General features: G+C 33.6%; 11 protein-coding genes, 1 non-coding gene and 2 pseudogenes across 14 annotated transcripts in view; 2 read left to right on the forward strand and 12 right to left on the reverse strand.

Moving 5' to 3' along the window:
• The first annotated feature begins 6644 nt into the window (after positions 1–6644).
• LOC144563466 (non-specific lipid-transfer protein 1-like) lies at positions 6645–7539 on the forward strand. Its single transcript, XM_078312943.1, has 2 exons — positions 6645–7080; positions 7272–7539. The coding sequence occupies exons 1-2, from the start codon at positions 6734–6736 to the stop codon at positions 7279–7281; spliced, it is 357 nt and encodes a 118-aa protein (XP_078169069.1). The 5' UTR covers positions 6645–6733; the 3' UTR covers positions 7282–7539.
• Positions 7540–20193: 12654 nt separating this feature from the next.
• On the reverse strand, positions 20194–25521 carry LOC144563105 (non-specific lipid-transfer protein 2-like). The gene is made up of 3 exons (XM_078312496.1): positions 25077–25521; positions 24488–24559; positions 20194–20321 (listed from the first exon to the last, which is right to left on the reverse strand). Exons 1-2 carry the CDS (start codon positions 25424–25426, stop codon positions 24550–24552), a joined length of 360 nt encoding a protein of 119 aa, XP_078168622.1. The 5' UTR covers positions 25427–25521; the 3' UTR covers positions 20194–20321; positions 24488–24549.
• A 3977-nt stretch (positions 25522–29498) lies between these two features.
• On the reverse strand, positions 29499–29858 carry LOC144563650 (non-specific lipid-transfer protein 2 pseudogene; annotated as a pseudogene).
• Positions 29859–42192: 12334 nt separating this feature from the next.
• LOC144563195 (non-specific lipid-transfer protein-like) lies at positions 42193–49243 on the reverse strand. Of its 2 annotated transcripts, none has more exons than XM_078312613.1 (2): positions 48810–49203; positions 42193–42216 (listed from the first exon to the last, which is right to left on the reverse strand). In XM_078312613.1, exons 1-2 carry the CDS (start codon positions 49157–49159, stop codon positions 42207–42209), a joined length of 360 nt encoding a protein of 119 aa, XP_078168739.1. In that variant the 5' UTR covers positions 49160–49203; the 3' UTR covers positions 42193–42206. The 2 variants fall into 2 exon arrangements, with proteins under 2 accessions (XP_078168739.1, XP_078168740.1); XM_078312614.1 differs by lacking the exon at positions 42193–42216 and adding an exon at positions 48599–48631 and having other exon boundaries at positions 48810–49243.
• Positions 49244–57357: 8114 nt separating this feature from the next.
• LOC144563554 (serine/threonine-protein kinase STY13-like) lies at positions 57358–61563 on the reverse strand. The gene is made up of 6 exons (XM_078313049.1): positions 60693–61563; positions 60038–60170; positions 59051–59246; positions 58555–58679; positions 58022–58180; positions 57358–57901 (listed from the first exon to the last, which is right to left on the reverse strand). Exons 1-6 carry the CDS (start codon positions 60896–60898, stop codon positions 57611–57613), a joined length of 1110 nt encoding a protein of 369 aa, XP_078169175.1. The 5' UTR covers positions 60899–61563; the 3' UTR covers positions 57358–57610.
• A 1861-nt stretch (positions 61564–63424) lies between these two features.
• Positions 63425–64780, reverse strand: LOC144562718 (small ribosomal subunit protein eS26x-like). The gene is made up of 4 exons (XM_078311958.1): positions 64616–64780; positions 64415–64499; positions 64166–64296; positions 63425–63654 (listed from the first exon to the last, which is right to left on the reverse strand). The coding sequence occupies exons 1-4, from the start codon at positions 64709–64711 to the stop codon at positions 63580–63582; spliced, it is 387 nt and encodes a 128-aa protein (XP_078168084.1). The 5' UTR covers positions 64712–64780; the 3' UTR covers positions 63425–63579.
• On the reverse strand, positions 63754–63855 carry LOC144563749 (small nucleolar RNA snoR99). The gene has a single exon (XR_013514417.1). It is a non-coding gene; the product is annotated as a small nucleolar RNA snoR99 (small nucleolar RNA).
• A 4677-nt stretch (positions 64781–69457) lies between the features above and the next one.
• LOC144562719 (protein argonaute 16-like) lies at positions 69458–76953 on the reverse strand. Its single transcript, XM_078311959.1, has 21 exons — positions 76798–76953; positions 76417–76610; positions 75655–75873; positions 74816–74952; positions 74643–74740; positions 74431–74528; positions 74100–74259; positions 73605–73721; positions 73318–73425; positions 73172–73234; positions 72974–73087; positions 72631–72796; positions 72147–72259; positions 71911–72048; positions 70985–71115; positions 70837–70902; positions 70667–70730; positions 70480–70591; positions 70322–70395; positions 70087–70213; positions 69458–69839 (listed from the first exon to the last, which is right to left on the reverse strand). Exons 1-21 carry the CDS (start codon positions 76951–76953, stop codon positions 69673–69675), a joined length of 2622 nt encoding a protein of 873 aa, XP_078168085.1. The 3' UTR covers positions 69458–69672.
• Positions 76954–81027: 4074 nt separating this feature from the next.
• Positions 81028–83537, reverse strand: LOC144563072 (Excinuclease ABC, C subunit, N-terminal). Its single transcript, XM_078312444.1, has 4 exons — positions 83363–83537; positions 82940–83078; positions 82445–82578; positions 81028–81771 (listed from the first exon to the last, which is right to left on the reverse strand). The coding sequence occupies exons 1-4, from the start codon at positions 83470–83472 to the stop codon at positions 81243–81245; spliced, it is 912 nt and encodes a 303-aa protein (XP_078168570.1). The 5' UTR covers positions 83473–83537; the 3' UTR covers positions 81028–81242.
• Positions 83538–84281: 744 nt separating this feature from the next.
• On the reverse strand, positions 84282–85633 carry LOC144562721 (uncharacterized protein At4g14100-like). The gene is made up of 2 exons (XM_078311962.1): positions 84855–85633; positions 84282–84634 (listed from the first exon to the last, which is right to left on the reverse strand). The coding sequence occupies exons 1-2, from the start codon at positions 85420–85422 to the stop codon at positions 84471–84473; spliced, it is 732 nt and encodes a 243-aa protein (XP_078168088.1). The 5' UTR covers positions 85423–85633; the 3' UTR covers positions 84282–84470.
• A 238-nt stretch (positions 85634–85871) lies between these two features.
• Positions 85872–90925, reverse strand: LOC144562720 (uncharacterized). The gene is made up of 3 exons (XM_078311961.1): positions 89435–90925; positions 87316–88169; positions 85872–86385 (listed from the first exon to the last, which is right to left on the reverse strand). Exons 1-3 carry the CDS (start codon positions 90770–90772, stop codon positions 86247–86249), a joined length of 2331 nt encoding a protein of 776 aa, XP_078168087.1. The 5' UTR covers positions 90773–90925; the 3' UTR covers positions 85872–86246.
• An 8460-nt stretch (positions 90926–99385) lies between these two features.
• Positions 99386–100142, reverse strand: LOC144563524 (protein LURP-one-related 15-like). Its single transcript, XM_078313014.1, has 2 exons — positions 99636–100142; positions 99386–99527 (listed from the first exon to the last, which is right to left on the reverse strand). The coding sequence occupies exons 1-2, from the start codon at positions 100131–100133 to the stop codon at positions 99387–99389; spliced, it is 639 nt and encodes a 212-aa protein (XP_078169140.1). The 5' UTR covers positions 100134–100142; the 3' UTR covers position 99386.
• A 4190-nt stretch (positions 100143–104332) lies between these two features.
• On the reverse strand, positions 104333–117069 carry LOC144563651 (ABC transporter C family member 14-like; annotated as a pseudogene). The gene is made up of 18 exons (XR_013514384.1): positions 115799–117069; positions 115203–115318; positions 112282–112771; positions 111712–111798; positions 110671–111019; positions 110324–110475; positions 109805–110099; positions 109543–109606; positions 108787–108825; positions 108496–108545; positions 108103–108184; positions 107889–107955; positions 107336–107390; positions 106529–106689; positions 105985–106290; positions 105490–105553; positions 104955–105194; positions 104333–104581 (listed from the first exon to the last, which is right to left on the reverse strand). The product of XR_013514384.1 is annotated as an ABC transporter C family member 14-like (transcript).
• Positions 117070–137596: 20527 nt separating this feature from the next.
• The window catches only part of LOC144563652 (uncharacterized), a 6850-nt gene continuing 267 nt past the window's right edge, over positions 137597–144179 (forward strand). Inside the window, exons 1-2 of the mRNA XM_078313131.1 lie at positions 137597–137600; positions 142944–143989. Of these exons, the coding sequence (XP_078169257.1) occupies positions 137597–137600; positions 142944–143989 (1050 nt within the window). The remainder of the gene's footprint in view (positions 137601–142943; positions 143990–144179) is intronic.

A 144179-nucleotide genomic window follows, 5' to 3' on the forward strand; every position in this document is an offset into this window, starting at 1 on the left:
TGTTTTGTGCAGCCACCGTTGGATCAACAATTTTGTAAAATACTTAATAAATAGTAAAAAAATTCAGAAAAATGTAAAATTTGGTCTCCAAGCAGATATTAATATGGAGAATAAGATGAACGGTTCGGATCGACCGTTTGGATTTTGAAAACTCAAATATTGAGCCGTAGCATAGATGCCACTATGCTATCCATAGCACCCCAGCCTAACTCTATATATATATATATATATTTACAATTCAAAACAAGTCAGAATAAACTATATACATAATTAATAATACAATGATTTCATTGTATTGCAATATGATTGCATTTACATCATCTGTTTACAGTTAGTGGTGTATATCGATCTTGAAACAAATAACTAACAATCTAACAGTAACTAATAGTCATAATACAGATGACTTAGTCAAAACACAGATCTTTGACTTAGTCATCATGTATGTGTGCATGCATGCATATCAATTGACTTAGTCAAAATACAGATCTTTGACTTAGTCATCATGTATATGTGCATTCATATCAATTGAAACTTTTTAATTAATTCCCACAACATCAATTTAAGGATGGGTTCACCAATTTAACATTTTGGGTCCATTGATGTATGCATGCATGCGCAGTATATAGTAAAATTAAAATGATCGAGCTAGGTGTATACCATGTGCAGATGGCACCTAAGGTGAAACTCCAGAATATTAGCACATCTAACCTTGTGCAGTAAAGTAGTGATCGTCCTAATGGAAATTAGGGCTAAAGAATCCCTCGCATTGATGTTCAGGAAGGGCAAAGAGGTCCAGAGGTTGTTCCACCTCTTCGCCAGCACGGTCGTACGCACCGCCTCCTTGGTGTCTAGCACTCCTAAGATCTTGCGAAGTATGTCATCCGACAAAGTACTTATGTAGTCGCTCATGATTGCGTAAGTTGAAGGGAAAATGGTGAGAAGAGGAAGAAAGATGTGATCACACAAGGAGGAATATAGAGAGATCAGAGAGTAATACACGGTTGAACAGATCACATGAGGTGAAACTAAGGATTCCACACGAGAGAGTAAATAAGGAAGACGAAGAGTCTAGAGAAATTCAAGTTGATTAGACAGCCATCTCAAAAAGTTAAAAACTTCTTCAAGTAACACACGGTTTCAATTTAGATTCAACTGTTGCATCTGAGGTAGCACGAATATTAAATCACACAATTACATAAAGAACGGACAAGATGTAAACTAAAAATTTTAAGTACCTTAGGCCCAACTCCGCACTATAGTCTTGTCGCACAGAATGGGCGCGCATCCCCAGGTTTTGAATCGCCATCGTATTGCACCGATGGCATTAGGTACATACACCATCGGTTGGGATATAGAACCGTTGGCGTTAAGAATATACACCATCATTAAGAATTTGCGGAGCCAGTGGTACATGTAATTTCAAATATTGTTTTAGATATTTGACTCGATTAGTACTGTAGATGTCATTCCAACTTCACATATATTTTCAAAAATCTCTCTTTCTTCGCAGCGAGAAGTCCAAAGGTCTCAAAAAATATAGATTTTTTTCTCTCACTTACACTGGGCGTCCACCCTTCCTAATATTTGTCACTGAAGTTAAAGTTTACTCCCCATTATTCTCTGTTTATAACTTTGTAGGTTTTTCAGACTAAGAACTTATTTTGATATTTTTTTTGGTCGGCAGCCATGTTGTCACAACCTCACTCTCCAGCGCAAATGGAAAGCGCGATACTGTATGACGAGGGGTTGGCAAAAATTTGTCATTACTAACAAGTTGCATGTTATCAAGGTAAAGTTCATCATTAGGTTTTTCGGTATTTTCTTTTGTTTTTTGGGATTTAACACACTGATCTGTGTGCTCTGTTAGCTAGGTTTTGGGTATTTTTTTTTGTATTTTTTTGTTTTTTGGGATTTAACACACTGATATGTGTGCTCTGTTAACTAGGGTTTTGGGTAAATTTTTTTTTTTGGATTTAACACACTGATTTGTGTGCTCTGTTAGATAGGGTTTTAGGGATGTCGATCCCTTGGACCTCATTCAGGTAAGTCCACATCTCTTTACCTTACAAATAACCAATAGACGGTCGACTTTACTGTACAAGTAACCAGAATCATTGTAACACCCTTGGACTTGGTTACTTTTTGTGTATGATTCATTCTATAGGAGGTGAGGAGTTGCAATCTGGCGGTCAACTTTGGCACTGGACCGGTGATTTTGGCCAAGGCCTGGGTGTTCTCGGCCATGGAATGTACTGATAAGGTGGTACAAGGGATACCCCCCGAACCAGGTCACATGCTGGTACAGGTGGTCTCGACCAATGATGCATATAATCTCGTGCCAATTCCCATTCCGGATGTTACAAATGACATCATTTTACTCCGTGATGCCTTAACAAATTGTATTCAATGGCCAAAGAACGGGATACAGTTGGATAGTGATGAGGTAAAATCAATAAACACAATTTTGTTTTTCTAACAAAATTACACAATAATTTGGGCTTGCTACAGCTGAAAGAAGGGCATATCTGGAAAATAGAAATGCCTAAACCCCAACACATACATTAGACTGGCTTACTCTCTTTATAAAACTTATGATAGTGATACATCCATTGTGTGTGTGTGTGAGTGTGTATAGATCAGGTTGATGGATTTGGCAAATGCGGTGGCCAAGGATGTGGCCGTTGAAATGGTCAAGGAGCAGGCTTCTTCATCCATAGGTAGTTGGGAACCGCTTGTCACTTAGACGGAGTTGGAAGAACTAGGGATTGAATTCCAAATGCTACATGACAGATATCTTGCTGTGCCAATGGATGGAGGAGCAGGATTCTTTTGCCCTGTAGAACCTGGAGTGTTGCGGCCTGAGGGCTTTCAAATGTTAGTGGGCTTCCAAGATATCAAGGACCTGATGATGTATGGGGGGGCTTGATGTCTCTATTCTACAAGTCTGGACATTGCGAGTCTTTTGAATTTTAAAGGTTTTTATTCTTTCAGCAATTAACTCTTTCCTTGTATTTGAAACTTGTTATTTTCAGCTATTGCAGGTCAATAATTCCTACACTTGAGAAAAACAATAATGACATTGCTTTTTTGGACCCAAATTTGATCTGTGAAATATATATAACCCATTACAATGAAACTGCCATGGAGTACTTAGTTGATGCATTGCTACAGAATGAGGGAAAAAAACTTGTATTTGCACCATACCACCAATAGTAAGATGTTAATTAATTATACTCATGTAATTTATTGTCTGTTTTTAACAAGTTTGTATTGATTTTTTTATTGCTTCAATTGTAGTAACCATTGGGTGCTTCTCGTTATAATGCCACAAAGCTCTGCTGTCTATAAGCTGGACTCGTTGCCACATCCAGACAGAGAATTATTATTCATTATATACCTTAGAAAGTAATTCAAATATATGTATATAATTTAAAACACAAAACACCGATCTAACATACTTTTAAGTATTGCATACTGACCTTTAGTATTATTTCTAGGGCTCATCGGCAATACTTACTAAGGAATAAAAATAAGCAGCAGGCCACGAGGAGCAGCCTGGATGTTAGAGACTATGAGGTAAGAAAATATTTCAATCTGAGTTTATTATTCTAATTTATTGCAATTTACAATTGCATTACTAATTATATTTTGTTTAAAATAATACACATTTCAGTGCCCTAGACAAAGGGGAGACTAGGAATGCGGCTATTTTGTGATGAAGAACATGGAGTTCATCATCAAAAATTATTTTAGATCTTTTCCAAAGGTTTGCCAATTAATCACCTGTTTTGATCTATCTATCATGCATGTTTTCAGATTCATTTGTTATATATATGTATATGTTGTTAATATGTTCGGGGTTCGTTCATGCAGAGCAAATTGAGCCGTACACCGTACAAGGAAAGTGATCTACATGCGATCCGTACAACATGGTGCAAGTACTTCTTGGATCGTGTTTTACCTCCTCGACAAAGGCACGCTGGAATTGAAACTTGGTCAGTTTTTGGTACACATATATGATGTACATTTTTGTCATTGGCGCAATCAGTGGGTACAATTGCGCGAAAGCTTTGCTGATGATAATTATGGCTTGTTGTGAGATGATACATACATTACTGCTGGTACATTTAATGATATACAGTTAATTATATATATGACTTGTTGGTAATCTATAATGTTGTTATGTTACAGATATATATATGTTGTTGTTGGGTACAATATGCATTATGCATGTTGTATATTTATATATTTAGTTGAATTCATGTTTAAAATTATTGGTTGAAATGATGTGTTTAAAAAAGGGCTAGTAAATGAAGGCTAGACTTACCATCGGTTGCCAAACAAAAGCGATGGCGTTGGGTACGTCCCACCCGATGGCCGAACGACCTCTGTCGATGGTATATTGATTAATGCCATCTGTTTTTAGCCGATGTTAGTGTATTTACATTTCCTATCGGGGCGATATGCATTGAATCAGACCTCGATGACGGAACGTGATTCTAACCAATATAAAAGGGTTTTTTTTTGTAGTAGTGATTAAAAAATAATCAATAATGTGAGTTTTACTAATCTGCCTTTGATCTAGTGGCAAAGACACTTGACTCTTATGTAGAAGGTTATGTGTTCGAAACTCACAAAGTGAGAAAATCCTCTATAATATAATATACATAGAAGTTTGAAAGTGTTGGGTGGCTTGACTCTTATAAACCCATTATTTTAAAAAAAAAGTAATGTGAGTTTTTTTAATTTGAAATCCTAATACTTTATTTTATCTATTTTGAAATCAGTTAGTTAGTAGTGAAATTCAGTATATAATGATGATTAAATCTGCATTAATTACTCTTCAAAACTTCTAACAAAAAAAATCAAATGACACATGAAATAAATGTTTTCAAAAAATAATTTAAAATCCAAATGACACATGAAATAAACGTCTTAAAAAAATATTTTGAGTCAGGTAACTGCTGTAATTTTCAGCCTTAATACACTTGACAATCACACAAGCTACACTTAATGAGTTAAATCAACACTAAACAAGTACAACTTATGTCAAGAAGTAATAAAAGTTAAACTATCTAATTACTAGGTGTGGCTTAAATTTGGATGACTAAAATTAGACTTAAGCCATCTTATAAGGGCAGTCTAATTAATTCTTGTTTGATGGCTTAACTAAATTCTAAATATCTTATTTCATGGTTTAATTAGACCTCAAGCAAACATGACAAGTGGTGTATGATCTATTATATTACTACATTTAAAAAAAATAATAATTCTTTTTAATATGGGGATCATTGGTAATTTAAGCATGATTAATTTGGCGGATTGTTTTCTTAAAATGTACATGTACAATTTTTTCTTGTCTAACATACAGTCAAAGTGTCAAGTTTGAATCACGTATATACTTTATGCATGGTTCAATTCTAATGTGGAAATTAATAAATTTTATAAGTGAAATTCGATAATAAATGTATTAAGGATGAACTCCGTAAAATTTTAAATTGTACAAGGATAAATAATATTTAACTTGTATAATTTATATAATAATCACATTTCTTAACGGTTTCCTAATTTTATTTTTTAATTAATAGCATGTCGGCAATAATGCATTACAACATGTGTTAATTAAAGCATAATAAAATCAGCACAATCATTTCAAACCACCTTAATTTCATATGTAAAATTCTCCCATTTAAGTTAAGTTAAATACCGGGGCCTTATTACATTAACGCGTGTCGATATTGGGACCATGAGCGGGTTTGCCACAGACAAAAAAAATTATGAAGGATGGAATATGCTTGTACAAAGATTTATCACGATATATATACCTTTCAGTAATCAGTAGTGTCATAGAATTAATTCTATTTTAAAATTTTATATTTCAAATCTTGATCTAGGTAATTCAGTAAATTAGTTATATATAATTATATATGTAAATTGAATACTAAATTTTACTTTTTTGAAATTTATTTACTATTTTTAATAATTTTTACATTTTTTAGAATTTTTTTACAATTTTGTTAGATAGGTAGAAAATCACTTGATCTGAAAATTCTGTACCATTCAGACTTAATTCAACCAAATTTGAAATTTTAAGACCTTACAATCTCCTTAGGATCGTAGCAGATTTATTTTGATATGAGTGAAGATTAGTATTAATTACTATGCTCACCAATTTAATGATTGAACTCGTGTTAATTAAATTGAGCTAGCCCTTGAACTACTTTTTTTTGCTTGTGGCTTCAGATGAGCTTAAATTGAGCCCTTGAACTATAATTAATTATATATAACTATATTATAATATATAGATTTGCTTGTGGCTACAGATGAGCTTAATTAAAGCAATAAGTTAAAGGCCAAGTTAGGGATTGATGGAGAAATTGGATCACATATAAGGAATGAAACAAATAATTAAATAACTTGCATGAGTTGCAAGTAATTGGGAATTAATTGTTAATGCTTAATAGTTAATAGTGACAAGTTTGGCAACAATTGCCAAACAGTTAGGTGTTTTGTCATAATCATAGTACAATGATGAAGATACATAACATGCAGCCACATTAAATTATTACCAGAACAGTTGCAACTTCCAAGTTAATACATACCTGCAATATTGATGACTATATAAACACCTCCTTGCATTCCTTTGAAATCACATCAACACAACAACATCACATTAATTTCACACTCCAAATTACAATTCTCTCAAATCCTTTTCTAATAACACCACCAAAAAATGGCTTGCTTTGACATCCGTGCCGTTGCTGCTGCAACAGTTGCAATCCTCCTCCTTACCGCACCGCATGCCGTGAGTGCTATTACATGCGGTGAGGTGGCATCTGCCATTTCCCCGTGCATGTCATATGCACGTAGCGGCCAGGGGGCGCCGTCTGCAGGCTGCTGCAGTGGTGTGAAGAGCCTGAATGCGAAGGCTGCAACAGGTACCGACCGCCAGACAGCGTGCAACTGCCTCAAGAACCTTGCCAAGAGTGTGAGCTTGAACGCCGGTGCTGTCTCTGGTCTCCCCGGCAAGTGCGGTGTCAGTGTGCCGTATGTCATCAGCACCTCGACCGATTGCTCAAAGTATGAAACTTGTTGAAATTACCCTTTAATTAATTGTCACACCAGTAACAGTAATCAAGGATGTTTCATAGAGTAATTATATATTAGTTGTCCTTTTTTAAGCAAGGAAAAAGCTAGGTGACGTACAATATTATACATTACAAAATATATATCATTTTACTGATAGAACATATTTCATATATAAAATGCAGGGTGCACTAAAATTACAAAAAGCATGCAGAGGAAGTGATGATGGTTTGAGAAATCAATAAAGATAATTAATGGCGGGAGCGTAGTTTGGAGTGCTCTTTACGTTGATCCGCTGTGCTGTTTTCTTTTGTTTATGGTGTACCAGTACTGTTTAATCTGCTTTCTGCTGTTGTTGTTTGCATGGAGCAATTAATGTACGAGTGCTTGTATCTCATTCTATTTTAATAAAACGAGATAAACTATATATATATGCGTGTTTATCCTAATAAAGGCTTCTGTCACTTCATTTGAAAAAGAGACAACAAATGGACAAAATGCATGCACAAAATAAAATTGCAAACACTTGAAAGAGAAATCTTTGAATCTAAAGGTGCATGTGCTAAAATTTTGTCAGACAATTCATGATGTTAATTATGAATTATATACAAATTATTATAATAAAATATTAAATTTAATTATAAAGAGTAAATTAATTTGTGAAACTTTCCTGTTTTGCTCTGCATCCAAACTAATAATTAAGCTGAGCTCGTGGGAATGACAGAGATACATATATATATGTAGCTTTGAGAAAAACGAGCGATGATGGATTGATGGGTGATATTATATATATATATTCCTTCGTTTGGACCATTACAAGATTTTGAGCCTGCAGTAGTTCAGATAGATCGATCTTCACAGGCTCAGAGCCAGATAGATAGATAGATAGATAGATCGATAGATAGATAGATCTTCACAGGCTCACAACCACTGGTGGAGTGGTGGGTTCCTTTCCCTTCCCTATCTTGTCTTTTGAGAGGATCGATCGATGCTTTATTTATTTGTCGAGGCCCACATTACATGCCACACCATGCATGCATGCAGTTGCAGCCACCTTCAATTCCCAAGACTTTCAATTTCTCTATTTAACTTCATCATACTCAATAATATATATATTAAACTGCATCTATATATGATGGATACAATACAAGGTAACAAATATAAATAGAAAGTAAAATGTACAAGATAATATATATATATATATATATATATATATATATATATATATATATATATAGAGGAGGGATCAAGGTACAAGATAATCTATATTATAATCTACTTGGAGACCAAATTTTACATTTTTTGGAATTTTTTTACTATATATTAAGCTGGTTTGAAAACCGCTGATTTCAGTAAATTTCTGCAGCATTGAAATCAGCGGTTTTCAAAACAGCTTAATATATAGTAAAAAAATTCCAAACAATGTAAAATTTGGTCTCCAAGTAGATTATAATATAGATTAAACATCTAACGGTTTGGATTTATTATTTGGACATCACAAAATAAAAAAAACAGCGGCAGCACTGCCAGCAGAAATGCTGCCGGCAGCAAATTAGCCACAACCTATATATATATATATATATAGGGTCTGTCTAATATGCTATGGGTTGCATAGAGGCCTCCCGTGCTACGGCTCAATATTCAACTTCTCAAAATCAAAATGGTCGATTCGAACCGTTCATCTTGTTCTCCATATTAATATGTGTTTGGAGACCAAATTTTACATATTTTGGAAATTTTTTACTATTTTTTTAGATTTATTAAATATCGCTGTTTTTTATGGTTCAGATTTATCTGAAAAACAGCAATTTTCAATAAATCTAAAAAAATAGTAAAAAATTTTCAAAAAATGTAAAATTTGATCTCCAAACACATATTAATATGGAGAACAAGATGAATGGTTCGGATCGATCGTTTTGATTTTGAAAAGTCGAATATTGAGCCGTAGCACGGGAGGCCTCTATGCAACCCACAACACCATAGCTAAGTCCTATATATATATAGGAATATGCTAGCATGCTATGCATAGCATAGAACCCCTCCATGCAATGGCTCGGATTTTGAGTTTTCAAAATCCTAACGGTTGATCTGAACCGTTCATTTTGTTCTCCATATTAATATGTGTTTGGAGACCAAATTTTACATTTTTTGGAATTTTTTTACTATTTCTTTAGATTTATTGAAAATCGCTGTTTTTTTATGGTCCAGATTTGCTGAAAACAGAGATTTTCAATAAATCTAAAGAAATAGTAAAAAAAATTCCAAAAAAATGTAAAATTTGGTCTCCAAACACATATTAATATGGAGAACAAGATAAACGGTTCGGATCGACCGTTAGGATTTTGAAAACTCGAAATCCAAGCCGTTACATGGAGGGGTTCTATACTATGCATAGCATGCTAGCATATTCCTATATATATATATATACAGAGAGAGAGAGAGAGAGGTGGGCTACGGTGAGTTGCGAAGTAAAACGCGTTTCTACTTCACGCCGTATTTTTATTTTGAAAGTCCAAACGACCGATCCGAACCGTTAGATGTTTAATCCATATTGAAATGTGCTTGGAGACCAAATTTTACATTTTTTGGAATTTTTGTACTATTTATTAAGCATTTTTGAAAATTGCTGTTTTGCTGTGAACAGTAAAAAACAGTAAAATTTTCTGGACCATCAGATCAGCGACTTTCAAAATTGCTTAATAAATAGTAAAAAAATTCCAAAAAATGTAAAATTTAGTCTCCAAGCACATTTCAATATGGAGAACAAGATGAACGGTTCGGATCGATGTTTTGAACTTAAAAATCGCAAAATATGAGCGTGAAGTAAAATAGTCGCTTTACTTCGCAACTCACCGTAGCCCATCTCATATATATATATATATATATATATATATATATATATATATATATAGAGTTAGGCTGGGGTGCTATGGATAGCATAGTGGCCTCTATGCTACGGCTCAATATTCGAGTTTTCAAAATCCAAACGGTCGATCCGAACCGTTCATCTTATTCTCCATATTAATATCTGCTTGGAGACCAAATTTTATAATTTTCTGAATTTTTTTACTATTTATTAAGCCACTCTGAAAATCGCTAATCCAACGGTTTTACTGTTTTGTGCAGCCACCGTTGGATCAACAATTTTGTAAAATACTTAATAAATAGTAAAAAAATTCAGAAAAATGTAAAATTTGGTCTCCAAGCAGATATTAATATGGAGAATAAGATGAACGGTTCGGATCGACCGTTTGGATTTTGAAAACTCGAATATTGAGCCGTAGCATAGAGGCCACTATGCTATCCATAGCACCCCAGCCTAACTCTATATATATATATATATATAGTTAGGCTGGGGTGCTATGGATAGCATAGTGGCCTCTATGCTACGGCTCAAACATCGATCCGAACCGTTCATCTTGTTCTCCATATTGAAATGTGCTTGGAGACCAAATTTTACATTTTTTTTGGAATTTTTTTACTATTTATTAAGCAATTTTGAAAGTCGCTGATCTGATGGTCCAGAAAATTTTACTGTTTTTACTGTTCACAGCAAAACAGCAATTTTCAGAAATGCTTAATAAATAGTACAAAAATTCCAAAAAATGTAAAATTTGGTCTCCAAGCACATTTCAATATGGATTAAACATCTAACGGTTAGGATCGGTCGTTTGGACTTTCAAAATAAAAATACGGCGTGAAGTAGAAACGCGTTTTACTTCGCAACTCACCGTAGCCCACCTCTATATATATATATATATATGAGATGGGCTACGGTACGTGAGCTAGGAAGTAAAATGAGTTGGTGCTCCATGGCACTATATTTCTATTTTGAAAATTCAAACGACCGATCTGAATTGTTCAACATGATCTGCATATTGAAATGTGCTTGGATACCAAATTTTACATTTTTTCTAAAATTTTTTACTATTTATTAAGCAATTTTCAAAATCGCTGATCCGATGGTCCAGAAATTTTTACTATTTACAACAAAAGAACAATTTTCAAAATTACTTAATAAACAAATTCCAAAAAAATGTAAAATTTGGTCTCCAAGCACATTTCAATATGGAGATCACATCTAACGGTTCAAATCGGTCGTTTGGACTTTCAAAATGAAAATACGGCGTGGAGTACAGACACGTTTTACTCCATGGCTCACCGTAGCTCATCTCTCTCTCTCTCTCCCTATAATACAGTGTGCGTGTGTGATATTTGTTGGCGGCTTGGCCCCCCCTCACCCCAAAATTCAAATCCTGGTTCCGCCCCTGATTGTAAATATTTTTTTAATATAGTGTGAATTTTTTTTTTTTTAAATGAAGGTCTGAAAGTAACATATCACATTGTATGTACTCGATTTGCCATTTTCGTTTATTGAGAATTTGATTAGATTAATTATTAATTGAGCTACTAATTAAAAGTTGTGTTGAAAACTTTCTTCATGGAGAAGGTGACCAATAGATTAAGAAAGTTCATAATATAGAAAGAGACGGGTTCATAAAGTTTACTAGCAAGAGATCATTTTATCTTATAAAAGCGCAATATTGTCCATCCACTACAAAATTAATAGTCTCTGTGTCAATAACAAATTCTGTTGTTTTGATATCAGCCCCGCCATTCTTGGTGTGGTGCTTTAGTTCACTACAGCACAACTGTTTTTCTACAACCAGTATCAGTGACCGGTGCTGATACCGGTCGCAGATAGTTGTTTTTTTTCAAAAAAAAAAAACCAAAACAAAATTCAGCGGCGACCATCACTTTTAGCGACCGTATCTGCGACCAGCGCCTTCGCCTTCCCCGGTCACTGAAAGTTTTGGTAAAAAAAAAAAATACGTGCGCCCGCGCCAAAACGCAACACTAGCCTCCTCCTCGCGCCTTCTCTCCCGTCCGGCCTCAACTCCGCCCTCTCCGACCAAACCTTGAGCTAAACCTAGACCCTCTTCTCTCTTCTCTATCCTCTGACCTGCCATCTTCCCTCTTCTCCCTGTCTCTTGCTCTCGGCAGAAACGCAAAAACGCCCGACCGCCATCTGTGCTCGACCGCCACCTGTGCCAGACCGTCGCCTCCGCCACCTTCCTCACGTTTGCACCTCCACGACTCCGCTGCTCTGCAATAGGTACTCGAACTGAATTGAATTTAGGGTTTTTTTTGTTTTTGTTTTTTATTTTGTTTTCCTTACTAATCTCCTCTTATCAATAGTGTGAGCTTGCTGTGATTTTGCAAACCTTCGGTGTATTGTTGTTTATTTCTGTGAATTGCTAATTTGGGACAATTGCGAGGCGAGGCTTTCGAATCCTTGAAACCGGCCGCTATTCGGAGTTCTTCGTTGTGTGTTCAAGCTTTCTCAGGTAATTATCTAAATCAAAACTTGTTATGAATTGGTTGTTGCGATTTGCTTATGTCTTTGCCGGGTTGTTGATTGGGTTGTTGATTTTCCCGGAAGGCATTGGTTCGGGGTGCTTGCTGTGTTTGCTAAGCCTCTTTGTTGAGTGTTGTATGATGCTAATTACCTAAAATTTTGAGATTGATTTTGGTGTTTGATGCCATGCCACATGGTGCAAATTATTCTCTTTGACTTGCTGTGTTGTGATTGGCTGATGTTGTATTGGTGCAAATTATGCCATGCCGATATGGTTTTGTATGTTTACCAGAATATTAAAATGGCAGTGATCAATATGCAAAATTAATTGTTTTAGAGGTCTAATATGTAAAATATATGGCCTTATGAAGAATTGTATAAATAAAAGGGCCTAAGTGTAAAATGTGGTTTATTTTGAGGTAGTGGCCGAATCATGCATGTGTAGATTTTTTTTTATGGGCCTTGAATTGAAAATAATTATAAATGGGCTTGAAATAAATTATTATGACCTATATGTATAAATTAGTAACTGGAATCTTCATGAATTATAGGCCTAAATAAAAATTGATAAATGAAGTTCTTATATTATTAGGCTTTGATTTGGCATTTGAATTTTTTTTTTTTTTACTAAATTGATCCTTTTAAAGCTTGTTTTCTTAATTCATCATTTTAAAGCTTAGTTTTCTAAATATGAAAATATACTTGTAGATCAAAGTTGGTGTCAATTTAGTTGATTTGGCGGGATCAGAGCAAGGGATTAAAGAAGCAGAATAATTGCTTGTAGTCAGGCAAGTTTTTTCTCTTAATGAAATGATTGTTAATTATATTATTAATTGTGTAGTACAATTGCGCGAACCCAGATGGTCGAATGAGTTGTTTCAGCCTACCCATACGAAAAAGAAGACGGAGGAATACATTAATGTTAAGGCTAAAAACACACAGGTAATAATACTTTTGAATCGTTTAGAAAATATCATGGTTCCTGTTGTACATAACATTATTGTTATATTTTACAAAATTTGCAGCTAAAATATGAGAGAGCTATGACGAAGAAGTATGGACCGAATAGAGACACATGACCGAATAGAGACACATGGCCCACATACAACAGTGACCTCTGGTACTCTACGGGCATTGATGATCAGAATGTCCACGGCGACAACTATGGTCTCGGTGCTCTAGGTAAAATAAACATTCTTTGAAATTTAAAATTTATTTTTAGTTTTGTCAGATAATACTAATTGTCACACCCCAAACCAGGAATTCTGAATTAAGGCGTGATCAACCTCGCCTCGTGCTTAATTAACCATTAAGCACGCAAGGCTAAGATAAACAAAATAATAAATCAAGCAACAGCGGAAGCATAATAATATAAAACATCAGCATCAGTCACATATCAGATAATCAAATACAAATATAAATATCATACGGTCCAATCCGTCTCAGATCCAAAATAACATCACCTAATGAAAGGGGATACAAGATCTACCAAGCCCGTATATATAACACAAGAAATACGGGGCTCATAAACCTAATCAAACGTCTAACTCTAGCTAATCAAACGGTGTGGCCATCGGGGACACCCCCTGACAACTCCTGCTGCGGATCGCCAGATGCTGTACCTAAAACCCACGAAACAACTTGTGGATGAGCGACAAATCGCCCAGTATGTGACCCAGAATTATCCCCTCAGGGATCCGCTACGATCAAAGCACTTTTATTTATAAATTACGTTCAGTTATGAATATATTTTAAAATATGCATAAGTGTGAACCTAATTCAATATCTAATAGAATTTACAATACTTTTAAATGATGCCATGATGCGATTAATCTACCATGCCAACATGCAAAATAAACCCAAAATCAAAATACAATATCGGATAGAAATCAAGTCGGAATCCAGTACTCCTAGCACTGTGTGCCCCAAATATAATAATAATAATAATAATAATAATAATAATAATAATAATAATAATAATAACAATACGGATTAAAGTAAATCACCCTGTGCCGTGCCAATATGATCTAAGATCCAAACAATATAATCCAAGGACTGTGATCAGAGTGTAATGATACACGTTGCCTAGTGACATCGAGCATTGCCCACAAGAAAATAGCACACTAGCCGATGGTTATATAAAAATTCGGTGTGTCATCTCGCCTAAACGATTCATCAACCAAACATATAAAATAGGAGAAATCATACAATGCAAGTCGTAAAATAAGTCAATCTCATCCCTCATGAGCAAGAGAGAACTCCATTCATCCGGCCGGATTCACGGGATCAGTAAGTAGTGCCAGCCTCGAACTGGTGCACTAAAGTGCCACGGCCTCGAACCGTGTAGCGTAATATCAAGGCTATCAGTCCAGCTGCGCAGCCCTGAAACAATGCCATCAGGGCCTCGAACCACCGATGGGGTAACCCGTCCTAGGCATGTAGCTCCTAATGTAGGTGGGGAAACTCCTGAATCATTCGTACATCCAAACTCGAACCGGTGCACGTAAAAATGTAAAATGAACGGAAAACATATATAGTTCCAACTAGTATATATAATATAAATCCTAAGACCATCTGAGAATCAAGTGACGCTCAGCTCAGTGGCTATCGGGCCGTCCCATACCAAGTAACACACGATGGAACGAAGTCACTCGGCCCTGCTCAGCTCTCACCAATGCATGCATATGCACGTAAAATAATAATATAGTCTTCTACGAGAAGAAGACAGCTTATAACCTAATATTCTAATAAGATATAGTCTTCTACGAGAAGAAGACAGCTTATATATATATATATATATATATATATATATATATATATATATAGTAAGGCTTGGGTGCTATGGATAGCATAAAGACCTCTATGCTATGGCTCAATATTTGAGTTTTCAAAATCCAAACGGTCGATCCGAACCGTTCATCTTATTCTCCATATTAATATCTGCTTGGAGACCAAATTTTATAATTTTCTGAATTTTTTTACTATTTATTAACCCACTTTGAAAATCGCTAATCCAACGGTTTTACTGTTTTGTGCAGCCACCGTTGGATCAACAATTTTGTAAAATACTTAATAAATAGTAAAAAAAAATTCAGAAAAATGTAAAATTTGGTCTCCAAGCAGATATTAATATGGAGAATAAAATGAACGGTTCGGATCGACCGTTTGGATTTTGAAAACTCGAATATTGAGCCGTAGCATAGAGGCCACTATGCTATCCATAGCACCCCAGCCTAACTCTCTCTCTATATATCTAGTAGAGTAATTAAATAATATATTTAATTACTCTACTCTTAAAATACAGTAAATTCAGATTTTTTAGGGTTTATGCAATTCTACCTACAATGCAGAAAGGATAAACATGCTCTAAAGTTTTAATACAACTACTTAAAAATAAAGTGCAAATGTCAGGTCAGATGGATCGACTGGTAAGAGTACGCCCACGAAAAGAATAATTCAGATATCCCACACCTGTAGGACTGGAGTCTCTGTCGCTAATAATCAGCGTGCTCCACGTATGCTCCAAACTATGTGTCAGCTGGATCAGTCCACGGATCAGACTCGTACCAAATCTGCTGATCTGAAATTTCATAACTTAATTAATATCTACGCTAAATTATTCTAACACTTGTCCCAATTAATGTGCAAGTCAAATTCTCAATTATTTCGATTTTATAAAAATTACTGATTCAGTCAATCTGACTGATCCGATTAGGCATATATCTATTATTTACTTTCATGTCATCCAGCTTAGTATTAATCTTAATTTTTATAAGTTCGTCAGATATTGATCATTCACTTTGATCTAAATTAATCTAGTTTAATCCTAAATTAATTCATATTCTTAATAATTTAATTTGAAGATATATTGCTTGTAAAAATTCAAATGTCGAATTATTCGCAAACAAAAATAACTATTCGAGAGTTACGGTAAATTAAACGTGTTTTACTTAATTAATCTATTCCAATTGCATATTTACTTTGATTTATTTTTATTTTAAAAGGACTACAGTTATTTTTAATCGATCAAGATTCAGTTTCGAAAGTTAATTTGTAATTAAAAATCTCTAATGCTAATATTTTAATAAAAATATATTGATTGTATGATTATTGCAAATTTTATATTTAGTTTTAATATAGTTTAGTTATTTTATATTTTAGATGTATAATTCTATTATAAAATTTCAAAAACGAAACCTTAAACTATTTTACGTGTTTTCTAATTAATTTATTTCTAAGTCGCTCAATTCGTTATTTTTATAACTAATCTAATTCCTACGTGTATTCAATCGTTTCGAATCTAAATATAAAATAATATTTGTCATTGCTAATTAATTGTCATTTATTAATTAGCAACGAGGCTTTTAGAAAAGTTTTGAAAAGTTTAAAAGTTTTAAGTAAAAACTTGTTTAATTAGACTTTCATTTTATATAACGTGTTGGGTGTTTTAATTAAAGACCCAGTTACAATTACACCATTTATTCCAGGCCGTATACATATTCTCAAAATTTCCAGATTTTCATAAAGGCCCCTCCACTTATTTTAATTGTTACAAGGGCTGGATTCTTACACAATCAATCCCAAAAGTTGCAAAAATTGCAACGAGGTCCCTGTCAGGTCAAGATTGGTACCAGTAGCATCACTGGGCCAGTACCGACTGGTACCAGCATCACATACAAGCACAACATCACAAACAACAATATGGATGCACCAGTCGAACAATATCAGTACAGCATCAACACAGAACCAGCAAAACAGGTCAAGGCAACTGGTCAGCACAAGGCACAAGCCAGACCAGTAAAATAGAACAGAACATGGCAACAGGTCAGAGGGCAAAGCACCCAGCCAAACAAAATAGAGCAAGGCAACAGGTCAAGGCAAATAGCCAACAACAGAACCAGGCAAACAGAATCAAAACAGAGCAAGAAAAGCACAGCCACATGCATTGGCTTGCTGGGAAAATCAACAACCTGAGCAAGCCACCATTTCAATTCATTCGTAGCACCATCACAGAAAATAAAAATGGATGCTCACTAACCAATTTAGGAGGGAGAGATCAGAGGCAGAAAATTCAAGAGTCGCCCCGAGGTGGAGGCATCGCGTCTCGACTCAAATCCGACAAGAAATCGACAATTAAAAATGCCTCCAAGCACCAATAAAGCACCAGAGGCAGATTCACAACAACACAAACAATCAAAGCACGGCTAGGGTTTTAAAATCACAGCACTCACAAAACCAGAAAAATGGCGAGAGAGAGAAAGAGAGAGAACAGAGCCTCAACACATGAGAGAAAGGGAGAGCACATAAACCACGACGAGAGAGAGACAAAGGGACTTATACCCCAAGCAAAGGCAGCAGTAGAGGGGTACGGCCACACCCTCTGACAGGTAGGCACGCCAAGGCACGAAAGTCACCAAGAGCAGGTGAAACGACATAGCGACCAACTCAAAATAGGCGGGATTTCTCGTCGTTGCCTTCTCCATGAAGGAGAATCAAAGTCATAGGTGGGGTCGGGGGTCAACGAGAGAAGAGAGGCGTGTGTGGGCCGCACCAAGCAGAGACGGAAGAGAGAAAAGGGTGAAACCCTTCTCTTGCGCGGACAGGAAAGAAAGAAGGGAAATGGGAGGGTTTTGCTGGCGGACCCGAATTCTCCTTTCAATTTGGTTAAGGCCAATTCATCTCCATTTAATAAAAGCATGGCTTTGAGATTTGTGCAAATGTATTTAAACGGTTCGAGATTTCCCCATTAATTGGAAGAATTTAATTGGTTGAAAATTGAAATCAATCTGAAGTCTGAACTAACAACTTTCGTTTAAAATTCATACAATATTTTATTCTACTATCTACTAGAAATGAATGTATCTGATTATGAGATTTGTAAAGAGGGGATGGGTGCTTCAAGATTCGTTCTAGATTAAATCCAAGGGTTCAGAAATTTCTTAAATTCAATAGTCTCGTTTAATTGATCTATGGTCCGTTTTTCTTATAAAATTCGAATCAAAGTTTTCGTAAAATTCTACAATTAAATTTGTACGAATAATTCAATATCAATTGTATATAATTATATATATATATATATATCTATTTAATTATACTTCTATAATTCATAAATGAATGGGATTATAAAATTTTATAATGTTATGTGCATGAAAAATTCCTATTTTTATACATTTAATTAGATCTCAATATTATTTATTTATTTACATGAATCAATTTAATTTGGTTTATTTTCTTTCTTAAGTTTCACGATTGTAACGAATTTTCGATTTACTAGTTTGTCGAATAATTATAATTTTCTTTATAGTGTTATATTTTATTTTATTTTATTTTATTTTTAAATCTCTAAATTTTAAAGTACATAATTTCATAATTCATTTATATTTTGAAATTTTAGTTTCGTTTTAAATAATCAGAATAATCAGATCGATCATTAATTAAGTTAGAGATTTTTATTTAGTGCAAAGATCAATTTAGCAATTAATCACGTTTTAAAATTTTGGAATATAACACTAATTGTCTTACTTTTAATGTTCCAGGTAAGACGAGAGGCATGTTTCGCTCCAGTGGGTCTAGCAGTTCTCAGTCGCATTCTTCGCAGTCATAATCTTCTATGCCGCCAGCTCCGCATCTCACAGAAGAAATATCGACAGGATATCTTCTCGGGTACTTGATCAGATAGAGGCTCGGTTGAGAGCTTCTCGGGTACGAAATTTGATATTTAAGTATGTTTTAATTGTGAACCCTAAATCCTTAAATCCTAATTATCTAAACTACTTTCTTACAACCTCACAGGCAGGAGGTTCGGGCTCGCATTAGGCCTCGCTGCCCGCTCCTCAGTATGACGAGGATGATGACGAGGGGCAGTTCTCAGATGTCGGCGGCGATGGTACTGCTTAGGTGGTTAGGTATTTATATCTTGTTTGGATGTTTGTTTTGACATTCCTGATTTAGATGTTACTTGATATTTAGATTATCTGTTACTTGATGTTATTCTACATTTATGTTTACATTACTTGACATTTTATTTTTTTTATATTTGATGATATGGTATACAGTTTTCTGATATTTATGTTTATATATGTTTTGTATGTATCAATATCTTGTATTATGTGTATGTATTGATGTTATGTTGTATTATGTGTATGCATGTATCGATGTCTTGTATGTGTATTATGTTGTATGTTGGTACGTGTCGTACCAATTATTAAATGTTACAAATTTAAATAATAAAAAAAATTCTGAAAACCTGACAGAACACTTTCTGTGACCGATTTTAAGTATCAGCGACCGTTATTTTACTATCAGCGACCGTTATTTTGGTCTCTGATAACTGTTTTTCTGACGTCAGCAAGAAAAACAGCGACAAAAAAATGGTCGCAGAAACATTATCAGCGACCGGTGACGTCATCAAACGAGTATCTGCGACAAAGCTTACAACGACCGGATTATTAGCGACCGAAATTGAGCTTCAGCGACCGTTATAACTATTTGCGACCAGCGCTTGGGCTTTCTGCGACCGGAAAACCGGTCGCAGCAAGTCGGATCTGTTGTAGTAGTTGTCTATCAAATTAAAATTATATATCCACATATATTTGTGTGTGTGTGTTCCCACTTCCCATCAATATATAGCTTTGATTGAAAAGTGAGATAATAGTTGTTCTGTTATAAAGTAACAAAATAATCCAAAAGTAAAAGCAAATTAAAGCTAAAATGGAGATGTGTATATCAAAATCATCATCATCATCATCATCATCATCATTATTATTATTATTATCTGATAAAATCCGTACAAACACTCACTGCATACAACAGCAGTAGCTATATAGCAGGAAATTATACAACAGGTTTATATATATAGAACTAGCTAGCTATAGAAAGCTAGCATATATAATTCCACACAAGTATGTACTCTTCTCCACCTGGCTGATCATTCAATTATATTTCAGTGCACCCTGCAATTTAATTTAGACGAAATGAATTAGAACTTATCTATTATATATATTTGCAATACCACCTGTTCAAACTTATTAATTATTAATTAGTTTATGTTGTATGCATATATGTAACTCTGTATTATATACATATTCTCTCTTCTTTCCCCCCTAAAGGAATCTTGGTATATGCACTCGATCAACCCCCAATTTGGCAATCGCCAATCGACCTTCAGAAAATTAACCTCAATTTTAGAAAGGTAATTAGAAAGATAAATTTGAAAAATGAAAATTTTGTTCAACTTCTTTTTAATTTAGAGATAAAGAGACATGCAATATATAGTTGGTAAATAATTAATTATGTATATTCATGATATATTAATACTAAATTTGGTTGTAAAGAAATTATACAATCAAATTAATGTCATAAATTAGAATCTTATAGACATGCATGAGTCATACAGTAATTATGTATATTCATGATGCATAGAGATGCATGGATGCATGTATTATATATATGTACATACTTGGAACAGTCAGTGGAGGTGCTGATTGCATACGGCACGCTAACTCCGCACTTGCCAGGGAGGCTTGCAGCAGCACCCGAATTGATGCTGGTTGATTTGGCAAAGTTTTTGAGGCAATTGCACACAGCTTGGCGATCAGCACTACTCGATGCCATTGAATTCAGGCCTCTAATGCCGCTGCAACACGCCGCAGGGGGGTTGCCCTGGCCAGTCTTCGCATACGACATGCATTGAGACAGGGAAGATGCCACTTGACCGCATGAGACTGCTGCATTTGTGGCATGCGGTGCGGTCAGGAGGAGGATGGCAACGGTCACAGCGGAGATCGAACAGATGTTGAAGCCAGCCATTGTTGATTGAATTGGTTTGGGACTTAATTTGAGGAAGGAATTAAATTAATGTGGAGTACTGTGTATGGAGTTTGAACTTTCTTAGTGTGTGTTGTGATTGAAATGGTGGATCCATGAGGCTTTATATAGAGCTTGCTTAATTAATTAATTAATTAATTAATTAAGGCTATATATATAGCTTGGTACGTAACGGTTGACTGTATGTGTGAAAGGCTTCGATTGATCATATCCTAAATTTAAAAATAATGGAGCCGTGAAGAATTGACTGATAACCAATTCCTAACAATTTTAAATATTTAAGTTGATTGAATTAATTATGGATGTCTATTTGTGGTTCGGGGTTATGCTTTTAATGTAATTTGTTTAACAAGACGTACGTACGCATATATATGCAGATGAGATCGATCGATATATAGTACCATACACCATTACACCCTAGCTAGCTAGCTATCACTTGCGTATAATTAAGTAATTAATGTGCAGCTGCAGGGCTGCCACGTGTGTGTCAACAGGAATATATATATATGATCGATGTATTCCTATATATATATATAGAGTTAGGCTGGGGTGCTATGGATAGCATAGTGGCCTCCCGTGCTACGGCTCAATATATATATGCTTGCAATTAGTTATAGACGATCGAAAATAGATATCATGCATGCATCTGATGAATTCACAAGCTAGCGAACAACGCACAACGAGATCGAGGTAATAAATATCTCTGAGGATCGATGCACTTAACGCATTGTTCTATTCTGTACGTATAGTTTCATTATTCTGCTTGTACTGAAATTTTCCAACATCAGAATATATATATATTTCCTAATTACATCCTTAAATTTAAGGAAGCTGATATGAGTACCCGCGCTACAGTACCCGCACCTAAACTGTTATAATTGTTTGTGGGGACCAAACTGTCATAACTGTAATTCAGATCTGTAACTTTTTTTTTAATATTAATTGTCAAATTTTGAAGTCTGTAGTCCAAAGAACACAAGTATTTATATCTATATAGTAAACAATGTAAATGATAAATTAATTAATTTTAAATAATCGTACCTGCACTTTTTTTTGAAATTTATGATGTCGTACCCGCACCTAAACTGCCATAATTACTTGTGGGGACCGCAACTGCTCCAGATCTGTAACTTTATTTTAAAATATTAATAGTCAAATCTTGAAGTATATAGTTCAAAGAACACAAGTATTTATATCTATATAGTAAGCAATGTAAATGATAAATTAATTATTTTTAAATAATCGTACCCGCACCTTTTTTTTTTAATTTCTGACGTCGTACCCGCACCTAAACTGCCATAATTGCTTGTGGGGACCGCAATCGTTCCAGATCTATAACTTTTTTTTAATATTAATAGTCAAATCTTGAAGTATATAGTTCAAAGAACACAAGTATTTATATCTATATAGTAAACAATGTTGTAATTTTTACATAACTGCTTGTGGGGACCTAAACTGTCATAATGTTGTAATTAGATCCCTCCTCTTTTTACATATGACACTGAAAATATTAATATCTAAGTATTGAAAGTATTTATATCTATGCACTGAAGTATTTATTTGTATGAAGTCAACTATTTTTGTTAGAGAAATATTGACGCGGAATTAGTGCCGAGGCTTTGAAAGGGTGCTGCTGAAATTTTAGAATAATAATTAGTTGAGACTATATAATATCTTTTAAGAATAATAATTAGTGGACACAATATAATTAGTGGGGATCATAATGCATTATTCCTCTAAATGCGGGTACTGTAGCGCGGGTACAGAAATAATTATTCTAAATTTAATGATGATTTTTCATAGTCGAGTAATAGGTCAAATAAACTCCTTGCTAGCTCAAGTTTAATTAAGTTGTTAACGAGATGTACGTAAAACATCAGGAATAAGATGAATGGAGAGTAAACTATTCTTTATTTATGATAGAGATCATTCATGCGGAGTAAACCAATCTGTCTAGAGTTTACTCCACATGAACTCCCTATCATAAATAAATATTAATTTTTCAATTTCTCTCTCTTCACAAATTAATTGAACTCATGACAATTATAAAAAGAAAACAACTTAAGAGTGAGTCTATGGTACTATGAAGAGGTCCGTAATATGAATCAATATTTTTGTTTTTAAAATCATAGCGGTCAATTCAAACCGTTCAACATATATTCTTATACGAATATGTATTTGAGACCGAATTTTATATTTTTTAGAATTTTTTTATTATTTTTTTTAAAATAGATAGAAAACCACTTAATCTGAAAATTCTGGACCATCGAAAAATATTAGACCTTGCATTTCCTTATTTTTTTTTTTTTAGAAAGATGATTAAAATATGTATTCCTGCTCTATAATTAATTGCGAAGCCTTTTAATTTACAACCTTTTAATTACTAAAAAAACTTACTAATTCAATCTATTCCACTTTACTTTTTTTTTTTTCTTTTTTAAGAAATTAAGATGGAAATTTAACTTTTTCAAATTACAATATTAAAAAAGACTAGTTAATTCAATTTCAAATCCGTGATCTTTTACATATAAATTAACATTATCTTTCGTCGCTCGATCAAACAAAATTAAAGCTTACCAAGTCAGGTATTCTACTTTACGTTTCATATTTCAGTTTGTCTATTTAATTTTTTTCTCGCTGATCCTGTTTAGACTTTAGGATGATCTTTTATACATGCGCCATTTGAGAACCATATGATTAATATATTGCACCACACAATTAATAAATCCAATTAACAAGCGAGCCATGCTTGCTGAATTTATTTATTTTTTTTGGGGACAAACTCTATTCTTGGAAAAGCTTAATTACTTTTAGGTTTCTCCTTTTGGCAAGTGTATATATATATATTGTCATATAGGTGCTTTAGTTGTCTATCAAATTAAAATTATATATCCACATATATAATTAATGTTCGCATCAATAGCTTTGATTGAAAAGTGAGACAATTAATAGTTTTTTTGTTATCAACTTACAAAATAATCCAAAAGTAAAAGCAAATAATTAAAGCTAAAATGGAGATATGTGTATATCAAAATCATCATCAATATTATTATTATTATTATTATTATTATTATTATTATTATTATCTGATAACAATATCCGTACAAACACTCACTCACTGCATAGTCTGCATACAACAAAAGTAGCTAGCAATATATATATATATATATATATAGCAGGAAATTATACAACATTAATATATAGAACTAGCTAGCTAGCTAGCATATATAATTCCCCAACAAGTATGTAATCTTCTCTGCCTGGTTGATGATTCAATTTCAGTGCACCCTGCAATTCAATTTAGACGAAATGAATTAGAACTTATCTATGTCTTACATTACATATATTTGCAATTAATTAATACTACCTATTCAAATTAACTTATCAACTACTAATTAGTTTATGTTTTATGCATATATATATGCAACTCTGTATATATAATATATATTCTCTCTCCTTTTCCCCCTAAAGGAAACTTGGTATATGCACTCAACCCCCAATTTGGCAATCGCCAATCGACCTTTAAAAAAATCTCGCTCAATTTAGAAGGTTATTAGAGAGATAAATATGAAAATTGAAATCTATTCAACTTTTTGAAATTTGCAGATAAAGAGACATGCGTTAGTTGATCAATACTTACTTCTGTATATTCAGTATATATTATTAATTAATAAATATGATTGTAAAGTGTAAAGAAATTATCCAATCCAAAGTCATAAATTAATTAGAGTCTTATAGGCATAAATAAAAGTTATAAATTTTGAATAGATGCATAATTAAACATGCATGTATGATATTTACATACTTGGAACAGTCTGTGGAGGTGCTGATGGAATACGGCACGCTAACTCCGCACTTGCCGGGGAGGCCCGCAGCAGCGCCCGCATTGATGCTGGTTGATTTGGCAAAGTTTTTGAGGCAATTGCACACTGCCTGGCGATCAGCACTGCTCGACGCCATTGAATTCAGGCCCCTGATACCACTGCAACACGCTGCAGGGGGGTTGCCCTGGCCAGTCTTCGCATACGACATGCATTGGGACAGGGAAGATGCCACTTGACCGCATGAGACTGCTGCATTTGCGGCATGTGGTGCGGTCAGGAGGAGGATGGCAACGGTCACAGCAGCGACCACACGGATGTCTAAGCCAGCCATTGTTGATTGAGTTGGTTAATTAAGACTTTGAGGAAGGAATTGAATTAATGTGGAGTGTGTATGGATTTTGAGCTTTCTTAATTAGTGTGTGTTGTGATTCAAATGGTGCATCCATGAGCCTGCCTTATATAGAGCTTAATTTATGCCTAAGGGCCTTAGAATAAAAAAATATATATTATATTGAGCTTAATTAATTAATGCTTGGTTGGTTGACTGTCTATGTCAAGGCTTCAGATCCCAAATTTTTGTTAAGGAAACAATGATTAATTTCAAAATTAAAATTATAGAAATTAAAAGGTAAAATTTTAGGAAAACGAAAACTAAAGGGGATATAGATTTAAATTAATGTTTTCAAGACCTAAAAGCGGAAAACATTTTTAACGATAAATGTTATCTGTCTGTATCTAAAATGGATTAAAATCCTGCATTAATCCCTATCTAATTAAAATTATATTTTAAAAAAAATAAGATTTAATTTCAAATTAATTATGTATATATTTAAATAAAAGTTCGAGTTCAGAGCAAAAGTTGAATAATTATATAATAGGAGTGATATATCGATGTTATCATTAATTCTGAGCAGATTAAATGGAGAATATATATATGCTGGAAATTAAATTTGTATTTTGTAGCATTTCTTTTGATCGAGCCTCTAATTAAGTTTGGAAGCAATTAAGTTGGATTATTAACAAACAAAAAATTAGTTACGAAAAATAGCAAAATTATGTGTATTCTCAGATATATATTTCACTTGAATTGCAACAATAGAGAAGGCTGCTAAAGCAATTCTGAATTATTTCAATTCAAATCTGGCAAAACAAACATTATTGAAATCCTCACCAATTAAATGTGAAGTCTTTAGTTTAGTTTAGTTCATTTACGTGTCTCTGCAATGGAGCCCAGAAGAATTGACTGATAACCAATTCCTAACAATTTTAATCAAGTAAGTTGATTCAATTAATTATATATGGTTGGGGCCTTTGCTTGCTTTGTTTTAATATATATATATATATATATATGCAGTTACCAAACATTGATTCTTTGATTCAAATTCATCAAGATTTCATGTAGCATGCAGAGCTATCAGTAAAAAGGAAGTCTAAGAATTAATACTTCACCTCACCTCCAGCTAGCACTCTATATCTATGATTTAACTGTTAATTAATTTGTGCAATGAATACTGGTAAATTACAAATTTGAAGACTAATTTAATATTTTAAAACTTCAAATGGTCCCTTGTCAAATCTTTAATTAGTATCTGAGATAGGCTAGGCATGTATGATATATGTATTCCTATATATATATATATGCTTTGAATTAGTTATATATAGCGAACAACGTACAAGCTAGGAGAGGCTAAAAACTCTCTCAGGATGCACTTAATGCATTCTTCTATTATATATACTTCCATTAATTATTCTGCAAAAACAGAACAATAACTTTTCATGGAATAACATTTTTATTTCTAATTAATTACATCCTTAAATTTAATGATCATATTTTATAATTGTGGAATATATAAGAGGTAAAATAAGCTACTTGCTCCATCTTAAGTTGTTAACCAAGATGTAAACATGAGGAATAAGATAGACGGAGTAAGTTAAATCACATCTCTAGACAAATTAATGTACTCCATATGAGCTCGTTATCATAAAAATAAAAAAATAAATAAAAAAGGACAAATTTATCAATTTCTCTTTTCTTCATAAAAATTAATTTTAGTCATAACAAATATAAAGAGAAAAAAAAACTCAATCGTCATTAAATTTTAGTAGCAAACAAATATGAAAAATGAGCAGGGTGGAACTAAAAAAACTTAAATGAGGGGTTACTATTTAAAATGTATAATGTATGACTGGAGTTTTAACTCAAGTTTTCATAATAACAAATTAAAACTCTAATAATTAGGCTACAAGCACGCATGTGATAATTTATAAGCAGAGACTGGACTATATAAAAACTTGAAAAAATAAATAAACAATCAAATAAATTTTAATAAACATGATTACCATTTTCTAAATTATGGAGGTGGTTGAACACACCCTAAGCTATATATAGATCCGTCCTTGTGAATGAGAATAAATGAAAGATAGATAATAAAGAAAGAGAGGAGAAAAGTTTGGACCGCCAAAACATTTTGTTAATAACAAGGTTCTAAATAGCGCACTATAGTGCCGCTATAGCGTTTTCAGACCATGAAAGATATGGCGCTATCAGTGCTATAGCGCGCTATTCCATACTATAGCGGCGCTATTTGGACATAGTGTTGTTTTTTTAATCAGTCCGTTATGACGCGATAAACGCTATTTAAACCTTTGATTAATAATTTTGAAAATATAATATTTTGTTTGATATTTTTTAATTAAAAAAAAAAAACAAATCCTTTTTATAAAATTTTCCAACAAAAGGCAAGCAGATGCTTGAGACCGGCCGAGGCCCACAGACCACAGCCACCAGGCACCTTCCTAGTAGACCTTCAATTTTCCTAAATTTTTTTTTTTTTTTTTGGTAAAGATGATTAAAATATGTATTCCTGCTCTGTTGCTAAGCCTTTTAAATTTACAACCTTTTAATTACTAAAAAAAACTTACTAATTCAATCTATTCCACTTTACTTTTTTTTTCTTTTTCTGTTTTTAAAAAATTAAAATGGAGATTTAACTTTTCAAATTATAATATAAAAAAATACTTTTATTATTCGAATTTCGAATCCACAACTTTTTACATAAAACAACATTATCTTTTATCATGCTAGTAACTTCTACCATACTTTTCTTTTTTTTTAAAAAACATTAACTTTTGTCACTATATCAAACGCTGAAATCAACAAAAAAAATTACCCATTAATTCAGCTATTTACTTTACTTTTCATTTTATTTTATTTTTAAACTTTTTTTCTCCCCTCCTGTTAAGATTTTACACATGTTAGTGGCACATCTATGTCAATTGTCGCCATATATAATTAAAACGCGAGCCATTCTTGGTGAATTTATTTTTGTACAATATCTATATATTCTTGGAAAAGCTTACTTTTAGGTTTCTCCTTTGGGCAAGTGTATATACATATATTGTCATTTAGGTGCTTTAGTTGTTTATCAAATTAAAACCTCTATAGCTTTGATTGAAAAGTGAGCTAATATATATATATATATATATATATATATAGAGTACGGCTAACGCGCTTCCTCTAGCATATGGGCCGAAATGCTTCCGGTGGAAATTTGAAATTTCAAAATCCAAAAAGTCGATCTGAACCGTTCATCTCCTTCTCCATATTAATATCTGCTTGGAGACCAAATTTTACATTTTTCTGAATTTTTTTACTATTTATTAAGCCACTTTGAAAATCGCTGATCCAACGGTAGCTTCTGATTTTTACTGTTTGGCAAGCCACCGTTGGATCAGCAATTTTCAAAGTGGCTTAATAAATAGTAAAAAATTTCAGAAAAATGTAAAATTTGGTCTCCAAGCAGATATTAATATGGAGAAGAAGATGAACGGTTCAGATCGACTTTTTGAATTTTGAAATTTCAAATTTCCACCGGAAGCATTTCGGCCCATATGCTAGAGGAAGCGCGTTAGCCGTACTCTATATATATATATATATATATATATAGTTCTTCTGTTATGATGTAACAAATTAAATAATCCGAAAGTAAAAGCAAATTAAAGGTAAAATGGAGATATATGTAAATCAATATATATCATCATCATTATTATTAATTATTATCTCATAACATCCGTACAAACTCTCACTGCATACAACAGCAGTAGCAATATATATATAGCAGGAAATTATACAACATTAATACATAGAACTAGCATGCACATGGCATGAAGGTACAAAAGATATATATGCATTAACCATGCATGATAAACAAACATACATATATATAATTCCCCAAGTGTGTAATCTATTCTCTGCTGATCATCTGCTGACTTAACTTCAGTGCACCCTGCAATTTAATATATATAGAGCAAAGAAATTAGAACTTAATTATCAATGTGTTAATTATATATAATTGCAATTACCACCTATTCGATCAAGCTTATCAATTACTTAATTAATTAATTTAAGTATACTTGGAACAGTCAGTGGAGGTGCTGATGGAATAGGGCACGCTAACTCCGCACTTGCCGGGGAGGCCCGCAGCAGCACCCGCATTGATGCTGGTTGATTTGGCAAAGTTTTTGAGGCAATTGCACACTGCTTGGCGATCAGCACTGCTCGACGCCATTGAATTAAGGCCCCTAATGCCGCTGCAACACGCCGCAGGGGGTTGGCCCTGCCCAGTCTTAGCATACGACATGCATTGGGACAGGGAAGATGCTACTTGACCGCATGAGACCGCTGCATTTGCGGCATGTGGTGCGGTCAGGAGAAGGATGGCAACGGTCACAGCGGCGATTGCATGGATGTTGAAGCCAGCCATTGATGATTGAATTGGTTTGGGACTTAATTTGAGGAAGGAATTAAATTAATGTGGAGTACTGTGTATGGATTTTGAACTTTCTTAGTGTGTGAATTAATTAAGTAGTGTTGTGATTGAAATGGTGGATCCATGAGGCTTTATATAGAGCTTAATTAATTAATTAATTAATTAATTAAGGCTTGGTTGGTTGACTGTCTGTGTCAAAGGCTTCAGATCCCAAATTTTCGTTAAGGAAACAATGATTATTTTCAAAATTAAAAAGTAAAATTTTGGAAAAACGAAAAATTAAGGATATAGAGTTAAATTAATGTGATCAAGACATGAAAACGGAAAACATGTTTCCCTCTAAATGTGTGAGTTTTTAAGTTAATTTAATACATTCATTTTTCAATTTTTTTGCCGCTTGATTTGATACTAAAATAACTCAAAAATATAAAAAGTTTGCATGTAAACGCATCACTCATAAAGTTAATTGGTTTGAACGGTTTGGATTCGCCATTTGAACTCGATTTGATAGGTTTTGGAATTGGTGTTATATAAACTTAAATGACACTAATGTTATATTAGCCATACTCATATATATATATAGAGTTGGGCTATGGTGCATTGCAATGCATGAAGGGGTTTGTGCATTAGACCATAAATCTAAAATTCAAAATTCAAATGGCCGATCCAAACCGTTCATCTTGTTCTCCATATTAATATGTGCTTGGAGACCAAATTTTACATTTTTCTGAATTTTTTTACTATTTATTAAGTATTTTACAAAATTATTGATCCAATGGTGGCTTAACAAAACAGTAAAATCAGCAGCCACCATTGGATCAACAATTTTGTAAAATACTTAATAAATAGTAAAAAAAATTCAGAAAAATATAAAATTTGGTCTCCAAGCACATATTAATATGGAGAACAAGATGAACGGCTTGGATCGGCCATTTGGATTTTGAATTTTATATTTATGATCCAATGCACAAACCCCTCCATGCATTGCAATGCACCATAGCCCAACTCTATATATATATATATATAGAGAGAGAGAGAGAGAGAGAGAGAGAGAGAGAGATGGGCTATGGTGCATTGCAATGCATAGGCCATGGTGTGCATTGAACCATAAATCACCGATTCAAAGTCCAAATGACCGATCCAAACCGTTCATCTTGTTCTCCATATTAATATGTGCTTGGAGACCAAATTTTATATTTTTTGGAATTTTTTTACTATTTATTAAGCCACTTTGAAAATCGCTGATCCAACGGTGGTTTCTGATTTTACTGTTCCAAACAGTCACCGTTGGATCAGCGATTTTCAAAGTGGCTTAATAAATAGTAAAAAAATTCCAAAAAATATAAAATTTGGTCTCCAAGCACATATTAATATGGAGAACAAGATGAACGGTTTGGATCGGTCATTTGGACTTTTAATCGGTGATTTATGGTCCAATGCACACCATGGCCTATGCATTGCAATGCACCATAGCCCATCTCTCTCTCTCTCTATATATATATAATTTTGTATCTATCTGAAAAATAGAAAAAAAAATTTAAAAATATAAAATTTGATCACCAAGCACATACTAACTTAAAGATCATATGTTGAACGGTTTGGATCGACTATTTGAATTTTGAAACTAATATTTGACTTATAAGCGTGCACTTGCTGGTGAAGTTTTTATATAAATGTATTAGCCGGACTCTTTCATGTGTGTGTGTGTATATATATATATATATATATCACTTCAATTACAATAATAGTGAAGGATACTAAAGCAATTCTTATTTCACTTCAAATTTGGCAAATATTATTGAAATGCTCACTAAAATGAGAAGTCCTTAGTTTAGTTTAGTTTTTTCATTGGGTTGTGTACTTGTGTATGAGAAAATATGTTTGTCCTACCTATTTAATTCGTAAAATTTTATTTTCAAATTTTAAAGATGTAATTTGAAATTAATTATTAATTATATGATTGAACTGATCATGGACGTCATCATTATTAATTATTTCTGAGCAGATTAATTATATGGAGAATATATATGCATGGAATTAATTAGCTAGGTAACCCTAATAATTGACCTCTAGTCATTTGTGCAGGATATATATATACATACATATGGCGCTGGAAATTAAATTTGAAAACTTAATTGATTAATTAGAGCAAGCTAATTCCATATATATAATTCTCCTTTTTAATTAATCAGCTCCGGTCCAACTTCTATTAGGGGAATATTTGTCCTTTAATTTGGAACTGATATTGATGATTATTGGTACAAGATTTTTTGGATGACATTTCATTTCTATATATTAATTAATTAATTAATTATGTCATTGAAATTCATAAAGTATCAACAATTAATACAAACACGTACGTGTATATATCTTTATTAAAGAAAGTATTAGCTAGGGTCTTAATTAATTAAAACAAGTCATTCTAGCTACCATCATTCCATTCGAGTACAGTTACGTACTCTCTTTAAATACTAGTACATAATTAAATAAATAACTGTCAATTAGTTAAAAAAAAACCAAAAATAGTAGCTTTTTTTTATTGAATTACTAAAGAAAGTATATATTAGATCTCAAAATCTATGTTCATATATATTTAGTTGTGAAGTAAAAGTTGCATATTCTTATTTCACAATTAATTTGTTAAAAAATAATATAAAATATGAGAAGTAAGATGGAGTTATGATGAAGTTAAAAATCACATTTTTTGGAAGGTTAACTTATTTCATACATATCCGGCATGCAACGTCCATTATCATATATAGATAAAGAATTATATATATTTCAATTTCTTTGTTTTTCTTCATAAATATTAATTTAAGTCATAACTTAACTTGTCAAACAAAATGTAAAATAAGAGAAGTAAGATGGAATAAATAACTTAATCATAATTTAAGTAGCAATCAAGCATAGCATATGTATACATATATATAGATTTGTAAATTAAGAATAAATTAATAGAGTACAATATTAGGTGTTTTTAAGCTCACCAAGTTTGTTTGTAAGCCATTTCAAAATTTATCTAATTGATTTTAAATGGTAAATTCAAATAAAAATTGAAATGGATCTACTTAATGAGTGATGTGTTTACATACAAACTTTATAAATTTTAGAATTAATTTAGTATAAAGCTAAGTGGTTATAAAAAAATATATTTATATATAAGTTAATTTTAATACATTATTTTTTAATTGTTTAACTTTGTACTAAACTAATTTGGAAGTTTATAAAATTGTATATGTAAATGCATCATTCAATAAATTAATTAAGTAGATCAATTTCAACATGCATGGTTTGAATTCGTCATTAATTACAAGCCAATTCAATAGATTTTGAAGTTAATTAATAAGCTCGATCATACAAAAACTTAATTAGGTTAAGAACATTAATTCGATCTAGTTCTACTTGAAACTAATAAATTTGAAATCGTAATTAACAGGTCAAATTTGGTAAACTTTATTGAAATATATATTAACAGGTCAACATTAATGCATGCATGTGGCCATGTGGGTATGCAATTAATGCAAGTCAAAATCACTAAATTAGTGGAGCCCTCATGATCGAATTGACTGATAACTAATTCCTAACAATTTAAATCTGATTCAATTAATTATGGATGTCTATTTTTGGTTCGGGCCTATGCTTGTTTTTTTTTAAAAGACACTAACTTAGATATCTATCAGAAATCAGATGACGCCACGTGCAGTTACAAAACCTAAACCCTTCATTCAAAGTCATCAAAATTCGTTCAGAATTAAGCAGTTGAATTAATCCATGTTGGTAGAGGTTTAAAGGGAAAAAGGGTTGGTCGGATGGAATTCAGATTTTTTTTTTTTTTTAGTGGCTATCAAGTGTTATTACAATATATGATAAAATAATAAGGGATCGACTAACAGTATCTCCTTTCCGTCTCCTACCTGTCTCCCGCACTAAATGACAAAAAAAAGTACAACGGGGGACCACTAACTGACGCGCACATGTGATAACTGCCGACAATGAACAAGGGCTAACACGATTTTATTCATTGTCAAAACGTATAGTATTCATATATGGAATTCAGAGATCAGTTCGATAACAAACGGGTAGAATTTATAAATACAGAGAGTTTATTAATCAAGTACGAATCTCAATACATATTATCTATATCTACAATAGACATTGAATTCTAATTGCTCAGTTAGGATAGTGATCCATGTATGTAATTTGGTGCAGTATCGGAGAGGATACGGACTCAGTCAGATGCCTATCGAATTTAATTTGAGTTCAATAGGTTGTATGGCTCGCTTCAAGATACTTGCATGCTTGATCTGCACGAATAGTGAAGTAGGAATACATATATATTAAAGCAATACACATGTATCTTGAAGGTGATCAAATGGAAGCGTTAACAACAACAAAGTAGACACTATTCGCAGGAAAAAAAAAAACACATTTATGACGGTACTCCCTTGCGAAAAATCACTTTTTACCCTCACAAATACTATCTTATTTTTGTTGTAATTAGCTGCATCGAACTCAAGCTGAATCTGATGAACATTGGACCTACTCCACTCCCAGAGTATAAATGAAGCGCATTTGGATCCAATGAACATTGAACCTAATCCGCTCACGAGATGTAAATGATTTGGTTAATTTTTATAAACAAACATAACTTTGTTAAAATAGTTCATTTTTGTTATTTATTTGATTGGGTTAGATTTAAAAGTACAAGTTAGATTTTAGGATCGAGCTAGACAATATATTGAAAGTAAAATAAACCAAAACAATCAAATAAATCAGAATATTAATAAATATTTTGTAAATAAACAAGTAATTAGCTTTCATATCATTAGTTATAAATTGAAACTTCAAGCAAAACTAAGAAAAATATCCATAGATGCAAGGAATTTGTTTGATTCGGTTTCTAAATCGATCAGTTGATTTATTTAGTCGGCTCATTTTATATATTTACGCGAATAAAAAAAGATTAGTTGAACAATATTTTATATTAAGTAAAGTGAAAATAAATTTCATTATTTACAAATATAATAATTGCCTATGGACTTAGCACAAGAAAAAAACAATATAAAACAGAACAACATCATTACATCAAACAAACAAAGAAAAAGAAAGCAAAATGAAGTTTGAATTTTTCTACGGAATGTAATAAATGCGGCCCAGCAGAGAAGATAGCAGGTGAGGGTTTATAATTAAATGTTGATGTTGGTTTGGTCACTGATTGGAGTTTCAGTTCTGGTGCATGTATTGCTGACATACCTGTCAGCATTACAATTCATTGCATTCAGAAATAGCTAGAAAGTAGTGAATGCAATGCATGCATGCATGTCTCATTTTCTCTTCCGTTGGTTTCTTTCTTTGTTTAAAAATAAAATAAATTTTTATTTTTATAATTTTTATATTATTAATATCGTGCTTATGTGTTGCAATGAGAATATATTATAAGAGAAAAAAAAAATTATCCAAAATAACATATTTTTGTAAAAAAAATAAACCAAATGAAAAGAATAATTATTTAACTATAAAAATTATCAATCAATATATCAATCAATTATCAAACAATCCAAAAATTCCTTGAATGACATTTAAAAAATGAAAAGAAATCATGATAATCAGAAAATTGAGTATTGACAATTAAATGAGGGGGTTTAGGAAAGTTTTTGAAAAAAATAGAGAAAGAGGAGGAAGTGTGATTATGTGAGATAAAGAGCGCTGGCGAGGCATCTAAATAAATTTAAATTTCTACAAGTAAAAAAAAGGGGAGGTGCTATTCTAAAGACAATAGTTTCAATAATAAGAGCTAAGAGATAGTTTATTATACTAATATCCAATTTGTCTTTCTCTTTTTAATTCTATATCTAAGTATATATGTAATTAATGAATAACTAATAAGAAAATTATATAAATTCCAAATATCTTTCATCTCTCTTTTTGCACGTATAGAGTGGAAACCAATTTTTCCTAGATGGTATATCTATCATGTCATTTACAGAATTCACGTATCCGATTATATTGTTTGACTCTTGATATATATATACCACTTTGTTTTTTATTTAGTGATAGAGTACAAGAATGGATATATCAGAACACATCAATTGTAATAACCAATTTTATAGAGTGAGTCTATGCATGGTACTATGCATATTACGATTTGTTACCGTGTTACGGCTCTATATTCGAGTTTTCAAATCCTAACGGTCGATTCGAACCGTTCATCTTGTTCTCCATATTAATATGTGTTTGGAGACCAAATTTTACATTTTTTTTGGATTTATTGAAAATCACTGTTTTTGGATGGTCCAGAATTTTCAGATCAAGTGATTTTCTAAATATCTAAAAAAATAGTAGAAAATTTTCAAAAAATGTAAAATTTGGTCTCCAAACACATATTAATATGGAGAACAAGATGAACGGTTCAGATCGACCGTTAGGATTTGAAAACTCGAATATAGAGCCGTAGCACGGTAACAACCCGTGATATGCATAGTACCATAGACTCACTCCAATTTTATATATGAAATGATACTTAATGGCATTTGAGTTAGCAAAAAAAAAAATGGAAACTAATCAAATTGAAATTTCTTTTTAATTAGCAATCTCATTATAAATATTTATAAACTTTATAATAGATTTCGTTTAATAGTATGAAAAGTATTTAGAAACTTTATATGTATTATGTTTGAATTATTTCTAAATCACAAACGAGATTCGTATTATAATTTCATACAAAAAAGAACTTCATATGAGATTCATATATGAAAAGGACAAAAACAAATGAAAGATATCCAAGATTTATATAATTTCCTTATTAATTGTTCATTGATTACGTATTCATGTATAGTATTAAGAGAGAAGGGTAAAGTGAATATTAGTATAAAAAATATTCTCTCAGCTCTTATTATTAAAATTATTGTCCTTAAAATAGCATCTCTCAAGAAAAAGTTAAAACAATATATAGAACAAAAGAAGGCACACTATTTGATCGAAGAACTGATATTCAATCCGAAATTTGATCTTCTAATCACAACCGTTGGTGAATCAGAACATCTATGTACTTAATGTAAGACAAGGTAGAGAATTAAAATATCTGTACAACCTTTTAACAATATTACAATTATACTACTCAATTATATAATCTCTAAAATAACAGTTCTACTATTATCATATATATATGTTAAAATTTTAGTCGGCTAGAGAGGAAGCGAAAGAGATACTATAACTAATGCATTGATAATGAAATCGGCTCATTTTCCTTTGAAAAAAGCATGATCATATTCTCGTTTTCTTTCTCTCTCTCTCATTTTTAGAGAGAGAAAAGGAGAAGATAAAGGCCCTCCTTTCTTTTAAAGAAAATGAGCGAATTGGAATTTATTGAAACCATTGATGATAATCTCTCTTACAAAAAATCTTAACATATACACTGGACTAAACATAATAAATAGCACAATGAATCGAATAATAATTTGAATCATTACATAATAATATCATACACCTTCAAACTATTACAACACTGTCTATTTTTTTTTGTTTTTGCTTGCTTTTTTTTTTTTTTTTTTAGGTTTAAAATGAGAAACAATACACTATATTTATACTCTACTTACAAAAATATCTAGATACTATTAAAATATCAATAATTGTTTATCTATCAAACTTAGTAAATTCAGTAGGAATTTCATTAATATACTTGCCTCTTATAAATATTTTTCTAATTATAGAAGTTAAGTTGGAGAAGTATTGTAATTAAATTGCAGACTTAGTGTAGTGGTGTGGAGATGGAATCTCTGCATTAAACCTACAAAACGAAGTTGGGTACAAGATGTGAAGTCGTCTAATTATTTATTAATTTTTAAATAAAGTTGAAGTCTTCCAAAATAAAATATTTATGACAAATTCTTCCAGTGAGTTTTGAATATGAAAAAATTGATTTTGACAATATCATAATATTGCATGTTTGGTACTGAATTTTGTAATTATTTTCTATACATTACAAGACATATTTTCTTTTATATATATATATATATATTTATGATTAGGATGGAGTCGAAATTGTCGGTGAGAAATATGACACATGAAAAGCGTAAGATTTGAATTAGGCAATAAGTTTGGAGGATGTTTAACAGGTAAATGTCTATGTTACAATTAATTAGACATGAGAACCTAGCTAGCTACCTCATATATAGTTACTTACGCATAACTCAGCTTCTGCATGTGCTGTGCAGAGAAACCACGTATTGTATTGTATTGTATTGTATTGTATTGTATTGTATTGTATTGTATTGTATTGTATTGTTCTGTTCGGGATCAATATATTGAAACCCTCGTAGTCATAGACAGTCATAGTCATCTAGCTCCCCGTAAATGAAAATTAAATGAAACAAAAAAAAAATAATATTATAAGTAAAAAGGGCCCATTGCAGGCCTTTTAAATTATATTTAAAAATCCACCAATGTTCCAGCCCAATCCAAGTATGTTTTAAGGGATTCAATTCAATATTTCAATCAAAGATATATATAATAATAGCTATCTACAGTGTACTCTTACTGTACAGTGTGGCTGATATGTGGGTCCCCCCTCCATTTCTCTCTCTCTTCCTTTTTCTTCTCCTCTAACTTCCACTGGAATACAGGGAAACCAATTCCCCTTCTTCAACGCTAGCTGAGGTAACATTTCAAACTTTTCATATTGATTTTTGGTTCTTTTTTATTTTGATTGCAAAGTTTCAGGTTCGTAAACTACGTACGCTCTTAATTTCTATATTTATTTTGTTTTGTGCTTACACATCAACACTGCTTTTTTTAACTTAGGTCTTGAGTAGCGAGGAAAGAAATTAATATTTAAATCGCTAGATATTAGAAGAGAAAAGAGAGCATGCACAACATAATTGATAATTCTCCAGGTTATATTTGCTGGAAATTAAGGCGTGTACTAGATCCCTATAACTATATATATATATAGAGAGAGAGATGGACTACGGTGAGTTGCGAAGTAAAACGCATTTCTACTTCACGCCGTATTTTTATTTTGAAAGTCCAAACGACCAATCCGAACCGTTAGATGTTTAATCCATATTGAAATGTGCTTGGAGACCAAATTTTACATTTTTTGGAATTTTTTTACTATTTATTAAGCATTTTTTAAAATTGCTGTTTTGGTGTGAAGAGTAAAAAACAGTAAAATTTTCTGGACCATCAGATCAGCGACTTTCAAAATTGCTTAATAAATAGTAAAAAAATTCCAAAAAATGTAAAATTTGGTTTCCAACCACATTTCAATATGGAGAAAAAGATGAACGGTTTGGATCGACGTTTTGAACTTTAAAATCGCAAAATATGAGCGTGAAGTAAAATAGTCGCTTTACTTCGCAACTCACCGTAGCCCATCTCTCTCTCTCTCTCTCTCTCTCTATATATATATATATATATATATATATATATATGTTATCAAGTGAGATAGAAACGCCATGACGGAAGATCTATTCCAAAGCATGTCAAATAGGTAATTTTATAATATACTGTATATATATTAGCATTATACAGTCACAATGACCTACATATTTTAATTTAGCACAGATAATGGTAAATAATTTTATCAGCTTATTTTTACTGTACATAAAATCACACTGGTACAATATGCATGCATGCATAATAATAATATCCAGTTGACATATACAAATGAACAAATCTCAACTAAATTAATTAGTGTCACTTTCCAATTGCTATTTAACAAGATGACATGGTCTTGGTCACCATATGGGAAAATTAAATTATCTACCTCAAATCAACATTCAGAAAATGTAAAAAGACTCAAATTAAGACACAACACATCATTCTTGCATTTAGTTCTCTACTATTGCCAAACTAATTCTCAAGTAATAATAATTTGTGCACTTTTCACAAATTAATATAGAATATTATTACAAATTGGCTTACATAAACTTCCTTTTTGTTGGCTTACATAAATGCCCTTAACAAATTATGTTGTATCTGATAAAATTAGAATTGTAAAACAATAACACAAACACAAGCACTCCCTTGAATCTCTCTCCCCACCCTTATTTGTTATTATTTCATCACAAAATAGAGTTACAGAGTAAGATTTTTTTTTTTCTCTTTTCTTTTGTTTTTCTATTATATTTTCCTACATACACAGCTCCTCTATTTAAACTAAAACAACAGCACCTATAATCAACTAAGGAAATAAATTTCAATCATCTATGTTTAGAAGAATTGCTCTATTCTTGGAAAGATAATCACCCCTGTCATTCCTTGGAGAGCCGCCAGATATATTTAGAAGATTTGCATTAATTACATCCTATATGGGTTGGATTAATATTCTTCTTTCCTCCTTTTGTAGATCTTAAATATTAAGACATGTTATAGTGCTAGATTTGATAGTATCAAAACACATGAGATTCCAAAACATGTCAAATTTGCATGCATGGTTTGAGTAAATATCATACCCTTCACAAATGACGTTTAAAGTTCCAATTGTAAAACATATTATGATACCCCCAAATCATAAAAGAACATGAATATTTGACACGTTTTGACAAAATCTAATACATTCTCTTTCCGATTGTGATTTAACTACAACAAATTAAGATTGCAAATCATGCTTGAATAAACTTATCAATCTGAATTGCAAAGCAAACTAGCTAATTAACGCACATTTTAATTTTCAACAGTGGGGAAAGCAGAAAAGGAAAAGGCAAGGTGGAGAAAGGCTACTGGTCGTCGTAGGAAAACTTTGATGTATTTTGTCAAATGTAAATATAATTTTGTGTGCAAAATAGTTCCACTTATTTTGTCATGACAAAACATTTAAGTTTGAAAGATTTATTGTCTCAAAGAGCTTTTAGGTTAAGTGGTTATCCCTCTTCCAAACATAACTTAAGTTATACTTAAGTTACTAGTATATACCCGTGCGTTGCAACGGGAACATATTATAAGAAACAAATATATCAATGAAATAATAATTATCTAAAAATTAAGACACATGTTAATAGAAAATTTATATGATTTTGTATTTTTAATTAACTTTAATCGTGATCTTTAATAACAATTTGATGATGTGATGATTCTTTATTTTTAAGTACCAATAATATCAAATAATAGCTCGATTCGAATCTAATATCAAATATCATACAACAATTCAATATCGACATATAATATGATATAAAAAACCATTAATAAAAAATGTTATCATGTATATGTATAGGATATATATATACACACATATTAGAGAAATATATACTTACACACACGTTCCAATTTTGTATTCTTCTTCTTTGTTTCTAATTTAGAATACACACACACACACACACATTGATATATTATATATTGAAAATATATTTTAAATTGCCCATGCCAATATGTATAGAAACAAAGAAAGAGAAATAAGGAAATAAAAAAAATTGATTTCCATTATGATATGTATAGAAATGAAGAAGAAGTAAAGAAACAAAGAAATAAGAAAATGGAAGGTGGAGTCTTCTCAATTGAAGAGGAGAAATATAGAAACAAAGAAAATAAGGAAATTAATAAATATATCGCTAAATTTCAGAATTTGTTCAATTTTAATTGTAACATATCGTGTGACAGCACATGTGATGAGTATGTTTTTAACTAAATTTAGACTTGTATACATAAAATAGATACATTTAATCAAAAGAAGACAAATTATGTAATTGGAGGGCTGAGATCAAATCCGAAGTTTCATCTTTCAATCGTAGCCGTTGGCGGATCGGACACCCAACGTGCTTAATAATATAATGGAGAAATGGAGATAAACTAATGTTAACCACTGTTGGTTGTAAATTAAGTTTTCATTGCATTGATCTAGCTAGGTGAATATACATGCTTAAGATTTGAACAATTTTTGTAATATGTCTATCCAACAAATTAATATATATTATATGTGTGTGAACATGCTCTCTCTATACACTTCTTCATCTGTCGAAATTAATTGCATGATATATTGAGCAGTGCTTGAATGAAGATCTATACATACATGAAGAAATAAACATGTAAAGTCCAATCTAACCAGTCATAAAATAAAGTGATAGGAATAAATTTTATGTTGCTTGCAAATAATATCAAATCATTTCAGCAAAAGGATATGTAAATTAAAGAGAGATTAAATTAACTGGTCTCTAGGCATACAAACTACACATTATTTTATTTGATAAGAGCCGCGCCACACACTACATATAATTATTCATTTTATTTGATAATAACCATAAAAGGCAACAACAAACATATCTCATAATAATAATGAGGTAGACGATGCATGTATTATGATTTATGATCGATCCTTCTCACATTTGCCTTCTCTCTGAACTGGATTAATTAGTGCACCCTGCAATTTAGCAGCAATAAAAGTAAAAAGTCATATATATATTTCTCTCATATATGTATAGTAAAAAAAATATGGAAGAATTAATTGAATAAACCCAACAAAACAAAGGTGAGAGATGGATATATACTGGGAGCAGTTTGTAGAGGTTCTGATGGGATATGGCACGTTGACACCGCACTTTTCGGGAATGCTTGCGACAGCGTCAGCATTGAGGTTGTTTTCTGCAATGAGATTTTTCAGGCAGTTGCATGCCTCATATCTGTCGCTGCCGTTGAATTCAGTCTACTGATCGACGCCACTGCAGCACTGCTCGGATGGTTCGCCTGAGCCATTGCGAGCATACGATAGGCACGGGGCGATGTAAGACCTCACCTGGTTGCATGTCATATCTGCATTTGCTTTGGGGCCGGGGATGCATGTCATATCTGCATTTGCTTTGGGGCACGGATGTCGAGGCTGGCCATGAAATTTTAATTTTTGCTCTGATGTAGGAATTTGAACTTAGAGAGGGGGTACTGTACGTGATTTGATATATGTGAGCTAATAAAGTTGAAATGTCATATTATTTACATGTGCATAGTGAAAATAAAATAAATCATATCTAATGGTTTTAACATTTAAGTTTTAAAAATTAATTTATTAAAGTTAAAAAATCAATACATAATGAAGACACAAAAATAAAATTATTTGAACAGGCTCCTCTAATTTTTTATTTATTTATTTAATATATGACTACAATCTAAACTATAGCTACTTGCATGAAAAAAAATTATATAGTTCCAGACGTACGAAACGCACCGTTATGGCCATTTGGGATCAAAATTAAGTACGAGTTTGTGAATATTTTTGGTGTCACCTTCACTTGGTTAAAACATATATAGGGGATAAGAAATTAATTTGATATTTTGAACACCAAAAATATATATATATGATGAGGGTTAAAATGCACTCTTCCTTTTGTGCTCCTAACGTGCACCCTCCCCTCATATCTTCATTTTCAAAGTTCACATAGTCGATTTGAATCTTCTAACGTGTTCTTCATATTAAAATGTGCTTGGAGACCAAATTTTACATTTTTTGAAAAAAATTTACTATTTTTTCAGAATTTTTTATTAAACTAAACAATAATAAAAAATTCAGCAAAGTGATGATTTTCAAACATTTTGAAAAAATAGTAAAAAATTAAAAAAAATGTAAAATTTGGTCTCCATACACATTTTAATATGAAGAACGCGTTGGAAGGTTCGAATCAACTATTTAAACTTTAAAAATGAAGATATGAGGGAAGGGTGTGCGTTAGGAGCAGAAAAGGGAGGGTGTATTTTAACCTAGTATATATATATAGAGAGAGAGAGAGCTAGGCTACAGTGAGTTGCGAAGTAAAACGCGTTTCTACTTCACACCGTATTTTTATTTTGAAAGTCCAAATTACCGATCCGAACCGTTCATCTTGTAATTATTTCATAATTTCTGATAAGTCTAAAAAAAATTAAATATCTCATGACTCGCTCTCTTTGGATAAATACGTATGAAAGATATATATATATATATAGAGAGAGAGGTTGGCTAAGATCAAAGTGATAGTTCCTGAGCTTTGGTGCTACCAATTTGTTTTTTAATTTTTAAAGTTCAAACTGTCGATCCAAACCGTTCAAGTTGTTCTCCATATTAAATTGTGCTTGGAGACCAAATTTTATATTTTTCTGAATTTTTTTACTATTTATTAAGCCACTTTGAAAATCGCTGATCCAACGGTGGTTTAACAAAACAATAAAATCAGAAGCCACCGTTGGATCAGCTGTTTTCAAAGTGGCTTAATAAATAGTAAAAAAAATTCAAAAAAATGTAAAATTTGGTCTCCAAGCACAATTTAATATAGAGAACAACTTGAACAGTTCGGATCAACAGTTTGAACTTTAAAAATTAAAAAAATAAATTGGTAGCACCAAAGCTCAGGAACTACCACTTTGATCTTAGCCAACCTCTATATATATATATCTTTCGTACGTATTTATCCAAAGAGAGCGAGTCATGAGATATTTGATTTTTTTTTTAGACTTATCAGAAAGAGGAGGGTTCAAATGCCTCCATATTTTTGTGCCTCCATCTCTCTCTATTATTTTCAAAGTTCAAACAGTCGATCCGAACCGCTCAATCTAACCTCCATACTAAAATATGTTTGGAGACCAAATTTTATATTTTTAGGAATTTTTTTACTATTTTTTTAGATAGGTACAAAATCAGTAAATCTGAACCATCTAAAAACAGTATTTTTGTACCTATCTAAAAAAATAGTAAAAAAATTGCTAAAAATATAAAATTTGGTCTCCAAGCATATTTTAGTATGGAGGTTAGGTTGAGCGGTTCGGATCGACTGTTTGAACTTTGAAAATGATGGAGAGAGATGGAGGCACAAAAACATGGAGGCATTTGAACCCTCCTCTATCAGAAATTATGAAATAATTACTATTACGTGATCTAGCATATGCAGTTGATCATACGATTACATTTTAAAGTACTATTTATAACTGAAGTTATTGTAAATATTTATAATTGGAAGACGTAATTTTATTTTTATCTCATATAAAAGAAGAAATAAAATAAGGTGTATATATGGCAGGGATGTGAACTCACCAAATTAACCCAAACAGCATATATATATAGTCATGGTCATGGAGAGCAGCAGACAATTATATAAGCATGCATGTGCGGGTTCTTAAATGATAATTAATGTTGGTTACTAATAATTAATTATTGCAGTTTGGTTTGTAGCGCTTAATTAATTTGAAGCAGGTACGTACGGACTGGTAAATTTACAATTAATCTGCACCGGCACTGGTACGTACGATATGTGACAAGCAATAATTAATTTAGTCTGTTTACTTTTATTTTTCAATTAATCCCTTCGATCTCGACTTGGTAGTTATATATATAGAGAAAAGGTTTATGTCCACTGAATTTTGTCCACCATCTGTCCACAATCTTATCCAACTTCCATTCTAACTGTCGGTCCCCCACTTTCTTCTAACGAGCTCTCTTTCTCTCTTCTTTCTCTCTTTCTCATCTCTCTTTCTCTCTTCTTTCTCTCTTTCTGATCTCTATTCTTTCTCTCTTTCTCTCTTCTTTTTCGATTGACCGAAAAAGAAAAAGAGAGCGAGAGGCGTCCACCCCGATGGGATGAACGCGATTAGACGAAGGTGGCAAGGGATGGATCATGGAGGAGCGCCCGCCCCAACGGGATGAACGCGCACAACTGGCACTGGTCGGATCTGTACTGCCTGGAGTAGTCGCGATCGCTTCTCTCCTCCCTGCTCTACGATCTTCAGATCCTTAACAGAGAAACTGAAGAAAGGTGAGAAAGATGGCTTCTGCAGCCATGGCAGGCCGTCCTTCTCCCATCCACGCTCTTCTCTTGGATCTACTTCGTAAGTAAGGTTTGAAATACCAGTGGATCGGAGAATAAATAGCGTTCTTCTTGGATGAGGCGTATCTGAGTGAAAGGGGAACGGTCTAACATCTCTGTTTGGAGAAAGGCTCCCTACTTTTGGAAATGTATTCTTGGCTTGTTCCAGACGAGACATATTCTCATTTGCTTTCATTTCCTTTAGAGCGGATAAGCATCCCACTCAATCAATCGCACTCCACGATTTTTCAATTTAGATTTGCGATTTTGATATTTAAATTTGTCAGATTTAGTGTATAGATTGATATGTTACTAATTTGTCACTGAAATTTTGCTTCTGTCATTCATTTTTCATTTGCAATGTCGATTTTAATTGAGATTACTGACTCGATCTTGTTTTTTATACATGATCGCAATGGAACCTTCAATCGTGGAGTACGATCGAATAGAAGTTGTTTTTGTTGAAGAGCACGGCAAAATTCAAATCTAGTAAGTTATTTCTGTTGAATTTGTTGTTTTTCGTTCTATGTAGTAACAGATCTAGCATTTCAAATGAAATATAGAGGAAAGAGATGATAGAGAGGCAATATGGAATAATGATATGTTAATTTTACAGTATTCATCTTGTCATTTTACAGTATTCATCTTGTCATTTTACAGTATTCATCTTGTGAAAATCTGGAGGAAATAGATGATAGAGAGGCGATATGGAATATTGATCTGTTAATTTTACAGTATTGTCCCGTTAATTTTACAGTATTCATCTTGTCATTTTACAGTATTCATCTTGTGGAAATCTGGAAGAAAGAGATGATAGAGAGGCGATATGGAGTATTGATCTGTTAATGTTATAGTATTGTCCCGTTAATTTTACAGTATTCATCTTGTGGAAATCTGGAGGAAAGAAATGATAGAGAGGCGATATGGAGTATTGATCTGTTAATTTTACAGTTTTTCCCCTGTTAATTTTACAGTATTCATCTTGTAATTTTACAGTATTCATCTTGTGGAAATATGGAGAAAAGAGATGATAGATAGGTGATATGGAGTATTGATCTGTTAATTTTACAATATTCATCTTGTAATTTTACAGTAACCATCTTGTAATTTTATAATATACAAGATTCAATTGAAAATTCTACTGTATACAAGATTCAATTTTACAGTATACAAGATTCAATTGAAATTTCTACTGTATACAATATTCAATTTTACAGTTCTGTTGATTCAATTTTACAGTATACTAGATTCAATTGTAAATTTTACTGTGTAGAAGATTCAATTTTACAGTATACAGGATTCAATTGAAAATTTTACTGTATACAAGATTTAATTTTAGAGTATACAAGATTCAATTTTACAGTATACAAGATTGTTGATCCAACGGTGGTTGCACAAAACAGTAAAACCGTTGGATTAGCAATTTTCAAAGTGGCTTAATAAATAGTAAAAAAATTCAGAAAAATGTAAAATTTGGTCTCCAAGCAGATATTAATATGGAGAATAAGATGAACGGTTCGGATCGACCGTTTGGATTTTGAAAACTCGAATATTGAGCCGTAGCATAGAGGCCATAGCACCCCAGCCTAACTCTATATATATATATATATATATATATATATATATATATATTATAAATTTAAAATATAGCAAGAAAGTTAATTATGGGACACGGCATGAGCAGGCTTGTGGGCTCTAGATCTGAAAGAAAAGGAATAGGACCCCATATATATTTATATCTCAGGGAAACAAAATTTTAGTTGTTTAATTTTGAGATCTCAAAATTAAAGCAGAATGATGGCCTGGTGTGTTAGCAGTTAGTACAGCAGTTATTAATTAATTAATTAAGTGATATATATATGGTGAGTGACTATTTTGCCGGTCCTACAGATACTGGGTGTATATATATATATAGAGGAGAGTTCAAATGCATCCAAATGAACTCTATTTTTCAATTTTTTTTCTTCGTTTTCAAAGTCCGAATAGTCAATCCGAACCGTTAGATACGATCTATATATTAAGATGTGCTTGGAGACCAAATTTTACATTTTTTGGAATTGTTTTACTATTTATTAAACCACTTTGAAAATCGCTGATCCAATGGTCCAGAAAATATAAAATCAGCAATTTTCAAAGTGGCTTAATAAATAGTAAAAAAATTTCAAAAAATGTAAAATTTGGTCTCCAAGCACATCTTAATATATAGATCGCATCTAACGGTTCGGATTGACTATTCGGACTTTGAAAACGAAGAAAAAATATTTGAAAGATAGGGTGCATTTGGGTGCACAAAAATTTGGGTGCATTTGAACCCTCCTCACACACACACACACACACATATATATATATATGCTAAATAATAATAATATTAATCCATATATATATAGTTTTTCTCTTTTTCTTTGCCAATGAATTTTATAGGTTTTTTAAATTTGAATAGATATTGGAAGATGATTAATTCATATTTTTCTAGTCTGAGGCCCAGTGAATATCTATCTATCTTTGAATCTCGTTTCTTTAACAATTCGGAGAGAGCTAAAAAGAGCAAGGCCTAATTATATATATCTCTCATAATTAATTTTAGATTACAGGCCTGCTGCTGCTTGTACATTATATATATACTAAATCATTTTTTACGGACAAATTAATTAAGAAGAAAGTAAAAGTGATTCAATTAACTGCCTCTCTCAAGCCGCACAAATTAATTAATTAATTCTAGTTAATTAAAAGCACAAGGACATTAATTGACAAGTTATATATTATTAATAACTAGTTTATTATTTGATAACAGGAACACACAACCGCAGTAGTGGTGGCAACACTAGCTAGCTAGGATAACAAGAAATTAAGAGCAACAATTAATAATATATAGAACTACAAAACTATACTGCTAGACGATGCATTAATTATAATCCCCATATATATATATATATATATATATATATATTTCTAGATCTCTCTTTGTCATTAGCTTTTTCTCTGAGCTCAGCTGGATGAATTAGCTAGTGCACCCTGCAAGAAATATTAAAAACAAATTAATTAGGTACTCCAAAAACAAAATGGTTGCATTTATATATGTATATATAGGATTATGAAATCTTGTAAAACCATGCATGTTCTGTCAATGCTTATCAATGATATATATGTTCATGCCCACAAATGAAATTAAATGGTTAGCACATGTACTTACTTGGAGCAGTCAGTGGAGGTGCTAATGGCATATGGTACGCTGACGCTGCACTTGCCGGGGAGGCCAGCAGCAGCTTTGGCATTGATGGTAGTTCCCTTGGCAAGGTTTTTAAGGCAGTTGCACACTGACTGGCGGTCGGCACCGGTCGATGCCATCGAATTCAGGCTCTTGATACCGCTGCAGCACTGTGCAGTAGGGCTTCCCTGACCGGTGCGGGCATACGACATGCACTGGGCAAGAGCTGATGCCACCTGGCCACATGAGATTGCTGCATTTGTGGTGTGTGGTCCGATCAGGAGGAGAATGGTGATGGTTATGGCAGCGATTGCACGGATATCAAAGCTAGCCATGATTTTGAAGTTAATTTCTTAATTAGCTAGAGAAGACTCAGAAGAGTGTGATATATATAAAGCTAGTTGAGTTTGGAATTGTTGTGATTTAGGAGGTGAATGTGAGAGGCTTTATATAGAGCTACATTTAGGGGTAGGCATTCCGTCTACTCCTGAATTCTGAAATACGGTACCAAATTCATATATAGTTGGTTTGGATATGGATTTTGTCTAACTCTGGATTTGAGTTTTGCCTACTTTTGACTTAGTCAAAGCTTTCGATCAATGAAATTGGCCGAGTTGTTACAAATTTAGTAGTCTCTTAATTTCATCAATCTATTTCGAAATATAATGACAAGAGAAAGGTGATTAAGAATGGTATGATAGTGGGACCACAATAAATATGTTATTTTTTTTCAAAGGAATAGACTAAAATGTTTTACAAAATAATATACTGAAATTTAATGCAATGCATTAAATTATTTTATTAGGTTTAACTATTCAAAAACTGGTTGAATTTTATAGAAGAGTCTTGTAAACTATGCTTCAAAGTAAAATTTAATACTTCAATACTTTAGATTAATTTTTTATCTTAATAATTTTTCGAAAAAAATCAAGTTTTTGATCTGATTCGATTGATTCCTACTAATTTTCTCGATTTTGATTCATGGTCAATTAGCGAATCCGCTTCCAATGAAAATTATTTAATAATATTTTATACTTTTAATAATTTAAATAAAATAATAATAATTTATTTTGCTTGTTGTATACCAACAATTAATTTAAATAGAGGTAGGTTCTAAGTGGAGTTATATATACCAACAATTAATTATAAGAGAAAAACCAAGTTTGAATAGTTACTAATTAGATGAAGAGTGAGTCTATGGTACTATGCATATCACGGGTTATTACCGTGCTACGGCTTTTTATTCAAGTTTTCAAATCCTAATGGTCGATCCGAACCGTTCATCTTGTTCTCCATATTAATATGTGTTTGGAGCCCAAATTTTACATTTTTTGAAAATTTTTTACTATTTTTTTAGATATTTAGAAAATCACTTGATCTGAAAATTCTGGACCATTCAAAAACAGTGATTTTTAATAAATCTGAAAAAATAGTAAAAAATTTTCAAAAAATGTAAAATTTGGTCTCCAAACACATATTAATATGGAGAACAAGATGAACGGTTCGGATCGACCGTTAGGATTTGAAAACTCGAATATAGAGCCGTAACACAGTAACAAATCGTAATATGGATAGTACCATAGACTCACTCTTAGATGAATTGAAATGACTGAACTACAACAATAATCCAAGCAACCTAGCTAGCTAGCTAAATTGTGTTCCAGTACGGATGAAGAGATGGAGGGATGAGGGAGGTGAGCGTTGGATCTTAATTTCTGAAATGCATTTATATTTGTTTGGTTGCAAGTTGCAACGCTGACGGCCATTTTTATTAATAACCCACAAAAAAAAGTTTTTTACAAAAATAACCTCAAAATCTAATTTTTTTCAAATATAACCAAACCGCCAGGGTTGCTGGCGGTCCACTTCTATAGCGGACCGCCACTATTCCTGGCGGTCCACTTTTTTTTTTTTTTTTTTTTTTTAGAGATCTGATTTTTTTTCTTAATATTTTCATTTGTGAAGTTTTAGTTTTTTTTGTTTAGGGTATTTGTCAAAAAATTAAGGACTTGGCATTTATTAAAATTTTAAATTTCAAGTTCTGACAGCTTGGGCGGTCCACTAGGGACCAGACCGCCAGTATCCCTGGCGGTCCGCTAGCTGTCTTATAAGCACGCTTTCTCTCTCTCTCCAGCACACAGTCTCATTTGTTAAACCACAGAGAAGAAAGAGAGAGCGATTTTGGCGATTTTGAAGCGATTTTAGGCGATTTAGAGGCGATTGCTACAGGTATTTTATTTTTTATTTAATTATTTTCTGTTTAATTTTTAATTAATTATTATTATACCCGCAGTATGTAAATACTATAAATTAGTCTTTAATTAATATTATAATTAACTTTTAAATTGCAAAAAATAATGAATCTATTATACTGTAATTCTTATGAATTTTTTTTTTAAATGTAGTTTGTTAAGGAAAAAATGCTGGTTGCACTGTACGTGGGCGGTAAGCTAACTAAGGGTGTAGAGGGCGTGTATTACTCGAAAGATGCCTCATTCGGCTTGCAGGTTAATGAAAGAACCACATTTATTGAACTTAAGCAACTAGTATACGAAAAGACTGGTGTAAACCCCAACCGGTATGACTTAGAATTGGCTACCCGAATTGACACACAACGGGCTGGGGCGGGTAAACCTTACTTTGTGAGTTTTCCTATAACAGATGAGGAGTTGTGGAAGGCTGTGTACCAACAATTTGAGTCTAGGGGGGTCGCGATGATAGACTTATATTCCAGGAGGATTCCCCAGGCCGGGGCTAGACCTTTTAGTGCGGCTGGGGCTGGACCTTCTAGGGCTCCCCCTGTTGGACCTTCAGGTTATGACAATTCGGCTTATGACAGCCAGGGGTACCACCACTCCCCTCATGACAGCCAGGGGTACCACCACTCCCCTCATGACAGCCAGGGGTACCACAGTCCCTGTTATGACAACCCGGGGTACCAAAACTCCTGTGAGTTTACTGAAGTTGTACCACCACCACCACCACCCAGACAGGCACCCATAATCCCTACATTTCCAGCTATACCAGAGTCAGTACCGATACAGTTATCCGTTAATCGAAATGATACTAATATTGATGTTGATGCTATTGATGCCATACCGGAAAGAGAAATGGAAACTGGAGATGAATACCAAGGAATTTGGGAATCTGATGACTTATCAGATGGTGATGCAAATGTACCAGGTTTGTCCAGGGAAGAAAAATTCCCAATCAGGGGTCGGGGGAATAGGCATCCTGTCGCCACATTCAACGATACCACAGCTTTTGAAGAGGCTGACATTAGTTTCTTTGGTCCTCGTGTTGTATACAATCGTGAACTTGCCCCAGGGCAAGTCTATACCAACATAGATGAACTTGTAAAGAAAATTCACGAGACTCACGTTCACGGAAACTGGGAATGTATATTAGAAAAAAGGGAATCAAAAAGATTGGTTGTGATATGCAAAAATGCCCCTTGTTGCGAGTTTCGCCTTTATGCAACCCCTGCGGGTTCGGGGGAAGCATGGATAATTAAAAAGTGTGAACCACCTCATACATGCAAGTCTGCGTCCACAAGGACAGACCATTCAAACCTGACAGCATCACTAATTGCCGATGCAATTGAGGCAGACATTAAGTTGGATCCATCGATGAGCATCAAGGCGGTGGCTATGGCCGTCAGACACAAATACATACATGTAATCCCAAAATATAACAGGTTGTGGAGAGGTCGTGAACTTGCGATTTGCAGAGTATTCGGTAGTTGGAAGGATTCATACAACTATCTGACACCATTGCTCCAGGCTATGGCAAGTACAAATCCTGGCACCGTATTTCAGCGGTGGCATGGCCCCATTTATGACAAGAATGGAGTACTAATAGAGGGAGTTCAACAATTCAAGGGCATAGCATGGACTTTTGGTCCTTGTATCCAAGCTGTGCCATTCATCAGACCCGTTATCAGCATTGATGCATGCTTCATGTCTGGCCGTTACGAGGGGAGGCTACTGATAGCATGTGCATATGATGCTGAGAACCAGTTGTTGCCTTTGGCGTTTGCAATTGTTCGGAAAGAGGATGGTGAGAACTGGGGATTCTTTATGCAGTTTTTAAGAAGACGGGTGGTTGGGCCAACAAAGTTTTTCTCTGTAATATCAGACCAGCACAAAGGAATAAAATATGTTTTTGATCGTGAAGAATACGGTTGGTCAACACATACTGGCGAGTGTGTGCACAGGTTGTGTATGCAACACGTTGCGGAGAACCTTAGCAAGGCAACCGGAAACGATAGCTGGGTCCTAGAAACATTCAGACGTAATTGCAAAAAGAAGAAGCCGAGAAGGGTGGAAGAGATGAGTAGAGAATTTGCAAAGGTATGTGTTTGTTGATTGTTTACATGTCTTATTGTACTTTGTTAACATATTTTTATTTTAATTGTTTACTTATATTATTTTATTTCCTTATTTATATGTAGTATATGCCGAAAGCAAATCTCTACTTAATGAAGGTGGGCAAAAATAACCCCAGAGATGTCGAAGAGCCACCAGCATACGAGAAAATATTTCAAGCACGTGATGGAGGTTACCGTTGGGGAATTATGACCACCAACGGTTCTGAATCGCTGAATGCAGTCTTCAAGGAGAGCCGGACGTTGCCTGTGGCTGCAGTTGTAGAAGACACTTTCTACAAGTTAAATACCTGGTTTCAGGAACGGCGTGCTAAGGCCGCAGAATTAATAAGGATGAACCAGTCATTTTCAATAAGGGTGGAGGAGAAACTAAGAAAACACAGGAACAAAGGTGCAACTATGACCGTGATCCCGATGGGTAATGATGGTACAGAATTCGAAGTGCACAATCCAAATGAGTACGTTCCTTCCAGCCGTAGAGCAGATGGCACTATGGAGTTTGTGAAGAGGGCTTTCAAGTACGTAGTGCAATTCCGAGAGGCAAGAGAGGTGACCTGTACATGCCAAGGACCCCAACTATCTGGAATTCCTTGTAGTCACGTGATGGCGGTATGCCGAGTGAGAAACTTCTGCGAGGATCACTATGTCGCTGACATGTATCGTACCGATTACCTTGCTTCTACTTGGGGTGGATCTTTCCATTCTTATCCTAACCAGCATGAGTGGCCTGCGTATGTCGGTGATAGAATACTCCCTTCAGAAGGATGGATAAGGAAGGGGAGGAGGAGACACAAACGTGCTATAATGACCATGGACGAGATGGGTGGTAGGAGGCCATCGGGAAATCAGGCTCGCCGTTCCGTTTCTGACAGGCGCAGGGCAGGTATGTAGCATTTTTCGGAATTAATTTATGATTTTATTATATTAATAACTGAATTCTGTTGTTATGTTCAGATGCCATAAACGAACACAATGAAAGAGAAAATGCGAGAGTTGTTGCTGAAGCAACTGGTAGAACACAACCACCTCTTGCGACCCAATCATCTAGTAGCCAAGGGTCTACAAGTACTGCTGCTCCTGCAGCTGACACCAGAAAATCTTCTCGTCTATTGGGTCTATTCCGACGTCGTGAAAGATGAACTTATTATTTTGCTTAGGTGAACTAAGTTATGAATATTTGTGAACTTCAGTTGTATCGTTGAACTTTAATTGTATTTGTGAACTTATTATTCCGACGTCGTGAAAGATACGTTGTAATTTCAGAAGACCATTTCGATGTAAAGCAGAAAAAACATAAAAACCAACATGAAATATAAAATAAAACTGCAATCATAATAAAGAGCTACAGTCCAAAATACATCATAAAAAAACTGCAATCATAATAAATACATCATAAAAAAACTGTATATGTATATATGTATGTGTATGTGTATGTGTATATGTATGTATGTATATATGTATGTATGTATGTATGTATGTTTGTATATATGTATATATTATACATATATTATAAAAACCGAAAAAAAAAAGACCAACAAGCTGTCAGAACTTGAAATTTAAAATTTTAATAAAGGCCAAGTCTTTAATTTTTTGACAAATACCCTAAACAAAAAAAAACTAAAACTTCACAAATGAAAAAAACAAAAAAAAAAAAAAAAAAAAAAAAAAAAGTGGACCGCCAGGAATAGTGGCGGTCCGCTATAGAAGTGGACCGCCAGCAACCCTGGCGGTTTGGTTATATTTGAAAAAAATTAGATTTTGAGGTTATTTTTGTAAAAAACTTTTTTTTTTGGATTATTAATAAAAATGGCCGCAACGCTGAGTAGCGAGCTAGAGCTAGAGCTAGAGCAGTCTCACTCTCATATTTGCAGCGAATTCATACGTGTGTGTCATGTTTCAATTTAATTAAGTCGTACCATCACTCATTTCATCACTTGGGTTGGTTGCTTGGTTGGTTGGAATTAATTAGATGCATTAATTCCTACGTACGTATTTGACTTGTGTCAATATTGAAACGGTATTTTAATTAAATCATTGATTAATTCAGATCTTTAGAACTATAACTAAAGATTCAAATATGTATATAAATTTTAAGAAACAAATTAATGATTCAATTTCTTTCAAAATGTCTAACCAAATTGTACCACTTATTTAATTCCTTGTAAATAATGTATGAAAGAAATTTCACCCAAAATATATTTCATATATATTTTTTTATAAATAAAAATACTACATCCTACATTCCTACTCCAATTCCACAAAATAATTATCTACTCAGCTCTCAGCTATTAGTTTGCCTCCTATATATAATTATTTACAATTTTATATGCAAAATATATTCCGAAATTTTTTAAAATGCAATTTCTCAAAAAAAAAACCAAAAAATTATCATTCCTAAAAAATTCGAATTTTACATTTTTTGGAATTTTTTTACTATCTATTAAGTAATTTACAATTTTGAAAATTGCTTAATAAATAGTAAAAAAATTTCAAAAAATGTAAAATTTGGTCTCTAAGCACATTTCAATATGGAGAACAAGATGAACGGTTCAGATCGGTTATTTGAATTTTCAAAATGGCTAAAATGAGCCATGGCTCACCAACGCGCTATGAGCCATGGCTCATTTTAGCCCAACTCATATACATATATATATTGCACCAACCCTCCCGTGCAACCGAGTCAGTTTCCGATTTTTAAAGTCCAAATGATAAATCTAAACCATTAGATGTGTTCTCCATATTATAATGTGCTTGGAGACCAAATTTTACATTTTTTGGAATTTTTTTACTATTTATTAAGCCACTTTGAAAATCGCTGATCCAGCGGTGGCTGTTTGGAACAGTAAAATCAGAAGTCACCGTTGGATCAGCGATTTTCAAAGTGGCTTAATAAATAGTAAAAAAATTCTAAAAAATGTAAAATTTGGTCTCCAGGCACATTTTAATGTGGAGAACACATCTAACGGTTTAGATTTATCATTTGGACTTTAAAAATCAGAAACTGACTCGGTCGCACGGGAGGGTTGGTGCAAACATTTTGATATTAGCATCTCTCTCTCTATATAGAGAGAGAGAGAGAAAGAGAGTGACTAATGTGCATTCATATGCATATGGCTCGATATGCATACGGTCCAAATTTGAAATTTTAAAATTCAAAACCCAAAATGTCGATCCGAACCATTCATCTTGTTCTCCATATTAATATGTGCTTAGAGATCAAATTTTATATTTTTTCTGATTTTTTCTCTCAGTCCTCAAAATGTCAAATGTTGTCATCATTTTAGCACTCCCCATTAAAAAAGGGGAAGTGCCGACCAAGTTAGATTAGGAACGTGCGGCATTCAAAAAAGGAGATGGCATTGAAAAGAGAAGATGGCAATAAATAATGAATGTTGAGCATTTATTGATTGATTGATTGATTTTTTATATATTTAGAAAAACCCGTAGGTAGGTGAACATTGCTATTTATTGATTAATTGGCGAGTCAGAATTCAGAAATAATGAATGTTTGTCGCAGATGCAGAGTCACGTGCTGAACATTGCTACCTTGCTACCTTGTCGGAGTCGGAGTCGGAGTCGGAGTCGGAGCACACACCCTGGCCTTTAATAATAATTTATTATTGCACAGGCGTCACTGTTTCTTTGCTTTCATCATCATCTATCTATTCTATATCGGTTTTTTTTTTTTTTTTTTTTTTTAAAAAAAAAATCGAAATGAACTATAATTTTTTTGAACAAACCATCACTACCGGAACATGATGATTTGACAAATTAGAAAACCAGCCACCATCTTCAATATGCTTTTAACAATTTAACAATATCTGGTTTTTAAATTTTCAATTTAGCCCAACCCAACAAAGCCCACTTTACCAAGCAGCACAATACAAATACAAATACAAATATACAATATCAATATGGGTTGGTTGGTTGGTTGGTTGGTTGGTTATTGGGATGACCCAAACTAAAAGTGAGATCGAAAAGAAACCCCCCTTGGCAATTGACCAAATTTTATTTATATGCATGTCAAATCTTATTAGTAAGTAGCTTACAAGTTAGAACTATGAACTGGTCTAGTACATAGTAAGGAATTAAATGCTTGAGAGTTTAAAGACCAAAGCAAAACAAAGCAAAGCAAAGCAAGGGAAATTAAGAAGTGAATGAGTTAGCCGTATCGTATATATACCACCTTCCTTCATCCAGTCATATTTTTGCATCACTACCATACAAATATTGTATTCACTACCCTATCTACCTCATATCTCCTCCTCTATCACTTCACTTCTACTTCTAGCACTTCTAGCACTTCTAGCACTTCTAGTTGTATCCCACCCTTTGCAATTGCAATGCAAGGACCCATTTTGATTTTACAACAAGTACCAAAAAAAAAAATGCTTGTTGCTCATGCATGGCCCAATTTCTTGGCAGTTAGGAGTTGTCTGAGAAAAGACAGCTTCCCATTGACCCGAGAAACAATAGTGGAGATCACTGGGCTCCCACTCCTGTTGGTCGCCACGGAAGAGTTCTCGGCCGTCTTCGAATCTCGCGGCGGAGAGATGATTTTCAGAAATGAATTGAGCATTCGAATGATCTGACTGAAGCTGGGGCGCATGCTTGGATCCTCGACCCAGCACGACTGCACTATGAATACCAGCTCCTGGGGTGTGCTGTCTGGCATCGTTGGCCTCATTTGCTGTCAGAGAAATTAACACAACATGGCATGACCAAACAGAAAAAAAGACAGGCTCTAGTGTCATGGTTAATCGATAGAAAGTAGGAATATCATGGGTATAGCTGAATAGGAATAGGATACCTTGAAGGCAGCGGCATAGGCAGCCTGGAGGTTAGACATGCCTTCAAACGGCATCTTGTTAGTGAGCAATTCCCACAGCACAATGCCGAAGCTGTACACATCCACCTTGTTCGTGTAGTGCTTCTTCTCCCCCCTCCTTAGTGTCACCGTACTGTACAACTGCCATTTGCATTGTATTTTAGAGATTAGTTACTGATTTTTATTTGTTATGCGCATATTCCCAGTCATGTTTTCTTAGCTTTTATTTTATTTTATTCATTAGAGCAACAATCTTCATATCAAACATATTTTAATTCAACAATAAAAATACTCTTAACATAAATAAAATAAAATAAACTCTAAAAAGATAAGATAAAAGAACTCTGAAATAAAAGCAAAAATAAATGATTAGGATGGATTCATGTTTATATGATGTAATATAAGTAATGTTTGTTATACATCCACATTTTCAAAATTGAAATAGTTGCTCTGGTGCTGAAAAGAGAAACGGGAAAATGAAAGAAAGAATGCGAGGCTAATTGATAATGTAGTACCTCAGGAGCCATCCATCGGTAGGTTCCGGTCTCGGCGGTCATCATCTCAGTAACTGTTTCTTCTCTTGCTAGACCAAAGTCAACTAGCTTTACATTTTTACGATTTGCCGTAAGTAGCAAGTTGTCTGCACATTTAAACCACACTTCCGTAAGCAATAACATCAAAACAAAAATAATAGCAGTTAAAACTTAATATATTGATTAAAATTATAAATAATTCTAGGGGCAAATATAAGCATAATGCATAGCCAAATTTAACTGGTACATGTCACATCATCAGCCAAGATTACTAGTTCAGCCATCCGTACCAGTACCAGACCTGACAGATAGTACTGGTGAGTTAACTTATAAAGTAGGACCGTTAATTTTTCAAATACAAATTAGGTAACCTCTTGATATTTATCAGTCCCACATCCACTGATTAGCATCCCAGAATTATTAGACGTCAATGAGAAGCAAAAGGAACTTATCATAGAAAAATAAAATGGAGAAGTACCAGGTTTTAAGTCTCTATGAATTATTCCATTAGCATGTAAACACTCCATAGCATGTGCAATATCTAGTGCAAAACTGATTGCGGTACGAAGGTCAGGCTGCTCTGGCTTAATACTATTCAAGTAATTTTTCAATGACATGCCTGGTAATAGCTCAGTAGCAATTACCATCAATGGCTCTTTGCATGCTCCTATGAACTGCACCCAAAAAAAGAGAGAAAAAACACATGAAGCAAACAGTTGGATTATATGCTACTATTTTTATATTGTATAGGGATTGCAATTTGGTGCTGATAAGGTACACAGAATCATACATTTAGGTCGGGTACCATCAGTTACAAGGTGATATCATAACAGTACTTGTCAGGTACAGTCCAGGTCCCAATTTAATCTTTTATTTATTTTATTCCCTTCTTAAATTTTTTTATAAGTCAATTGTTATTAGCTTGTTTGCAATGACCTTAAATATTTTTCCACAACTTCCAATAAAACTTCACAAAACAAAGTAAAAGAGAAATTTGTAAAGCACTTATTTCTTGAATTAATTTAAAAAAAAAAAAACCCTCGATGTCCAAAGTCCAAACGGTGATGGTTTATTCTTCCTAATTTAACACAAAAAAAAAAACCCAACATTTACTCCCCCACCCACCCACACACACACACCCCACAACAGAATTCAACAATACGAATCTTTCTAGAGTAAAAATTGACTTTGAAACCCTAACATCTTAGTTACTTGACATTATACCCAAAAAAAGTATGGGTTAGTTACTTAGTCTTCATTCCAATTTGGAAGTTCCAATTACCTTCCAAAAAGTTAATATGCGTTCAAAGTTGTTCCCCAAATTTATCCTCAAAGAAGGATGAGATTTTCAAAGCACACATTTTGCATATATCAAATTATTCAATTGAAATGCGTAAAAAAATTCTTGTGCGCTACTGCATTTACACTGTTGTCCAACAACTGTGTTTTATTTCTGAAATCATACCTTGACAAGGTTGTCGTGCTTAACTCTAGACATCATATTTACTTCTCGAATAAACCGTGCTTCCAGGGTGGCCCGTTCATCAGGGGTTTTACCATTACTTAGAACTTTTATCGCTACAATCTGACCTCGATACCTGATTTGTACCAGAAAAACTTGATTAAATAAAAAGGTCACCTAAAGCTTCAACTCTTAAATTTAAAGACAAATAGAATTAGGTAAATACTACTCTTGCCCGAACAACATTTCTCCTCTTCCTTGCCATTTTAAACAATTGTCAGGCAAACTCGCAAATTTCTACTCTTAGTTAAACAGTGTGTGGCACCAACAAGGTAATATACCAGTACCATATAATCAACTTATTTTGATTTACATGACCAAAATTTTAAAGGTCAAGTACAAATTGACCAAGTAAATTAAGTCGCATAGACAAATTTATTCTGGTACCGCCACCATATTGATACAATAACTGAATGGTACAGTATTGCACCAGATTTATAAAGTAAACAATGTTAAACAAGAATATTTCAAAGGCAACAATAATTTCATGCAGAAACAACCCAAGAAATTATTGAGGCATAAAAGGTTTCATCATTGTAAATTTAGCTCAATTAAATAAAAATAAAAATTTGAAGAGAATTCAGAAATGACGACTTACTTTCCTTCATAGACCTTTCCATGAGCCCCTTCTCCAATCTTTGACCCAATAAATAGCTGTTTCGGGTCAATTAGCAATTTCTTATCAATATCAAACCCATTAGTGTTATCGGCTGCGCATTGGCCTGATTCGACCGGGTCGTCTGCCCGTTTGCACTCTTCTTCCTCTATCCTATAATCCTTGTCGCTTTCACTTGTGCTATTCATGTTGCACTTGCTCAAATAGTCAAATGGCAAGTAAAAGATGAACTTTTTTCTCTCTGATTCACCAGATCAACCAAAAATTGGAACATCAAAGTGACAATCACTGTATCTATCACAGCTTCTCAAATCAAATTGAAGAAGAAAATCCAAATAACTTGAGCCGCAACAGAATTCTTCAAGAAGTTGGAAATTTTCTCTTAGGCTCACAAAATTGGCGCTTTATTTATCTGAAATAGTCAAACCAGAAGATTAGAAGAAAAATGGAGAAACCATTTGAACCCAACAATGAATGAAATTTGAGGAGTTGAAATTGAAGAAAAACTAATTCCGAAGTTGATTCTTCAAGTCAAATGGCGACCCGAGTTGATTCTTCTAGTGAGAAAGCATGGACCTTTAGGGAAAGAACGCCAGAAGCATCAAGTTCCTTTCTCGTCTGAGATGAAATTCAATTCCGGGTTGAATGGCAAAAAAAATATTGGAAAAAGAATGAGCACTACTAACTTTCCCTTCCCCTCGTAAAAAACAAACCGCAGATCGAGCACTTGTTATATGAGAAAGCTTGGTATTGACGCTTAAACGAAGCTTATGCCTTGGTGGTGTGAAGAGAATATGAGATGAGATTCCTCTCTTTTCAAAAAAGCATTCTTTTTTTTTTCTTTTTTCTTTTTTCTTTTTTCTTTTTTTCTTTTTTTTTGGTTTTGTGCAACTGTGCAAGTCTAAGAGTAAGAGTAAGAGCGCTTTCTTTCTTGTACTTTGACGCTAAAACCCTAATAACTCTTGAAATATGACCCTGAGAAACACACACATTATACTATTATAGTATGAGTATCTGATATAATTTATCCTTTTGCGGATAGTATAGTACTATAAATCTATAATAGTATAGTGTATCATCTTTGAAAAGTTGAGCGTCATACTAAATGAATTCAGACTGAGAGTAGTTTTTAGACATTTTTGTTTTCTTGTATTGTAAGAAAAAACACAAGGGGTTGTTGGTAAATGGTAATGGTGTGACATCAATGAATGGAATATTGCAAGTAACAGCAAGAAGCAATTTGCAAGTCTAGAACTAGAAGGATGGAATGGATCATGGATATTAAAGTGCTATGTCATGACTCATGAGTCATGACTTAATTAGTGTACCCAATTGGCGGCAAAAGGGGGTAATGGATATCTCCTGTTTAAAACTACTGGAGGCTCATGTCTTTCTCAAATTTTGAAATGATCAATCAAAACCGTCCATTTCATTCCATCATCAAACCGAACGTGGGAACCTCGATTCTCTGTGGGACTGGGATAGTGGGAATGTGGGAATGTGGGATGGGATCATGGGACCCACTCCCACCCACCATTAGTCCATTAGACCATTACTTACCAAAAAACTAAAAGTAAAAAACAACAACAGAAGAGAAGCCAGCCACAGCCCACAGGCCACAGCCAGCAAATTAAAACATTTAAAATAATCTATTAAAAAAACATGTGTCGCTAGTCGCTAGTCGCTACGCGTGTTTCTTGTCACGAGCTACACCAATATTTATAATTATATCACGACTCAGACTCATTCAATTCACCAGTTTTGTTGTTGTTCATGTAATGTGTCTCAGTGTCGTAACTGGTACCAGACTGGTACCAGTGGATAATGTATGCTTTGTTTGGTTTTCATTATAATGAAAATCGGTGGAATTTTCTGCTTCTTTCAAAAAAAAAAAAAAAATATATATATATATATATATATATGATTGATTTAACAGCTGGAGGTTGGATCAAGGCCAGAGTAATCAATCTCATAAGTATCATGCATCAGTGCGTACACAACCACAGAGATTAGAAAAATGATAGCATAGTTATTATCATATGAAATTCTTTCTTTGAACATCAAGGCCTTTTAATTTTCACAAGCATATGAGAATTTAAGTGATAACGCTCTTCCTAAATTCATCTTCATTATTGCACATAAAAATCATCACACTTGATAATGTCTCACCTGTTATGTTGTAGTTATGTGATCTCTGGAACTTTGATTTTTCCGCATTTGCACATAATTGAATAATTGTATGTTTTTTATACTTAATATTTTTATTGAAAATTTGAGTTATTATAGCTTCCCCAAGTTTCAAATATTTAACAATTAAGGCATATTAAGTTGACCTCATAACAGTTGAACCTCAAAAAAAAAGTTGCCAACCTCGTAACAGTTATAACACTAGTAAATTGCTCTATCACTGCATAGATTGTTTGTTACCAGAACAATGTGATCAATAAAGAAACAATCATCAATTTACCTAGGCCTGCATACAACGGCATAAGAAATAGTAAATGTTCGTAATCATTTAGTTAGTTGTCTTTTGGAATTCAATCCAAAATAGTCTAATTAAACTTGGTTAGACAATTTTTAATATGATTGTGATACTATTATTAATTTGACAAGGCACTCAAGGACAATTTTGTTGATACAACCGCAAGACCAAACTTAACATTCTTTTTCTTGATGCAACTACAAGACCACAGATAAGGTATACAACTAACAGCTTAAGAAACACAACTCAAAAATCTCTAATAACATTGCAAGAACAAAAATTATCCATACCAAAAGGAAAAACACTTGTTCCCACAAAACTCACAAAATCTATTGAACTGAGTTCCACAACAGAACAAATTAACAAAACTCAAGGATTCAAACATAATTAAGTACGCGGCGCAGGAGCAGGAGGGGCCCCACCAGCTGGGCGAGGGGCCTGTGCTGGCCTCGGCAAGTCATCCTGGTAAAAAAAAATTCATTACAGAAAAATTTAGTAAAGTTCCAGATTTATAATATAAACAGTACTAGAAATAAAATATTGAAAAAAAAAACCTAACATGAATCTCCCATCTGTTAATGATCAACTAAAGATTGTATACAATAGCTGACAAAGTGTTAGATGGAGGTAAAATATTAGGGACCAATTCTTTCCATTTGGTATAGTTTTCTCTACCCAATGGAGCAGACATACAATCCCAAAGAAATTTAGTTCAATCCCTAACTTTACACGACAAAATCCAACAAATTTTTATTAAGATGTGAACAACGCATGATGTGAAGAACAAGAATAAATTGTTATTCAATTCATTAAGAAAGAATAGCATTGCTTGCTCCATTATAAATTTTAGAATTAATATATGCTTCCGTTGACACGTCCACTGTAAGAGAACGGCAGACGTAACGCCTATGAAAGCAATAACACAAAATGTTATCTTACAAGAGAAAAGAAGAAGAGTAAATATGAGAAGTACCCTGCGACGGAAGCGCTGTGGAGGCTCACGGACACGGCGGTTCTCACGAGACCTGACCCTGACGACGTGAGAGTGGATGGCACAGGAGACACAGTACTGCATCTTTGCGTAGAGCTTGGGGAGAGCATACGCTACAAAAGTAAGTTGAATTCAATGAGCATGGTATCATTGAAAATTTAGAAGAAGAGGGAAAATAAGAACATGCAAGCAAGCAAGCAAGCAAGCATGCATGAATGCATAGCTACATACATTCATAGACAGAGGCCTCGGAAACATCCCTGATGGCAGCCTGCTCAACAATGTTCCTCACAAGGAACCTCTTAATGGCCTTGTCCTGAAATGATAAATAATCAATTTAATCTGAACCGATTGGCTTTGCATCCTTTCCTTTTCTTCTTAATTAAGATGTAAATCTCTTGAGATGAGATGAGATCTTAATTAATTCGTTACCTTGGGACAGCACTTGCCGCAGTTGGAGCAGCGAATGAACTTGACGTGACCGCGACCGTGCTTGTTGCGTCCTCCATTCCTGCGCTTGAAAGTCATTGTGCTTCTCTTCTCTCTTCTTTCTCTCTTCTTTGTTTCTTCTCTCTTCTTAGCCTGCTAGGGTTTTCCTTCGGCGGCGGGACCATCCAAGAACGGGATGGGATTTTATATATATATCGCAAATTGCTTCTCTTCTATTTTCGACCGTTCATTTCTTATCAATCAAACGGTTCAGATAGTTTAGTTTCTCTCCAATTTAATTTATTATGCTCCATTCCATACCATTTCAGAAGAAATAAAAAGATGTTTACCCCTTCATCAAATGTTTTAAATTTATGAACAGTTTAATTTTAATGATTTTATGATAAATTACTAATTGATTTCAAATTGACTCGAATATCAAAATTATTTTAATTTTTAAATTTAAAATAGCAGTCTTCTAAAATATTGCAAATTGAATGTATAAAATAGCAACCTCCTAAAATATAACACCACCTAAGTTGTCCTAAAATGTTATATATGAATAGTAACAATTAAAAAATCTTTCATCTACTCAAACTAGAAAACCAAAAATTGTAGTTTATTTGCTTTTATATTGAGATCAAGCAACTCTTGTCATGTCTTCTAATGGAACAAATCTCTAATTATGTCACATAGAATCATATGTGAACATGGAAAGAAATGATATATTTGATCAGAACTGTGTATTTGTGTATAGGGGTGTTCATCGGTTCGGTTCGGTTTCTAGGCAAACCAAAGTTATAATTTGGTTTCAAAAATAGAACTGAACCGAACCAAAATTTTATTTCGGTTTGTTCGGTTCAAACCGAAATATATTAATTTTTTATTTAAAACAATTGATTTATAATAAACCGAAATATATTAAGAAATAAACGGGGTATTAAGAAATAATTAAGATTATAAGAAATAAATCAAAGTTTTTAAAGCAATTAAAATCAGGGTATTATGAAATAAACCGGGACGATCCGGACCAAATTCATAATATATAAAAGTTCGGTCGGTTTGGTTATTTCGGTTTTAAAAAATTTCAAACCGAACCAAACCAAAGTTATAATTCTGTTTTAAAAATCAAACCAAACCGAACCATTAAACCAAAAAAACTGAACCGTTTAGTCCAAACTAATACGGTTCGGTTCAAAACTGAATAAACCGAACCCAATGAACACCCCTACCTATTTGTGTATTGTCTATGCTATTTCTTTTAATACATTATTACAAAATAATTAGCTTTTCTTTATTGACAATACAAAGCAAAAATAGAAGATAATTATTGAGAATAAAATTGGTATTAAGATAAAATTAAATTCCTAAGCACCGAATATCGAATATAGTGTGTTTGGGACATGAAAATAGCACCGCACAAAAAACCGATTTTTTTATTAATATCAAAAAAAAAAAAATTTAAATATCCAAATTCCGAACAAATTTCAAAAACTACCCAAACTGGTTATCCAATAACCGGATTTGGGACAAATTTCCGGTTAATGGTTTCCCGGACTCAAAACAGTATATCCGGTTAACCATTAACCGGAAAGTTATATTTTCATTTTTTTTTAAAAATAAAAAAAATCCGGTTAATGGTTAACCGGACTTGTATTTTTTTTTTTGTATTGAAATATTAGAAATGTTGAATATATTTCTTTAAAAATAGATGGAATACAATATAATTTGATTTATTAGAAAGACTGCAACAAATAACCCGGATCAATATTTTTCAAGCCGAATTTTTTGCGGCTGTAAGAAAAATTAATATATTTCTTTATGTGTTATTGGAAAAAAATAAAAATGCTTAGATTCTGAGTTATTGATTCCGGTTCAAAAGTCACTTCTATGTAATCCAAAAAATATTGTGATCCTTCTAGGACATTTAATTTATAAAAAGTTGTATCTATTTTAATAATTCTCTTTTAATAACAATAATTAAATAACTTAAAGTTTTTGTTTTTTTCCAAAAAATAGATACAACTTTTCATAAATTAAATGTCCTAGAAGGATCACAATATTTTCTGAATTACATAGAAGTGACTTTTGAACCGGGATCAATAACTCAGAATCTAAGCATTTTTATTTTTTTTCAATAACATATAAAGAAATATATTAATTTTTCTTGCAGCCGCGAAAAATCCGGCCTGAAAAATATTGATCCGGGTTGTTTGTTGCAGTCTTTATAATAAATCAAATTATATTGTATTTCATCTATTTTTAAAGAAATATATTCAACATTTTTAATATTTCAATACAAAAAATAAAAAAAATTCTGTTTTAAAAAAATAAAAAAATACAAGTCCGGTTAACCATTAACCGGATTTTTTTATTTTTAAAAAAAAAAATGAAAATATAACTTTCTGGTTAATGGTTAACCAGATGTACTGTTTTGAGTCCGGGAAACTATTAACCGGAAATTTGTCCCAAATCCGGTTATTGGATAACCGGTTTGGGTAGTTTTTGAAATTTGTTTGGAATTTGAATATTATTTTAAATTTTATTTATTTTTTGAATATTAATAAAAAAATCGGCACAAAAAAACATTCAGTTTTGTCTTTTGTGTTTTTATAATGCTTTTCTTAAGTAATCATGTATTTGAGCATTAATTGACAGTGGTCACAACATTGCCATTCAATAAAATTCTAAAATTATGAATTTTAATGTTATTCAATTCCACAATATTCATTTTATTACAAAAATAAATAAATAAATGTCACATAGTTATTCAATTCTAAATAAAGTATAAAACTATAAAACATTTTTAATGGAAAGGAAAACGTTCCTACGATATTTTATTTTAATAATTCAATTTTTTAGATTTGAGCTTAAGAAAATATATTTCTGACCTTTTTAATATTATATAAATTTATATTTGTAGTACATTGTTTAATATACATGTGAGAATTTCACTATATAAAATATTCCTATTTTTGTAATAATATTTTTATCTCATAAATATATAGACATATAAGTATTTAAAAATATTTTTAGGTAGCTCTAATTATTTTTTGTATCTCATAAATATATAGACATATATGGACACATGTTTGTAGCTCTATTTATTTTTATGTGTAAAATTAAGCTTGAGATTATTAGTTACATTAGTCACAAGAAATTTGTCAATGAAAGAAAGAAAGAAAGTTGTAACCTAGGTGGTTTAAACATGCTTAAAACGTGATTCTCGTAATATAAATTGATAACAAGCGACTCAAATTTCTTTTAAGAAAATGCAAATTAAAAACTATACAGGATATTTCACAGAATATACATTTAATAAATTATTGAACTTTGATATAAATATTTCATAAATTATTAGATGAAACTAAATGAATATAAAATAAAAATAAAAACAAAACTAGTTGTGCTATCTTATTTTCTCGAGAAATTATATTTTTTACTTCTAGTTAAATTATTATCAGGCTTCTAAATAGCTAGCTATAGCGGCGCTATAGCTACGCTATAGCTTTTCTGGACCATAAACGCTAAGCTATGAGATAAAATTGCGCTAACTCAGCTACGACCGCTATAGCTATAATAGCTGACCGCTATTACCGCTATAGCTACCGCTATGCTACATGGTTTTTTTTTTGCAATTTATATGGACTTCTGTACTTCTATTCTTATTTCTAATGCTACATTGTCTTCTACGATAAGTATACTAAACCAAACTATATGCTTCTATTTTTATTTGTGATTTATTCTATCATTCTACATCGAGAAATATTCAAATACTAATTCTTCATTTGTAAAATTATTATCGTTCGTTTCAATTGAAAGCTGATTTTGATTATTGTTATAATTATAAAATGTTTAAATATGTATATTGACTTCATTTACCTTATAAAATTAATTGCTCTTTGTCTATTATAATATGTAATACCATGAAGTATAAACTATTAAATAATGTTACTTTTTAGATTTTTTTTCTTTCTTATTTGCGTAATTGATAAAAAGTATAGACTTAGATTAGTTGTCATTTAGTTGTTACATCAATTCTCTAATATTGATTATGTTGATAATTAGTAGAAATATAGAATATAAAGTTTGAAAAGGGAAAATCGCTATGTGTGATAGCTTCCGCTATAGCTATGCTATTCGCAATAGCTTTTTTTTTTTGTCTCCCCGCTATGCCGCTATAATCGCTATTTAGAACCTTGATTATTATAAATTAATAATATCTAAAATTGTTCTCAGACTTGGTATAACAGAAAATAATATATCTAAGTTCTTGTTTTTTTAATAAGGGTTTTTGTTTTTGGCGACAGTACGAAGGGAACAAAAGGATGGCTTTTATTGAAAAAATTGAGCATCGGGTTTTATTGAGGAATTATACTACTCAGTATCATTTTTATCAGGCTGTTGATGAAATATAAAAAAGAGACTTTTTTAAAGCAATTAAAGCTATACTAGAAGAATATAACCGGACTTATTTCTAATTTTTCAAAATATAACTACGCAAATAAAATAGGAAATATATTATAAATCATATTTTCCAAATATGAGTTACATGGATAATTTAGTTTTTTTTTTTTTTAATTTCGTATGATTAATGTTTGCACCTTAATTTTTTAAGTATAAAGTTAGGTCGTCAAAATTAGAAAGTTAATAAATTAATTTTAACTTGACTTTATACTAAATTAGTTCAAAAGTTAAAAATTTTCACATGTAAACACATTACTCGTAAGATAGATAGATTTTAACAGTTTATATTTGTTGTTTGAAGCCGATTTGATAAGTTTTAGACTTGAGTTCACAAAGTGACTTTGGTGAACTGAAGAACACCCCCTAGTTCTACTCCAAAATCTTACATACCTATATATAAATTGTGCGAAATTGGTCAAAACAATATAGCTAACGCACCTACCTACTATTTCACTTTTTAATTGCCTAACAACACAACTATTTAACAAAACAAAGAAAAAACATCACTACTATTTAGCACATATATTTAACTTACCTTACCTATATATTTAGCATAATTCTAAACAACTTTATACTCCAACCTAGCTACCAAGTCAACAGAAGAACATTGAGTTGCACACATCCTTATGCAGTCGTGGCAGATCCGGCACACCCACAATCCCACCCGAATCTGAAGATGTGTCAGTGTCAGATACATCCTCCAACTTCATAATCTGTGACATTTGTTGTGCAGCCAAGTGTGTGTAGCATATTGGTGCAACTACATACAAAAGAATAGTAGGTTATTAAAAAACAACCGGCTTGTTCTACCAATTGCATTGAATAACAGGAAAAAAGTTTTGCCAACTCCAAATACTCAATATACTAAATGGATCTCAGACCCAAATTCATTAACCTCTCTAACAACTTGTAGTATGTAATAAGGCTTTTACCAAACATAACCCCCTTTGACATGTATACTGTGACAAAAGAACTTTTCTATAGTCTGAGTATATATTTTGAGTTACCATCTGATGTAGCAGTAGTGCTCCTCTGGTACACATAGGAGAGAGAGAGCACAAGCTTTTGTAGATCATCTACTGGGAAACCAATCTCATCAACTAGCACATGATAGTGAACTGGTCTTGAGGTACCCTTCAATAATTGTACAAATGAAAAAAAGTCAACATTTACACACACCACCTATAGTAATTCAAATTTGAATAATAAACTAATGGAAGTAGTATATATAAAAGAACATACAGTCATTCCATTATGTGCACACATGAAGAAATCGTAGTTCCTTGGATGAACTACCTTTGTATCAACAATAGTACCTATTAGAAAGTAAAGAATAAATGAACTAAAAAAAATATCCTTCTTTTCAATTGAAGTCAAAACATAACATAACTAAAACATACCAGGTGGGACATAATCAGGGGAATCAGCTTGAAAAAGTTCAGTATGGTGATTTTTCTGAGCAATAATCAAAGTGAATTTAGGAAGTGCGCCATCACCTAAATGCTCATATGCCTGTGGGAAATCAAAACCCTTGATGTTACAAGAAAGAATTTCAAAAGTAAAACAATAACCACAGCTCAAATGTACCTTAATTATCTGATTAAGCTCAATGTTGAGAACCTGGCTGAATTGGCTCTCACTCACACCATCCCTAAAGTATCAAGTGGCAAATATTGGAACATCAAGAGCACTTATGCATGCATGCATGCATGTTTAAAATGCAAATGATAAAATAAATTGCATATAAAAAAAGTTACCTGAATATGATTATCTGTGTGGGTTTCCTTGCACCGCTCGTTTGGAAGAAATCAATCAAAATCTCCCTGTATTTGAAATACAGAGTAAAATACAAAAAAGCAAATTGGATTTACAGATAACCATTTTAGTACTAATTGTGAAAAGTACCTTATCATGCCATCATCCTTGCCATCAGCAGTCGGCTTGTAAAGTTGATCAATCATTTCCAATTTTGGCGATTGTGTACGAACTGATGCACGGTATTTTGAGATTGATGGCCACTGCCTTGATCCAACCACCTGTTAAATCAACCATATTTTCCACAGATTATTAAAACCAAAGCTTTGAATAGTGTTTGTAGTGCCCACTCAGAGCTGCTATAGCATTTTAAATTTTAATATTATAAACACCATGGTACTGTCAGATTTTTAGCAATCTAAGGCCTTCTACATCAAGGACTAAAAATAGTGATCATAACATTCCAATTTTAGAAAAGCATTACGATATTTAAGGTTTAATTCTTGAAATTAAGAAATTGATTAAATTGTGTTATTAGAACAAACTATTTCTTAGTTTATCATTTGGAAGTATGAATATAAACAAAAGAATTTTCTTCATCTACATGAAAATTTAATTCAATTGTCAATATATAGACAATCGGCAATTTTGATAGCCTGCTCAATTGTTATCAAAATCAAATCATTTAATTATATGTTATCTATGATTAAGTAACTGTGCATAAGTTTTAGTGCAATTTGAATTATTTGCTCTTTGATATTTTAACTATAACATCGAATATGATCCGACTCTGATCTGAAATTCTTATTGGAAATGGATCTGCAAATAATTTAATTATATATTATTAGATATGATCCACATTGGGATCATTAAATTCTTATTAGAAATGGATCTGCATATAATTCTTGCAAAATCCTAATAGATTCGCATTTGAATTGGGAGGTACATGTGATACATTCAAATGCTTTGAGAGGGACACAAGATTTTCTTACTTTTCATGTACATAAGAATGTTTTTCATACATTGTAGGGTCAGGTCATAGTTGAAATCAATCTAGAAATAGGAGTTAATGTTACCGCGGCAATGGATGGCAAATCAGAGAGGCCTGGTGAACCATGCGAGATATGGAGGCCCAAAATTAAGGTTGGATTTTCGTGAATTATGGGAATGGACTGTTTGTACTCCACTGAGACAGAAGAATTTATACCTCCAAGCTTCAAAAATGGAAACAATTCAGTAGTTGGCATGCATGTCATGAGCTATAAAACAAGCAAGAGGAGGTAGTCAACGGTATGACAACATATTTACCTACCTTTGCATTGATCTTGAGAAGAACATTGGTGAAGTATTGGTCATTGTGCTTGCCAGGAGAGATGCACTGTGTCACGATTCCCATCTCATGAAGATTTTTCTTTTTCCATGGCCCTTCAAATTCACAATAGAAAAATAGAAAAAATGAATTGTATTGATTCCTTTGTTCTCTTGGGCCTATATAGGCGTTACATTTTCATTCGAGTCCCTACGATTCTCTATAATTCCTATCTTACCAAAAGGACCATATAGTTTCTATAAATGCATAAACATACATAAATCTCAACATTCACAATACAGTGATAATAAGTATTTGTAACTGTAAGAAGAGTGCATACCATTACTAATGTTCGCATGAAAACCCAAGTCTTCAAGATTAATAACATAAATCTTGATAATTAAGGTTGTCTTAAAGTAGGTTTATATATTAATTAGATATTTCCAACACAATAAATGAAATTGAAGAATTCATATGTGATAAATACCATAAATCTCAGAATTCTTCTTATCTGGGAGTATGCAAAGAAGGAACTGAGGACAGGCCGGCAGCTTAGCACGTATCTTCTCAAACATCTTATCGACTCTAATAATAGGCCCTGCTCTTAGCCACTGACGATCCTCCTCAATTAGTGTGAACGGCCGATCAATGTGCTTCACAATAGATAATCATGCAAATTAGCCAATAATCACCAAACAGTCTACAAATGAGAATCGTCTGCTGATGCATTTAAATAATTACAAGACGGTGCTAATCATGGATCTACATAGAAGTACCCTGAACCAAGTAAAACCTCTTAAAATTAAAAAAACAAGACAAATATAACTTACAATGCCTTTGTTGCGGCCGCAGTTGATAATCTCTCTTGATACATGGCTCATGTCAAGTCTAGTCGAAAAGTTGCAAATAGCCCAGCGTTCAATCCTAACTGGATTTATAAATTTCTATACAATATGTCAAAATTCTTCAGTCAGATTCTAAATTGAAAGCCAAAATATATCTGTTGAAGATATTATTGAATTTCTAACCTTGTTATTAAAGTTCCATCGTCCACGATTTGGAACAACTTCTTCTCCATCACCAAGTAACAGCTGGAAGAAAACAAAATGGCTAATCAAAGTCAATTATAATGTTTAAAAAAAAAAAGAAATTACCATGTAATGGTGTAACTCACTGTAGGTGCAGTAAGGACACGACCATCAAATCTGTTCAGTTGTTTCTCAATCTGAATACCACAAGCTTTTAGCAATGGGTCCTCGTCATATTGGTTGCTTTTTATAGCCTGTTGAGTATAACATGCATAGTTCTATAAGCATGGTTTGAAAAAGTGCACACACCAAATCGAGGTTACTCTAGTGTCAAATCTATAGTGCACAAGCAACAAGTTCTACATATCTATATTGAGGCATATAATCAGTCCAGTTCCAACAATTAGAGAGAGAGAGGGAGGGAGGGAGAGACCTCAGTGATAGTTTTAGTTCTATCCTTGGGCTTCTGCCTTGAACTTTCAACCAAGTTAGCCCTCTGTTGGGATGACAAAGCTTTCGTATAGCGCTGGAGAGAGATCAAATCACAAAGCTGCACATCAAATTTTAATTTATTAGCAACATAAAATTGAAACCAGTAAGGTCCACCTTTAGCAGGTCAAGACATACTCAAGTGGAAGCAATCCATCAGGTCAAGTTGGATAGTGTCATACTGAAGTCTCTGGCTTTCTGCATTAGCATGTTTGTTTCACATAATATTAAACTATTTTTTTATTGGTAGTATAGTTTTTTTTATTAAAAATTTATATCATAACTCATAAGCATTATGCAGGTCATGTTAGAACAGTCAAGACATCTTGATAAGCTCCCTGCAATAAAATCAATTAGCAAAATTCGAAGATTGCCAGCAGCAACATAGAATATTCACATTTTGTTACATCTAAAATGAAAAAGAGAGAGATAGAGTGACCTCCAGAGGAAGGTAGTTGGGGCAATTAGGCTTGCCTACATCCAAACAAGGAAACTTGGCAGACCATGACACCTCTATTTGGTGCTTTTTCTGGTAATATTCACACACAGTCACATCTATTGTCTGTGACTCGCCATCTTCTCTCACTTTCATTGAAAAACTTCATGCCAAAAAAAAATTAAACAATTTATTTCAAAAAAAAAAAAAAAAATCAAAGTTCCAACCTCAGAAGCGAAAGACCAAAATGCATAATGAAAGTGAGCCTGCTGATCAAAATAGATTCTGGGCTTCATGAAAAAGAAATAAGAGTACCAAAGATTGAATCAAGTACCGTTGTTCGTTGCAAGGGAGATCGCTGATCCCAAAAATTTTGAACTCCATCTTGTTATGCTTAGTTTTGATTCGCATGTTCTTTAACATTCTTTTAGCCTAACATTCCAAGTACAGGGGTTCAGAATCAACTTCTCAACTTTTCATATTGTCAAATGCAAATTTAAATGAAATAATTTAAAAAAGAACATATAGTAATGTACTTGTACTCACTTTCGTCCAGTCAATCATGCTTGCTTCTCTAACATATTGGTTTGCCTTGAGAAAGTCAATTACCGGGCCTGGTGTCATTATCATGGTAGTGGCAACATCTGTAAATACCATAGCATGTTAAAATTTCAATATAAGAACCTTAACAATTATGATAAAATTTAACCAGAATATACCCATATTTAATGAAAGGCCACTAAGTGTTGTGCAGAAGCTGGAGTGGAACCCACGGCATCCAGTCACACCTCCACCCAAGTCCACAAAACTCTTCGGGTCTCCATTGAAAAAAGATTGTCCGACAAGTAGGCATCCCCTGTAAAAGTTTCATCATAAGGATAGCAACTTAAACACATTAGTAGTTAATGAATTTGATACAGGCTAAAACCCATAAACTTTTCCACTGGACCACAATACTACTATATTTCAAAAGTTCAGAAAGAAAAGATATGATTTAGGGATTTTACGAAATAAAACTTATCCAGAAGAAACAAGCTAGTTCAAAGTACACGAACTAGTTTACAAAACAACAAGACTATGGATATAGCCGGAGAAGCAATAAACACCAGTACTGCCAACCATAGATACTGCATACTGAACGAGAATAAAACACAACCCTCTGGGCATGCACTAGTCCAGAAGACAAGCATCACCAAGCTAAGAAGTACCACCACATGCAACCAAATTCTACTCACATTTTTGTATTTCAGAAATATAAATCAACCCAATAAATCTCAAAATATCACATGGACTCAAAGTATGAAACCTGGAATACATAAACATGTCATCCTTATGCTTGTTTTGTAAAGAAAAAAGAGAGACCAAAACTAACCTCCATCTCTCATTTTATGAAGAAACAAAAAGATAAAAATGAGGGGTCATTACAGACTGTTTCCTAGAAAAAGTGATGTACAGAGTACAACATATACTCACGATGCTCTACTTCAGTCTTTGTGAAATTTAAATTGTAGGGTCATGCAAGCATGATATTTCTCATACTGCATGGAAAGAAAAATACCTGTTAGCATGTGGTTGCATGAGGATGGTATCGAGGACTCGGAGGGTGTCCTGAGTGTAGGGGGTGTCGATTCCTTTAAGGCTCATGGCAATAGAATTCAGAGGAATCTTAGCAGCAAACGTCAGAGATACTTTGAATGTCGTGGTCTGCTGCACGTGCTTTTGCCTCTTCTTATCTTCTACTTCTCCCGGGCTCCTATTAACTGGACTCCCTGTCACCCTGAAAACATCAATAACAATTATGGAATATTAATTAGAACAAAATACAACATTATTTCCACTTTTGATCATTTTTAACATTTCATATACCAACTTGATGCTGTAGCATGTCATAGACAATACATGGCACCGAGGTGCTACAATGGGTTAAGATATGAACTAGTCTATAATGAATGAGGACCGATTATACTTGGGAAAAAAGAATTGAGACCCGATTATAACCAAATTAAAAATTCATTTAAGAGCTTGTCTATATTATCATATATATCCTGATTGAAATGCATGTCAAATAAAATTAAAAGATGCTTAAATATTATGTACTCCATAACACCTAAATATTTAAATTGTCAGCATTTGTACACACTATGTCCTTTTGCATTAAAAGATACACTACTGGCCAAAAAAAAAATCACACAATATACTAAGATGTAGGCATTTAAGAGTAGCACAATCAACAAATGATACATAATAGCAATTGAGAAAATTACACTTAAACCCAACAGCAAAATTGCCAAAAAAAAAAAAAAAGAGGACAAGTATGAACCTGCTTGAGACCTCCTCCAGTACCACCATGAAGTCAAAAATATCCTGATGCAAGGGCCCTACTGTGAAGAAACTCTTCTCACCATCATAGGCAAAATCTTTTCCGGCAAGCTCTGAGTGGACCAATTTTTCAATTATTTTTCTTCTAATGCCGTTGTTCTCCACAATTTTGTCATCCTCATATTTTATAACAACCTGAACATGCATTATTCTAGTTATTATTAGCAATATAATATAGTATTTAATCAAGAGTTGTTTCAATTTAAAATCAGCAACAAGTGAAATGATAAATTTTGTTTGTACATATTAAAATCAAATTAAGAAAAAAAGTGAAAGAATGAAAATAATAAAATGCAAGGAGCTAGCAAGGTAAATTAATTACAGTGTAGTGGTAGAAGTAGACAGCATCAGCATCAGTGGCAGTGAAACGAACATTAAAGTGGTTGGAAAGAAGAGTGATTGTGTGACCTTCTTTACCCACACAAGGTCTGGCCATTGGGACCCGCTTCAAGTCTTTGGCCTTTCTACTCTCCCCCATTCTCTCTTTCTCTGTTAAAACTTAAAACCCACCGATTTGGATTGGAGCTCTGAGAGTAACAGAATCTTCTGTGTACGTAGACTTAGTTCTTCTTCTTCTTCTTCTTCTTCTTCTTTTTCCAATGCAATGCAAATGTGCAATGGAGAAAGAATGAGAGGGAAAGAGCCAAGAGGGAGAGCGAGAGCGAGAGCGAGAGCGAGACGAGTCTTCTTCTGCTTAATTAGTCATCTCCCTCTCCTCTCCTCTCCTCTCCTCTCCAGTTTCTAATGGAATTTGTGTCGAACTGGAGCGGATTTGAAATGGAAATAAACTTGTGTTTTGTTTTTTCTGAGAAGGGGTGGAAGCTGGTTTTGGCGTGCACATTTCTGTAGTGTACATTGTGTAGAAAGTCATACAACAGCATACAATGTGACCTGCTACACAATAATAAATATTCTTAGAGATGCTAGGAGAAAAGCCGTCAGACGGTCAGACTGCCAATTTGCCCGAAATCGGAAACGCTACAGGCGTGATGGACTGGTCACCGAATCCATATCCTCTCAGGTATTGCAGAGGATCACCTCACTTTACGGTTTGAGATTAAATCTCAATCGGTTTGGGATTTGGGTCACCATAGGGGCTGTGTTTTTTGGCTTTGAGATTCGTGCCAAGTTAAAAAGAACGGTCCAGATCTAGTCATTGTAAAAGATTCTTTTATCATGTATTGGAGAGGATGTGAACTCCTGATGACCTGACATTCAATTTTTTTTTTTTTTTTTCGCGAGAATTTCACTTCGCACGGAAGCGGAAACGAAACCCTTTTTTTTGTATTAATAGAACAAATAATAATAAAATACCAAACTAAGAATAGGATTTGATAGAATCTCCAAATATAGGAAGAACGGAATAGTTATAATGTCCAGCTAATTCTTTTTTTTTAATTATACAAACTTCTTAATCTCAAAGAAAAAAAAAATGAAACTGGATGAGATAGTGTATCCGTCCAAAACTATTCAATTATTTTATTTTATTTTATTTTAATAATTCATCATCAGGCATGAACATAAACATTTCAAAATATATTAAAGTTATGGACAGAAATAACTATCCAGTCCACTTTTTTTTTTTTTTTTTTAAGTATTAACGAGATTTGTGTAATAAAAAATGAAATTAGCTGACGTAATGGTTTATCTCATTTGACGGACGGAATAAATCATCACGTTCTTTCTATATTTAGAGATTTCGTCCAATCCTACTCCTATTTCTTTCTTTTTTTCTTTTTTTCTTTTTCTAAATGCTTAGTAGAGACTACCAAATTGTAAAAATAAATGTTTTTACATCACATACATACACAATATAAAAAGTTTCTATTCTCACAATATTCTAATATCTCCCAACACTATACTATTTGTTGCACCGGTCTTCTTACAAAACCGTCACCGTAGTGCCATCTCTTCAATAATTTTACTAGCTAGTAATGCCGGTAGCATAATCGAACCTCTGAAGATTGCCTCATTCCGCTGCTTCCACACATGCCACAACACACACATGAATTTTGTTGCCCAATTTCTTTTCTCCTTTTTCCCACCCAACACACACATAATCGAACCTACTCCTATTTCAATATATTTTTTTTCTATTAATAAAACAAACGGCGGAAACGACTATGTCTTATACTATATACTATATGAGGAGGGATCTAATTACACCATTTTTTGGTGATACTGAATTACACTCTCCATTTTCAAACTTTTCAAATTCTAAACAGTCGATCCAAACCGTTCAACATGATGGATATGTTAAAATGTGCTTGCAGATCAAATTTTACATTTTTTTGGAATTTTTTTACTATTTATTAAGTATTTAACAAAATCGTTATATTCAGACCATTGAATTTTTGTACCCATCTTAGTAAATAGTAAAAAAATTCAGAAAAATGTAAACTTTGATTTGCAAGCACATTTTAACATATCCATCATGTTGAACGATTTGGATCGACTGTTTGGACTTTCAAAACATAGAGTGTAATCCGGTGTCACAAAAAAAGAGTGTACTCGGATCCCTCCTCATATTATATTATATATATATATGTACCTTAAATAGATATAGGTCCTTACTCCTTAGCAAATCAAACATTATATAATTTATTTGTTTGTAGACTGAATTTATTGACATATACATGCATCATGCATGTGTATCTCTATCTCTATGTATTACATATTTAAAAGTGGAGAAATTTGTTCATCAACATTAATTTGCAGTAATAGAAAAGGGTTTACTACTTAATCACTCCTTAATTTTAATTTTTTTAATTATGTATATTAAAATAAATTTAATTGAATTTTTCTTTAGTCCGGTCTTCTGATAAATTATCAAATGTGTGTGTGTTTAAAGTTTTGTGGTTCAAATTCTTCACTGTGATTGTGAGAAACTTGGTTTAAATTTTGTGCTTCTAGTTTTACATTTTATGCTTCTGACTTTTTCTATCTAAGTTTTATAGTTATGTCCAGTTAGTGATTGTGAAAAATATACTCGAGATACCCGTGCCCGTATACTCTAGTACCCGTCATACCCGTACCCGAGGCGTACCCGTACCCGTACCAGTGCCCGGGTATGCCCGGACCGCCCATGCCCGCCCGACTGTTAATACACTAGGGGGAACAAGAGTGTGGGGATAATTATAATTATTCAAAATTAATTACGCTTACTTTTAGTACTCATAATTGTACATTTCACTAATCTAGCTAAATAATGAGAATTCTTTTTACAAACCATAAATAAGAAAATGAATTTTAAAGAACCAAATTGATAGATTTTTTTTTTTTTACAAAAATCATAAGTACTGATTAAGCAATTCGATTCAGCCAGTAATTCCAACTAAACCCCTCGGTCCCAAGTCCCAACATTTATACTATAGGAGAATTTTGGAACCATATGAACTCGTTAATTATACTATTTATCATCTATGAATGTTTCTGGAACCATATCAGTAATTATTCGTTCGTGTCCCCTGATTATTTTTAGAAAATTATTCTGTGACTATTTTTAGGAAATTGTGCCATGACTATTTTTGGAATGAACTCGTAATTATTCGTGTGCCGTGACTACTTTTAGAAAATTTGGCACGATACGGCACGTGGTCATGCAAGTCACGTGTAATTAAGACCGTTGGATCTTGACCAAATGGTGAATATTGAATAAACTAACCTAAATTATGATCAAATGGTCACGTGAGTCACGTTTGGGCACGGCGTGACCATTCACGTGCCGTGACCACCCCTTGACATTCTGGTTACTCAGTCAGAGCACAACATGACACGAGATCAAAGTTACGGTGTGTTAGTTGATAGTACCTGTCTGTCCAGTTATGAATGAAGGAGATAATTATAATTAGTAGGATGATAGTTGTAAAAGATTTTTATTGTAAGGCTTGAAAGCATAATTAATTCCATAATTTTTGACACAGTCCAGCAAAAAACACTGAAGAAAATGAGAAAGGTTGTGTTGTTCCTCACTTCCTCTTTGGATAGGGTAAAAGAAAAAGCAATAATTATATATATATATATATCATGAATTGAACTCCACTGTAAAATGTTTTTGGCTTTTCATTTCTCCATCGAAAACCAAATTAAGGTGCTGTGTCCATGACACTTTGAAAGTAATATATATATCTTTATTAATTTGTACAAATGGAATATAAGTGAGGGTGAGGGTGAGGGTATTGTTAGAAACTAATATTAGTCTGAAAGCTGGCCAGCTGGCTGATAGAGTGATAGGTAGTGCTACATTGACCTAATTAATTCATTGTTCATTTGTTCTAATTTCATGACTACCTTTCAAAAAGTGGAGTGAATTACTGAATAATTAAGATTTAAGTGTAGTGTTGTTAATTAAGATTGTTTTCCACAAACTCTGATAATTAAGAAGGGTCATAAAATTTCCACTACTATTCTATTTTATTTCATGAGTAAATTAAGCCATATTCATTTGATGGAGACAACTTGCCAACTTGCCAACTAATCAGAGAACATTTCCTCTTTAATTACTCTTATCTGAAAAAAGTAATCAGTTTACTCACTTGATAGTATATACTATATAGTGGCACCTCTTTTGGGTTCTAGAGAAAACCCTTTTCAAATCAAAGACTAAGCAAGTACCAGAACAAATAAATAATAATTACAATTAGCTAGCTAATCAACAGCATCCAATCCTCACTACAACAACTCACTGGTGCTATTGACTTATTTCACAAAGTACATACATATGTGCCAAGGGGCAAGGGGGTCTTCACTTATGCCACATTTAATATATCACAATTCAATCACACATGGTGATATTGTCAGATCAATTGTACTAGAGATGACCTTTCTGGCGCGCCTTTTACCCAACCGAACCACACAACTCAGTGGCGTTACCAAATCTATCACATTGTTATCTTCTGAAGGAATTCCATCTCCAGTATTACAACAGATTGCTTCATTAAATCTTTGTGGAGAAAATATCATCTCATCTGATTTTACCACATCCTCCTCTTTGTTTTGGTTTTCAAATCCATCTATGGAACATCCCTCCAGCTCTTCGCATCTTTCGTAATTCTTCTCTAATTCTAACTCATCATTAAATTTTTCCGAACAAAATACTTCCTCCATGGAATTAAAATCATGTTGCTGGGCTTCTTCGCAATTTTCATCGTTTCTGTTTGAAGAAGAACATCCCTTTGAATAGCAAGCTAGTTCATCCATTCCACAAATACTAAATTTCATCTGGTTCGGTAATTTGGGGCAGCCGGCCGAGAATTTTGTGTACTTGGTAGAGAAGAAATTCACAGTAAGGTTCAAGCTGATAAAAATAAATTTAGTATTTAGATAATTGTCAAATAATATTCAGGAAATAAATTTATCAAAAAACATCTTAATCCTTTTAGCAAAACAAAAACACAATCACTTGACAATTCTTTACTTTGACAATCTTAACAATCCTAAATAAAGCTCAAATTTGAAATCCAATATTATAGGCATGATCTACATTATCCCCATATCATGTCTATACAAAATGATAAGGTTTGGTATATTTTTCACAGTACATCAAGAGACTTGAAAATTCAATGGTGCAAAATTAACAATCCTTGACACATCAATAAAAGAAATAATAGAATTGGATGAATTTTGATTTTTAGGCTATTCTATATGTCATATAACATACCTATAATTTTTTCATTTTTTTTTTAAAAACCATTATCAAGATTGTCAAAAATAACTATTGTTAAGGGGTCCTTCCTAGCTATACTGCCAATCGTCCCAAATTAAATATTGTATCATGTTTTTGGTTTTTCTTGTATCATTGATCTGTAAAATTAAGATGCAGCAAAATAGTTCGAAAAATTGGAACCCACAAACCGTCGCCATTTTCTGTTGGGGTCAGTACCAGCCTGTACCATGTCAAAGTGGCATCCTTTGTTTTAAATTGGAAACCGAACTTAAAAGAATGAAAAAAGAAAAAAAAAATTGCATACTTCTCCCATGATGGAAGGTTGAGCATTGTATAGGCGAGTTTGATTTTGTTGGCCAACCCTCCAAGAGATTTGAAATTGGAGGCCGCTTTTCTGACAGCTAGGGACTCAGTTGGGTGTTGCCATGCCCATTCAAACTGCACAAAAAAAAAAAAAAAAAAAAAAAAATACTTTGGTCTAGTCTTGAACTAAGCTATCAAATCAAGTACCTAGCACAGCAAGACAACATTAACCATAGCACAAAATTGATACTGTTGCAAACCAAGCCCTAGGTCAGTGGGTCAGGATATGACCCGACAATTCACATTTGGACAGCTGAACCATTACAATAATATATAAACATCAGAAAATCAAAAAGGAAAACTGAAATCAAAAGCAGAACCTGCCATGCATACATGCACAACACTTGCTGATCTGACCTGATTGGTGGTTCACTCAACCCGACAAAGTTACATGTTTTGATGAAAAAAGTTAAGAAAGAAGGAGATGAAAGAGAACCTGAAGAGCAGTGATATTTGAAGGGAAGCCGTAGATACAAAGAACCATCTCCCAAGGCCGCCCCTTTTTGGTCCGCGATGCACCGCACCTTATTTCTCCATTATGCTGCCTTATCCTTCTTCTCGGGTTGACGGTGAACCTAATATAGAGAAGAAGCAAAGGAAAAAAGAATATAAGAAAAACAGTTCAACAGCAGTTGCAGACAGACTAGCCTCAATGTAAATAGAAGCTAGTTGGAATGTAAGAACTCTAGGGTAGTAGAAGTTAGGAAGCAATTTGTCAAACACCTTGAGTGCAGAACAATAAAATTGAAAAGAAAAGGAGGTAAATAAGAAAATCCCATAAATGGCTGATGAGACAGACGTATTAGAGAAAGAAAAAGTAGATTAAGATTAAGATTAAGATGAAGATATGAAGACCCACCCGATATAGGTGCGGGATTTGTGGCGGGGGCAAAGGGAGGATAGAAGGTAACATGCGAAGAAGCCATCTTGGTTGTCTTCTTCTTCGTTTTCCTTTATCCTTCTTCCCATATCTATCTTTAATTTGCTCTCTCTCTCTCTCTCTCGCTCGCTCTCTCCCTTGGACCTTAATTTCCGATGAGATGAGATGAGATGAGATGAGATTCTCATTTGTTTTTGTTTTCGAAATTTGACCGTTGGAAAGTTTGACTGGCGAGGCGGTGGTCCCGACCCTGGAAGCGGAATAGATATAATAATTATTATATTATCGAAGGATGGTGTGGGACAGTGGGTGTGGGACCCTCAGTCATAGATGAGATGAGATGAGATGACATGACAATTGACAAGGAACGTGAAACTGGACCCTCCAGTACAATCTACGCCTCCTGAGTCCCGAGTCCCGAGTCCCGATTGGAAAGGGAAAGGAAATTCATTTCCCGAGTCCCGAGTCCCGATTGGAAAGGGAAAGGGAAACCAAATAGTAATATTTAAGCATATATATATATATATATATATATAAATTGAGAAGCTAGCTAGCCTCAGCCCTCAGGTGAGACTATACTAATATTTATGCATATACATCTGTATTGTATTTGTATTTGTATTATCAATTTCTATTTCTATTTTAAAAAATTTCTATTATGAAGCAGGTTTTTAGCCAAATTGCGCGCCGAACAAAAAGGAAGAAAAAGGGAGATGAGTTCTCTTCCACTATAAAATGTTTGGCACATGCTTCTCTTCCATTCTTTTAATTATGTTTGTGAATTATATATATATATTCTCATCACCTACAAACATAATCACAACATTTTTACTTCAATTCAATTTTGTTTCGGTGAAACCACACTAATTACAATTAATTACAAGAAGAATATATTACATGAGTAAATATATGTATTTCAGTGATCTATAAATCACAAATGTAATTAAAATATGTTAAAAACATCAAGAATTAAAAATCATCTTAGCTAGTAGGAACCGAAAAACCAATGAAGAATCCAGAGACGAGATGTAGATGTTGTGAACATATATGGTCTTAATTAATTTTGTGGGATGAAATTATATTATGGTTAATAGTAAGACCATTGTGAAAGGGAAACAATATTTCTGGGTTCTCTAATTGCTGTACCAGTTGTTGTCATATTATTTTTGTGAAAGCAATAAGCAGGTGTTTGCCATGCCGAATCCTCAAGAACTGCTCCTACTTCGTACGTCATCACGTGAGCGGTTCTTCCTGTATTTTTTGCAATCAACATCGATCGATCATGAGTATGTATATATATATCATGCATGCATTAATTAATACTTATCATCAGAAAATTGCTATATTAATTGTTTTGGAACTCCAACACACCTACACTATGGATTGTTACAAATTAATATATACCAGAATCAGATGGAGAACTTAACTTAATTAATTGAAAGAATTAGTTACTTTAGGCTACCATGCATACCAGTGTAGAAGACCCACTTGACGGGGCGCTTGGTGTCGACATCCTGGTAGTACCAGATGAAGTCTGCTTTAGTCCAGGCGTCGCACAGGAAATTGTCCACACGGGCCTGGCCGAGGTATGTGGCACCGTCGAGCCAGTTGGGTCTAAGCAAACCAACATCGAGCTGAGCAGAGCGGCAGCTGAGGGGTTCCTCCTTGTAGTAGAAGAAGGAGGTGCCGTTGTTCCACTCCAGGTCGAAGAAACGGGGCCCGCCGAGCTGGTCCTTAATGATGTGGAGGTTGCGGCCTCCTGGCCAGTCATACCAGAGGTCGGCTAGGGACAGATCGTTGGAGTAGTTCATGAACAGCACCGCATGGAACTGCTCCGGCCATGGCTCTGGCTCTGGCTCTGGCTCTGGCTCTGGGGTGGGGGCTTTGTCAGAGAGAGCAGTACTGCACGTGGCGGGTGATGAGAGGAGGAAGGACAGCATGAGAAAGAAAGAGATCAGAGCCACCGCCATTTGTGAAATATCTCGATCTTCTGAAGACTCAAAATCTATCTCATCAGTTGGTGGTACATACCATACCATATATTCAGCGAGGTTAATTAGACAGGTCACAGACTCACAGGTGAGTGAGTGAGTGAGTGAGCGAGTGGTTAATTCGGAGCGGGGACCATATCATACATGCATCATCTTATCTCTATATATCTTGATATTTCTCTCTCACACTCGCTCACACCTGCTGCTGCCGGATAATGATTTTTCTTTTTCTTTTTCTTTTTCTTTTTCTTTTCTCTTTTGTGTGAATAGTTTTTCTAAAATGTTTAATAACTTTATAGATATGCATTTAAAAACCAAAGAATGAAGCTCAACTCACGCATTCAATACGAACCAAACATGTATTTTGAATGAACTAAAAATAAAAAAGAGAGCATTTCAATTGAATCTCCTTTTCATTCAAGGTCAAGGATGCAGGGGAAAACAAAGGAAGTGGAGACCGACACCTCGACTAGATCTAGATGGTGATGGTCACAGCATTCAATAATTAATATTTACCAATTACCATACATCTCTAATCACAGAATTAAGTCATGACGAGGGAGGAAAGAGGAATCTCTTCTCTTCGGATGCATGCATGCATTACAAATGATCATCTTTCTTCCCCTCTTTTTCTCAATTTCTCTCTTCTTTTTTTCCTTTTAATAAATCATGCCCGAAAGAGCAAATTCATAACACCAAATTCAAAACAACGGGAGAATTGAGATACAACTGCAAGCTATTGTTTTCCTGAAATCTCTTTTCTACTCCTCTCGAAAGAGGCAAACCCACATACTGCTTGCCTTTTTCTTTCCTATTGGAAACTGATTGTATTTTTTTTTTCTTATTAATTCAAAATGTTTATCTCCCCCTTTTCACGTCGGGGGATCATCCTTCTGATTAAACAACCATGGCGAACGCACAGCTGGGTCAGCTAAAAACAGACTTTCTGCATGCGGACTTGCAGGACTTGAGTTTGCGGCTTCGATTGAGCCATTCATCTTCCATTGATCCCTGTTGTTGCAATTACACAAAATATTATATTTCCGAGTAATATATGATCAAGTATTAACATAACAAGTCAACAATGAATGTAGAAACACACAACTGGAATCTACCACTTCAGACTCAACCTAACAAAACCAGGACCCAAGCAAATGGAAACATGAACATAAATTCGACGAATAAATAACTGTTGTGAACATGTCACTTCCGTATGAAATCCTGAAGGTTTAAGTTAAGCTTGTTCAAGCCTATAACAGCTAGTTGAGAAATTAACTTATAGGAGCTTCTCTAGAGACTCGAGCACAGTCAATTAATTGAAAATTTAACTGAAGTGTTTTTCAGCAAATATCAAACTATTTCCTTCCACCTAGACTTTCATAAGAAAAGTCAGGTAAGTCGTAAATAATAATTCAATCAGTCAATTTTAGAGGGCCTGCAAATTTATGAAGATAATTTAGGAAAATAAATCAAAGGCAAGTCAATTTCGGATTTTGTACAATAGAGTATTGAGCACATGGCAAGGATCAGACAATGAGTGAACTAAGAAGAAAACAATAATACAAAGCCAAAAGGACTACAATTGAAATGCATGGCTACTCAAGCTGGATCGAGCCAAATGAGATTTTGCTTTGTTCTAATCACCGGTAAATTGTAATAAGTTTAAAGACTGTTCCATAAAGACAAAACAAATTAACTAAAACTGTCAACATCAAAGCCTACGGTACAGTGATACTTTTGCTACTCCATTGAACATAATCTCATTTAAGTTTTATGATTTTCTCGGAGTAAAAAATAAATCAATGAAGATCTTTTTCATTTACAAACATTATATTTCCTTATCTAAGAACATTTGCTATACATTTAATCTGGCAGGGAAAGCCACTTCACATTCTTTCTTAAAATGAATAAATATCTAAGAAAATAATTGATGATGCTTACTTGGACCAGTGTTGAGTCGGAGAAAGCTCAGAGTGATTCACTGTATCCAACACGGCAGGACCAAATCTCCCCACCATACTATGAGGCAGGAAAAGGCTCTCTTCATTCGGTACAGGGGCAGGCATTGACATAGGTATGTGCACCGGCTGTACTGGTAGAGGTACTGACACTGGTAATGGTAAAGCTGGTCTTATACCACCCAAATGCCTTGGTGAATGCACATCACCAATAAAACCTGTTGCTGCACCGGTTTCTTCCTTAGGTGCAAATCCACTCTTACTGCCTCCAACAGACCCAAGGGAATTTTGGGTTAATGGGGCACCCCAAAGCTGCCAAGGACCTGTTTCATTACTTCCTGAATCCTGCACAGCTGAAGAAAAGGGTTTATGACCATCATCAGATACCCTATTTCGCAATAGCGGGGACTGGATGGGAGAAGGTTTGCTTATCTTCCCACTTTCACTTGATATAAACCCAGTGCCTAAGTCGAGGGGTAAATTGTCAAGAGACTCTGAAACAGGTCCAAGTAATGCGATTGCATCAGGATCGAATGATGGGTCTTCAAATTGCTCCTGTTCTTCAACTACCGGAGGGGGTGGAACTGGATCTTTAACCGGACGGAATAGGCAGGTACTGGGTGGAGCATACATCGGGAAAGGTAAGGTTGGTCGGCTGAAGATTGGCGGTGTGTTGAAGTAGCGGTTAGGTGGTGCGATATAGGTCTCAAAGGCGCCAATTTGGTAATTTGGCACAGTTGAGGTTTGATCAGGGGTAGGAGAGACTGGGTTCCGCTTGAAGAGTTGGTGCCATGCTTTTTTGGGGGCTGGTGGAGGGGGTTGTTTCTCTAAACTTACCTACAAAGAGAGCATAAGAAGTAGTGTAAAAAAGAGAGTAAGATCAGAATCAGTCCCAGTCTTTTGAGGTTTTTTCTTAAATCAGACAAAAAGAATTTCTATTAGATAAGGTCCCGGAACTAACAGTTTTGTCCGTTGAGGCCCTGTATTTCATGCTGAAGTGATAGGTTAGAGAAATACATGCACACACAAAAATGATTAAAGAAAAAAGAACTAACAATAATATGTTCAAAATTTGAAAGGTTTGATATTTTTAGTGTAAACAATAGTTAAACAAATTGCAGTTAGCATTGAGAAGTACTTTAACATAACATCTTTTGGATAACCAACCAAAGTGCTCAAATTGAATAATAATCCAAAGTACAGTGGCTCAAGTAAGATAAAAAAAAAATAAGTTCAGTGGATATATTCACCCCTCTAAAGTGCACAAAAATAAGTGGGATCAAATGCCTCTGTAATATGAGGTCCAGCGCATCTCCACTTTTGAAAATTAATATTTAAAAACACAAAAACTCGAACAGCAAAAAAATAAGGTTTTACATATCTGTATTTGTTCTGAATGCCAAACCAAGACCATATCTTAGCATGGTCTTGGTTTGCACCAGAAGTACCAAAAGAAAGCACATAGAAAGACAACAACAAGAATTAATTTTCATGAACCTCTTGATTCCCACAGAACCAAACAGAGATGTTGTAGCTGTTTATGAGTAATTCGAAAGAATGAAATGTCAACATCTAACAATTTTATTCGTCTTTTTAAGTTTTATTTTTCTACTATCAACTCTTATAAAAGTGAAGCCATGATGGAGACAAATTTTGCAGAATATTTTCTCACTCATATTTCAACAAGTATGATCATCTGAGATTTCAGTATTGGATGAAGCTGGTTTTGTGAGAGATGGAGCTATACCAGAAGTACTGCATAATATCATATGGATTCCAGTTGTTTTTTTTTTTCCCTTTATGAATTGATGACTTGAGACTCATTAAAATCAAGGCTTAATTAAATTTTACAATAGAGGCAACCTATTGGTATGTTTTTAGAATTATGAACCACATTGTTAGGTGTGGTGCAAAGAATTAATTATCCAAAATTTAACTAATTATTTTATTAATAAGTAAAATTTCTAGAACTATGATGGCATTACCAGCAGCAGGGTGCTTGCTTAGGGTATTTTTGTTTATACTGGAGTTTAGGGCTGGTTTTTGTGTCATCAGTACCAGTACTTCCATAAAACACAAAAAAAATATTTAAAGAAACTCACCGGCCGATTGATTTTGGTATCGGAGCTCTTATCGTCCCCATTTGGCAAAACCTTGTGAAGGGTACCAGCACCAACTTGACCATCTCTCTTCACCGCATAACTCTGGTTACCAAACCCAGTACCGTTTTTTGACGCTCTACTTACTGAAGGGACATTAGGAGAAGAACTCGGGTTGCTTCCACCAAAAAACGAAGCCCCCGAGAAACCTTTAAAATTACCAGCAACAGTACTAAAATACTTCTGCCTAGTACTCTGTTGTACAATTTTGTTGGTACCAGTTCCATGACATGTACCAATACTATCTCCCTTCTTATCCAACTCTTTCCTTTTCCCAGTTTCCCTAATAATGGACCTCTTATCAATTTCTTCACAATCTGAGTTGCTCATATTAGAACTTCTATCTTTCTCTCTTCTTCTTTCTCTGTCCTGCCTCTTTTTGTCAGCTTCTTTCTTGCCATCTCTCTCTCCAACTGGTGTGACACCTTTGGACCTCTCTTCAGCCTCTAACTTGTCATCTCTTAGCTTTCTTCTCTCTTCTACTAACCGTGCCACCTCTTCCCGCTGCTTTCTCTCTTCTTCTTCCAGCATCTCCTTCTCTAACCTTGCTAATCTCTTTTCTTCAGCTTTCCTTCTCGCCTTTTCAGTTCTATTTTCTTGCAAATTACCTCCATTCTGTCCTCTTTTAGACCGTTTGGAGTCACCGTCATCAGACACATTATCATCTGATGATGCAAACCCAAAAACTCTCCTACAAATCCATCTGAAAACGAAACTGCAAAATGATACAATCCTGCCAACTTTACAACCAACGGACAAAGAATTGTCTTGAGATAAACACCTGTGAGTCTCATCTAACCAATAAGTGGAATCAGTGCTCAAGAAATGGCTGCACAACCACCTGCTCTTTTCCCCAAAATTACCAACCTGACCTGGGAGCTCGAGAACAGGCCTCTTGGAGACGTGGCCGCAAGTGGAGCACATGAAGCGGCCCCCACCACCTGGATTCTGGTCGCGGTAAGGCGTGAGGCAGTTGCGGCAGCGTCTGGTGGCGGTTTTGCGTAGCTTGTGGAGTTCAATAGCTTGCTCCCGGCGAAGCTCACGGAGCCTAGCAGAGCGGCGGGCCCGCCAAGCAGAGAGGCGGGGAAGGATGTACTCGTACCAGAGGAGGGTAAGGAGGAGGACGGCAGCACAAGCGATTCGAGGTGAGGTGGCCTCGAATCGGAAACCAGGTGGGAGGAAGTGAGAGAGGGCCCACAAGAGCATGAGTGGGATGACAAGGTAAGGAAGCATGGAGGCGAGTCGGCGCGACCACCGCTGGACGACGCACAGTATGCACATTTGGGGAGGGGGAGGGGGAGGGGGCGGAGGAGGAGCCGTAACCCTAGCTGGGAGTAAACCCTAATCCGAATCCTAACCCTAGGTAGATCGAGGGGGCGGAGGAGGGGGGAGAGTTGCGACTGGAGACTTGAGACTTGAGACTTGAGTGGGTCCCGTAGGTAAGGGGAAGAGAAACGAGGGGAGGAGATGAGAGAAGGGGATGGATGGATAGGTGGGTTCATAGGCCGATAGGGATTAGGGAGGAGACGAGACGAGATGTGCTTGCTGCTTTTTTTCTTTTTTATTTTATTTTATTATAAATTCATTTCCTCTTTCTTTTCTTTTTTCTTCTTCTTCCACCTTCGTCGTCGTTTTGACCATTTTATTTTTTTTACCAAAACTAAAAAATGTTTCTTCCTTGTTAATATTCTTAGAGAAATGAGAAATGAGAAATGAGGAGAAATGTTCTTTTCTTCCTCGGATTGCCATTGCCTATTTTACCTTTGCCTTGCGCTTTCTTTTCTTCACGCCATATATTGGAATCTTATTTTACTTTATTTCATATAGGTTCAATATTGCTACATCACTCGTCAACAGTCTTTCAAATGTATTGTTTTCATTTCCAATTTTGTTCATTCAAAAAAATTAAAAACTTATATATATATATATCTAATCTATCAATAATATGCAAAATAAAAAACTATACCCATACGATGGTCGCATGATTAATTCGGATCCACGCGAATCATTTTAAATTGTTAATCGTGCCTCCTGCGTCTTATAAATTTGATAAAATTTGTATCTTCAACATGGCAACTAAAATGTAAGCATGATATAAAATCATCATATTATAAAATGCTGCTTAATTTGCTTAGCTGACATTAATTTATATATACATGATTCATATTTTACTCTGGAGCAATAGGAGCTTGCTATTCCATACATTGACACATTTAGATAACATGTTGAGTGAGACTAAACCGTTCAATATGATTCTCCATATGAAAATATACTTACAATTTAAATTTTATATTTTAATAAAAATAATATATGTTATCACATGATCATCATAAAAAAAATGTTATATATAGAGTATGGCTAATATAACATCAGTGTCATTTCAGTCTATATATATAACACCAACTTCAAAACTTATCAAATTGAGTTCAAATGGTGAATCCAAACCGTTCAAACCCATCTACTTCAATATATAGTTGTGCGTTTACATGTAAAATTTATGAGTTTTTGAGTTTATTTGGTATCAAGTCAAGCGGTCAAATGTGTGAGTTTTTAAGTTAAATTTTAATACATTCATTTTTCAGTTTTTTTGCCGCTTGATTTGATACTAAAATAACTCGAAAATATAAAAAGTTTACATGTAAACGCATCACTCATGAAGTAAATTGGTTTGAACGGTTTAGATTTACCATTTGAACTCGATTTGATAGGTTTTGGAGTTGGTATTATATAGATTGAAATAACACTGATATTATATTAGCCATACTCTAATATATATGTTATCGCATGATCGACCATATATATCAACATAACCATCTATATATGCATGCATGTTGATATGGATCCGCATTTAATTTGAAAGGTATATTTTGATTTATTTGCCTTTAGAATGCTAAGTTAGGATTTTGAGCTCCTGTGCTGCTAATTAAATAATTATCTAATAACTACGTACAATATAATTGTCTTTCTGCATCTCTACATCAATGTTTTCTAACTTAATGTCTGGGTTCGCCAAGCTCTTTTGTGAATTCAACTAAAAAATCTATTGAATTGACTTTAAATAATGAATTCAAACTATTGAAATCCATGTATCTTACGAGTGATGCGTCAACATGCGAGAGAGAGAGAGAGATTGGCTAATATCAAAATATTTGCTTTTAGGCCGTGGAACAAATGCTTTGATTTTTACATTTTCAAAGTCTAAATAGTTGAGTCAAACCGTTTAACATTCAATCTATATTAAAATGTACTTGGAGATCAAATTTTATAATTTTTATAATTTTTTTACTATTTATTAAGTCACTTTTAAAATAACTGTTTTCAATAGTCTAGAAATTTTTTTACTCTTTATTAAAATCAACAATTTTAAAACTGACTTAATAAATAGTAAAATAGGTCCAAAAAATATATAAAATTTGGTATCTGTTCGCACAAAAGCGTGCACACAAAGTTTCAGGTACAGCGAGGTGTACCCTTTTAAACCGTGATTTAGCTTTTGAATTATGTTGCAAGTGCACAGCTTTCGTTCAAGAGTATAACCAGGTATCGATCCTCAGGAACGGTACAATTCTATTCTAGTTCACTACTTATCCTAGTTAGGTACTAGAAGTGTCAAGTTTGGTTTGAGTTTGTTTTAAATTTCTAAATTCAATAACAGAAGATAACAAAAAAATAAATGTTGGTTCAAATTGATTTAAAATGAAGTTTCCAGGGTTTTAGATTTCATCCTCAACCTTGCCTCTCTGGACCTTCACGCGACTCGCATGCTTTCGCATGCGACCCTTGTGACGCGACCCGCGTGGTCCTCGAGTGAATGCAGCATTGAACCCGTTTCTGAGTTATTTACTTGTGCAAGGATCTATTGACCGTACCTAAAGTTCCTGAACCTCAACTTTCATTTATTGGCTTAATGAACCTAGTAAGGAATTGCAATTTCACCTTCTTAGATCTACAACCTCAAACTTTCGTTTACAAGTGTTCAATCTAAGTCATTTGATCGGTTTGCTAAAGGTATCCACTATCTCTCAATAGATGGAAATCTCACCTCTCGGTTCAATTGATCTACCTTTTCAGATCTAAGACCTACCTCAAGTACTTGATCAAATTGCAAGAAATATCAAGGTCTCAATATTAGAAGAGATGCAAGAAACATTCAACAATAGACAACAGGATTCAATTAAGCAATCACAATCAAGCAATGGAAGAATAATACTCAATCAAATGAACACAAGAACAACTCAAATTCAAATTCAATGCATCACAAACAAGGTTTTAGATTACATCAACCCTAGAAACAAGATAGATCTACTAAAGCATCATAAAGAAAGAGAAAAGAGAAGAAATCATGATAAAACCGAAGGAGGAATTGGATCTAAGAAGAATCTTCACTCCTCAACTCCTTCTCTTTCTTGAACGACACTCCAAAGGTCTTGAGACTTTGAAATCTTAAATTTCTGAACTCCCCCCAGTGGCAGTGGTGGTCTATTTATAGCTTTCCCCAAACGATCCTTCGAATTTGGGCCTTTACTGGGCTTCATTGGGCCTCCGCTGTCTGCTCTGGGGACTCTTGACGCGAGTTGCGTCACCAGTGATGCGACCCGCATCAAAGTTTGTTTGATGCGCCTCGCGTCTGTGGTAATGTCAGGGCGTGATGCTACCAGCGTCAGGTCTGATGCTACCCGCGTCAGGTCTGATGCTACCCGCATTGGCTCTGATGCTACCCGCATCAGAGTCTCAGAATGTCAGTAACTTCCCTGATTTCGCCAGTTTCCTGCAAAATAAGAATGAAAGCGCAGCAGTACAACATTATATAGATATTCAATGTAATATACGCTATTTGATGGTTTAAAATGCAGATTTTGGTACGGGAATTGGTTAGAACAATAGATCAAATATGGTGATATCAGTATCCAAGCACATTTTATATAGATATCACATCTAATGATTTGGATCAAATGTTTTGACTTTGAAAATCAGAAAACCAATTGGTTGCACCACAGCTCTGGAACAAACGTTTTGATATATAAATATGGGGAGGGATCCACTTACAACATTTTGAAAGTTACAACATCTTACAACAATTTGATTTTACAACTTTTAAAGTCCAAATAGTTGATCCAAACCGTTAAACATGATCTCTATATTAAAATGTGCTTGAAGATAAAATTTTACATTTTTTTGAATTTTTTTTACTATATATTAAGTATTTTATAAAAATGGCTGTTTTTAGATAATTTTGGACTACTAAAAAACAAAAGTTTTATAAAATACTTAATAAATAGTAAACACATTTAAAAAAAAAGATTTGATCTCCAAGCATATTTTAATATAAATATCATGTTGAATGGTTTAGACTTTAGATTAATTGTTTAAAATTTGAAAATCACAAAATTAAATTATTATAAAATATTATAACTTTCAAATATTGTAAGTGAATCCTTCTCCGTATATGACTGGAATGATAGTCTAATGCACTTCGTATATGCATGTTATCAATGTTGATTACTTAATAGCATTCAATAATTGTTTGGAGTGAATATGATGTCTTCTTTAAAATAGCGTTTTTCATTGTATAATGTTTACAGTAATAACAATAAAATTGTTTTTTCCCCACGACTCCAACTCAAAATTATTAAGAAAATTTGCGTTGATATCACTTTTCAAAAAAAGGAAAACACACACACACACAAGTTTCCACAATCGTAACTGAAATTTAAATTATTATACATGCATTTTTGTTGCTCTCATTTTTTATTAGTGGTATACACTTAAACCCGAAATTTTTAAAAATACCATTTTCGGAAAATTAATAAACCAAAACACCATTTTCAAAATTTTTTATTAAAAACAGCATGGCCGCTTCTGTGGGAAGCGGCCACATACAATCGGGCCGCTTTGGAGGGCAGCGGCCACTGGAAAACACAAATTTTCTGAATTTTTCTTTTTTTTTTTTTTTTTTTTGAAAACAGAAATTTTTTTATTATTTTTATTTTTTGTATTAAAATATTAGAAATGTTGAATATAATTCTTTGAATATAGATGGAATGCAATATAATTTGATTTATTAGAAAGACTGCAACAAATAACCCGAATCAATATTTTTCAGGCCGGATTTTTCGCGGCTGTAAGAAAAATTAATATATTTCTTTATGTGTTGTTGGAAAAAAATAAAAATGTTTAGATTCTGAGTTATTGATCCCGCTTCAAAAGTCACTTCTAGATAATTCAGAAAATATTGTGATCTTTCTAATACATTTAATTTATAAAAAATTATATCTATTTTGAGAATTATTTTTTAAAAACAATCATTAAATAAATTAAAGTTTTTATTTTTTTTCAAAAATAGATACAACTTTTTATAAATTAAATGTACTAGAAGGATCATAATATTTTCTGGATTACCTAGAAGTGACTTTTGAACCGGGATCAATAACTCAGAATCTAAACATTTTTATTTTTTTCCAATAACACATAAAGAAATATATTAATTTTTCTTACAGCCGCGAAAAATCCGGCCTGAAAAATATAGATTCGGGTTATTTGTTGCAGTCTTTCTAATAAATCAAATTATATTGCATTCCATCTATATTCAAAGAAATATATTCAACATTTCTAATATTTTAATACAAAAAATAAAAATAATAAAAAAAATTCTGTTTTCAAAAAAAAAAAAAAAAAAAAGGAAAAATTCAGAAAATTTGTGTTTTCCAGTGGCCGCTGCCCTCCAAAGCGGCCCGATTGTATGTGGCCGCTTCCCACAGAAGCGGCCATGCTGTTTTTAATAAAAAATTTCGAAAAGGGTGTTTTGGTTTATTAATTTTCCGAAAATGGTATTTTTAAAAATGTCGGCACTTAAACAGATATATCCATGCATGCATGGCTATATGATGAAAATCAAAATTTTAGCTTAGACTCAAATCTGAATTCAAACTCGGGACTCGGGACAGTTTAAATGTTCTTCAATCTTCTTGAATAGTTAGGCACAAGTCTCAAGAAGGAGGTCTCACTAATTCATCATTTCCTATGATAATTAATTGCATAATTAAATTATATTGTGTTTTCTATGAAACTTAATTATCTTGTTATTTTCTAGGTTTCACTATTTATATTTTCTATGTTGTTTTAATTATGTTAGAATTTCCAAAAGTTAGTCATTATATGTTATTAGTTTCTAAGTTGGACTTTTTAGTTTTTTCAAGTTATTTATTATGATGGTTGTATTATAAAAGGAATATAGCTAGTATAACATCAGTGTCATTTCAGTCTATATAACACTAACTTTAAAACCTATTGAATCGACTTCAAACAATGAATCCAAACCATTTAAACTGATCTTCTTCATTAGTTGTGCGTTTGCATGTAAAATTTATAACCTTTTGAATTTATTTGGTATCAAGTCAAGTGGTCAAATGTGTGAGTTTTTAAGTTAATTTTAATACATTCATTTTTTAATTTTTCTACCGCTTGATTTAATACTAAAATAACTCAAAAATATAAAAAGTTTATATGTAAACGCATCACTCATAAAGTAAATTGATTTGAATGGTATAGATTAGTCGTTTGAAGTCTATTCAATCAATTTTGAAGTTAGTGTCATGTGACACCAATGTCATACTAGTCGGACTCTTATAAAAGAGATGACATGTCATTTCTTGAGGGAGTTTTTTTTTTTTTTTGAAAAAGTGGATTCCCATCAATTTCATTAGAAATAAAAAAGTAGTTCAGCTTCCAACTCCAAACAACTGGAGTAAGAAACATTTACAAAATAAATGGAATATACCAGTAACATGCCAGTACCAACTAAAAAGAACAAAAAAGCCACAAAGGCTGAGACAAGATAGAGCCGTTTAGGCTAGTACATCAACATGCCACAAATAACAAAAGATAACTGGAACTACCCTGAAAGTTAGAAACACAAAAACTCCACCAAACTACTAATCAAGGAATTCTAACTCAAGAATATGGGTTAAACCTTCTTGAGCCATATCCACTTCCTCTAATCCATCCACTTATTCTTCCCCTTGAGTACCTATTTGAGTCATAACCTGACAATATAATTTTGGTATCAATATAATTTTTTGAGAGAAATTTTATTCTCGCTTTTGGTACTTAGCATTTTTTGTTTCTAATTCCACTAAGCTGTGTTTGAGACCCATCACTAGCAGAGTCGAGATTCGGGATCAAAATTGCATCAAGTGGTATCAGAGCAACCTATCCATCCTCTTCTTATTGTTCAATATCTCACTAAACCAAACAAAACATATGCATGCAGAGTATAGTTTGGGACGTGTTGTCGTCAAGTTGTATCAAAGCAAGTTCGACAACCACCTTTGCGATTACGTGAAGTTGTATCCCTGACAACCATCAAGTTCACCAACCACCTCCACCCAGTTCAACAACCATAATCATCAACTGTTCTACTCAACAATCTTCGCAACAACAATGACCGATTCGAACTTTGTTGCCATCCTTGAGCGAATGCAACAAAATCACAATGTGTTAATTGAACGAATGCAACAAAACCATACAGCGTTGATTAAATACATTACCGGGATTATAGAGCGCCTTAATCCTAATAAAAATCGCCAGCAACATGACAAAACAATCCTCAACCGCAGCAGTCCACCTTCACCTCCAAATAAAATGCCAACCATTATAGTGGAAGAGCACCAAGAACAACTAGATGAGCTTAAAGATAGGTTTGTCATGGATGAAGAAAGTCAAGGTTTGTTAATTGACACTCCTCCAATCTTTGATGAATACTCTGATGACGAAGACAATGTCAACACTTTGACGAATGAATCCAAGACAAAAATAGAGTCCATTGAAAACTCTTCAAACTTCAATGAAGACAAAAATAGAGTCTGTTGAAGATAGGTTTGTCACGTAGCAATTTATTGGAATTCTATGTTTGTGTCGAAGATGAACACATGCGTAGAAATACCAATGTGAAAGAGATCTACAAAGATTTAATGGTGTTTGATATGAAATTGTGTTGTTTGAAAGAGATCTACGAGGAGAATAAGAAGAAGAGCTGAATTCGAGGTGAAAATACAAGCTTGTGGTCAAGCTTTCATTGGGGGGGGGGGGGGGGGGGGGGGTGAGTATAACAAAAATCAGAATTTCGGCTTGGACTCAAATCCGAATTTGAACTCGGACTCAGACTTGGTACGGATTAATTGTTCTTCAATCTTCTTTGTGTTTTCTTTGAGATTTTATTATGTTACTATATTTTTTAGATTTGACTATTTATATTTCTATGTCATTTTAATTATATTAGAGTTTTCAAGAGTTAGTTAGAATTTCTAAATTCATTATGTGGTGTTACTTTATAAGTTAGATTTTTTAGTTTTTCTAAGTTATTTGTTATGATGGTTGTAATATAAAAGAGATTGCATGTCAGAGTTAACTTTGATATCAATATATTTTTCTTGAGAGAGATAATTTGTTCTCACCTTTGCTATTTAGCATTTTTTTTGTTTTTAATTCCACTAAACTGTTTTCGAGATCTATTACTGGCGGAATCAGAATTTGAGACAAAGATTGCGTCACTATATATATATATACAATGAGCGCGTACCACAGTTTCCACAATGTTATTTATGTGCTTATACTTATAGGGGCTTCAGAAAGGAATAACACGACAATTAAATTTCAACATCTGTAAAAATTAACTTTTTTAATTAACAAAAGTGTTTTATCATTACGCGCAAGTGTTTTTAATAAATCAAAAGAGTTCAATTATAAATTATGAACAACATCCACATTAATTGTAAAATTAACCATTTTGTAGAACAGAAAATCGACCGTATTAGTAATTAGACATAAATAAATAAATAAAACATTAATAGGGAAATTAATTAACCGATCGAAACCCAAAGGATCGAATCTGAATTAATTAAGAACCGGAACTGTCTCTGTCAGCATCTAAAATGGAAGTCATAGCAACAATAAATGCGTAATCCATATTAGTAAAAATCGTCAAGCCATATGCATCCTGCTCAAGTACCATCGTCGTCATATTTTGCCTAACATTCATCTGCCATATATGCATGATATATGTATATTGAGAAATGAATTCAAATCAAAATGAAGTATATAACTATATGAATATGAATATGAATATGATTGAGAGTACGTAATTAACCTGTGCAATGATTCTGTCAGTGTTGCCGAGATAGAAGTTGACTTGCATACTGTTATTGCCCTTCTTGATCTTGAAATCGCAGGTTTCCTTGCTCTTGTTGCCCGCCAAAAACACGTGGAATTCAAGTTTGATTTGGATTATATTTGGTTGTCTAATGGTGCAGATCAAGTTGTCATGCTTTGTGCTGTCCCCTCTGAACATGTTCCATCTCCAGTGCACGCTTCTTAACTTTTTTTGCATGGTAACGATCGGTACACCGTTTACATCGCAAAGCCAACGCTTGTCATGGATGCCCAGGAACCGCCCCTTCAGCTTGAATATCATGTTGCCATTTGCATCTGTCACCGAAGCCGACGCGTCGTCTAGACTAATCGCCTTTTCTACCACTTTTAACTCCACATCGTATGCCACACAATACTGCGCTCCGATCACCCATACCGGTGTTTCCAGCCCCATGATTTTAGGGGCTGGGGCCGGTGGTGCTGGTGGACTCACCATCGGTATTGCAGCCATGCATATATTTTTATTTTGCCTTCTTAATTAATTAATTAATTCGGGTGGGTTTCAATCAATATATATACATATATATATATATATATATATATATATATATATATATATATATGCAATGCAAGGTCATTTAAATTTGTGCAGCTTGCATGGTAGCTAGCTAGCTAGATTAATTCATTTGAATTTTGATGGTGGCGCTGCAATGTCGTTAGTTGCATGCATATATGCCTATCATGCATCAACTGAAACACATATAACTAACTAACTAACTAACTAACTAACTAACTATTATTAGATTTTTCGTTATATCCATCCATGAGATGAGTTGAGTTGAGTTGACCAATTATTATTAATTAATAGAGCAATTATAACATCCCCCGTTCAACCATCCCCGGTTTCTCATTTTGCTCACTCCCACTAGTGAAAAGAATTAGTATCAGCCTATCTGGATCGGTTATATGAAACAACAGATATTAATATCTATCTAGATCGGTTTTTTTAAAAAAACCGATCCTAAAAACTATTAAGATCGGTATTTTTGATCAACCAATTCTAATATATGCACTATTAGGATCGGTTTTTTCGAATTAATCGATTCTAATACTGCAAAAAAAAGAATTAGAATCGGTTGTTTTAAACAATTGAACCTAATTTTTTTTTTTTTGCAGAATTAGGATCGGTTGTTTTAAACAACCGATCCTAATTAATTCCTTTTATAACACTAAAAGGATCAGTTTTTTTGAATTAACTGATCCTAATACTTTTAGGATCTGTTGTTTATTTAACTGATCCTAATAGTATTAGGATCGGGATCCTAATAGTATTAGGATCGGTTATTTACAAATAATCGATCCTGATTGTATTTAGGATCAGTTTTTTCGAATTAACTGATCCTAAAACTATATTTCGCGCTATTAAATTTCAACTTAGCCAAATGTTTCATTTCATGTCTCTCTCTCTCTCTGTCTCCGCTAGCTCCTGCGCGAAGGAAAAGAAAAGGGAAAAAAACCCTGCGCGTGGAGAGCTCCGCCTGCGCCTGCGCTGCGCGAAGGGAAGAACCGCCGCCTCTGCTCCGTCAGCCCTGCCCCCGCACGACCGCTCCACCAGTTGCTCAGCCCGCCTATCAACCTGTGCCTGTCGCTGTCGCTAACCCTAGCCGGCCGCCTCTACAGTAAATAAAAAAAAATCCACAGTCTTATCCAGATTCTCATTTCCATGTTGGTTTCCTTGAAATTAATATTATTATTGTTTGTGATTTTGGAACAGCCGAAGCAGATCCATGAGATCAAGAATTTCCTTCTGACAGCGAGGAGGAAGGATGCCAGATCTGTCAAGATCAAGAGAAGCAAGGATGTGGAGAAGTTCAAGGTGAGGTGTGCCAAGTACCTCTACACTCTCTGTGTATTCGACTCAGAGAAGGCTGACAAGCTCAAGCAACCCCTCCTCCGGGTCAGTTTCTCTTTGCTTTTATTCTTTGAGCATTTTTATGAATTTTGTACTCGAGTTATATTATTTGGATACTATATTTTTATGATATGTAATATTAAATTTCTTGTTATAATATGTAAAATGTTGGTTCTGCAAAAAAAAAAAAAAAAAAAAAACAGAATTAGGATTGGTTGTTTAAAACAACCGATTCTAATTCTGCCAACAAAATGTTCGTTTTGCAAAAAAAAAAAAAATTAGGATCGGTTATTTCAAATAACCGATCCTATTTAGCACTATTAGGATCGGTTATTTTAAACAACCAATCCAAATTAACACCCATTAGGATCGGTTATTCGAAACAACCGATCGTAATTCAAACTTTTAGGATCGGTTGTTTAACCGATCCAGATTAGTTTCATATTAGTATTGCCCAGATCAGAATCGGTTAAATTCCGATCCTAATGTGCATAAATAACTGATCCTAATTCCAGTTTTTTCCACTAGTGTCTATAGTCTATCCCAAGGACGATTTTATATTTATCCAATCTGAGTTAACGAAGTTTTGTATCATGTAAAGGTTAATCGGACCTCCAGATAAAGCCCACCAATTGAGAACTCTGACAGATGGTTACTTTCGAGAGGAGATGTTTTTTTTTTTTTCCAAATATATAAACGTGGCACAGAGTATAAATATGTGATCCATGACCAGATGCATGATGTGTGCTAATTTATAACGAAAGATCAGTGTTTTTTTGCCTCTTTAATTATGTATGAGCTTTGATCTCACGTGAAGTGTTTGTGATTTTATATATGTTTTAGAACCTTAATATATATATTTTGGAGTTGTAAAATTAATTTTGCTCATGAGTTGGGTTAATTCATTTACAAATCTGACCTTTTGCATTTCATTTTTATTAATTAATATAGATGACTAGACTACTATGAAGCAGTGGAGCATCATGATTCAGGAAAGAAAGGCAGAATAACCAGCCCTTTTAGTGTGGAGTATTGTAAACCATTATCACAAAAAAAAAAAATTTTGTAGTTAAAACAAGTAGCCTCTTTTGTAGATTTTTAGGTGATGGTTTGTGTATATTTTGGTTATAGAAACAAGTTATTTATAATAATGTGGTTGCAATCCCTTTTGGTCTTATGTTACAAGGAAAACTTGAATTTACTATAATGATTAATGGTAATTAAAATGTTACTCTTCATGTTTTATTGTGTTGTTGTTCTTATTATGTTCCAATGTGTAATGTAAAATATTTATTGGTTGCTACTAGGTTGGCACCAAATTGGTATGGGATAAATTATAGAAATTAGGCATGCTAATATATTGATGGAACGATAATTTTTTGCATCGAAAAATCCATACAAATATGAGGTAATACATTCCATGAAAAAGGTTCAAATGATATCCTTGCATATAACCTGGTGGGGCCCACTTTCTCTACCCATGCAATTAATTAGTTTATTTGCCTTGCTAATAACCATGTAGGACCCACATTCTATACCCTTAGAATTACTCACTTCTCTATCATTGCCAATACTAAATAGGGCCCACACTATATCCTTGCATATACCACTTGTAGGTGGCATGTATACTTATTACATAGGCATGCTCATGTAAAAAGTATTAGAAAAGTTATTACACAAATAACCCATGTAAAAAGTCTGAAATTGGATATTTGCATGAAAGCTTGTAACAAAGGTACTTGTTACATGGGTAACTCCCATTTAACTGCAATTTTTCGGACTTGTTGCAAGGGTGTTCCCATACAACAAGCAAAATCTTATCCATGTAATGAACCCATATTCTAGTAGTATGGTACCCATTACCGATATAAGGAAATTTATTTTTCTATCAATAATGCTTACCATACTGATGAATGTCAGGAGCTCTTCTTGTAGCGTGCATATGTTGTGTACTAAAGGAAGTGTTTAAAATATATATATATATATATATATATATATATATATATATAATTGGCTAGTTCCCAATTTGCTAGCCATAATATCCAAAATATGCATACATAATTTAAAATGCATTACTATCTCAAAGCAACATAAATTTGAAAACATTACATAATATACTTAGCAATTTGGGTCCAATCATATAGCTGTCAAGGCATATTAGGTACCTAGCTTGATTTAAGTAATTTGGATATAATTGGGTAAAGAAATCCAGCCACTGTAATTTAGAAAGTAGCCCAACGGCTAGTTGGACATGAGCCTATAAAAGCTGACGTACATACCATGTAATAATCAGAAAACAATAGAATAAAAATATGTTGTTCATCATTTCTCAATTTCTCCTCTTATAAATTTCAACAGTTACCGCAATGTGTATTCTTCTGTCCACTTACGGTCTAGACAGAAAGAGAAAATTAATTCCATTATTATTGTTTGGTTGGATATTTAATGAAGGTCATTCTTAATTTTAACATCGTTTAATCTCTTGAAATTTATATTTTGTTGTTCTTTTAATTTGGAGATTACGAAAAATATGGTTAGTTGCAACTAATTATTTTTTTCATTTTCCTTTTCATCTTTTCACCTCCCTTCAGTGAACCAAACATGATGTTGATACAGAGAAGTTTCAACAATTACAAAGATAATTACTACAATATATCTGAGTAACAGCCTAGACATATATACGGCTTTTGTGCTTCATCCAAATGTTGCTACATTTCTTAATTTATATCTCATAAATTGCACATGAAAGTTATCTAGCTAGGCTTAACAAAAACTCGTGGTTCTATCATTATTTATATTGCTTGAACAGGAAAAACTACAAAATAATATCCCTTCATAATTAATCCATTCATCTTCAACAAAAAATTGACTTTTGTTGTTAGGGTTCTCTAGAAAAAATTTAGCAATAATAACCGAATAAGTGTGGGTCGATTATAAATCAGACGAGCGGTTTGCATACTCTTGAACAAGTGCTCTGAACATTGATGGCCGTTCAATAAGATTGGAAGGCGAGTCAAATTCCTTAGCTAGTCCTGTTGACACAAATAAATTAGAAAGAAGCCCAAAAAGGATTAGGCAACAATTAAACTGTTTTAAACCATATTTGCATATCTTAATACCTTGATTATTTGTTATATATGTAATACAACAACAACCTGTCTCTTACAACATATATAAATGCCCTAGTTTAAAGCATTTTATTCCAATGTAGAACTACATGTTAAGCAAGTCGGTGAGAGCGGATAGAGATGAGAGAGAAACAAGGGTAGCATATGCAGTATTGGGTTCTGGAAAAAACCCAGATATCCACTCCGTTTTTAAGATGTTTGAAAAAAGAAAAAATGTTAAGAAGGTCAGAAAAAAGCAAACAGGAAAGTGTAAATGAAATGACTAATGAGGACATACCGGCATCTATGACGAGGACCCGGTCACAATCCATCACAGTGGGTATCCTATGAGCAATGCTGATGATGGTGCAAGATGTGAAATCTTCGCGTATGATTTTCTGTATCACAGCATCAGTTTGAGAATCTACAGACGCTGTTGCCTCATCCATGAAGAGAATTTTGCTGCGCTTGAGCATGACACGACCAAGGCACATGAGCTGACGCTGGCCCACACTCCAGTTCTCTCCATTGTCCGTAACTAAAATCAATATGAAAAGGAAAATAAATAAACTCTTGAATTATTTTTACCTCGATCATCCCTCATTGTTCTTATCATTGCAATTGAAATAAATTACTTAAAACTCTTGAAATTACACACCAAATAGAAAATAGTGCTTAATATTGGTCAAGCTGGTGGTCAAACCTGTAAATATAGCATGCCAGTTGGTAGTACTGGTAATAACTATTAAATATGTGGAAATCAAATCTTCTGTAGTGACCTTTCTGGATTGCAGGCTACGATCGTATAATAATGTGAAAAACGTATATAGTACCTAATGAATCAAGCTTTTCAGGCTTGGAAGTAACCAAATCCTTCAGCTGGCACCGCTCAAGGGCCTAAAGTAATGTGAAAATAGCTTCAGTTCAGTAAACAACAGTAAAATAAGAAGATTCAGGACAGAGATATGTCTAGACTATAACGGTTAACAACAACCTCAGCTCAAACAAACATGGCTTGTAATTATATTTTCTTCTTATTGTACTGTTGTTTGTGTTATATGCTTACTTAGGTTCTATGAATCAGAGGGATCATTCTGGAGGTACAATTGTGATTTGTGAAGGTTTCGTCAATAGAACAGAAAATCAATCATGACTTTCGAGGTACAAATGAACAAGTAGGTATCTAGCTACCACAACTGCACCATCATGCATCCATGAAAACATAAAATAAGAATATGAGTATATGACACCAATTTTCAGACACTTTGACACTGACAACCGCTGTCAGTATTTTTCACAAAAAAAAAAAGAGAGTATATGACACCAACCTGCCATATATCATCATCTGAATATTGCTCAAGAGGATCAACATTACTCCTAATAGTCCCTTCGAAGAGCACAGGCTCCTGAGGAATTATTCCAAATCGAGACCTCAGATTATGAAGGCCCAGAGTGTGAATGTCAACTCCATCAATTATTATTTTCCCTTCTGACGGCTCCACAATTCTAAACAAAGCTTGTATCAATGTGGATTTACCGCTGCCAGTACGGCCAACGACTCCTATCTTCTGGCCTCCATAGATGCTTAGTGTGATACCCTTCAAAACTAAAGGAGTGTTTGGTCGATACCTCACCTGAAAAGAGCCAACATTAAGGAGAGAACTAGGCATGAGCAAGCACTTTTTGCCTTTTTTCAGACTTGAGCAAAATAAAATGGTTCTTGATCCACAGATTGTATTAGTCACACACATTTAAAAGATAATTTATTAAACATATTTCATATCTTTAAAGAGACAAATAGTAGGAAACTATTATCCAACACAGTAACAATGCACAATGCAAAATAGGCAAACAAAAAAATAGCAACGTAACCTTTAGGTCAATTATATCAATATTTCCCTTGTTGGGCCAATCTGGCGAGGGAAGGCAATCTGGGATTAGCCATTCAGCCTCAGAATGAATGTTACTGAACTGTTTTATCCTCTCAACTGACACCATTTTATTCTCTACCAAGCAGCTGCTCCATATGGTCACTAGTGGAGAATATAGAATTAGTGTCAGCTGTTTTTTGAGGATTAGTGTCGGACTACAGGCGACACTAATCGGACTGATACTAATACTTACAAACGACCGACACTAAAGATTAAGCATTTGTGTCGGCTCGTTATTAATAAACCGACACTAATTAGTATTAGTGTCGGACTATTAATAAAAAGCCGACACTAATACTAATTAGTATTAGTGTCGGACTATTAATAAAAAGCCGACACTAATACTAATTAGTGTCGGCTAAATATTTATAATCTGACACTAATACTAATTAGTGTCGGTTTATTAATAATGAACCGACACCAAATCAATATACCGACTGACTTTTATTAATTGACAGCTTCATGTATTAGTGTCGGCCAACTTGTAATACTTTTTAGTATCGGACTATAACAAAAGACCCGACACTAATTTTTTATTTTTTTTTAAAAAAAAAAATTTATGATTTAGCCAGTTACCATATTTTTTGCTAGCCTATATAAAAAGATCAAATAATACATCCTAAATTAAACATTCTAAATAACACATTCTAAAATTAAGCATGTTAATTACAAAGTTCACCAAATAGTACAAAATAACACATCCTAAATTGATTTACTTTTCACTCCTAATACTTCGAAAAAAATTTACTCGACAATGTTCGCATGTATTCGATGTTTGTTCCGGTGTACTCTTTGGGAAAGTGCTGCATTTTTTAAATGATAAAAGATCAAAATTTCATATTTTGAAGCAAGATAAATTAATTATGCATACTTTTGCAAAAAAAAAAAAAATATATGCATACCGTGAGGTTCGGAAAAATATCAAGGAATCGAGTTATTATGTCATACACAAATAACATGACATAATATCCACATTCTCAACCTCCAACTTGTTGTGGGCACTGCATTAAAAAAAAAAAATCAAATTAGGACATTTTATATGAATTATTCACGTCATGTCTTTTCCATTGAACAAATTTGAATTAATTACAATTTAGTCCTAAAAAATCAATTGTGATTCAATTGTAATTCAAAAATTTGAACATTAGAATCAAAATAACATGTTCTGTTATTCCTTGTCTGATACTTCCAAGAAATAACAGAAGATTTATTTCCTAAAAGAGGTGCCAGCAGTTTAACCATACAAAAACAGAGCTGCTTTAGCAACTTTATTTTGAATCACAAAAACAGAGCTGCTTTACCTTAACATTTGAACGCTTCCACCTAGTTTTTCCAGGTCCTCCGGTACATGAATCCATTAGGAATGAGCTGTTAGAAAAGAATTCAATTATGAGAGCGCATAAATTCGATGCTTTGTGGATTGCACGAGAATTTGAAGAGAAATTTGATAAAATGCCCTTCTTTCCAAAATGATCAAACAAAATACTCATTCTCTAAAATTATTGACAAAATGACCTTGTGGCCCCAGTTCTCCCCTCATTATCCCTCCCTTCCACTTCTTCTAAGTTATTCCCTTCCTTTCTTTTCTTTTTTCTCCCTCCCACAATATAAAAAACGAAAATAATAAGACTTGAAATTAAAATTGAATTAGGTCATTTTCATACGGGCATCATCAAATATAATATATGAATTGTTTGCAATACAATGCGTTTAATTCGCAGAAGCTCCCAATTTTAAGCAGCAATATATTTCAACAATAATCCCGAAATCCCAGTAAGAGACCAAGCATTATCTCAGTTAAATAAGATTAATAAACATTGAGGATTTTTACACTGTAACCCTTTAGGAAATAAAAACTTTAATTTTGATTTACCTCAAGAAGAAAACATGCAATCTATAGCTGGTCACCTGCTGCAATTCCAACCTCAACCTTAGCATGAATTCGAGCACTGGGACACCTAATACATAAATATGACATGTACCGATAATCATTAAATTATAATGAAATCAAAAGACTTGAATTTTCAAAGGAAAATGGCTACAACTAACTGGTATGGCTACAAAATCATAGCGCTTTCTCAAATGGGTATTACTTGCAGTCTTTTACTGATTACCCCCATTTTTACATTCTTACCAGGAAAAAAAATCAGAAACGCACTAAGACAGTAAAGGGATAGCCAGTAAGTATGAAAACTTTACCTCGGTCTACTGCATTTCACAAACAGCTGAAGTTCATCGCTTTACTCAAAAAGACCATACACTTCAGACTCATTACTCGGAAAACACCCTAGAAATCAAAAGGAGTAATGTTTAAAACAAAAAATTGAAGGAGTACAAGAATTTAATGTAGACAAATTAATTAATTGGGGCTACTAATTACCTTGTAACAACTGAAGCAGCGATCAGCGGCGGGATGGCTGAGCGGCGAGAGGGATGAGCGGCGGATGGCTGAGCGGCGGGAGGGATGAGCGACGGGAGAGATGAGCGGCGGGAGAGAGAGCAATGACAGATAGAGGCACGTTTTGATGAGTGATGACAGGCGGGAGAGAGAGAGAGAGAGAGAGAGAGAGTGAGAGCGATGACAGGCAGTGGGTTTTGAAAAACCCTAAAGGGAGAGAGAGATCGGGTTTATGCGCGAAAATGAAAATGAAAGAGAGGCACGGGACTGAAAATGGAAATGGTTCCCAACAATTAGTGTCGGCTGTTTATAAAAAGCTGACACTAATATTTAGTGTCGGCTGTTTATAAACAGCTGACACTAATACTTAACAATTAGTATCAGTTGTTTATAAACAGCCGATACTAAATTATTAGTGTCAGTTGTTTATAAACAGCCGACACTAATTGTTCGGTATTAGTGTCAGCTTTTTATAAACAGCCGACACTAAACTATTAGTGTCAGATGTTTACGTTTAGCCGACACTAATGAGGCGACACTAATTGTGCATTCTCCACTAGTGGGTCCAGAATAATACTGAGTTGAGAGAGAGCCCATATGAGAGAGACAGCCCCACCCATTCTACAACACCATTGAGCAAATAATTAATACAAAAGAAAAACTAAATACAATCATCAAACCTATTCTTAAGAATAAATTTTGCAGTTAGACCTTAATTCAATATAGCTTTGCCTCATTAACTCTGAATTGCATAATCAATCAATTTAAATATTTTATCAGATTTTAACCTTTATTCTAGGATTAATCAGTAGAAGGTACCTGGTTTAATAAAACCACTTGGTAAAGTAACCATGAGCAAAGCTGTGAAACAAAGGACAAAACTCCCAATCAACTCCAGACGGAATCCGAACCACTCATTTGCACCATTGTTATGGAAAGCCATGCGTAGACTTGAGTTGACACGGTTGAGGTTTTCTTTGGAGAAGATATCTCCTTTCTGGAAGCATCTGATGGTGGTGACTCCTTGGATGGTCTCTGAAAAATGATGGATTACTGGTGCCTTTGTGATGGACTCAAGCCTTGTTAATTCCCTTGATGTTGCAAGATAGTAACCCTAAAAATAAATATAAGCAACTATATTATTTTGTTATAGGAATTTATTTAGTAGTATATTTTGTTGTTTCTGTGTTGTCTTTATTGGTTTATTTGTTGCCGTTGTTTTTATATTATCTTTTATTATTATGAGGCTACAAAATTCCAATAGGCTACTGATATCAAAATTCCTATATTTACCATTAATATGTTCACAAAAGTACTAAAAGCAAATGGTACTCATACCCGGTACCAGATGTTCAAGAACAATAGTGGAATAATTGCATAAACCTCAATGAAAATTGTTGGTTGTAAGGAGCTTGTAATCTCGCCTGACATCTCATATGCTAGCCAATAGTCACTGGCCATGAGGGAGCATTGCATTATAATAGTGACACCTAGCGGAATGAAAAAACATACTTAAATTTATCCATTTGCCGAACGTTATAATGAAATTTATTTAACATTGTAATAGCAGGGTGGTCCTCAATTGAATCCCTGCAGATTTCATGTCAATGGTATTTATTAATTGTTTGGTGTACAGAATAATGTATCAAGGGGATTGTATAAAATAAAACTAGAAAAATCAGTACCTAGCACGACCAATGGTCCCCACCATCCCCACCCCTCAGTCATATACATCTGATATATTTTAAAACTGACATGACCAGTTTCTCGCTCCTCCTCCTTGATAAGCCGTGAGGAGGCAACTTTCTTCTTCACCTCACCATTCAAATTTGCTGGATTGTTTTTAGGGGATAGGGATGGATTGTGGTTGTTATTGGTTGTAGAGGTTGGTGTGATTTCTTGTGCTGTGTGGCTAGAGTGTTCAACCAACTCCATGGAGTTATCATGTGCTGCTACAAGAGCAGCAAAATCCGTGCCATATTGGACAAGTTCATTATACTTCCCTGATTGTACGATTGTTCCTTCCTTCATTACCTTTATTTATTTCCAATTGGAAATTTAATTTTTAGTGTTGTGCTACTTGGTATTCAATTTAGGCTTAGGGTACTCTGCATAAATCAAGTTACTAAAGCTACTGAACCAATACGGATTTATAATTCTATTTAGGCCAAAATCTGAATACTGTACAACTCCAGTGCCAAATTGTCAATACTACAATGGCCATTATGTAAAAACAATATATGTAGGGGTGAAAATGGAGCGGATACTATCCGATCCGTATTCAATCCATCTTCAAAAAATTAGAAAGGATATCCTTATCAGAATATCCGTGTGGATACGGATGTAGATACTGATATGGTTTTAAATTTTAATTATTTGTATCCGAATAGTAGATATATACCATATAGTTTAATATATATTATAAAAAATTCACCTTATTCACCATTGTAATTAGATAAAGAATATGAACTTTAGTATTTTTAAATAAATATCTGATCCGATCCGCATATGTATCCATATCCATGTAATATGTGATCCTTATACGCATCCAAAAAATAAAACGGATACAGATATGGGTTTACCACTATCCACTCTGTATCCGATCCGTTTTCACCCCTGAATATATATATGTAGTTTCCTGTTCATTGGAATGAAAGCTGTACCAGTTTGTTGAAAAGAGAAAAAAAAAAACAATTTTAAAGATCATATATTAGTACTGTACTTACAAAGATAGCATCAGCGTTGTGCAAGAAATCCACTTGGTGGGTTACCAGGACTATGGTCTTATCCTTCAATGCACCTCGTATACATTCCTAGCAAAATATTTATAAAACAAAACAGGAATTAAAAATAATTATTAGGTTGTAAAGCATAAATTTCATACAGATTCGATATTCGAACACAAATTTAAGGAATTTGATAAGCGAGAAAATGAAGGAAATGATATTCCGTATTGGCAAAGACTAGTTTTACATTAAACTGATATGGCTATGTTATTATTACCAGTAATACCCAGCACCTATATCAAAGAAATAGAGAATGGTAGTGTCCCAAAATCAATGATATCCTCATTCTTTGAACTAACTGGACTGTTTCATGATCTAAAATTGGAATAATGTTTTGAAAGACTACCCAAATACTGATATGTGTAACGGATCGTTGATTTATAAATAAAAGCCCATACAAATCCACAGTTTAGTCCTAAAAGCCAATACAAATCTAAATTTGAATAAGAAAAATTGAGCTAAATATAGAAAAAGAAATAAATTAACCCCAGGCCAGAGAAATAGAAGTACCTTGAAGATCTCAGAGCCAGTTTGAGCATCGACAGCGCTGAAGACATCATCAAGGAGGTACAAGTCGCAGTCTTGATACACAGCATGTGCCAGCTGAATTCTTTGTTTCTGACCGCCACTAAGGTTTATACCTGTAAAATAAAGTAATAAATGTTGTAAATTATTTTCATAGAATCCAATGAAGGGTTCCTGGTGCCCCCCTACTATATAAGTGAATACTAGGCTGGCATCAAGGTACACTCCTAAAAGAACACAAGTACCGAACACTAATGCCGATATCACTATAGGTGCACTCCACAAGACAATAATGTTGCCTGAAATGGAAATCATGAATTTTGAGAGCCACTTGAACTCCTGGTCACGGAACCGATAAATGCAACGGTTAAAGTGCATCTCCCATGCCTGAAATTTGATGACACGCATGTAATTCAGCATCTCGGCCATTGCCTTCATGTGCTTATCTCGCATCTCCATAAGAGCTCCTTGGAACCTGCAGAGAAACCATAAGATAATTTAACTAAGACGAATTTTTGTTGCCAATTAATTATTCACTACCACCATACATGCATGTTGTATTTGTTTCTTCGATCAAAATATCATTCAGCTTCAATAGACAGGCAATTGGACAATGTTTGCATTTCCATGAATTGTAGGGGTTCATTTGTAAATGTGGTAACATAAGTCGAAATGAAGCTTCCATTGGATAGCATGCCCTTTTTTTTAATATGTTCGTTTTTTTAAACTTGGATTATTGGATATAATATATAAATTGTTACATATACCATAGAAGTCAAATTGTCGAAATTAGGACCTTGCATGGTCGCAGAGCGGCGTACATAAATATATACTAGCTAGACATACATACATACATACATACATACATACATATATATATAGATGGGCTATGGTGCATTGCAATGCATGGAGGGGTTTGTGCATTGGACCATAAATCTAAAATTAAAAATTCAAATGACTAATCCAAACCGTTCATCTTGTTCTCCATATTAATATGTGCTTGGAGACCAAATTTTACATTTTTCTGAATTTTTTTATTATTTATTAAGTATTTTACAATTTTGCGTAATAACTACGTTCATTAATGTGTACGAAATGGGTCGGAAGATGGACATTAACTTAACGTGTTCCACATGGCTTGGATTGAAGCATTTTCATACTCTTATTAATTATGTTAACGAATTTTTTTACACTTACTCGTACCCTCGTTTTATCATATATGCATGGTGTGTATCGGCAGGGCCGGTCCTAAAGATTTTGGGGCCCGGGGCGGAAGAAATTTTTGGACCCTTTATATATACCCGTGTTGTAAAAAACGGGCTTAACGGCCTATTATATGCATGTTTAATTGTTAATGGCTGTCAACAGTTATGAATACACTTATCGAAAGTCTATTAGTGAATTTTTCCAATTAATTGGCCGGTTATTCTCGATTATTCCCAATTATTTCGTTTATTCTCGTTTGATCGTCCGTTTATTCCCATTTATTTTCGTTTATTCCAGTGATTATTTATTTTTACATTATTTTTTTCTGTAACTGTGTGATAATAAGTTTCATAAACATGTATTGCAATTTTATTTGTGCTTGGCTATACATTCAATTTTTGTATATATGTTTTGTCTTCTTACTTATTTTGAATTAATTGATTAATTCCTCTATTATATATATATCATATATTTTTCTTACTTACTGATGTAATTTTTTCAATTAGTACATCATGTTCATATATTAAATTAAGTTGTTATTACAAACTAACTTTAGTGATTTTATGTTGGAATGTTTCATGTCTTTCAAATAATATATTGTTAGTGTTTGAAAATGCTTAATTCTCAAATTTATTTTTTAATTAAATAAATGTGTTACTTACACATGTAAAGTGCGTGTGTATTGTTAAGCGTAGTTTCATGTTATAATAATAGAACTAAGTTAAATTAAGTTTATTTGATAAGTTTGATGAGTTAAATAATTTTTTTTTTTAATAAATTATGAATATATACACATAATTTTAATGAAAATACAAAATTGTCCGCATAATTCTGATTAATCGGCTGCAGACCGATTAATTACTTGACAGTATCTCGTTCGTTCAACAAGCGCATACCGTTATTTACAATACTGATATACACAATTTTTTATTGATATGTAAATAGATCATACCTATTTATAGAAAAGTTTGAACTCTTTGAATATTCAAAGTTTGGACTCTAATATTTTATTTATTTTTAATATATACAGATTAATTTTTTCTAATATATGCAAAATATTTTTGTTTCTTTTGGGGCCCCATAAATCTTGGGGCCCGGGGCGGTCGCCCTGGCTGCCCAGCACCAGGGCCGGCCCTGTGTATCGGGTAAACGGGTAAGTAATGTAAACTTTAAGCAGATCAACATAAAAGTAAAATTGTAATTAGTTAAAAAAAAAAAAAAAAAACAGGAGTTAGGCAGAGGCAGACCAACTGCATGTACCCCTCCCAGTCTACAATAACTACTGCATTTACTCTCCATTAAATTTTGAGCAGAAATTAATTGATTAACGGATCCAGATCCAGATTTCAAAGAAGAAAACACAACTAATGTACCAAAAAAAAAAAACCCTGCCTTCACTCATAAATAGTTTGATCCCAATAAAAATGTACCAAAAGAAAAAACCCTGCCTTCACTCACAATTAATGTACCAAACTAGCTAGGACCATGTTCCCATATATATATCTTTCTTTTTGTGCAACTCACTAGCTAGTACATATGACAAAAAACATATTTAATTTGTGCCTTCACTCGTAAATAGTTTGATCCCAATAAATTAAAAATGACAAAATTTTCAATGACAACGTACTAATTAATTTCTCCTTTCAATTAACAACATTAGCAAAAGCATTCACATTTAAGAAACTTAATTTGGGACGTACTGGTTATTTCTACGGGAGCCGATGAGGAGGAATATCATGACCCCAGCGACTCCGAATAACGCGGAAGTGACCGATGGGCCGAGATATGTGTAGAGCAGTCCAAGTGCTACAAAAACCTATATATATATATTGAGGAAACAATTAATTGTGAATAGAAATTTAAAATAAATGTATTAAGGAAATACTGAAATAAATTACAAGAACAAGAGTACTTTGTTAACAATTGATGAAGCATTATTATGTCCAACAAATCAATATAATAAATTATAAATCCTTCTCTATAATTAATATATCATTAGTGGACTTTCTGGTTATGCAGAAATAATGTCAGCCATGCACATTGCCAACAAACATGAGACGGATAATTAAATTGAAATACAAGTGCCTGTATATATTTTATTGGTTTAGTACTTGGTACCACAACAATTTTTATTAACACAGCGACTTTTCTTTTACAATCAGCTATAGGATAGTAAGTACGGGTTTTTTTTAATCAACCAAGTTTGAAACCCAAATTTTCAATTATCAAATATAAAAAAAGTTCATTAATAAATCGTTCCAAAGAAAATAAAACTAACTATGGCAACAAATCAAACCTGGAATGGCATGAGCCAGAGATAGTTTATCTGCAACATCATGTTAGCCAATTGTTGTGCATCGACGGCCATATAATTCACAATCATTCCGACACCATGCGATTGTCATGCTGCAGACGACAATTTAAGCCCTTTCTGATACAATGCAGTAATTAGTGAATTCCTGATCAACATGCCAAGCTTCTGGCAATGAAAATTGAACTGGTGTGACAATAGTGACTCGGTAGCTTTTGCAGCTAACAATGTCAACACTAGGTAAAGCCCCTCAAGTGTATCCCTTGTACCGACGTCTGAAGTATAATTCACAAATGATTGAATCAGGAGAGGGCCCACATACATCACACCCAATCTTACTAATGCCAACATTGCATTGAAGAGAAAATGGGACGAAAGAGAGTCTTCCGGACCGGGTGGTCTGACCTGAGAGCACCCTCGGGCCAATTGGATCGAAATAGTTCTTGCATTCGCTCGGAACTATGAGTTGGTGCCAGTGAGGGCACGTCATCTAGGTTCAGTGCCGATCGGTAGCCTTTTTTTATCAGCGGGTTCATCCATCCCCATGTTACTCGTGACAAGAATGAAGCATTCGCATAGAGTGTCACAGTGCCGGTTGGATTTGATCCAGGTTCAGCCTTGGCCTCGGACTCGGTTGGATTCGGTTCACATGCGACAATACCGGTTGAGCCGGTTATCGCAACAAATAGCAGTGGGGCTGATATTACTAGTGTTACAAGTGCAAGGATATCATTGGGTAAAATTGATGAACTGGAGGCGAGCCTTATGATGGATGAAATGGAGAAAAGCAAGGTAAGGGCAAAATTGGAAATCCAGAAGAGACGAATAGAAATTGGGTATTTGGTGGTACTAAACCGTTTCTGAAGGCTAATTAAAGCAGTGGAAATCAAATAAGACAGAGACTGAAGGGCTAAGAAAATAGTTTTGGACAAACTATATTTGTAAATTATGGAGACGACAAGAAGGACAACAAAAAAAATGGTAAGGAAGGAAGACATCAGGAGGGCAATGTAAAAGGGAAGCGTGGCACCTGCCAAAGCATGATTGGCTTCCGTGTTTCCTCTGGCATGGCGAAGAAGGATATTTTTGAGAGAGAAACTAACAAGGAGGGTCAAAATGAAAACCGCATCAACAACAGATACTATAAGGGTTTGTGGGCATGGCCAAAGAAAGATGAAATCAAACCATTGCGATAGAGAATGGATTGAATTTTGCAAAGGATTGTAACTAAAGGAGGTAAGCCAAGATGTCGTCATGGTAGGAAAATATCGTGGACTTGGAGGTAAAATCGACGTCAAAAATGCCAATTCAAGCTACGTTTTTTCTTTTTCTTTTTTTATTGCTGATGATTCATCAGGCGTCCTGCAAAACGAGAAGTATGAATAAATCCCCATGGAGTGGAATTAATATTGAGATCATCATTAAGAGGAGAAACAACGAAAGTTAACATGGTAAATAATATATATAGTAAAATGAAGACAGAAAATAAGAAATAGTTCCATGTAGATATTTCCAGAACATAATCATGTTTCGGCCCATAAAATGTTTCAATCTATAAATCCTTGTAATTTTGAAAGAAGAATAAAATCTAAATAACATATATATGGCACCGCAGGCCTAGAACGAACAGACGGTGATATGTTTCGTCTTTCCATGGAGCATATATATAGTTGGAAACAGATAAATGTATATGAATAAAGGAATAATGTATATGAATAAATAAATAAATGGAAAAGAACTTGGTAATAATAATGGTAGTATTTTCATGGCTGAAAACACAAATGGAAATTTTTGTTGAACAGAGACACAATAAACAAACGAATAAAATCTTCATGGAGTGCAACGTACATGAAGTGTAGTTGCCAAATAAAAATGAAATTGAAAAGATTTGATGTTTTGTGTATGTTTGTTGGGGGGATGCATAAAGCTAGACAGATAATTTCTTACACTTTTCTTTTTTGCATGAACAAAAATAAGTTGGAGGGAAAGAGATCTACTTCTCACTATATGCTCTCATACAAAGTGCTTTGTTGATGGAGGAGAAAGAAGCTCATTATTTAGAGAGAGAGAGAGAGATGGCTGTTTTAGGCACTAACATGTTGACTTGTAATTAATAGAAATAAGAAATAGCCAAATAAAATCTCAAATCCTCCATCATTTCACCACCCTCTGAACTTATTAATATTTATTTCTCTGTACGTTGGTTCCATATATAAACAATTCTCAATGTGTACTCGTTGATACTTGAGTCTGTTGAATGTAATCCAAGTCCAAGTCAGCAAGGTGCATAAGAACTGCAGTTTCTAGAAGCTACGTTTTTAGTTGTAGGTCTATTTCTGTTAAGAATTAGTTGTAACCAGGTTGTTAATTATAGTCAGCCACGTTCTCTGTTTAGACGTGTGCAGAAAAGGGTAGTTTCTATATTTAGTTTGTCATGTAGTGGGTTGGTTATAGGCTAGTTATAGCAGCGTTATTTTGGGATTAGTGGGTTATAAATATAGCTGTCTGTAGTGGGAGTAGTTTGTTCTAAATTTAGATATTGTGTTACTTTAAATACTGAACTTCTGTAATCGAATGAGTGGAATAACAAGTTGTTGCTTATAGTTGAAAATTGTAGTTGTTCTCTGTTTTTTGTACCAGCAAATTTACCAGAAAAAGGCTGCTGCAATCAGCAAAGTTTCCAACAGAGTCCGTATCCGGTATCCCCAGTGCAATATATATAAACGGACGGCCCAGATTAATTCAGCTGGGCCAAACTCAATCCGGTGTCAATAAAAGAGTCTGTTATGGGATTCGTGCAGGTTAAAAGAACAGTCCAGATTTAATTATTGCACTTCATGACACCGCCCAGATTGCACCGTTTTGATACTCATTTAGTGACATGCCATGTGAGACACTTCATTAGGTCTGGAAAACATCCAGGTGATTAGAGAAAAGAAAATTTAATCCAGCAGTGGCTGTTTTATTGGCCAGAACCACCATTGAGTGACAGATCTGCAAGACCGCAACTGTTTGACATGCTTCAGTATTTAAGTCATTTCTGGTTCATACGAACTTGGATTAAGGTTTGACATGCTTCAATATTTTAGTCATTTCTGGTTCATACGAATTTGGATTAAGGTTATTCAAAGTTATGTGAAAAGCTGACAATCTTGTCTACAACTTTGATGTTTTATGTTTTTCCATAATTAGAAGGCATCATAGTAAAAAAGTCGTATCAAGAGAGGTGGTTAGTTTTGGGTTGTGTTATTAATTAGTAGATTGTGAGTTGTTGGTGAGTTTCAAATTGGGTCAACGTGTTTATATTATTATGTCTTTTTAAGTTAGCTTTTTGTAGTCCCTAGGTGTTGGGTAATTCTCTAGGCTAGCAGGTACATTTTTAAATTTTATAGCATTTAGAGGGGATCTTACAATAGAATATGCAATTAATCTCAAGCAATTTATGAATCGTGCTACACGCACGATCTAGCAAAGTGTTATAACACATACCTCTCCATCAAATGGAGAGAGACAGGCTGCTAGCTCCATGGTCACCCTTGATTAGTCGCCTCGCCAGTTTCCAAAATAAGAAATGTCAAACTTCGCACACCAAGGTTTAGTCGAGAAAAGATGGAGGTCGAATGCTAGTTCTACAATTCTCTTCCCTTGTGAATTTGAATGCTATCACACTACTTCAAAGCACTTTGAATAGTATTCGCGTAGCGCATCAACACAACTCACACGCTTCTTGTCAACTCGAATCGAGGAGGTAAGGAGAGATCGAGATCTAGATCGAACGAATCTAAATCAATCTCGTGCAAGAAGGACAGAAATCAAGCTCGCTCTCAACACGGAGTGGCGATCCGAGGCTCGGCCAGTCGGAGATGAAGCTCACATGGCGGCAGATGGTGGTGCACGGCCTAGGTGGTGGCGCGGCTTGGCTGCGGGTTCAGATTTGATCGGATCAAGCCGATTTGGATCAGCCTAGGTGCGTGGAGGCAGTGAGGACCCGTGGTAGCGGCATGGTCGGCGTGGTACCGGCTTGGCTCTCTCTCATCTGACCAACACGGATCGGATAGAGGCATACACGGATCAGATCTGATTCGGACTTGATGCGGCTCGACTTCAAGGGGATCAATACGCGGTGGATCGGCTTAGATGAAGCGGTGGCTGCCGGCACTTGGAGTGGTGTCAAAACGGCGATCAAAAGAGAGTCGAATCTCTTCACATGGCTGAAAACACTATTCACGGTACTGTAGGATGAGAGAAATTCATGTCCAATTTATTGATTTTTATAGGCATGAGATAAATTTGAGAGATTTTGATTGGCTTTTTTTGAAGTATTGGTAGATTTGTTAATATGAAAAATCTTTTCAATTTGTAGAGTTTTATAGGGGAGATTAAAAGAAGTTCAAAGTGTAGCCGGATAGCCTACTGTGGTACATTTCTTTATTCATTTTTTTATTTTTCATAAATCTGAAATTTAGAACTTAAAGAGCACAGGAACAAATTTGAAAAATTGGCATATTAGAAAGTTTTCAAATCCAACCCCTATCTATGTTAGATCATTAAAAATATATATACATATGACTATGTTTTGTATAGAGTGGTGATGAATCTCATATCAGAGAGACCTAACATGCATGCAAACAGTAGGTCTGAAATTTTATTGGTTTTCTCATAATTTGTATTTACTTTTGAGCACATAAATTAATTTGTTAAATATATGGTGCTTATTTGCAGTTTAGGGCCTTGTCAGACCAATTCTACCATATGCTAGAGCATCACAAATTTGTCAGAGAACAAGTTATCAATCAGGTTAATTAATGTTATTGCATTGCATTTATTGTGTTCAATTACTAAGGTACCACCTGATACATAGCTGTTTTAGGAACCAATATTTACTTTGAAAGTTTGGTAGGAACTGTTTTAGGAACCAATATTTACAAAGATTTTCTTCAACAGCCACCTCTCTTTCTATTTTAAATATCAACACTAAAAGAATATTAATCTTAGTTATCTCTGGTGTCTTTGTCAACACTGCAGCGAGAACATTATATGGAAGGCCTTTAGCCCAACAACAATAACAGCGGCTGCGGTGCAGAGTTTGAGGGTGCTGTGATTGCTCTGTTTCACCTCTTAATAACCCGAACCGACAAGGTGTGGGCCCTACGTGAGACCTTCTATCATTAGAACCTCCCCAATGTTACCAACCTCCTCGCCACTTGTAAACTATTTACTACAGATGCAATGTTGTTAATTTCAAATGCATATTTTGTTACTATGTGTTATGTAAAGTTTGCTATAGTGTGGTTTTTTGTAAATGAACATGTTATGTTATTATATTACGTTGTCTTTTGTTTATGTTGTCTATGTTATTTGCATGATATTTTATTTAATGTCAATGAATGTCGTATATTAATATATATGGCTAGCAAAAATATGGAGGCTAGCCTCGATACAAGCATAACCATGCCAAAATTTTTACGCCAACAACGACTGTTTTTAGGACGTACACTGATTGTTTTTAAAAACAGTCAGTATAGATACCCTACACTGACTGTTTTTTAACAGTCAGTGTAGGATAATCTTCACTGGTGCTGGCTTTACTGACGCCGCTAACAGTTGGTGTAGGGGTATTTGAACAGTCAGTGAAGGGGTTTTTTGTACTAGTGTAAGGCAATTGTAATTTCTACTTAAACTAAATTAAAACTAAATGAATTGCAAGTAAGAAAAAAGGGGGGGGGGGGTGTTGTTGCAAATTAACTAAATTTGGGTTCAATACCCGAGATAGTTTGTTTGTAACAAAAATTCAACTAAATGTAAATAAAAAAGGTTTTGTGATCAAGATAGCGAAGTCTAAGGGTTTTTGGTCAACAATCACTTGGTCAATTTATTTATTTTTGGAGTTCTCTAAATTCATGTTATTGTCTTTATGGAGATTGATTTATCTACCTCCTAACATTAACTTTCATAATTTCATGTCTTCAGTCTTCACCAGTGTTTTAAATAGCGCGCTATAGCGGCGCTATAGCGCCGCTATAGCGTTTTCCGACCAAAAAAGCTATGGCGCTATGCCCAAATAGCGCCGCTATAGCGCGCTATTCCGCGCTATAGCGCCGCTATTTGAGCATAGCGCGATTTTTTTAACCCGTACGCTATTTCGCGATAAACGCTATTTAAACCATTGGTCTTCACATTAATATACCTCCATCCTAGGTCTGTCACTACCTATTTGGGTTCTTTAATTCAAGTCATCTACTATTACTAATTGGTACTGTATTTGGTAAATTCTCGATTAACGTATGTAAATTGAACAATTGGTTTCCTAACGCTTTCCATATCGAACCTTTGGTCCTATGTATTTGGGGTAGACTAGACTTGTTAGGACTAACCTATTATCCCTAAGGTGATTTGTGTACAATAAAAGAGTTTTATCTAACGATCCATAGAGACAGGAGGTACTGTCACTACGTCCGCAAGGGTAGGTTATCAAAAACACAATCATACATGACTCACAAATATAAAATAAAACCAAACATCAAGCCAAAATAATCATAATAAAGAGAACATCTAAGTAAATAAATTTAACATAAGTTCATGATACAACCTAAGTCCTTAGAGAGGAAATTAGCATCTCATGGGTGAAATAACAATAACATCCATTATAGAAAACAAGAAGTCCATACAAGTAAAATAAAAAAAATAACAAGAGAAATAAAGTACACCAATTTCCAAGTTACGCCTCAGTTCTTCCTTGCAACTTCCTCGAAATCCGCTAAGTTTTTCAATCCTTCGCACCTTTGATTCACTTGAGAAATGAGATGGATAAAGATGGTCGTTAGGGTTTCAATGGAGAGAATTGTGGTATCCAAAGATGGCTTCCCCCAAAAGAGAGATAATCTTCCTCTTGCTGCCTCCCCCTCATTTATAGCTATTTTGTGACTTAGGGAAGAAACAACCAATGATCGAAGATGAATCAATCAAGATCTCATGAGATATGGCAATAAATATCAGCTGATGACTTTCTAAAAAGATTTTTGCGACTTGGACATTACAAATTCTGATTAGTAACCTTCCTTGAATTGTAGATCTCATTATTTTCTTTTCAGTAAGCTTTTATTTGCCTAAAACGGAGTTTGTATGACCAAGATATGGTCGAAATACAAAAGGGTGTTGAAAGCTAGAATTTCTACGAATATATGTGCGGCTAGGGGTGGTCGCACGGATTTTTGCGTTGTGAGCTGTGCGGGTTGGCCAGGCCGCACTGTAGGCCGCACAGAGCCTCTGACCCGTAACTCCGTTTTCAGTGTTCTACCAATTTTCAGAAAGCTTGCGAGAAGATCTATGATTTCCCATAATTTAAATTGACTTTGACAGTAACTTGATTCTTGACATATTTTTAAACTAAATTACTCTAAAATGAAAGAAAATTGGTCAAGTATTGAGATTAAACCCTAGGCGAAAGTGTATATATTTTATGCTCATCAAATTCTCCCAAGTTTAAACCTTGCTTGCCCTCAAGCAAAATCCAAACTTAGGTATCGGGTCAATATCTAATCTCACCAAAATTCCATTTCAATTCTTAAATGCAAAAAACTCACATGATCTTGCTATTATTAAAAACCGCGAGAATCCTTTTGGATAATAATTTGGATTTTCCTTGATAAATTATAATTCACTCCACAATTCAATTACTCAAATTTCATATTCAAAGATACTTTAATATTTGCAAAAACTAATCTTTTGAACTTATCAATATTTCAATTACTTGTGTATTGATATCATGCAAAATTTATTTTTATGACACTATATTCTTTATCATTAGTACAAAACCAGCTAGTTATAAGTAGTTAACCATACTCAACCGTTTTAATTCAAAAGTGCATTTGCATGCTCTTGGTTCAACTCTTCTATGACATGAGCTCACACTTGTGATTTAAACTCAACCATTTTATTAGGCAAACTAGCGAAGCAAAGTGTCAAAAACTCATTCCCATAAGTACGTTATGTCGCCATAACATAAGCAAGCGGAGTCCTTATTTATTTCAAAAAAAATTTCAATTTAACCATTTTCAACTAGTTTTACAAATATATCATAAATACACACATCCAAAAGTATACTTTCATACTAATGGATATCCCAATATTTCTATTATTTAAAAATCCGAAATTCCTTATTTAAAAGACATAATTTTATTTCAAAATATTTTTTCGATAAAATTCAATTTTTCATTTTTCAAAATCTCAAAACATCTCATCTTATGCAATTCTTTAATCAAACATGGAGTTATTTCCAATTATTCAGTCATCCAATTCATAACCAAAATTGTCCAAGTAAGTCTGTCGCACCCCGAGACAACCCGCCATGTATTTATACGTAAGGCGTGTGCACATCGCATACATTATCAATAACAATATAAATAAAGCTACATTTATTTCATAAGTAAAAAAAAATAAACAAATGATCACGACCGACATGGCCAGTAACACAAACACTATCATGCCAACTCAATGTATTAATTATTGAATCATGAAAACAAAACAAATAACATGTGGCAGTTTATCAATTCTTATATCTTCCCTCTTAGTCTTACTCTTGTCCTTCCTCGAATCCTTCCTCTTCGTTACCTGGAACCCACGTAAAAGTGGAACGGGTGAGAGATCGAACATTCTCTCAAGCCCATAATTTATAAAACCTTTACCTTATTCTCACAGATATGAAAAGAAATAAAATGCACATGTTCATGCAATTCATATACTACTATTACATGTACTTTCATATTCTTTTCACTTTTCACAATTAACCATTTACTCGCCAAACCAATGGGAAGTCCAACCAACATTGGAAAGGCCGCCAATCCGCTGGGAAGTCCAACCAACAGCGGAAGACTGCCAACTCACTGGGAAGTCCAACCAACAGTGAGAGGCTGTCGCCCTAACTGCGGAACTCTCTCCAGACACTAGGGTTAGACCCGTGATAGGACCACTTTTGCCTACAGTCACGTTATCAAGGGGTCCAGTCGAACACTAGACCCAATGTATACATCCCAATATGCAAGCATATCGACCCCTGTTCACTTTCATTTTCCATTCATTTCACATATATTCATTCAATCATACAATTCATGCCATGCTCAACACATCCTATTCATGCAAGTCCATTGGTCAATATATGAATCTTATCATTTCATGCAATTTATTTATGTCTACTCAAGTCATACAAATAGTTTGAAAACAACATGCATAAATCCAACTAATGTCATAATAAACAGTTGTATTTTTTGAAAGAAACAGAGGTCTAGCCTCTATTTGATTGATAATTGTTTTGATACATAAGTCATGTTACAAAACAAGAAATCTAGAAAATAAAATGCAAAAAAAAAAAAAAAAAATCTAAATTTAGGTGCTCCAAAAGAGCGCCCACAAAGAAAAAGTAGTAACAGTAACTCTTGAGTTACTAGTAAGACTACTGTAAAAGCAAGAAAATTAAAAAAACTTATATCTTATTTCTATATGTCGTATCTGTTTGCCAAACTGGATGACATCTCCCCCGAACTGAGCCTCCACTGTTGTTTTACTTGTTCCATTAATTCCAATATTGTTCATTCAGAATTTTTGAACACCCTTGCGCATCGTTCTCTCCATATGACGAAGTTTGCAATTAGAAATAATAACCTCTCTTTTAATGTGTGTACATTGCCGAGTAATGAATTCCTGTTGCCAGTTGGTCTTCTTATTCGGTACACCATTACCATCAATGTTTGGATCCTCTTTGCCACTGTACATTCAAAGAATAAGTGTGTGACTGTTTCATTATTTCTTTTGCACATGTAACACCTGTTGACCAATATCATACCTCTTCTTCTCAAGTTGTCTATTGTGATTATTCGATTCAGAATCATGAGCCATCCAAAGACTTGGAATCTTGGAGGTGCCTTTAGATTCCAAATTCTCATTCTGTTATTTGCAATTTTAGGAGTGTTTTTAATTGCCTGATATGCTGATTTAACGGAAAAAAAACCCCATTCTCTGACCATCTCCATCTGGCTCCATCTGTTGCTGTTGTGAGGTTGATTTCTACTACGCGCGCATTAAGACTGCTGAGTTGGTTTGCTGCAGATTCTGAGATTGGGTGTCTGAGTTGTATTTGCATGTGTAGTACCTCTGCAACGGTCTGCGTGTCATCCTGCACAAAAGAATAATAAACAGTTGCATGACAATAGGGAAGTAAAATAGTTTCATAAAGTCTAGAAAACCCGCACCTGTTAGTTTAGCAAATCTTTGATCATTTCTCACATCTCTTTATTCTTCGTAAGTGTCGAACCTAAGTAATAAATATATCTAATTAATTAATAATGTTTTAATTCACGTGTTCTCCTTTCCCAATTAAAATTCCTTATACTAGTTATCATTACATTGTCAATGTCATTATTAATCATTATATATATATATGCTATCCATAGCACCCAAGCCTTACTCATATAGAGTAAGGCTTGGGTGCTATGGATAGCATAGCGGCCTACGGTGCTATGGCTTAATATTTGAGTTTTTTAAATCCTAACAGTCGATCCGAACCGTTCATCTTGTTCTCCATATTAATAAGTGTTTGGAGACCAAATTTTACATTTTTTGGAAATTTTTTACTATTTTTTTAGATAGGTAGAAAATCAAATATCTGAATGGTGCAGAATTTTTTAGATCAAGTGATTTTCTATCCAGCTAAACAAATAGTAAAAAATTTCCAAAAAATGTAAAATTTGGTCTCCAAACACATATTAATATGGAGAACAAGATGAACGGTTCGGATTGACTGTTAGAATTTTAAAAACTCAAATATTGAGCCGTAGCACCGTAGGCCTCTACGCTATCCATAGCACCCAAGCCTTACTCATATATATATATATATATATATATATATATATATATATATAGAGGTTGGCTAAGATCAAAGTGGTAGTTCCTAAGCTTTAGTGCTACCAATTCGTTTTTCAATTTTCAAAGTTCAAAACGTCGATCCGAACCGTTCAAGTTGTTCTCCATATTAAATTGTGCTTGGAGACCAAATTTGACATTTTTCTGAATTTTTGTACTATTTATTAAGTTACTTTGAAAATTGTTGATCCAACGGTGACTTAACAAAACAGTAAAATTAGAAGCCACCGTTGGATCAGTTGTTTTCAAAGTGGCTTAATAAATAGTAAAAAAATTCAGAAAAATATAAAATTTGGTCTCCAAGCACAATTTAATATGGAGAACAACTTGAACGGTTCGGATCGACGTTTTGAACTTTAAAAATTAAAAAATGAATTGGTAGCACCAAAGCTCAGGAACTACCACTTTGATCTTAGCCAACCTCTATATATATATATATATATATATATATATATTGAGGATGGCTAAGCTCAAATCGTTTGTTCCTGGACTCAGGAACAAACGATTCAGTTCTCTGATTTCAGAAGTTCAAACGGCCGATCCAAACCGTTAGATGTTTAATCTATATTAAAATGTGCTTGGAGACAAAATTTTATATTTTTTGGAATTTTTTTACTATTTATTAAGAGGGTTTGAAAGTCGCTGTTTTTATTAAAATTCTGCACCATAAAAAAACAGCGACTTTCAAACCCTCTTAATAAATAGTAAAAAAATTCCAAAAAATATAAAATTTTGTCTCCAAGCACATTTTAATATAGATTAAACATCTAATGTTTGGATTGGCCATTTGAACTTCGGAAATCAGAGAACTGAATCGTTTGTTCCTGAGTCCAGGAACAAACGATTTGAGCTTAGCCATTCTCTATATATATTTATATATATTAATTAGTTTAACACTTTTATAATACATAGACTTTTAATGAAGTCATGATAAAATAATCAAAGGTAAATCTGAAACTTTATAGTTACTGCATGTCCTGTATTATAATTATTTAAACTTTAATTAATTTACTTATTTAATATTTTAGAGAACTAGTTAAGAAGAAACAACTTAACAAATCCAAAAATTTAATAAAGAAAATCCGAAACTTTAATGAGATTATATTTAATTCAGAAATATTTTTTTTTCAAAAACTTTAATCATTAATAGTGACCAATTTAGAAAATAATGCATTCAGTATTAATTAATGAGGATGAAATAAACAAATATCTATGATTATGGAAACAATCCTTTAGTCTACTAAAAATTATAAATTATAGAAAGAATTATCCTAACTTATATTTGTTGAAACATTATTATACTCTACAAGATTTACGATAGGAAAATATAAAGTTTATTATTTCTGTTGCCGAAACTTTATATTTGAACATCTATATATATATTGTTAAAAATATAATTTAATAAGTTTAATATTCGAACTTTTATAAACAGGTAAATAGTTATAAATTATCATTACTATAGCATGCCATTCATTATATTTATGGACATGCTTTAATCAATTTATAACGCCTTTTTCATAATAAGTTTTTATTTTAGAAAGTATTATGATAGTCTCTGACTATTAAAAGTAGAATATGTATATTAACACAAGTACATATGTTTAAGAATCACATTACCGTGGTTTTCAAAATTTACTATATATTATTCATAGATATAGTTATTCAATAACTGAATTATAATTTCTATAGAAATGACTAAAACTATTTTTATGCAGTTAAAATAGTTTATTTACTGATTATGGATCTTGACCAAACTATATTAAAATAAACCCACAATTTTACTGGTTCTCATGATTCAAACAATGATTTATATTATTATCTGAGATAACATTGAATTACTACACAAACTTAATTGTTTGAATTTAGTTAGCAGTCATTGGATTACCTCAGAAGCTTGAAACACACATGAAGGAGGATGGCGGCAGCGGGTTATAATAGAGGCAGTAGCCTCGGATTATGTATGGCCGGTCAACCCACAATTTTTTTCCTCAAACCTACAACAGTCACCGAATTTCTCATTAACCTCCTAAATTTTAATCAACCAAACAAGAAATAAGACGGAAAAAAAGTTAAATTTATTTTCTCTCATTAATCATTCAAACAAAAAGAGATTAAATATGTTAATCTTCCTTTCTATTCCATTCCATTCCCTTCTATTATTTACCTCCCATTCCTTTCTATACTCTTCATCCAAACAGAGTGTTAAGGAGATAGAGAGAGACGCTAGGTGAAATGAGTAACATGCAGGTATACGGTAATTTATAGAGAATTGTATTAATTAATGCATTTAGCTGTATTAGTGACCAAGTTCAATTGAAGCTTTTACGGAAGTAAATTGAAATCATGGAGAGATTTATGGTATGTATTTATATATTCTGCAAATGAAAATTGAGGAAGTTTGGAAAGCGCCTTCACTAGTGGAAAAACATGAATCAGGATCGGCCTATCTGGATCGGTTATATGAAACAACCGATACTAATACCTATCTGGATCGGTTTTCTGAACAAAACCGATCCTAAAAACTAGTTAGATCGGGTTTTTTAGTCAACCGATCCTAATTTGTGAACTATCAGGATCAGTTGTTCTAAAAAACTGATCCTAATAGTAAACTATTAGGATCGGTTGTTTAGAACAACTGATCCTGATAGTATCAGGATCGGTTTTATAAAAAAACCGATCCTGATACAATTTTTTTTTCAAAGTTGGTTCTGCAAAAAAAAAAAAAAAAATCAGGGTCGGTTTTTATTGCTAAAAACCGATCCTGATAGTATCTGGATCGGTTTTTAGCAATAAAACCGATCCAGATAGTTTTTTTCTTTTATTTGGAAAATCTTTTTATATGGTTATGTTTAAATAAATATAAAAAATTACATATTAGAAATATAAGTTAATTATTTAATAGAAATTTTATTTAATTTTCAAATTCTACTTAAATAATATTAAACAGCAGATAGGTACTATTTGACATTGATATTTCATTAATGTAATTTTGATGAAAATTAATGTAATTTATATTATTAAAATTTATGTGATAATATAATTAATTATTTGACATTGATATTTCATTTTGAAGTCATTTTGACTATGGAATTTTTTTATACAATCATGCATGATGCATCAATGACTTGTGCCATATAATAATATACATAGGACTTGAACCCTTGTTGTGTGGGGTTGTGAAGGAACGAATACGAACATTAGCATTTGGTCGATCGGAACCATTAAAATGAAAGAATGTCATATTAATTTCACCATTATAAAATTTGATATAATTCGGGATTCATTTACTAGTTCATCAAAGCAAAACAATATAGCAACATCGCACGGCCGTAAATAGTTTACGTTGGATCAAGACTTACAGTTGTCGGGCCTTCGGCACTTTTATGTTATTAATGTTCCATGTTATATCTTGATCATTTTAAAAATTATTACATGTCATTTAATTACAGACCCACCGTTGGATGATCATGCAGAAATGAACGGTCTGCATTCCATTTAACAATTTGATGCCATTAATAATAATAAAATTGTACAAAATTGATCATGGTAGAGTTGATTTGGCCATACAAACACAAATAAATAATTTTTATATTTTTCACATTTTTCTTAATATTTATCCGTGTACATGCATTACCAAACAGAAAAGAAAATAAATGGTAGCCGTTTGATGGTTGATAGACCATCAATATGAGTGGGGTTTACCTCAGTGATTCTTCTCATATAAAGTATTAGGATCGGTTTTTTATAAAAAACTGACCCTGATTTTTTTTTTTTTTTCAGAACCAACTTTGAAAAAAAAAATTGTATTAGGATCGGTTTTTTATAAACAACCGATCCTAATGATAACTTCCTATATAACCAGCTTAGCTAGGGTTCTTCTTATTTTTATTTCGCGCCTCTCATTTTCAATTTAGCGTCTCTGTCTCTGTCTCCGTATCTCCCTCTCAAATCCTCAGTACTCTTTGTCTCTCTCTCTCTGTCTCTGTCTCTCCCTCTCCTCCGTGTCTCTCTCTCTCTTTCTCTCCGTCTCTTCCTCTGAAAGCCGAGCCTCTCGCACCTCCGGCTCAATTATGTAAGTTTTTTTTTTATTGTTTCAAAAATTAATTAATGGTGTTTGTATATTGCTTTACAGTTTTGAGGACATCTCTCTCAAGTTACTTAATCATCCGGCCGATTAACTATCATGGTATTAGCTTTATCTAATTTTCTCATTATTATACTTTTAATACACATTTTTTTGTATTTTTTATTGGAAAATGTTTTTCCATCTAATGGTTACCTTTGTTTTTATTTTTTGGGTCTTTTTTAATCTCAAGTGATGTGATTGCAAAAGAGGTAATTATTGATTTTTTTATTGTTGTGCTTTACATTAATTGCATAAATGTGTATATTGTATAAATGTGTGTTAATTGAAGAAATAGCCCAATTAGTCAATTGTATGTTTGTTAATTAATTTTTTTTTGGATTTAAATTTCTTGTTATAATATGTAATGCTTCACAAAACTTTGTATGAAGTACATGAATTTTTTGTAATAGTTTAAGATGTGTATGATAATTAATTTAGAATGTGTATATGATATTTAATTGATTATTGCTTCTTACTGTGCAAAAAAAAAAATTTAGGATGCTGGCCAGCAAAATATATATGGAAGCTGGTCAAATAAATAAAAATATTTTTTTTTAGCTTCAATAAAACATCAGGATCGGTTATTTTAAACAACCGATCCAGATTACTACTATTAGGATCGGTTGTTTAAAATAACCGATCCTAATTCGAAAAAAAAAAAAACTTTTAGGATCGGTTTTTAAATAAAAACCGATCATAAAATTTTTTTTTTTTTTTTTTTGGAATTATGATTTTTTGAAAAAAAAAAAAACTTTTAGGATCGGTTTTTAAATAAAAACCGATCCTACAAGTTTTTTTCTTTTTTGGAATTATGATCCGAAATACTATCAAGATCGGTTTTATATAAAAACCGATCTTGATAATACGTATCAGGATCGGTTGTTATGTAATTTAAAAAAAAAATTCGAAAATACTATCAAGATTGGCTTTTATATAAGAACCGATCTTGATAGTACGTATCGGGATCGGTACTTAGTCAAAAACCGATCTAGATAACAACTATTAAGATCGGTTTTATTAAAAAACCGATCCTAATAGTTTCTATTTGGATCGGTTCTTTAAAGATATAAAACCGATCCTGATAGTATCAGTATCGCCTTCATCAGGATCGGTTGGATTCCGATACTGATATGTGTATATAACCGATCCTGATTCATGTTTTTCCACTAGTGCTTCCATATATTAGTATATATGGAATGAATGATCATCATAATGAAAATAATATTTCTTTATATATTAATTTATATATTAGCAGATCCAGGTTGGTTTTGATATAATTTTATATATATGAGTAATAATGTATTTTGGGTAAGCTATTTTAGTACCTAAACATACGTTCAAATTTTAATCACTCAAATATATATATGTTGCATATAAATTGCATAGGTTTCATAATTAGTTTTCTGTGAAATCATTAACATAGAAATAGTGCATTAGAATCGTTAATGCACGGATCATGATATTATCTTTTAATAACTTATTTCTTTGAACACATTTCTTTTTAGAAGATATGTTGTATGAATCAAATATTTAAATAAGACTAGTGTTGCATATCATTTTTGAAAACAAGTGATCGAGTTATTATTTATTTATTACGTTACATATTAACGGTATTTTATGTGAATATCAACATGACAAAATGTTATATCCCACCCCCTTAAAATCCTTGTTCAGTCCGCTGAACAAGATTCTCTTCATATCTCTTGTACAACTTAGGATGCTCAACCCTCCAATGTGACAGAATGTTACATCCCTGGTGCCTTAAATTCTTGTTCAGTCCCCTGAACAGGATTCTCTTCATATCTCTCGTACAACTCAGAATATATATTTTTTATTATTATTATAATAATTTTATTTACCTTGAGCCCTCCAACGTAGCACCCTGGACTGAACATCATTCTCTTCGTATAAGAACATGTTCAATTGTCCTGATCCTTGGTCTAACTTTCTTCGTGTTCTGATCCTTGGTCTAATTTAGGAATAAAGCAAAATTAGAGGCTTAGAAAAATAACTTGCTGCATGCATGTAATCAATCAATATTAAAAGGAATTTCCGAATTTCGTGCTCAATTGGAAAAAATACATATACTTTCCCTTTTGATTGGATGTTAATTGGAGTATCCAATTAATGATAATTAATCAATTCCACGCTAATTAATAGTTCTTACTTTAAATGTAGTGTAATATTCAAATGCAAACTAATTAATTATGTTAATTGAGTTTCACAATTCTCTCTTCCAATATATATTTTTGATGAGTGAGTCTATGGTACTATGCATATCACGGGATGTTACCGTGCTACTGCTCTATATTCGAGTTTTCAAATCCTAACGGTCGATCCGAACCGTTTATCTTGTTCTCCATATTAATATGTGTTTGGAGACCAAATTTTACATTTTTTGAAATTTTTTTACTATTTTTTTAGATATTTAGAAAATCACTTGATTTGAAAATTCTGGACCATCCAAACACAGTGATTTTCAATAAATCTAAAAAAATAGTAAAAAAAATTCAAAAAATATAAAATTTGGTCTCCAAATATATATTAATATGGAGAACAAGATGAATGTTCGGATTTAAAAACTCGAATATAGAGCCGTAGCACAGTGCCAAATTGTAATATGCATGGTACCATAGACTCACTCATTTTTGATACACTACTAGAATTCCCAATATTAACAAGGGCAGGATTTCAATTCTAGCAACGGCGTGCCCTTGCTACAAGCCCCAAAAATGCTATTAGCAAGCGCTGCGCTTGCAATAACTATCGTTGGTTAAAGCTCCATTAACTACAACAATGTAGATACTTTTTGCGAGAGAAAAAGCAAATTTATGACGGTACTCCCTCGCGAAAAGTACCGTCGCAAAAAGAAAAAGCTGAAGAATGAGAGTAGTCCGTCGCAAAAAGTCACTTTTTTATCCTCGCGAAAGGTGTCTCATTCTTGTTGTGATTGCTAATACTCAGATTCAGATTTGTTGCAAGGGCTTACGCTTGTTAATATTCTCGTTCAAGGTATCCGCAAGCGGAGCGCTTGCAAATAGTACGCTTGCTAATACATTGATTTTTGGCGCCCAACTGAGTATTAGCAAGGTTATGTTTTGTGGGTTCCACTGAGTATAAGCAATGATATGTAGTGTAGGCCCCATAGAGTATTAGCAAGGATATCATTTGTGGATCCCACATATTATTTGCAAGCGTATCCAACGTAGGCCCCACCTGACTATTTGCAAGGAAAGCGAATGTGAACCCCACCTAACTATTTGCAAGGTTAATGAATGTGGGACCACTTGATTATTTGCAAGGATATCTTTAATACTTTTTGCATGCTCCAATTCTAAAATCCTCTCTCGTTGTACCAATCTGGTACCAACCCGATACCAACCCAGTACCAACCCAAAAGCTATTACATTTCCATTGAACCAGATTTACATAAACAAATTGAAATATAGAGATAACATGTATTAAGCATTAATCAAGAAAGCGTAATTATCATACATTTTACTAAAATACCAAAAAGCATTACAACAACAGTGCAAAAAATATCACCACCCATTAACAAAAATTTACAATAATTTGTAGTCAACAAATTAGTTGTGTAATTCTAAAATTTGTAATTAGCACCAATCATTATACGTAACATTGACTTGGTCTTGTTATGAGTTTTCTATAGGTAGAATGATAAACAATTACCGAGAAGTAAAAAAATAGATCCGTTGAAGCAATCCTGTAATTTGCAAAAGGAAAAAAAAAGTACATTAAAAAATTATCATATAATTAACCATATTAAACTAAAATATGTTTACAACTCACAAGTCCTATAAGGTTTTCAAGGAAGACTATAACTAAACTTTTAGTTGCTGCAAAACAAACAAGCTTTATTCCCCGAATAAAAGAAGTAATGATTTTCAAATGAAATCAAATTAAACTGAAAACTAAAGTATCTAAATAAGCATATGGCAATAAGTAATATTACCGCACATAAGTAAAGAACCTGAATATAAATTATTATTTTTCAGATGTTACTTGATATTGGACAGCTTGGTTCTGCTATGGGAGATGTGTTGGTTGATTTTGTCTATATATTGATTAGTAGTATATGAGAATGTGATCATTTTGAAAGCTCGGTAGACACTAGAAATTAACTTCAGTTATATTTTACAAACCTAGAAATTTAACCACCAAATTATGTTATGAATTGTCCAAACTAGATTTTTTTTTTGTTCCTTTCACTTTTTCATTTTGGCTAAACTAAGAAGCCCAAATGGACTAGGTAAAGATTTAGTATTGAAACCGAAAAGAGATACGCCAGAAGAAAATACTTGAAATCACAAATCCCTACTGGCTAATACACAAAAATAATTTGGTATTGTACCGTAATGCAAAGTGCAATTACTCCTAGTAGTGTCCATCCCTTAGTCTTCTAATCAGTGGCCATATCCCTACAATATAAGTATATAACTATATATATTGATTAAGTTTTTCTTTTTCACACAACATGCTGCCAAAAGAGGAGAATATTGAGTCAACACATATGATAGCAATGTCATGATATATATGAGTCAACATATCTAGTACTTATTCAAAGGGTGCAGTTACAAAAATTGTTGAACTTATAAATGTATATTGGAGAAAATATTGTAGAAATGCTAGGATTAGAGAGTAAAAATTAAATATAACAAGCATCAAGTGAACTGTCATTGGAACCTACAGCTCTAGTATCTATTTTTATCAACCCGCAAGTAATCTATTTTATCAATGAATTTAAGGTTCTAATTAGTTTTTGGAACTTGAAAATAATATATTTGGCTTAATGTTGTGGAACAATTGAATGCTTTCTTGCTATTTGATAAAATGCCTGAATCAAAATGGTTCAAAATTGTCATGCTTTCTTGCTATTTGATGAAATGCTTCAACCAAGAGTTTATGTTTGGTAAGTCTTCAATTCAAATGCTAACCAATAGTGCTAAACCAAAAAAAAAAAATGTAAAACTAGTCATTTCCAAAATAAATACTGCCTTTATTACCTGATTTGGACAAAATCAGTTGGTTCGCACTGTACTCGACTGGATGCTCGATCTAACCTTCTTCCAGATCTGAATTGTGCCAAAGAAAAGAGCATTGGGTTCATTGTTAATATTAAAACTAACTCATAAAATCAGCTTTTTTTATCACAAGATAATGTTAATATCAATCAATCGTTGTTGAATTAAGATTGTCTACTTATTAGACAAGAACAAGACCTGAGACATGCCCGTAGATAGTACTACAAAGTCATCAAGCACTTCATTCAATTTAAAATCAGAAATCCAACACGACAATTCAACCTATTCAAAGAAAATAGAACTCAAGCAATTCAAGGCTCGATTCCACAGATCAATTCACAAGCATAAGTCTCAACCAACAGTCACAACTAATTACCAGCAATTCAATTCAAGGTCTGATTGTTGAATTTCAAACAACACATAGAAAGAGAGATAACTTAGAAAAGGTCAATTTACTGGATAGTTTCCAACTTCGGCTAGGCAGGCTTCACGGTACTAAGACAGTCTCGATCGGTCTCCTCCGCCTTGCTTTCAAGGCCATCTCCGATGAATAGAGAGTGAGCAGTGGAGGTGGTGGCTAGGGTTTAGGGTGCGATGGAGGAGGTGGTGGAGTAGCGTAGAAGGAGAGGCAATTTGTGCGCTTGGAAGAGGTGAAACGGCGGAGGAAAAGGGGGACCGGTAGTTTTCTTTGTTTCTGATCGCTAGTTTTTTTGTTTTGAGAGGAAAGGTGAGCGCTGCCTAGGGTTAGAAAAGCAAGATTTCTCTGTTAGATCTAGGGGTGATTAATGAGCCAGCATGAGCGAGTTAGGGTATGCTTATGCTCGCTCATTAAATAAATGAGCGAGTTTTAATGAGCGGATAAATGATCGAGCTTTTAATGGGCGAGTTATGAGCGGCTCACGAGTTATGACTTATGACCAATGTTATCAGAACCGGACCGGTCATCGAACCGGTAAAGCATCGGGTCAACGGTTCATTGGTCGGACCGGTGGGTCAACCGGTTCAAATGCTGATTTTTTAAAATAATTATATATTTGTCGTATATGAATATTATATACAAAAATAATTGTATTGTTATATTTTTGTTGAAAATTTTCAAATATATATTAATAACTTGTAAAAAACTGGATTTTATATATAAATTTATAAATTTTGACATTAAAATAAAATAAAAGTACCAACTGATTACCAACTGTGCACAGTGCACAAGACAGAAAATTTAATTTGCCCAATGCCATAGGAAAATAGAATAAAACAATTTAATAACAAAGACACATAAGAAATTAACAAGAAAATATGATCCAGCATGTGCTTCGAGCTAGATGGACTTGTGTACCTTAATTTAACCTTTGACCTCATGCTCATTCAATTTTTTAAATTTCTTTGCAGCAATAGGTCAACATTCGGTTATTTTAGATCAGATTTCTGATCTAGCAAATGCTTCTTTAGATCAAACACCTTTGGATCTACCTAGGACAAGTAGGAAAGTTTAATCGAATAATTAAGTACGTGGTTCAGATGTAATTTGGGTGAAACAGATGAGCAATGTCAGTACATCTCAGATGCCCGCGATTTTCACTCGGAAAAGGAGGAAGAGGAGGAGATTAAGGCACCGAGCAAATGGAAGAGGCGGCAGCTCAGCTATCAAAAGAAATAGAGAGAGATATTGGAACTTGGAGAAAATATAAAAAAAGATAAATAATGGGTAAGTCGCAAGAAACCGGTTATTCCCGGTTCACGATTCAACAGTTATTCAAGAAAACCGCTTAATTTACCCGGGTTTGCCCGATTCAATTGCACAAGCGGTTGTTTTGAAGAACCAAACCGGACTGGGATTCGGTTCTGGTTTTTTCCGGTTGAACCACCCGGTCCGGTCCGGTTTTAATAACACTGCTTATGACTCATAACAAAATTATATAGTGTGCCCACACATAACAAAATTTGTTAAAAGTCATCGTAACAAAATTCAACAAATTGTCATAATTCATTTAAATGAGCGAGTTGTTATTACTATTACTTGTTTTGGGCTTTAGGCGGAGGTTTTAATTCTGCCGATTTACAAAAAAAAAAAGAATATGAAACTATGAATATTAGTATATTATACATGATTAAATATTACATTGTGCTCACTATATTACACATGATTAAATATGAAACTATGCTCACTATTTATCAATCTTAATGAGACAAGGCAGGATTAAATATGAAACTATGCTCGAATTTTTCCTCTTCATTATATGGAACCCACGTAAAAGTGGAACGGGTGAGAGATCGAACCTTTTCTCAATGCGTGATTTAGTTCTAGCCCAGAATATATAAAACATTTTCCTTATTCTCAAATATGAAAAGAAATAAAATGCACATGTGTTCATGCAATGCATATACTACTATTACATTTACTTTCATATTTTTTTCACTTTTAACAATTAACCATTTACTTGCCAAACTAATGGGAAGTCCAACTAACATTGGAAAATGTCGCCAATCCGCTGGGAAGTCCAACCAACAGCGGAAGGCTGCCAACTCACTGGGAAGTCCAACCAACAGTGAGATGCTGTCGCCCTAACTACGGAACTCCCGCCATACGCTAGGGTTAGACCCTTGACATGACCGCTTTTGCCTACAGTCACGTTATCGAGGGGTCCAGTCGAACACTAGACCCAATGTATACATCCCAATATGGAAGCATATCGGCCCCTATTCACTTTCATTTTCCGTTCATTTCACATATATTCATTCAATCATACAATACATGCCATACTCAACACATTCTATTAATGCAAGTCCATTGGTCAATATATAAATCATATCATTTCATTCAATTTATTTATGTCTATTCAAGTCATACAAATGGTTCGAAAACAACATGCATAAATCCAACTAATATCATAATAATAAACAGTTGCATGACAATAGAGAAGTTAAATAGTTTCATAAAGTCTAGGAAACCCGCACCTGTTAATTTAGTAAATCTTCGATCATTTCTGACATCTCTTTAATCTTCATAAGTGTCGAGCCTAAGTAATAAATATATCTAATTAATTAATAATGTTTTAATTCACGTGTTCTCCTTTCCCAATTAAGATTCCTTATACTCGTTATCATTACATTGTCAATGTCATTATTAATCATTATATATATATATTTATATATATTAATTAGTTTAACACTTTTATAATACATAGACTTTTAATGAAGTCATGATAAAATAATCAAAGGTAAATCTGAAACTTTATAGTTACTGCAGGTCCTGTATTATAATTATTTATGTCACACCCCAGATTTTTACCATCCGGAGCGTGATTATATAAGCATCTTCGCACCTTTCCTTGGCCCGTCAACCTACGTCGCCAACAGAAATGAAAAGAAAACAATAAAACAGAGTCAGCTACAAAGATCAGTAACCGGTTATTTAACGACGCGCTTCTCTATAATTGGCTTAATTTAACAACCATTCAAATAGACCGAATTAATCCACACAAATTCACATCAAATTATACACGCATATTTAACTAGCAATAGCACGTCGGTCTAGGTTAACCATAAAACCAGTCACATCATACTCACACATGTGTAATCCCTGTCACAGGCGATTCTCACATTCTCATAACACAATTCCTTTAAACCGCCAATCCAATGGGAAATCCATCCAACATTGGAAGACCGCCAACTCACTGGGAAATCCATCCAACAGTGAGAGGCTACAATCACATATCAAATTCCAACCTCAGACCCGCTATCCCGTTAAATATGCCATCATAATTCAATATGTAATACCAATATTCAAATCAACCATACAAAATGAAAACACAGTTATAGAGAAGTCCGGTTACCTGATAGCGAGATTTTCGAAACTCCAAATGGGATTTCAACAACAACTCAGAATCACTGCGACGTAGTTAGAAATTCAAATCAGACGAGCACTCGATCAATAATTGAAGTTAGAATAATGTCAATTGGAATAAAATGAGAAATTATTACCAACAAATGAGATAGACGTCGACTGGATCGATATTTATTGGCAATCTAGTTAAATATATAATTTATGGAGAATATAGAGAGGATAAACTAAGGCAAGACATATTGAAAAGAGAAGAAATTTCACAGGAAACGGGGATTAATTAATCAAGGGGTTATGCATGGATTTTCATTTATAGGAGGCGGTTTAATCCAAAGGTTATATTGATGAATTCGAGGGGTGCGTACAGGGGCCGCCTACAGTTATTCATATGATCAGAAAAGATCTATTGAACTCGACTTTCAAAATTACAGTAGAATAGTCGGTTATTGACATATTACGAATTAACCGAGATGTATAACAGTTGTGACCTTGTTATATAAAGTTATAAAGCATGAAGCTATATTTAAAATATACTAGTGTAAAATGAGACTCAAGTAAGATAGTAGATATATTTTGTAAGTTAATTGAACAAAAAGGACTGATGTAGTAATATTTCAAGTAGTACAGTATAATCAAATCCATTATTTAGAAAATCAAATAAAATATGACAAGTTTATTATTTCATTATTTTTTTTTTCAAAAGAGACGTCTATAGTGTTTTTAATATTATAATATAGTTTTGTAAGCATAAATATATAAATAACTTAATTTTTCGGATGTTACAATTTAAACTTTAATTAATTTACTTATTTAATATTTTAGAGAACTAGTTAAGAAGAAACAACTTAACAAATCCAAAAATTTAATAGAGTAAATCCGAAACTTTAATGAGATTATATTTAATTTAGAAATTTTTTTTTTTCAAAAACTTTAATAATTAATAGTGACCAATCTAGAAAAGAATGCATTAAGTATTAATTAATGAGGATGAAATAAACAAATATCTATAATTATGGAAACAATCCTTTATAGTCTACTATAAATTATAGAAAGAATTATCCTAACTTATATTTGTTGAACCATTATTATACTCTACAAGATTTACGATAGGAAAATATAAAGTTTATTATTTCTGTTGCCGAAACTTTATATTTGAACATCTATTGTTAAAAAATATAATTTAATAAGTGTAATATTCGAACTTTTATAAACAGGTAAATAGTTATAAATTATCATTACTATAGCATATCACTAGTGGAAAAACTGGAATCAGGATCGGTCTATCTGTATCGGTTGTACTAACCAACCGATACTAATACCTATCTGGATCGGTTTTAAAACTAAAACCGATACTAAAAACTAATAAAATCACAGGTCATGCACTATCAAGATCGGTTCCTAGCTTAGAACCGATCCTGATAGTATCAGGATCGGTTCTAAGCTAGGAACCGATCTTGATTATGAAGTATCAGGATCGGTTCCTAGCTTAGAACCGATTCTGATACTATCTGGATCGGTTGTAATTTAGGAACCGATACTAATTATAAGTATCAAGATCGGTTCCTAGATTAGAACCGATCCTGATAGTATCAGGATCGGTTCTAAGCTAGGAACCGATCCTGATACTTCATTTAAAGACTCTGACTGAATCAGATTCATCACAGAATCGCCTTTCTTTCATCCTCAGACCTCGCCCCCATTTCCTAGCGCAGCAGCTGTCTTAATTACTGGTCATTAATAAGCTATCTCTCATTTTTTCTCAGGTTTATTCATCTTTTTTCTCAAGTTTGATGTTAGATGGTGCACCATTTAGACTCTAATTCGGCTCATTTTGTAAACCCTAAATCTCTCTTTTAGGTTTTTATACATTTTCTATTTCAAGCTTGGGTATATATATGGAGATTAGCAAATTAATTTTGAGATATATGAGCTTTTGACATAATTATATTTGCATGTGCATTCTATATATGAGCTTTTCATATATACCCATCTAAACCCTAAACCCTAACCCCTATACCCTATACCCTAGCTAGCATATATGCATCATATATATGTTATATATATATACATCCCTTAATTAGGTTCCGATGGTTTAATTTTGTAGTTTGGCTATTATTGAGAGATTTGGTGCAGCGATTTTCATCTCACTCGGTACGGCATCTGAAAAAGTTGTAAGTAAAACATAAAACTCATTTTTAATTAGTTTTATGCATGAATGTGTATTTTGATAGCTAGACTAAATAGATTTGTATTAAGTATGTAGCTAGAGTATTGTCTTAAGAGCCATAACCGAATGATTAATGCCTTTAGGTCATGATACCCGTTCAAAATTAATCCATTAGGGATTAATTTTGAATAGTCCCCGTTTTGGGACTGCTCTTTGAATACTTTGTCTCAATTAGGATGTGACCACGTGTTAGTCGTGTTTTAGTATTTAAGAAAATTTCTGCAGCATTTCTCCTTATTAGTTCCCCGAATACTCGGGGAACTGAGGGGAAATGCTGCCGAAATTTTCTTAAATACTAAAACACGACTAACACGTGGTCACTACTGAGACGAAGTATTCAAAGAGTGGGATAGGATGGTAACCAGGCCCCATGTAAGCCCTATTGTGAATAGAATTTAGTACCCCATGCTTGTTCTAAATTAATTGTGTTCTACTATAATTGCAGATGGACCGCAGTTGGATGTACGAAACATCACGTCTATCAGATGAATATACGACAGGTGTCGAGGAATTTATCAGAGTTGCTATGGAAGATATGGCGAATAAGGGGAGTAGAATGATGTCGTGTCCTTGTCGTGATTGTAACAATGGTCAAAAATTTTCCAACCCGAACCAAGTGAGGAGCCATTTAATCCGTCGTGGATTCAAGCAAGGATATAAGTGTTGGATATGGCATGGTGAGAGTTTTCCAACCGACATAGGTGGTGGTACTGAGCCTCAGGAATACCATACTATTGGAGATGAGGGGAATGACTTACGGGGATTGGAAACCGATGTAGGTACTCGTACTGAGCAACAGGAGTATCATACCGAAGAAAATGATGATACAGTGGTAGATAAATGTGATAATTTTGATCAAATGTTACGTGATATAGAAGAGGATTTTGATAATGATAAGCAGTATTGTTTGTTTGAGAATTTGTACGAAGATTCTAATAAGGAATTGTATCCTGGTTGTTCTAAATTTTCAAAATTGAAAGGTGTATTAAAATTGTATAACCTTAAAGCATCTAACGGTTGGAGTGATAGAAGTTTTACTGAGCTATTAAAAACTTTAAAAGAAATGCTTCCGGAAGGAAACGAGATACCACCCAATGTTTACGAAGCGAAGAAAATATTGTGTCCAGTGGATTTGGAAGTTCAAAGAATACACGCGTGCCCAAATGATTGTATATTATATCGAAATGAGTATGAAGACCTTCACGAGTGTCCAAAATGTGGTGCATCACGTTACAAACCAAAGCAGAGAGCCAGTGATAAAAGTGATGATTGTAAATCGAATAAAGGACCTCCTGCAAAAGCATTGTGGTACCTCCCCGTGAAACCTAGATTCAAACGTTTGTTCTCAAATGCTAAAGATGCGAAATTAGTGCGTTGGCATGCCGATAACCGGAAAAAAGACGGAAAATTACGGCACCCCGCTGATTCTCCTCAGTGGAGGAATATTGACAGAGAGTTTCCCGAATTCGGACGTGATCCTAGAAATCTAAAGCTTGGGCTGAGTGCAGATGGAATTAATCCGCACAGTAGCATGAGCAGCAAGCATAGCAGTTGGCCGGTTCTATTGTGCATTTATAATCTTCCTCCTTGGTTATGTATGAAACGCAAATACATCATGTTGACCTTGCTCATATCAGGACCCAAACAGCCCGGGAATGACATAGATGTGTACCTAGCGCCATTGATCGAGGATTTAAAAGAATTATGGCAAACCAGAGTGCAGATATTTGATGCATACAACAAGGAGAAATTCACTTTACGGGCCATGATTTTCTGCACCATTAATGATTTTCCGGCTTATGGAAATTTGTCGGGTTACAGTGTCAAAGGAGAGAAAGCGTGCCCTGTTTGCCTGGATGATACAGTCGATGTGTGGCTACCTAATTCCTCTAAAAACGTGTACATGGGTCATCGTAGATTTCTTCCTGCCAACCACGCACACCGAAAGAGAAAGAAAGAATTCAATGGAAAGACCGAGAATATCAGAGCAAATTATCCATTGACCGGTAAACAAGTTTATTCGCGAGTGAGAGATTTGAAAGTTCAATTGGGTAAATTTAAAAAGAAGGTGGCGAGAAAGAAAGGGGCTCCGAAAATATGTTGGAAAAAGAGGTCAATATTATGGGATTTACCATACTGGGAGCACTTAGAGGTTCGACACTGTCTCGATGTGATGCATGTGGTTAAAAATGTGTGTGATAGCATAGTTGGAACAT

This window comes from Carex rostrata, chromosome 12 (assembly GCF_964058835.1).
Source record: "Carex rostrata chromosome 12, lpCarRost1.2, whole genome shotgun sequence".
NCBI classification, from domain to species: domain Eukaryota; kingdom Viridiplantae; phylum Streptophyta; class Magnoliopsida; order Poales; family Cyperaceae; genus Carex; species Carex rostrata.

Bases quoted from the DNA above. Each gene is read 5' to 3' on its own strand.
- LOC144563466 (XM_078312943.1), top strand. From the start codon at position 6,734: ATGGCTTGCTTTGACATCCGTGCCGTTGCTGCTGCAACAGTTGCAATC.
- LOC144563105 (XM_078312496.1), bottom strand. From the start codon at position 25,426: ATGGCTGGCTTAGACATCCGTGTGGTCGCTGCTGTGACCGTTGCCATC.
- LOC144563195 (XM_078312613.1), bottom strand. From the start codon at position 49,159: ATGGCTAGCTTTGATATCCGTGCAATCGCTGCCATAACCATCACCATT.
- LOC144563554 (XM_078313049.1), bottom strand. From the start codon at position 60,898: ATGAATAGCACAAGTGAAAGCGACAAGGATTATAGGATAGAGGAAGAA. The intron at 60,171-60,692 runs GTAAGTCGTCAT...GGTACAAATCAG, and splicing joins GGAAAGGTCTATGAAGGAAA to GTATCGAGGTCAGATTGTAG. The intron at 58,680-59,050 runs GTACTTCTCCAT...TTAAATGTGCAG, and splicing joins TCATAGAGACTTAAAACCTG to ACAACTTGCTACTTACGGCA.
- LOC144562718 (XM_078311958.1), bottom strand. From the start codon at position 64,711: ATGACTTTCAAGCGCAGGAATGGAGGACGCAACAAGCACGGTCGCGGT. The intron at 64,500-64,615 runs GTAACGAATTAA...TTATCATTTCAG, and splicing joins GCGGCAAGTGCTGTCCCAAG to GACAAGGCCATTAAGAGGTT. The intron at 64,297-64,414 runs GTATGTAGCTAT...TTACTTTTGTAG, and splicing joins CGAGGCCTCTGTCTATGAAT to CGTATGCTCTCCCCAAGCTC.
- LOC144562719 (XM_078311959.1), bottom strand. From the start codon at position 76,953: ATGGGGGAGAGTAGAAAGGCCAAAGACTTGAAGCGGGTCCCAATGGCC. The intron at 74,741-74,815 runs GTATATTCTGGT...TGGTATTTACAG, and splicing joins TGGCCTTTCATTAAATATGG to ATGTTGCCACTACCATGATA. The intron at 72,260-72,630 runs GTATTTATCACA...GTGAATTTGAAG, and splicing joins GAAGAATTCTGAGATTTATG to GGCCATGGAAAAAGAAAAAT.
- LOC144563072 (XM_078312444.1), bottom strand. From the start codon at position 83,472: ATGGGAAGAAGGATAAAGGAAAACGAAGAAGAAGACAACCAAGATGGC. The intron at 82,579-82,939 runs GTTCTCTTTCAT...TTTTTTGTGCAG, and splicing joins CAAATATCACTGCTCTTCAG to TTTGAATGGGCATGGCAACA. The intron at 81,772-82,444 runs GTATGCAATTTT...TATTTTTATCAG, and splicing joins AACCTTCCATCATGGGAGAA to CTTGAACCTTACTGTGAATT.
- LOC144562721 (XM_078311962.1), bottom strand. From the start codon at position 85,422: ATGGTATGGTATGTACCACCAACTGATGAGATAGATTTTGAGTCTTCA. The intron at 84,635-84,854 runs GTATGCATGGTA...CAAAAAATACAG, and splicing joins CAAGTGGGTCTTCTACACTG to GAAGAACCGCTCACGTGATG.
- LOC144562720 (XM_078311961.1), bottom strand. From the start codon at position 90,772: ATGTGCATACTGTGCGTCGTCCAGCGGTGGTCGCGCCGACTCGCCTCC. The intron at 88,170-89,434 runs GTGAGTTTCTTT...CTCTCTTTGTAG, and splicing joins ATACCAAAATCAATCGGCCG to GTAAGTTTAGAGAAACAACC. The intron at 86,386-87,315 runs GTAAGCATCATC...TTGCAACAACAG, and splicing joins CCGACTCAACACTGGTCCAA to GGATCAATGGAAGATGAATG.
- LOC144563524 (XM_078313014.1), bottom strand. From the start codon at position 100,133: ATGGTGAGTCCACCAGCACCACCGGCCCCAGCCCCTAAAATCATGGGG. The intron at 99,528-99,635 runs GTTAATTACGTA...CATATATGGCAG, and splicing joins CTGACAGAATCATTGCACAG to ATGAATGTTAGGCAAAATAT.